Raw genomic sequence first — 141,388 nt, forward strand, 5'->3', positions numbered from 1 at the left:
TTTTAAAGTGGCGAGGGCGGGACTTTTCAAAAATTTGTGAAAATTCTCCACTATACCTTTAACCACTAATTTGGTCTCTATGCCTTTCTACCTTTTTCCCATTTACCACAGAAGAAAGGCATCAGCCTTAACTTGCATAGAATAAGCAGGCATAGAAAACGGATGGATTTTTAGGGGGGGAAAAATTAAGATTTTCAAGCATCTGGGAGAGGGATAAGGTAACAACATCGCAGCTCCTCTGACACACACAGTGGGCATCGGGTTCCCTTTTCATATTTATCCTGTGTGCTTTCAGGAGAAAGGTTCAATCTGAGTCTCATCTGATTAAAGCCTTACTAGAGTTTATTTAGTTTCTAAAATCTACAATAAGAAAGATTTTTTTTCCTACAGAAAAAATGTCTAGTGCTGTTGTTCTGTAGTTTTTGGTGACCCTAATAATATACTATATATATAAAATACTATATATATAATAAACTTGGTTATTCATACAGCCTTGTTTTTCATTGTTCCAATGTTCATTTTCAAACTTTCCATTTCTTTCTCATGCTGTTGATATGAACAAGTCAGTTATCAGCTATTTTATTCTATAAATTTCCTGATTCGAGAACCAAACCCTATTAACCTTAATTAAATAGCATGTTTACTGATGCTTCCTAGTTTGAAGATGATCTCATAGAGTTGATCCTCACTCATTGAAATGGAGCCTAGGCGGAAATTCATCTGAAGAAACTCATTGTTTTTTCATACATCCTCCTGCGACACAGCCAATCAGCTTTGAACCACACCTCCACGAAAGCCAAACGGCATCCATAGCTCATCTTAAAAGGCCTCCGATACGCTCCCAGTGTTCAGGCGGCGGATGCACTGACTTCATTCAGATGACATCATTTCAACCCACCTCCAGCCCCTCATCCACCTTCATAGCTAAAGCTTCATCAGAGTGTCATTCCTCCCGGACTCTTACTGCATTCCCTGTCTCATCTCAATCGGTCCGGCAGAAGACCGCCATGTTGAGCCTGGTTCTGCCAGAGGTTTCTTCCCAAAGGGGAGTTTTTCCTCTCCACTGTCGCTTCATGCTTGCTCAAAATGGACAGGTTCTTTCAACCTGTGTTATCCAACTGGATTTCCATCTTCCATCAAGCTCTAAAATCAGCTCATGCAGTCCACTGGATCTCCCCATAAAGCTCAGCAGACCGTCTCGCCAACCAGCAGTCTACAGACTGACCAACTTCATCTATCTCCAGTCCACCACCAGTTGCAGGCCTGGGCGGGAGAAACAGCCCTATTATTTGCTCGTGTTCATGCATATCTATCAAAATTAAGTGCTTCCTGCTGAGGCTGAGCATCAAAGACAAAGTAATTGTATCACTACATTTCTCCTAATTGTCTTTTCTCTTTGTGTGAGTTTTTCAGATTGAAATAATCCCCAGGGAACAAGGCAGTCATTGGCTGATAATTATAATCTCCTAGAGTTGACTCTATTATCAAGTAAACATTTTTCAAAATAAGTATAATTTAAAAAAAAACTTTAAAAGCAGTTGTTTCAAACTAAATTTTAAACTTTCCATACTAAGCTATGTTTATTAAATCACTACAGTGTTTTCCCTCTTTGTATAAATCAAATCAAAATAAATGTTTGATTATTCTAAATTTTTGTGAGATGATGATAAATAAAAGCATTAAAAAAGACTAAATTTTAAAAGGTTTTTCCCTGGATAATTGTGAAGCACTGTACTGCTTCTTTTAAATGTGTTACATTTTATATTTAATTTTCATAACTCCAAAGGCTCACACTGTACTGAATGTTGGGCTCTGTCTGTTTGCAGAAAATACATCCCTCTATTTAACTTACGTAAGCGTTATTTAGCACCAGTTAAAGAGTAGTTGTGAATGATGCACTTTAGTGTTGTCAGATTGCCCCGTGCCCAGTGATGTAATCGTGGGACTTGTGTGGCCTTCACATGATCATTATGGAGAAAGCTCAACACCGTCCTTTCATTTTCTGTTGGAAAAGCACTAAACCGTGGAAACTCCAGAATGAAGGAGGCTCCAATTTGCAGAAGATAAATCATTTTATAATAAAAGGATGGTCTGTAGGCAAACTCATTTACAAGCGTAATAGAGCTTCAGAAAGTTTTTACATCCATTTATTGCCTATAGACAGTTTTTATTTGAGTTTAAAGCGAGAATGTCAACTACAGTAGTTCAAGGATCCACAACCTCTAGATTCCAAAAAGCCATTTCTGTGCTCAGTCCAACCAAATTAAACTCATTTTAAGATTCAATTATTACCTGAACTTTTGAAAAAAAAAAAAAAGAGGACTTATATTTTTTTGTAAATCTCTACCAGCAAATTTCTTCTCTTTCTAAGACACAACAATATTACTTCTAAATGTGGGTTTTACAATAACGAAAAGGCATACATCTGTAGTTCTTAGATGTTCTGTCTCTGTTCCCTCTTTATGTTGTAAAAGGTGTTGCCATATTTGATCAGTTCTTCTAATTCCCTTTTCTATTCTAATTTTTTCCCTGCTCTTTGTAAATTTGGAATTTACTTATGTTTTAAAATCCCTCTTTGCTACTTTTGCCTTGCTTCTTCTCCATCCATATTAGTCTCCCTGCTCTCATGTATGCATAATGAGTATATAAGGTACTTTTTGTCAACGTTCATATCCATGCCCTCCATTGTTTACTCCACTGCCTTTATTCCAGTGTCCTTTTCAATAAAGGTTAGTACAGAGGCAATGTTTCTCCGATTTGTTTTTCTGTAAACTGAATTCATTTCATCTGGTTTTTCAGCTCCACAACCTGCAGTTTGGCAGCTCAAATATCAACAGACATGCATATGGAAAAAGGTTTTGTATTGATATTTTATGTAAATATAGTGCAACTTTTGAATAAAGAAAACCGTGAACACATCCACATGTTATATCTACATTTATCGAAATCTATTTTGTTCTTTTTAGTATTTAGCCTTACTTCCTAGAAGCTATGGTGGAAGGCACAAGTGTCATCATGAGAGTTTTTGATTTGATCCTGAAACAGTCTTGATGACAGTATAAGAAAAAGGTTTATTGACTTCCCAAATAATATCTGAAAAAGGACATGGATCAGGCAGGTTTAAGGAAGACTGGAGGAGGTAAAGGGGTTCTTAAGCTGATTTTGTAGATGAGCGAGGAGACTTGTGAGTCCAGCTTGAGTTGGAATCCTTGAAGGTGGGCAGACAGATGTGTGCGAGTTCAACAGGAAGAACAGGCTTCCTTTGAGACACAGAGGAGGATACAGGTTTTCTTGGATCTTTAGGAGGAGATGCTCATCAGATAACATGGAGGGAGACCGGTGCACACAGTGAGGGAGAAATATCTGGCATCTTCCTTAGGAATTCCATTGACATATTAAATATCATATAGTACACAGGAAAAAATCGAAATCAATATAAGTCATTTTTTTCTCAAAATAAATGCATTTGTTCTTGAATTGAGGGGGTAAAAGCGACATTTTGCCAATAGAACAAGACAATTTACATTTAAAATAAGAAAACACAATTGCATTGTTTTATTGAAGTGCATATTATCTAATTATATCAATTTTAAGAGTAAAAATACTCATTCCATTGGCAAACTACATCATTTGCCTACTCAAATTAAGGGTTAATACAGTTAATTTAAGACATTTTTACTTATTTCTAGATGGTTTTTCCAGTGTAAATGTGGCAATTGGATCCAAGTAAAATACAGGGATCACAAATCGATAAATTATACTTGTGTTGTCTCCTGTTAAATGGTCTAATTTTTAGTTCATTTTTTTTATGCTTTTTCTGAAAGAATAATTGTATGTTTTATCGGGTTATACTGGATGTTTCAGGCTGTTTTGAACTCAATAAGACTTTTCTTTCTTATTTACAGCAACACTTTAAGATGGTAGGTTTTTTTTTAACCACCATCAGAGTTTTTTTGACAGCACTATTAAGGTTGACTTGTGGTATTTGGAGAAACTTTTCTTTTATGGCAACATAATGAAAATCAGAAGGGATTGTGCAACTTTCTACATTTCAGGTTTTCTTCTTCAACAAGCTCCTTCTGAGTTTGCAGGATTGAAGCCAGCAGAATAAAAAATGGAATTGAAATGAGCTTTTTTTCCCCCTTTCTTGCTCAATGAGATGGTTCTAGGTTTTGCTTTTACCAAGTCACCATTATATGATTCTTTTTTACTTATTTCTTCTGTATCAGTAGGTGTGGATGCTGAAGATGTGGTTAAATCTTTCAGTCACACATGTATCTAAACTGATAATGAACAACATAACTATTTGGTCATCATATTCTTAAGTGACTTTAGGTAAATTATGCTTATGTTTTTTAAGCATTGTAGAATGTACAATTTTTTATTTTTTATTTTTTTACTCTGATCGAAATACTTTTACATTAAAACACTATACACAGACTCTATTGAAAGCATAACTCATACTTACCTTCAGTTAGAACACTCACTGGGTAAACTTTTCCAGGTCATTAGTCAACCTTAATAGTGCTGTCAGAGAAATCTGATGGTGGTTAAAAAAACCTGCCTTCTTAAAGTGTTGCTGTAAATAAGAAAGAAAAGTCTTATTGAGTTCAAAACAGTCTGAAACCTCCAACATCACTTATTAAAATGCTTTTTTTTTTGGTTGCATGTATACAACTGAGTCTGTATGTTTAAATCTGGACCTGTTCAAAACTGAAAAAAAAAATATATATATATATATATATATATATATTTATATATTAAAGCTTGACCACCTTTAGAAAAATCTAGACTGACAAAGCCTGGAGCATTTCCTTAAACTATAATTATAAACAAATTTAAGCCCAACATATCATTCCTCCACTGGTAGCACAATAAATATAACTTTATTACATTTCAGTTTTTTTCCATGACTAATATTTGCTTTTTACCATAGAAAAAAGTTTGCAATTTGCTTAAAATAAAGTCCAATTTTAGACAACTTAGCTTTGCTTGGATTCATGCCCCTTTTGCCTTTAAATAAAAGCTCTGTCAGGTTTTACCTCAGTATTTTTCTCCCTCACACTTTTCCCAATGATGTCACTGTTACCATACAGACACACTATGAAGTGACTGTCTGTCAGGTAAACAAGCTTTCCTTCTGTACAAAATTAAATAAACGCAACAGAAACTAGCCTGCAAAAAAAAGAAAATTATTTCTCATCCTATGTTCCACTTCCATTTGTGTTTTAACTCATAAGGTAGAATACAGAGACAGATTGTAGACTTTTTCTAAACTCACACGTTTAGGTTCAAATTGTGCAACAAGAATGAGTGCGGTTGACACATAGCTTTTACCGCCACAACTGCAAGATGTCACACCCATTATGGAGTAAGCTGCATCATTAACACTATGTGTTTGTGTGAGCTAAGGAAAGAAGGTGATGAGCATTCATAAAACAAAACAGTGCATCAGACAACTGAACTGAGCACTGTCTCAATTTCCTATGATTTATATTTAGTAGTAATATTTAAAAATTAACATGAGCTGTTGAACATTTAACAGGTTTATGCTCTGACATTTTAGATACAGATAAAATCCAGATACTTATTCTTTCCTCACTGTCCGACTGGACTTCTCCACGTTTAAACATCACAGAAAATCTAACTAAATCAGCCATTATACATGGTTTATTCGTTGTTTCAATACCTGATTGTTGAAGGTGCCACATTCAGCCGTATTGGATATTTTTTATTATCATGTAAATGTCCAGCATTGTTATGAACATGTTTTGGTATTTAAATATGCAACAATATTATAATGGCTTATGAAGATGCAGGCTTAAGTTGGTAGGAGAGTGAAACTTTTCCTGTTCCAACATGGTATGAAAGGCCACTCAGTAAGGAAGAAGCCCCATAAGCAACCTCAAAAGTCAGATTATACTTTGGAAATGTACTTAGGAAAACAAACTTAATTTAAATACTCCATGTGGTTTAAGGAACACAATTAAGTCTAGCCAGGAATAGCATCCATACATAGGAAGGAAAAAATATTCGCTTGCAATTAGTGGCAGCATCATGCAGGTCTGTTTTGCTGTCAAAGACATTGCTGACATGATCTACAGTTACTTAGAGTTTACTTTTATTTGTTTGCTGTTGGCTTTTTTTTTATATAAGTTTTCTTTCTTCTTTAGATCATCATTCTGCTTCATTCTCTCTCTATTCTCCCATTCTGCAGAATTTGTTAGTTCAATCTCTAACGTTCTGCTCTCTCTGCTTTTCCTCAGAGTAGCTTTGCCTCGTCTGTTCCTGTTTGGCTGTTACTTTTTGTCAGTGATGGGACTAACGGCGTTGAAACTAACGGCGTTACTAACGCCGTTACCTTGTTTTAGTAACGAGTAATCTAACTAATTACTTTGACTGTAACTATAACGCAGTTACCATTGCAGACACCCCGTTACTGCGCGTTACTCAGGTCGCACAATGAACCTTTTTTCATGATAGGACTCGTGCGTAGATGCGTGAAGCTGACACCCCACCCACGTCAAAAAACTCTGCAAATAGACTGAATGGTTAGTGCAACGTTAATGCAGATTTGTGCAGAAAAAAATATGGTTTGTACTACTTTTGTTTAAGAGATATTAAAGATTATTTTTTAGGTCATCCAGAGGTGCGCGCCTTGTCATGAGAGAGGGGAGGATGAGATTCCGTCTGTCAGTTGGGTAGGTGGGTGTTTCTGCTGGTGGGTGTTGACGTACAGCACACACAGAGAGATGGAGAGTGAGGATGACTCCAGCAGCAAAACAGCGTTTTCCACATGGAAATACCGGTGTTACGTAGAGCTGCGTTTCCCCATCACATAACGGTTTCCTCTGCATCTCCACACAGCGCAGGCGGCAAGAGTCACCGCGCAAGCGACAGGAAACGCGCATGCTCGCTAAAGGCGCGCAACAGTCGCTCTGTGCTCGCGCCACAGGAGAACTATGGAGAGCGTGAACGATCAAATGAACCTGACAACAGCCAGAAATGATAGCCTGTATGGAGAAAGGGAGAAATCTGGATGGATGGATGGATGGATACTCTGCCTTCTCAACCTACTGTATTTTTAATTTTAAACATTATTTGATGGCCTTTGTGGCAGGGATGGAGATCCATATTTTATGTCACACACAGATATACAGATAGATAGATGGATAGATGGATGTTGCAGTAGGCTATCTATAACAACCCAAACACACAGGATTTCAGAATTATACATCCCCAGTTATTAATTTCATATACTCACCGGATCTGAATGTCCTGTTATAAAACTTCACATTGCGTTCCCCCCTGATGTCATTTACGATGAGTTGCAATAAATGCTAAACTGTCTGCAGGTTCTTGTCTTTGTCGTCCGCTCTATTAAGCTGGCTTTGGAAACACACGGCGGGAAGGTGGGGGCTGGGTGGTGAGGTTTACGGGGGCGAGAAACGCAAAAGTAACGCAATAGTTACTTTTACTTTTACTAGTAACTAGTTACTTTTATTGTGGAGTAACTCAGTTAGTAACTCAGTTACCTTTTGGGAGAAGTAACTAGTAACTATAACTAATTACTTTTTCAAAGTAACGTGCCCAACACTGCTTTTTGTATCTCTGCTTCTTTCTCCTTGAACCCCAGTCGGCCTAAGCAGATGGCCGCTCACACTGAGCCTGGTTCTGCTGGAGGTTTCTTCCTGTTAAAAGGGAGTTTTTCCTCTCCACTGTCGCTACAAGCATGCTTAGTGTGAGGGATTGTAATGTCAATGAGTCAATGAGTAAATGCAATCAACTGGTTTTCCTTAGAAAGAAAACTTTGTATCAATTTGACTGGATGATCTTGTTGAACTGTAAAGTGCCTTGAGATGACATGTGTTGTGAATTTGGCGCTATATAAATAAACTGAATTGAATAGAATTTAAATTTAGATCTAACCTTTTCGGTTAATTTTCCAAAAGTTCTTATTATTAGTTCCACTTTATTAGTTTAATTGTTCAGGTTTAGTTTCTGACTTATTTCTTTTATCTTAGATAATATTCTTTTAGATCTCTTTTACACTTTATAATTGATTCAATGGTTTAGTTCAGCTGACATTAGCTAATCTCCCTTCCTAAGTCTCCCTGCACTCCTTCTATCCAAGCTGATCCACATTATTAACTAAACTGCATTCAGTCTATTCTTCACTCTTCCCTCAGTGCGTATACTCCCCGGTTCCTGTTCCTCCCCACTTGATCCTCCAATTAAACTGTCCTTATTTCCCTTAAACTCCCCTTTTTCCACCTGTATCTGTGCTCATTCTTTATTTTCTTGTGTATTTTATGTCCTTCTTCTTTTTTTAAACTCTAAATCCACCAATTTATTCATTTGCAAAAAAAACAAAAAAACAGTTCAGATCAGTTTTTAATGTCCCTGTGAAGATTCTGGCTGAAGCTGATGAAAAGGTGTAATTTAACATGATAAAACAAAACTAATATGAAGTGAAAAACCACAGAGAGTTAGAAAATTATTTATAAAATAATCTCTCTCTCTTTTATTCTCATATTATTTATTCCCATATTATTTGTAATATGGTAAATCCTGAAAAGACATCAAATGTTTACTACAGTTTAACATAATAAAACATATGTATATATCTGGTTTCAATAGTACATGTCATTGGAATGAAAATATTTCTACTCATGCCTCCCTGATGTGCTTTCAATAGTCATTTGTTTTCAAATTCTTTAAAGGCCAGCGTCATGAGCTAAAGACTGTACACAGCTTGACACCCCAGGATCAGTTCCCTACGTTTTCAGAAAAGCTTTCATCCTGAGCTGCTCCTCACTTCTTCCCTGAGGCTCCCACACATTTATTTTTCAGTCTGACAGTAAACATTTCACAACATTCGCTGTCCCACAGTTAGTACACAGGGAGGGAGCTGAAGCAGGGGGCACAGGCCAACTTTCTGACGTTGGGGGGGGTTGCACAGCTAAGCGGGGGAGAGAATGGGATTGTGGGTAGTCTAAACACTGTCTTGCTCTGCGGGTGTATCTCAGAATGCTCTTCTGTGTGAGCGTGGGCGATGGACCATCCTCAATTACAGCAGACCACACACACCATGAGGCAGCGCCTCGGCTTCTGGGCCTTATTTAGCAAGTGTACAAAGTTTGGTCAAGGTGAAGGCTGGAATTTGGGAGGAGGAATGGCAGCAGACCAAAGTTCATACTGTTACCTCCACCATTGTGTGCTTTAATTAGATTCTACTTCTTGTGAACAACTTACTTCTTTTCGATAAACAGAAACTTTTAAATGTATTAAAGCATCGTTAAATATTTAATTTGAGACAAAGATGACTTAACCTAAAGGCAGTTTTGAAATTACAGTTAAACATTAAAAAAAAAATAATAATCCTGATCTTATGTCGAAACCCCATTGATCACTTACATCTTATTCTTGGTTTTCCTCTCTTTGTATCAACAACTGCTCACAAGCCTTTATAATGAATTTCCATTCATTGTATTAATATAATGGCAATTCGCAATACATGTCCTCTCCAAGCACTTTACAGAGACAATTCAACCAGATCATACAGTCAGATTGGTTCAAAGTTTACTGTTCAAAGGAAAACCTGCTGATTGCATCAACTCATTGACTCTGCAGGATTTGCTTCTCCTGTATGAGTTTGTGTTGACAGTAGATAATCGCTCTTATTCTATTGTTAACTTTACAGTGATCCTTCACACCAAGTAGGGGTGTGAATAATAATCGTTTTGTATCGATGCATCGATCCAACAGCCGATGATCCGACGCAACGACACTTCCGCAAGAGAATCGATTCATGTTTTTTTTCCTCCGGTCTATTTTTATCCATTTGCTCCTGGGCCTAATTCTCCCTCCCGTGCTGCGGTGGCGATAAACCTATTTTGCCTTCCTACCTTGCTGGTTATACTCTTACAGCAGTGTGTTGCAGTGAGCTTGACACAGACATTTTTAAATTACAGGTGCTGGTCATAAAATTAGAATATCATGAAAAAGTAGATTGATTTCAGTAATTCCATTTAAAAAGTGAAACTTGTATATTATATTCATACATTACATACAAACTCATATATTTCAGATGTTTATTTTGTTTAATTTTGATGATTACAAATGACAACAAATGAAAATCTCAAATTCATCATATCAGAAAATTAGAATATTACTGAAGACCAATAAAAACAAAGGATTTATAGAAATGTTGGCCAACTGAAAAGTATGAACATGAAAAGTATGAGCATGTACAGCACTCAGTATTTAGTTGGGCCTCCTTTGGCCTGTATTACTGCAGCAATGCGGCGTGGCATGGAGTTGATCAGTCTGTGGCACTGCTCAGGTGTTATGATAGCCCAGGTTGCTCTAATAGTGGCTTTTAGCTCTTCTGAATTGTTGGGTCTGGTGTATTGCATCTTCTTCTTCACAATACCCCATAGATTTTCTATGGGGTTAAGGTCAGGAGAGTTTGCTGGCCAATTAAGAACAGGGATACCATGGTCCTTCAACCAGGTACTGGTAGCTTTGGCACTGTGTGCAGGTGCCAAGTCCTGTTGGAAAATGAAATCTGCATCTCCAAAAAGTTGGTCAGCTGCAGGAAGCATGAAGTGCTCTAAAACTTCCTGGTATGTGGCTGCGTTGACCCTGGACCTCAGAAAACACAATGGACCAACACCAGCAGATGACATGGCACCCCAAACCATCACTGACTGTGGAAACTTTACACTGGACTTCAAGCAACGTGGATGAAGTGCCTCTCTTCTTTTCCTCCAGACTCTGGGACCTTGATTTCCAAAGGAAATGCAAAATTTACTTTCATCAGAGAACATGACTTTGGACCACTCACCAGCAGTCCAGTCCTGTTTCTCTTTAGCCCAGGCAAGACGCTTCTGACGCTGTCTGTGGTTCAAGAGTGGCTTGACACAAGGAATGCGACAGCAGAAACCCATGTCTTTCACACGTCTGTGTGTGGTGGTTCTTGAAGCACTCACTCCAGCTGCAGTCCACTCTTTGTGAATCTCCCCCACATTTTTGAAGGGGTTTTGTTTCACAATCCTCTCCAGGGTGCGGTTATCTCTCTTGCTTGTACACTTTTTTCGACCACATCTTTTCCTTCCCTTCGCCTCTCTATTAATGTGCTTGGACACTGAGCTCTGTGAACAGCCAGCCTCTTTAGCGATGACCTTTTGTGTCTTGCCCTCCTTGTGCAAGGTGCCGATGGTCGTCTTTTGGACAACTGTCAAGTCAGCAGTCTTCCCCATGATTGTGTAGCCTATAGAACTAGACTGAAAGACCATTTAAAGGCTTTTGCAGGTGGTTTGAGTTAATTAGCTGATTAGAGTGTGGCACCAGGGGCCATCAATTTTGAACCTTTTCACAATATTCTAATTTTCTGATATGATGAATTTGAGATTTTCATTTGTTGTCATTTGTAATCATCAAAATTAAACAAAATAAACATCTGAAATATATGAGTTTGTATGTAATGTATGAATATAATATACAAGTTTCACTTTTTAAATGGAATTACTGAAATCAATCTACTTTTTCATGATATTCTAATTTTATGACCAGCACCTGTATGCTCAATATTGAAGCGTGGTCTGTGCTACACGCTGTGGGTCTAGATACGGCCGAGGCGGCGAGGAAGTGGGGGCGAGTTTAGTCCGACGACGGAGGGACATGAGGGCAAAAAGAGCGGAGATCCAGGTGGAAAAAGGCTTCCAGCGTTCTCGCGCACCTCGCTCTTCTAGCGGGTCAAACTTCACAAGCTGTTTTCCAGAATTTCGGTCATAAAAACAAAACAAGCCGGCCTCCTGTCTGTGGCCCTGTTTGCGGTCAGCTACAATCTGGGAGAGGAGCAGCGGAGCGTCTGTGGAGGGGGCGGGACATCTGGAGCCGAGGTATTGCATTGCACTCATTGCACTGATTTTCTGCAGTATTTTTGCAGTATTTTTTGATGCAACTTTTCTACTTCTGTTATTTGCTGTTGTTTCTTAAATGCATAACAATATTACAGCTTTCATTGATTTATTTCAAACTTGAAACTTTGTTTAGCCTGTAAGGTGTAAAAAAAAAAAAAAAAAAAAAAAATTAACCGATTAATCGATTAATCCAATCGAATCAAATCGTGGTGTATTCTTGAGTATTGAAAATAATTGAATTGTTGGGTCTGAATCGAATCGCCATGATGGAAGTGATTTACACGTCTAACACCAAGCATGCATACACCGACAGTTGACAAGAAAATGCCTCTTTAACAGGAAGAACCCTCCGACAGAAGAAGACTTATTGCAATAAGCCTTCTTGTGAGGTTTAAAGGAGACTAAAGAAGTCATGAAGGAACATAGAAGCACTGATCGATAAATACTTTGTATGTTAGAGAAGGTAACGGTAAATTAGCACCACAGGTGGCTCTGTCTGGGAAAGAAAGCCAGTTTTCATGTCAAAAAAGATGAAAGAGAGCACATACAGTTAGTCACAGTAAAAGTTGAGCCTGTAGCTCTATAGGAGAAACAGGACTTAACACTGAAAAATAGGGGTAGAACAAACAAATACACTGCAGAATGGGAGAATAGAGATAGAATGAAGCAGAAAGATGAAATGTTTATCTAATATTTCTTTCAGCCGCTTAGACTTTGAATAGAAGAAAGTTATGGTTATGGTATATAAAATAAAAAGCAGAATAAATTGTCACTAGTGGTAATTTACCCTGTTCTATCCTATCTGCATTATAAACTGTAAACTGTAAGAATGTTTCACTTGCTTTATGTTCAAAATGGATTATTAAAATAGAGTCTTAAAATAGAGTTTACAGATTATTTTCAAAATAAAAGTCTTAGATTTTCAATAATTAAAATTAGTAAAGTATATTCCACATTTTTTATCAGATTTAGGGCCTATAGCTGCAGTAATGTTTAACCTAGAGTCAAGACCATAATCATGTTATTAGACATTACAGTAGGTTTGTATTGTTTTGTATCTCCTTACAGGCATGACGTACAAGTAAAACCGCAACTAATGGCAGCAGACCAGATCTGTGTCTGAGGGCTGGAAACTGGGAATGTTTACAGAAACATCATCCAATACTTTAAACTTCATGGGACAATTTATCAAAAGAAAAACCCTGGAATGTGGTGAATTACTAAGACTAACCACAATTGGAGAATATTCCAAAGAAAGACTCCCTTAAGCTTCCTGAAAGGAAAAAAAAAGGCAATTTTTCTTCCAAAACCAGGATATCTGACCAAGCTGATGCTCATATGTTCTCATCTTGGCTTGTGATTCATGGCAGGGCAAAAAGATTGAGTCTTTCTCCTAGAAGTCCAGCAGTTTGTGGTTATCCACTATCATCAGCCTCAAATCCTGGTCCACCAAAAAGATAAAGCAATATTATTAGTCTGGGAACAGCCAAATACTGTAATTGAAGGTTGATCTAAGTGTAGCAGCCACAGACATGTATACATCATTAAATAAAGTAGAGTAAGAGTATCATTTGTCATGTGGGAGCAGATCTTAAGCCTATTTGGGATACTCTGTGTTCTGTTTGGTGTCATTTGGAGGTCTTTGATTTATCATTTGCCCTCTAGCAAAGTCTGTTCCTTTTTAGAGAGAGATTTCAAGCTCTAGGAGCTTGTTCCAACTTGCTGGAATTCAGAGAATGTACAACGCAGTGATTATGTAATTTTTATTGTAAGGTTTAATGTGAGTAAAATGATGTTTGGATGGATTGTTATTGAGCAACAACTGAATGTTATGATATCTGTGTTTGTTTTGCGGCGTATCTTACCGGTCACAAGGGAAATTAGGAAATTATTCTGCATTTCTGGAAAATACCAAGTAAATAGCTGCTCAGTTCATCCCTGTTACATCAGCATTGCATGACAAGTCCACGAGAAGACTGACCTTAACTAAAACCCATCGTTGTTCTTACCTCCAATCTGATCAAATGATTGCTTCCTGTTGTTCGTCAAGGCCCCCGCTGGGAATCCAAGACGCCCATGTCTGGTTTGCAAAAGTATTATCAGTTTGGTCAGTAAATAACATTCCAGAGTTGGAGAGAAAAAAGCTTTCTTTATTTTAGCTGACACATGGATGCTTTATGTTTGCAAAAAAAATACCCTGACGTCAGCAGAAGATGTGAATCCAGGCCATGAGGTTATGCTTTTGATTTAATATTTCTAATTCTAGCAGTAATAATAATCAACCATGATCCATGAGCGTGTTCTGCAGGGCTGTGTGTGTTTGTTGGCTACTTTCCCTCAACTTCAGATTGATGTTAGCTTTTACTTCCAGAAACAGTGCAGTGCCTCATAATATGTCCAAGAGCTTGCTTCATTAAATAACTTTGGAGGTTTCCAGCTGCCATTTTAGAAAGACTTTGATGAAGCTGCTAAGCCCTTTTAATTGAATTGTTTTTTTAAATTCTTTTATTTGATTCACATTCTTACTTATTTCTCAGGCGTAACATCTAAAGCTCCCTTTAGCTGTAGTTTCTTTGTGCCACAGATGGCTCATTAAAGGCATCTGATTAGTTTTAAAACAGAGCTAAACATGAAGGGATGCAGATTGGATCCAGAATCTTAAATATCCACAAACCCCAATTTGCCTTCCTTATTATCAAAATATATTTCATTTTGATCATTTCATCATTTACGCTGTTAACTTAACTTGGCCTACAATTGATAATTTAACAAAATTAATTCAATTAAACATTGTTTGCTTCGCCCTAAAACTGTAATTCTGCACGAATGTTTTCTGATTCTCTTGATGATGTCCTGGACAAGTTAACCTTTAGCTTTATGTTCTCCATAAATAGAGAATGCACTGAAAGAAATATGGAAACATAAGAAGAGCACCTCCCCAATATAGTTAAAGAAAATGTTTTTTTTTTAATGGCTTTGAAAGGTGTTCACAGACATGTTAAAATACCAGCTTGTTGTGGCATTAAAAATGAGACAATGACAATTCTTTTTAAAATGTTTTACCTTTAATGCTACATATATACTGTATGATAATACCTACATTATTGATCTACTTGTTAACGAGCAATAAACAAGTAGAAACAATAGATATAACTTAGTTGCATGAGTACTGGGACTTCGACCTAATTATTATATATACCCATTTTCCTAAGCTATAGTTTGCATAAAAGGTCATATAAATATACCTTCTAAATATATAATATACACACATATATATATATATATACATACGTATGTATATATATATATATATACATTCATATATATATATATGTGTATATATGTATATATTTATATATGTATGTATATGTATATATATATATATATATATGTATGTACATACATACATACATACATACTTGTTTACTGCTCGTTAACGAGTAGATCAAGGATCTTGTGGTGTCAGCAGATATTCTACTTTGCAGTATCTTTAATTGGCTTTTGTTTTGGTGGGGGGTTTTTTTGCGTTTGTGTGTTAGTCTAGTTTATATGTGTCTGATTTTATTTATTTATTTTTTTTGAATTTGCGCTGACCAACTCCCATGTTTTAAATTGTGGGAACTATGGATGCTTCGATATGCGCAAAACAATTATACGTTTTGGGGGAAGTTGTTTCTTTACGGTTCCAAACAAACTAAAGAAGTTAGTTAATGTTTTTTGAACATATAAATCCAACCTGCCTAGAAAAATATAAAAAGACAGATTCAGACCTGAGCAAATAAACATTAGGTATGTAAAACACTTATTTTTTTAATGTGACTTGCTTTATCAGGGTCAGTTCACAAAAACATCCCAGCACCTTTTATTGTTTAACTTTTTCATTTGTATAGAGAAGATGCCACTTTAATTTAAAGGCAGGATTTGGATGGGAAGCTATCCAAACCTGGATATGGAGGCCACCAGCACCACTGGTATGTTTGCTTGACATCCCCTCAGCTATTCTAGTAGAATGAAGTCTAGCTACTCATAGACATTCCTCTCCTCTAATTCATAGTCAAAAAAAGTCACCTTAGATTTATTTAACAATGCATGCCACACAGGACCATATTTTCTCAACTCAAACATAGGAATTATCCAAAAACAGACTCTGCAGAGGTCTGTAATGACTGCTTGCACCTTAGCATGTGTGGTAGCATGATCTGTTGCGGGGGTGACATAAATACCAGGGAGACCTTTTCTTTGATCGGTCTGAGAGCCAGCCAGTGTGTTTGGAGGTTTTCAAACTAAACGTGTGTCTGCAACCACAACAGAGGCACAAAGAAGCCACAAAAGCATCTTTCTTATATATGAACAATAAGCCGGAAACAAACCGTGTGCTATCAGTATGAAGAACATGAAAAAGGATGTTCCTTTGGAAGCTTGACTGATAATTATCATACAGTCTAACCTTTCAAGTGGGGTTATGATCTTATGTTCCCTATAAACATCCAATATTTTGGATCTAGAGTTCAGTTCAAGAATGTACTAAAATGTTCCCAGACCTTGTTGCAATAAAAGTGCTTCACTCTCTCATTCTTTGAACCGGTTTTGCCCTCTGAAGGTTCACTGGGGTTTTTGAGATTTTACCCAATCAACCAGGGAGAGACAAGGGAAATCAGGACAGGTGTGCTCTCCATTACAAGGCCAGAGAGAATGAAATAAACATTAATACAGGATTAGATTAACTTTTAACAATTAGCTTCTACATGACTAAAATGTGAAATGCTGTTCAGTAGTGTAGTGGGTAGCACTGCTGCCTTTTGCCTCAAGAAGGTTCAATGTTCATTTTGCGGCCCGGGGTCTTTCTAAATGGAGTTTGCATGTTCTCTCTGTGCATGCGTGGGTTCTCTCCAGGTACTCCGGCTTCCTCCCACAGTCCAAAAACATGACTGTTAGGTTCATTGGCTTCTCTAAATTTTCCTTAGGTGTGACTGTGAATGGTTTTTGTCGCTATGTTGCCCTGCAATAGACTGGCGACCCATCCAGGGTGGACCCCGCCTCTCGCCCACAGACAGCAGCAGAAAGGCACCAGCAAGACCTCATGACCCCAGCAGGGATAAAGCCTGAAAGAAAATGGATGGATGGATGACTAAATGACGCAAATATTCTCCCACATGTAATATTGTTGCCTGAACTGTCCATTGTTATCTTGCCAAGAGATTAAAGGTATATTGAAGAATTTTCGCGAATATTTGAAAAGACCCGCACCCTCGACTTAAATTTTTTTAAAATTAAATTGTTAAACATGTGCCTCGGCAGATGGCCGCTCCCATTGAGCCTGGTTCTGCTGGTTCTGTCGCTACATGCGTGCTTAGTGTGAGGGATTGCAAGAACTCATTGCGTCCTCGCAATCAGCTTTCCTTAGATACAGTTGAAATATTTTGAAGAACCGGATTTTGAAATTTAATTATTTTTTAATTGCAGTGAGTCTACCCAGGTTGAAATATCAATTAAGTGCTATTTTATACATTTACTCTTCTGTCCTTTTTATGTTTTCCTTATGATCTGCGTGCTTCCATCTATGTTTCAATAAAGGCTACTTTTATTCTGCTGTAATTTCATGATCATTTGGTTCTTATTTAAAAGTCAACCTTAGTGCCAGAATGACAGAAACTCTTCTATTATGTTTAACATCAATGTTATACCCGCAAGCTTTGCGGATTTCCAGCCTAGGAAATGTAAAAGGGTGTAGAATTTGTTTCAAATGTTTTTAACATCTGAACAGGAAAAGAAAAAATATGTTTCTTTGACTAAAGACATCCTAAAAATGCTACTTATTTTGGCTTTTATTTCAACAATGGCTTTCTTCCTTTTAGTCTTTCATAAAGTCGTAACATGTTTTAGCTACAGGACGCTTCAAAGTACATTGATTGCTTGATTGACCGTATTGATCTCACAGTGAAGAAATGTACTCATTACATCGGCTTAAATAGTCAAAAAGTAGAAAAAGATGCATGGGATGTTTACAGTATAAACAGTGCATCCACATATGGCAGCTTTTTATATAGTAGGATTATTATACAGGGTTATTGCACAGGATATTTTCATGGATATTTACATAGATGGATATTTATATATTTATATAGCTATTGCACTGGGTGTCAAATATAAACAGGATATTAAATAGTAATTGCACATTATATATATATATATATATATATATATATATATATATATATATATATATATATATATATATATATATATATATATATACATTGTAGAGTCTGGCTGCAGCAGAGGGTGTAAAAGTCTTTCACCAAAGGAGCTGCTCAGCTCCTCTACAGTCTGGGGCAGAGGGTGAAAGGTGTTGTCCATGATGGATGTAAGCCTGGACAACACCCTCCTCTCAGCCACTTCCTTCACTGAGTCCAGAGTGCAGCCAAGGACAGAAACTGCCTTTTCACCAGTTTATTTCGTCTCTTTCTGTCCCGCTCTGAGCTGCAAGGGGCCCAGCAGATGACAGTGTAGAGGAGGGCTGATGCCACCACAGAGTCATTGAAGGTTTTAAACAGGGGTCTGCTCATTCCAAAGGACCTCAGCCTCCTTAGGAGGCGGAGGCTTGAAAAAACAGAAGAAAATAAAACAGGATTAAACTGATCAATCTGAGTCTAGATAAACAGAGCATCAAAATGTATATAAGCCATCCTGATTGTATATATGACACCTCAAATCTCTGTGTTACTCCTTTGTATTTTTTATTTTTATATTCTTATTTTTATTTTGTTCTTAATTGTGTGTGATACATGTACAGTTGCACCTTAATTCTTATTTATCTTGATATACTGTATATATCTTGATATACTGTATATACAGTGCTTGCTTGTTTATTCCTAATGCACCTTTTTCCTCCTTGTTTGCACCTTCTTCTTTAACCCTTTCATGCACAGTGATCACTACAGTGATTTTTCTGTCTATGAATATGCCTTCAGTTTTGGGCACTTATGCATACAATCAAATCTACTGGAAGCTATTGTATCATCCCATACAGAAAAATCCAATTTCTTAGACTTTACAATCGGAAAAAAAACTCAGTAAGACCAAGATGGCTGACACACAGGGAAAAAGACCAAACATGTTGGCTGTTTCAGTTTCTACAGAGTGGCGGAGCCACCATTCCAACTGAACACTATATTACAACTGTAAAACTAAATTACAACTATATCTATGCAGCTACTTTGTTGGAATATTGAACTGTTTTACAGTATGAAATGCATGCTTACTACACTTCAGTGGACAGATAAACATAGGGGGAAAAAAATATTTTTTTACATTTTTTTCTGTTTTACATTCCTAAGGATGTATAAAAAAACTTCCTAAAAAATCATCCTGACAGGGTTTCTCATAATGTATGCATGAAAGGGTTAGTTACTATGACAATATCTGACCAGTGATTTTCTCCGCAGTGAGATCAATAAAGCTAATCTAATCTAATCTAAATGTTATCAGTGCATCATAGAAAATGTCACATTTTTCTTTGTCTTCACAATTTTGTCTTCATCTGTCACATTAAAACACATCAAAATATGCTGATGATTGTTGTAATTTCATAAACTTTAAAAAAGGCTACACACTTAATCCCAAATAGGGTCCAGCTGTCAACGGGCGAGAGGTGGGGTAGTCAATCACAGGGTCAAACAGGACAAACAACCATTCAAGCACACCTAAGGGGACTTCAGAGAAGCCAATTAACCTAACAGGTACCCAGAGAGAACCCATGCATGCTCAGTGAGAACATGCAAACTACATGCAGACCAGGAATCAAACCAAGAACCTTCTTGCTGCAAGGCAGCAGTGCTACCCACTGTGCCACTGAGCAGCCCTTGAATATGTTAACATAATCGATACACAGAGGATGTCCGTTAAATTTTTCCATCAAAAGTCGGATACTGATATTCTTTTTTCTGTTGTGTTGCAGCCAAATGTGTTTAACTGCTTTAAGTGTGTATGACCCTGCTTACTTGAAGCCAAGTCAGACTTGTGTTGCAGACACAATCCTAAGCTTTAGTTTTTTTGTCCTAATTAGCAGTCTGCACAGCTAATAAACCTCTCCACCCATAGTAGCTGGGTCAACTAGAGGCAGATGACCGTTAAACACGTCGGCTACATCTGGAAATCCTGATTCCCACACAGGGTAGATCAAAAGAGATCATCAAAGTGATCTACACCTCTCCCAAGTCGAAAGTATTTGATATGGGCTGGGGGTGGGGACAGTACCTATGTTCTTGTCCCTTCAAATGTCCTCCCAGACTTGTGGCTAAATCACGCAGACAGGCATATCTGACCTGCTCCATCTGGGCCTGCTTATCCTTTAACGTGATGGAGCCGAGACGAGCCGCCAGCCGTCGCCGCACACACCAAATGTCTGAGCTAAGATGTGAGCACAAGACTTTGGTATGAAGTAGAGGCTGGAGTTACTTCCCATGTTTTCTAGGAAATGGGTGAGGGTGACAGAAAGGACAATTAAGGTCATGCTGCAGTCTGAAAAGTGGGCTTCCACCGGTCATACTCTACAGATTACAGACATACTGTAAGTCCAGTTGGCAGGCTTTCAGGTCATTAAAGTGAACTACTGTAGGTGTGAGTGTAAGAAAGAGCATAACAGACAAGGGGGCAGGAAAGATTTGAGATATAGCAGGGCTTAAGCTTCATACAGTTTCCAGCAGACACATTCTTGTAAGCTGAGTCTGGAGCATTTGTGCTTCACCAAGTACCTGGAATGCTTCTGGACAAACAGGCAATAATTCACTCATATGGCCTTTTGTCTTTCTCATCGCTGCACGTTTACATCGGCGAGTAACGCTGTCAGATGACAAACGTTAAGTTGGACTCAATGGGAAACAATGGAAATTTTTGTGCTGCTGCAGTCTGCCATTACAATGTTGAGGATTTATGTTTCCCAGAGGAGCAGCTGACCCAAACATTCACATCCCAGAACAAAAAGTATTATTTTGCATTTCATTCACCCTGCTCTGAGACAGTTTTAATAACTGAGTTTGACTCATTTAATTCAACATAATTGGGTGATCAACAGCAATAACGTCCCAGGAATGTCAGTGTTATCGTTCACACTGATGACGGATGCTGTGACTAACGACACCTCAGAGTCTGTTTCTTCCAATGCCAATAAATACATTTACCTCCGTGTGCAAAAATGAAAAAAATAAGTATTGTACCGGCATGTCTGTCTGCACCCTCAGGAATCTTGCAGGAGGGGAATAAGTGAGTATTTCTATGACCCTATAGTGTTGCATCACATCACAGAAGCCAAAGCCAGCACTACATGGACACAGTGTTGAATGAGAACATTTGCTAAGAAGAAATGTTGCTCATAATAAAATACAACAAAGGTAGAAAGAGAAGAGAGCGCTTTGACATATGGGTTTTAATTTTGGCCGTGCAAATGCAATATATGGGGCCGGTTAAGGGAGATGACAAAGGAAATCATTAAAAAACACTCTGGTAAAAGTTGAAGTATCAACTTGACTTCTTTACTCAAGTAAAAGTGAAAAAGTATGTGCTCCAAAAACTACTTAAAGTATAAAAGCATAAAGTAACCTTTAGAAAGATCAGTTTTTCGACTGTTTAAAACATTTTTTGAGATAGGACCAAGGATGAGGGAGGTATTGTTGGTCTCCATCTCCCAATACGCTCTCGCCTGTGTCCGATCTTTCAAACACACACCTAAATGCTGAAGTAGTCCTGCTTTCATGGCTGAGTTGCTATAGATCAGTTAATCAGTGCATTTAATTAGCAGCTCCTGGTTTATTTAAATTTTTAGATGCAAATGAAGCAGAAAAGGTTTATTAAGCTTTTTCATAAAAAAAAACGTTTCCGGTCATGATCTTAGCACGGAAGACTGGCTTAATGATTCATTCCATTCACCTGCCTAGCTCCACCTAATTAATTAATAACTGTTCATCTTATTCACCTGCTCCTGCCCCTATTTAAGCTGCTTGCTCCCAGTCATCTGTGCCAGCATACCTTGTTTGTTGTTCTGATTGCCTGATCCTGACCAGTTTTGCCTTCGGATCATTGACCCTGCCTGTACCCGTGGTCACTAACCTGTGTTTTCCCCTCTACAGAGAATTCGGCCTTTCACATGCTAGCTGCTGTTTCGCAGATCCGACGTTGATAAACACATTTGTGAATCACATCTTTCTGTCTACTGGGTCCACAGTTCTGAGTCGTGACAGTTTCCATCTTAACCTTAGTTTTCTTCTGTATTCGCATCAGATCTGATATCATATTTGAACCTGAAACAAACCAGATAATTGATAACGATTCCTAATGCTTTAGAATATAAAGATGATCTACTTTCTTCTAAAATCATAGCAAAGCAAAATTGAAGATGACATTTTGTCACATTTACATCATCTATTTATATAAAATCAACAATCAAAACCAAAGTTGCTTCTAAAATCTTTCTTCTAAGAAATTAGTCCCAAGGTCAATTAATAATTAAATTATCCTTCAAAATAACATGATGGAGATCAGGGCCATGGTTTTATGAGATCTCTACGGTGGCCCTGAAGTGCAAACTGCAGCTACAAATCTAAAAGCGCAACTACATTAAGGAAATCGCAACTACATAAAGCAAAGCGCAACTACATTAAGGAAAACAAAACTACATAAAGCAAAGCGCAACAACATTAAGGAAAACAAAACTACATAAAGCAAAGCGCAACAACATTAAGAAAAACAAAACTACATAAAGCAAAGCGCAACTACATTAAGGAAAACACAATTACATTAACCTACCGGAAAAGGTAGGTACCAGTGGGAAACATGAGACATCGCTGATTGGACGACGGCGTCGTTTGACCCTTGAACCGGAAGTCATTCTGCCTGCTGCGGCTTTTGAAAACATGGATATTGTCGGCGCCCCAAACATAGCTCCTGTTATCCAGGAATATTTTTAATCGGGACATACGTCCGAGGTGATACTGGATATGCTCAAGACTAATCACGAAATTTCAGTTAGTTTGCGTACACTGAAGACACACTTAAAAGAAGCTGGGCTGTTCAGACGACGCAACTTCCGGTTCAAGGGTCAAACGGCGCCGTCGTCCAATCAGCGATGTCTCATGTTTCCCACTGGTACCTACCTTTTCCGGTAGGTTAATGTAATTGTGTGTTTCTTAATGTAGTTGCGCTTTGCTTTATGTAGTTGAGATTTCCTTAATGTAGTTGCGCTTTTAGATTTGTAGTTGCAGTTTGCACTTCAGGGCCACCGTAGATCTCAGTATTTTTAATCCTCTTATCAAGCATTGCTCAAATAATTTTTTGAACTTAACCTTTTTAATGTTTTGGTGATTTCTCTTTTTAGCCTTAGCATCTCTTGCTCCTAGGGGACCCTGAGGAGAAATAATTCAGACACCACAGTCCCTTCCTAAAGCTTCTATATCAAATACAGTTGCTTGTTTGTTTGTTTGTTTTATTTCTGTATTATATCATGTGATATCTGTCCTCCTTTTAAACACAGCTGTATGAGAAAAAGAAGAGAAGTTAGAATTAGAGAGTGGCCATACAGAGGAGTACAGAAATAGTTGAGGGTGTGTAGGCCCGGCTCCGACCACTGGCATGCATCAGGAAGCAGCCTCCATTCCACAGACTAGCAGATGGTTTAGAGACACTTCAGCCCACATGCAAGCGCGCCTGCCTTCCCCACCCTCGGCTATTCTGGGCCTCTTTGCCACTGTGGTGGCTTTCACTCAGCAACCACACAAATAAAGCCTGAGCAGAAAAGCATGAGAAACAGGAAGATCGGATGTGGAGCAGAGATGATTTTTGTATATGGAATGCCTTGTTTTGTTTGTTTTTATTTAATTTCAACATTTTTTTTACTTTGGATTATGACATATCATGTGTGAAAGCTGATTAAGAGCAGTGATGTATTGCAAAAACATAATCAGTGACATTCTCAGTTGCAAGGGAAGGGCTATTCGTGAAACATTTTATAACATAAATCAGTCATATAAGAGGGAATTAAAACCAACACCTACACCTCGTTCCTTTTGCCAAAAAAGATTCTTTCTCCACCAATTAGTGTGTGACCCTGGTGACCTTTATTTTCTATTAACTCAATGGATACATGTTTTACTTCAGATTTTATACCATAATGGAGTTATCTCTGCAAAAGATCAGTCTGTGACCAGATGCTATAGCCAATTAAAAATCAATAAATAAAAAACAATTGTTGAATTTGAATTTATGCTCCATATTTTCACACAGAAAAATAATCACATTTTCTTCTTGTCTATCAATAAATCAGATGGATTTCAGACTTTTTACCGTCTTAGGTCTGATTTAAAATACTTGAAGTTATTTTTGATAACTACCATAACAATGAGTGAGAGAGGCTTTTAGATTTTATTCAAGTCAGAGATTCAATTAGACATTTAAACCCAGGGTGCAGGTGGCTGCACATTAAGGCAAAAACTCGAACACACAGATTTGTTGAATTATGGAAAAATAAACACTTCTCATCTAAGATATCAGGAATGGAAGTATACACCTCCACAATCCTGTTTCCTCCTTTGATAAAATGTTATGATACCTGGAGGCGTCACATTTCAGTTCAAGAGTTTTATCATTAATTTAATTAATGAATAACTGAAAAATATTATTCCTTTCTTTGTAATTAATGATGTATTTTGAATTGAATTGATATAAATAGATTTTCTTCTGATCAGTTTTTTGCAGGTATAAAGATCAGCATAATGTCCAGGGTCATGGGCGGTTCTAGAGAGGGGCCAACAGGGGCCAGTGCCCCTGTAGATCATGTCCTGGCCCCTGTACTGAAGACATAACACTCAAAGAAATTCTAAAGAAGATCTGCACTGGAACAGACATGATTACTGATAGGTCCATTGGATCTATTTTTTTTTTTTCTTTACAAATTCTGTTTTACTAATTATTTAAAAACAATAAGGTGACCACTTCAGTGGTATTGAGATAGAATCCCAGTTTTCATCTGCTGAGTGTTTTTTTCTTTTAAATAAAAAAAGAAAACTCTAATTTTTACAGTTGATTTTATAATTTTTCTGGAGTTCTAATTCAGATTTTATAGAAAACAGTAATTTTAACTTAAATTAAGTCAAAAATATGTAAAATTCCTAAATTCTGAATATATATTGACCTAATAAGACATAGAATTTTAATTAAACCTAACTGAATAGAAATTTCAGTTCATGCAGCTATATTAATATATTTGAATCCCTTGCCCTATTTTTTATTTCATGCTTTTCTTTGCCCCCATGAAAACACTCTGGCCCCCTCCTGGCCCCCTGGTACATTTGGTCTAGATCCGCCACTGTCCAGCGTCCAGGCTATTTGTCCCACAGTTGATGCTTTGGTATGAATAAAAAAGAAAAAATTATATTTTCTAAAAGTGTTTGGTCAGATTGGCCGAACAAGATTTTCATATTCGTAATATGATGACTCTTTTTTAATATTAGGAATTTAAAGTGTTGCAACTTTATTTATGAAATAAAAACTCATATCCCTTATTATGCCCCTGATTGCATCACACCAAAAGAAAATGCTTTAAAATTTGAAAGTACTGTTTGAGTCATAAGCCAGCTGTTTATGCTTTAATGGGTTTACCTTGTGAAATTGCAGTGTAAATCTGTGTGCCGTCTGCATAGTTAAATTAACTTATGTTGTTGTTTGTTATGAGAGAATGGAGATATTAACCAGTGGTGTCAAAAGTACACTCATTTGTTACTTAAGAAAAAGTATAGATACCGCAGTTTAAAAACACTCTGGTAAAAGTTGAAGTATCAACTTGACTTCTTTACTCAAGTAAAAGTGAAAAAGTATGTGCTCCAAAAACTACTTAAAGTATAAAAGTATAAAGTAACCTTTAGAAAAAACAGCCAGATGCCACTATATGAATAGAAAGATCAGTTTTTCAACTGTTTAAAACATTTTTTGAGATAGGGCCAAGGATGAGGGAGGTCTTGTTGGTCTCCATCTTCCAATATGCTCTCGCCTGTGTCCGACCTTTCAGACATTTTCAGACATTTCGACATCTTTTTCTGAATCCTACATTGCAGCATGGCATAGACAATTCACGTTTGCAGTTTGAAGAACACCTGCTTGCTTCTGATGATTTCCCTTAGCTAACCAATCAGTGTTTGGGTTATATGACTCATCCAATTACACTAGTTTTCACTACATGTGGATGGAGCCAATGATCTGCATTGGATGGAGCACATGATGTGAAATAAATATTTATAAACATTAAACCGAAGCCAAGAGTAACGACTAAATTTGTTTTAAAAATGTAAGGAATAGAAAATACAGATACTTGTGTGAAAATGTAATGAGTAGAAGTCAGAAGTGAGAAGAAAAATAGGTAATGGAGAAAAGTATAGATACCTATAAAGTGTACTTAAGTACAGTAACGAAGTATTTGTAGTTTCGGAGTAGTAGATTTGTTGAACTTAAAGTAGATATAATGGAGAGAAAACAATAACAGACCTAATTTGATTCATAGCTGCTTTAGGCACTAGAGGATCAATCAGCCTATCAGACATTTGCCCTTCATCCTCTGTACCTGCATGATTGCTTTTCTTAGTGTTCATTGCTGAAACTTTGCATTTTTATTTGAATAACAAATTACTGGTAATAAGAGGCAACGGCTTTTTTAAGGATGCAGCCCCACCCAAGCATTGTGGTGTATTAGCTTAAGAGCACAATGGGCAAAATCCGCCTCCCGAATTGGAGGTTTCAGATCCCTGCCTTACATGCAGTCCAAGTCATTTTGGTTTTGTGACTGGAATCTTTTTTTTTTTATTATTGTTAATGCTCTAACTGGGATACATAATTGCTATGTTGAAGTTTCTTTGGTGCAGATACATTTATTTTAAGCTATATTCTAAAGACAATTTATAAAGAGCAGAGGTGAATCTCTATATCTGGACTCCACCATTTTGTCTCTCTTTCTTTGATCAACCCTGAAAAATTGATCAATGGAATATAAAGGAAGGACACGTACACTCTGTTGTTCTTTGAAGGTGGGGGATGTTCAACAGTAATGTCTCCTGAGACTCCTGCAGGCACTGAATTATTTGCCTTTGTTCAGGTCAGACAGCATGACAGTTGAAAGATGAAACCCTTTTTTTTAAAAACACCTAACCCAGATGTGCAGCCATTTTGGCTTGGCTTTGTTGAAGTGCCTCTTACTGTATGTTTGAGCTTCAATATCCTAATGAGCTATTTGATAGAATAGGTTTATTTTTGTGAAAAGAGATAAAGAAAAACAACTTTACATTAATCACTAATTTGACCACCAAAGGAAATACAGATTTTTTTTTATTTTTTTTTTATTTAGAAAGACAGATTTCCATTACATCAGTAATCACAGCTTCATCCATTTAATATTATAACTGAAGATATAAGCAGAAAGTCCAAGTGATTTTGTCCATGTCACCTTTCTGTTATTTTGAACAGAATATCACTAACTTAATTGTAAAGATAACCAAAAATGAACAAAATTAAACAGTAATGGGGATTGCACCATCTCAAATAATGAAAACCACAAAGACATAAGAAGGCAAGACATATTTCGGAAGAACAATCAAATGAAGTCGGATCTAATTGGTTTCACGTACTCAGTCCATTTGGACCAAATCTTATCAAATGTTTATTTTTCTAATTGGAGGGAAAAACAGATCCTTTCCATCACATAAATCTGGTAAACAATTTCAATCCATTCATCAATAGTGGGTGGGTCTGGTTTCATCGAAATGCAGATTTTTATTGCATATTTTGCCTTTCCAAAACATAAACAAACAACAAATAATTAAAACATAAACAACAAATCACGCAACACCATGCCTTATAGGTGTAAATATAACATATTTTGGCTTTTGATAAATTATTCACATTTGCCTTTATCCAGGGTTTAATGACTAGAAGAATATATGCATACAACCATGTGCAGAAATTTTTATTCATGGTGGATTTTAGACATAGCACATAATTATACATGTGGGATGTATTAAACTGTAAGCCTTCCTCACAGAGAATACAGATAACATTATTATGTAATGTTTGGTTGCTTTGTGTAATTGACAACAAACAAGTGACAAATTTTAAAAGTTTCTTGTTTTGTTTTATTTTAGTTTTTCACCAAAAACATTTGAAAAAAAACATGGTGTGCATTTGTATTCTGCACCTTAACTCTGATAAGCAGAACAACAGAAAAATTCCACATTTGATAAACGAAGTCAAGATATCAGTGTGAATCCAGCTGCTCTCAAAGGATCTCAGAGGTTTGTTATAGAACATCACTGGGGAAAAAAAGCCATCTTTATTAAGACAAAAAAATAAAAATAAAGCTGTAGAAAGTTTAATAAATGTCTAAATTAGAGAAGAGCTCTTTTCAAGTTATCAGAATACAGAGAAAGGGTGTATTCAACAGCAGGTCTTTAAAGAGTCCAACGTCCACCTAGACCGCCAGACAGACGAGAAGCTTTTTTATCAAATACGTAAGACACTCATAGTAAATGAGGAAACAATGTGTGCAGCTGCCCTGTGCATCCAGCCCCAGAGACCCCAGAAGGGTTTAGATCAAACAATATTCAAGTGCTGAAAATCCCAATGAAAATCTAAGTGAGACTCTGTGTCAAGAGCTGACAATTAATGATCCAAAGATGTCTTCCTTGTTTTCTGAATTGGTCGATTCGTTTTGATAATACAAGATGAACAACAATGTAAAAAAAAAAAGAAAAAAGAATAAGAACAGTGCAAAAAATTTTAATCTAATTAAGTCATTTTTTTCTTAAAATAAGTGCATTTTCTTTTCAATTGAGGGGGTAAGTGAAACATTTCGCCAATGAAACGAGACAATTTACATTTAAAATAAGAAAAAAAAAACTGCATTTTCTTATTTCAAGTGCATATGATCTAGTTAACTGATTCCAAGAGTAAAAATACTCATTCCATTGGCAAATCATCCAATTTTCCCGCTCAAATTAAGAGTAAATTCACTTAATTTAATACATTTTCACTTATTTCTAGACCGTTTTTGCAGTGAAACTGGCATCTTTTTTTTTCCACTTTACAGTTATCAGCTAATTCAAGTTGGTCAATGACATCAAGTTTAGATTAAATATTTGGATATAATGCAAAATATTTACAATGATTTTCAAAGGGGATATTATAGTATATAGTATATAGGCAGTCTTTTTTCAGTTTCACAAACAATATTTAACAACTTCTGACAAGCAGCTAGAAAGGTCTTCTTTAGCATTTTTTGTCTAATTAGCAGTTTTTCCCTCTAATGAAGTCAAGCAGACATAATGTAAGCATCCATACAGGCCTGAGTCAGGCTCTAGCCCTTATCATCACACACACACATGCAGGCTGGGTCATGTGTCCAGAGCTGTCAACATAACGTGCAGCCGGTATTTAGGAGGCAATTATCTTAATCTCTTTATTTCAGGCTGAACCACAGAGGAGATGTTGCGTCTGAGTCGGAGCAGACCGATGATGAAACACATCAGGTCCACCAAAATAAAGATCAACGCAGGATGAGCAATATGTCTGCTTTTAATAGGTCATAATCTCTTTTCTGGTGCACAGCCCTCCATGATGAACAGCAGTCATTCTGAAGGCGCCCCCTGCTGGACAGAAGCTGCACAACACCAAAAGCAATTACTTCTTTTATTAAACTTACAAAATCAGAAAAGATGCTTTAATTTATGGTTAAATATAGAAAATTAGATTGCAAACTTAATTTGTTTTTATTTAGACATTTTCTTATGATGTAATCATAGAGTTTGTTTGTTTACTGAAGTACAGAAGAGGTAATCAAAGTTCACAGCCAGGAATGTGTTGATGTTGAATCAGAAAGTTGACTTTTTTCCCAACAACTAAAGGATAATATCAGGTGATATATCAGATCTGAGGTTGGTACAGGGTTCAGTAAATACTTTGTGTGTAGCTTGTGTGAGTGTGGCATGTTTTCAGAGCATGACTAACGAAGAGGAAGGAAGAGATCATTAAGCCCAGAGAGGCATAATTTACACAATCTGATACAATCTGACTGTTTTTAGACATTTATTACTCCTGAGGTTAGGGTTATATATATATATATATATATATATATATATATATATATATATATATATAACCAAAAATATAGATGTGACATTATATATTTTTTTGGTTATACAAATCAAAACAGGTCAAAGCCTAGATGGTTTCACAAGCATTTAGAATTTTAAATATAAGAAAGAAAGCAATATATTTCCAATGGAACCACTATCATGTCTATTACTATTCCTGATTTATTTGCAACTATACAAAAAAAATCTAATTTGTTCAGCCCAGCCTAATATCTTTTTTAAAAGTACGATAAAAAACTGAAGGTCTTTTTGAAAATTAAGAAGACATCTTAGACTGTATTTATCAAAGTCTTGACTAAACTAAACTATAACTAAAGCAAATTAGGACTTAATCAGTTAAAGCTGCAGATCCACACTGGTTTTGGTGGACTATATATGGCTATAACTATTGTATGTTTAATTTCATAAATGTGGGGTCTATTCAATTAAAATTGTTGATTTCCGATGTAGGACTGCTTATCGCAGAGCCTTCAGACCCAAAGGTCCCTAAGGTGTACCTCCCATTTTTAATTTCGGAGAGCCAATCAGAAAATAAAACATCCCAGAGGATCTCCACCCTAACCCCCCCTTTAAGTCAGAGTGGCCAAAGACACACGGCAAAATGGCCTTAGAATTGTTGGATAAAAAAAAAACAACAACAACATACTGCTTCAATTTCATCTAAGAATCAAACATTGAGGCCTAAGCTAAAAGAAAATGTATTTTCTCACTGCTTTGCAAGTACAATCTCCACTGTAAAGCATGGTGGTGGCAGCATCATGCTGTGAGGATGTTTCCTGAAGCAGGAACTGTTCCCTGTAGAGGATTACAGCAGTAAAAAAAAAAACATTGTTTTAAAGAGGAATCTGCTCCAGAGTCGTCTTGTACTCTTCTTCTGACACTGATCTGAAACCCACAACCAGGATAAAAGGGAAGAAGTTCAGGGGCTGGGAGTGTCCTTAAGAGGCACAGTCAAAGCCGGGAGAACTCTAATTTAACAGCTCTGGAAAGACCTAGATAGGCTACAGCTGCTGGGGCTTCACATCCAAAGTCAGTGAGGAGAGAAACAATCTGCAGAGAAGAATGGTGGAAAATACCCCCCAAAAAGTTTACCAGGCGTATAAAGACTGGGGTTTCAAAAATATTGATACTAAATAAAAGTGTTTTTAGGAATTAAATTTAGTTGAATGAATGAATGAGTGATATGAGTTTTCTTGATATTTACACAGTGAATGAATGATACCTCAGGAAATCTCAAAATATTGTCAGGTTAAGTTGTTATTCATTTGCACACTAGCATTTGTTGAGAAAGAAAAGGGTATTTTTTTAGTTACCGTATTTGACAATTTCTATCTCCATGCTTTAGAAAAATGTGTCTACTATTGAATATATTCCAAGGTGCTAAGTTCAAGTTTGACATTTTAGTATTGTGACAACCATTGTAGAGAGCTTCCCATGAGCCAGCCAAAGTCTTTCAGCAAAATAATAAGACATAAATGTGAATACTTATGTACCTATCATGTTTAAATATTTGCATTTTTTTTTTAATGTACACGAATGTCTAAAACAGTGAAGCCATTGAGAATATGTATGTAAAATAAAAATGAAAAAAGAGAGGGAATGTGATTACACTGCTGACAAATTAACTTGTTGGCTTGTTTTAAAAATAATTAAGGAAGTAGAAATTAGTAATTCTGCTTTACTTTTAACCAGTGATTGGGCTCAATATCCCTCGATGGTTGGACTGGAATATTTCGGTGAATCTACTGAAGACATATTAGATTGGGCTTCCCCTGAATACTTGTGAATACTTTAACCTGCCACATATCTATGTTTGAATGATGTTTGGATTATGCTTTAATGACTACATGTAGATGAGATGTATATTATTTATCTTCCATCTACATTAAGCTGGTATGTGAAGCACATGCACAGAGGGATTTTCTCCAAGACTGACAGGAAACAATGCAGCTTCACCCACTGAAGCTCTGAATATGATGCCCTATTTCACAAGAATTACTTTCCCATGTGTTGTTTGACAGCTGTAATACACTGCTGCTGTTTCTCCCTCTGCCATAAGGCAGATGCGTGCTGGTTGGATAAGAAAAGACTGTTGACAATATCAACTCATCTGCAGGCTTTGACCCCAGAGAAGTGAAGCCATGGCCGTTTAGAGCTCCCTTATCAGCATATCTTTGCCTGCAGGGCCAACGCTGAGCAAAGCTTAAGGCTTTTTTTATTTTAGATATTTTTTTGTGCTGCCATGCCTCTGGGTTTCAAGTGGGTTTTTGTTCTCTGTGCAAAGCGAATGCAGGCTGTGGGCTGAGGAACAATGCTGCTTTCACAGAGCAAGGCAGAAACTGCACGTAGCCGTCCCCACAGCTTTGTGTAAGGAAACTTCCTGTCACCTCTGCTTCTCAGCCTTCATTCCTCTCTCTGATGCAGAAATATAGCACATTTACATCTGCCAAAATAAATAAACACAATCAAAAATAGCTGTTTGCAATAATGTTACTGGTGAATGATGACTGCTGGTTGTGTTTCTCCTGCACGTATGTTCCCGGAACCGTCAAGCTTGTCAATGTGTGCAGATGATCGAGATAAAAGAAGCGATTTAAAAAGTAAAAGGCCTCTGGAAAGGTGATGTTTAACTTTTAAATATAATAAGTCAAAAATATAAATATCACTGAAAGACTAATAATCAAATGATACCAGTTATCTGACATGTTGAAAATAATATTATACAATATTAAGTAAATTTTTGTCTAATCAAAGGGATCTAGTATCAGAGCGTTATAATTCCAGGTGTTAAGAAATAAAATAACCTTCAAGAACTTGACTGAACATTTTACTGATAAAGTTTGAACATTAATGCTACAGTAATTTATTTCTGTTTGTTTTTTGATAAAAATAAAGCATGCTGTCATTTTAATAGACCTGGTGAGATGTGCAAAAATAATTCAAATAAACACAATTTTTTTTTTTGTGAACTATCATTATTCAATATGACTGATATGAATCAGTTTATAATATTGCTGTAAAGTCCCAAAGTTTGTTAAATTTCAGTGTTTTTTGTAATATCAAACAGATGATTTAATAAAAAAAAAACTTATCTCACTCATTCTGAAAAGGTCATCATGCACTTTGGATGGGAGGCAGGCCCAGAGAATCACAGATCTTCCACCGTACTTAATAGTGGGCATGAGGTAGTTTCCTTTGCATTCATTAGTGTTGCATATTTAATTGCATTTGTGATATAATAACTTAACAAAACTACATTTATTAATTGCAGAAGCACTCAATCTTTGTCGCATTACATTTAACAAGAGTAAGACACTAAATTTCTCACAGCAACCCCTAAGGTGGTGCTAAAGCATTTTAACTGGGTTTGCTTCAACACTGAACGGTGGAGAGAGTTGCACCTAGCGCTCAGATCAATGCATGCAAGTAGAAGTGAACACTTTTTTCGCACAATGCTTACAGCACAGTAGTCCTGCAAAAATGGACTATGGACAAGCAAGCTTTCAAGGAAGCTAAAAAAAAAAAAACTGAAACCCTGAAATGAAACATCTAGAAGTTTGTAGAAAATCAAAATAAAGTCAGAATTGCAGTGTTGATTAAAAATGATCACAATTTACATTTTTGGCAAAATTGTTCAGCCCTAGTATCCATCCCTTGTTTTGAAAAAGATCCAACTGGGCTATTTGTTCCTGGAAAGCTCAGTTTCAGTCTTATCTGATCAAAATACAGTTCCTTAAAATCACAGGATTAAAATATTTACGATTGTAATTGGAGGACAGAAAAGGCTATTGTCTAGCATCCTAAACTACTAGTTGGTACTGTAGGTAGATAGAATCTAATTGTCCATGTAGAGAGTTTGTGAAATAAACCCATTTACTTCTTTGAGAGATTATTTTGTTTTTTACCTCCCCCATCATCCTCCTGACTGTGTGAGGATACATCATAAACTTTGGATCGTGTCCAGCCTACTGTGTCCCAGTTCCAACCGTGTGAAACGTTATAGTTTTGCTCTGAAAGTAGATATGGATTGTTTTGGATCTGTAGCTTTTTATTCTTACTCCCTGACTCAAATAAAAATGCATGTTTTTTAATTGAAAGGTATAAACTATTGTTTTTGCTATTTTAAAATTTGGTAAAGATAAAATGCACTGTAAAATTAAATTATGTTTATAAACAGGAAAGCAGAAAGTATTTTATTACTGATAAGAGCCTGTAAAAATGTTTAATTATTTTATAAATTAATCTTTGAAATAATGATTAACTTATTATATAAACACTTTTTAATATGCCAATATTTGGAGCTGTGTAGATTTTGATAAAAGAATGTGACCTTTAGTTTTAACAGCAATAATCCTGGATTCCAACAATGGTTGAGATGGTGAATTTAATTGCATGTTTGATACACAAGCAGAACTGAAGTCTTCTTAAAAAAACACGATCCTTGCAGTACCTTAACTCTCTGAACTCTAGCCCACATCAGATTTCACCTAAATCAACCTTAGCAAGGACATCTCAGTGTACTGGCTTCAGGTCCAAGGTTGATGTGGTAATGCATCTGTGTAGTAATATTTTAAGCCAGAGTGCACATTGAACTTAAACTGACAACAGGGACACGCTCCAGGGAAAGACTTACTGAAGAGGTGAGCCACTTTCAAAGCTTTATATTGCAGAATTAAGGTCATACATGACATCATAAAAACATGCATATACTTATGCTTAATTATTAAACTGATTAAATGACAGGTTTAAAAATGATCAGAGGAGAAAAAAGTTTTTCTGACTTGGTCAGGTTCATGCAGTTGGTGTTATGATTAACCTTGATAATCTGGCCTTTGATCGGGGAACATGAATGGGTGCATTGCAAGATGGAACGATAATAGAGGCAACAAACAAAGGAAAATAAAAGCTAAGGATCAATGCAGAGTTGTGTTGTTGTCTTTAAAACACAGAAAATAAATCAATCTTGGTGGTCTAAATCAAACTGCTGCTTCAATGTGAGTTATATTCAGGGTGGAGCCATCAATGGCAAAATAACAAGAAATCATGGGGAAAGAATATTTATATAATACTTGGAAATATTTATATGTAAAACCAAAGAAATGAAATGGTGAAAGCACAAGATTCCAACTTTTTTCCAAACCTTATAGTCTGACCTACCATGTCTGCCTCAAGCCCCACCTTAGAGGGTAAGAAACATAGCTTTTTTGGACAGAAAAAAAAAAAAAGCAATGATACTTTTTTTTTTAACCTCAGTAGATTTTAAATGTTGAATTTTCATCACAGTTAAAAAAATGCATTGTTGAATTTTTGTTTATTATACTATACTATACTATACTAGTTTATGCGTGATATGTTAAATTGCTTTCAACTATGACTTGAATCTGTAAATTGATTATCAAAAGTAAGGTATGGAAAAGTTATCCTTATATCTTTAGTTTCTCTTTTTCTTAAAATTCAAGTTTCTAGTTCGACAGCAACGGCTGGAAAGACCTGTTGTTGTGAAATGCCTTTGCACCACCTTACATAAATATTAATGCAGTTTTACTATAAGTAATGCCAAATAAATGCTCACTTTTTTTTTAGCTTATCATGTCATTGTTTTTCATTTTTACTTAAACTAATACATTCCCTGTTATTAAGCAACTCAGTATAACCCATTCCTTGTTGTTTAACTTAGGTTATTCTTATGTGTTTTATGTTATTTTTGACATTCATGGTGTTTTGGATATGTTTACTTGTTGATTTGATTTTCTTCACTTATGTTTAGTTTTGTTGCATTGTGTTTATTTACATTTGTTTAAATAATTACCATTTACGTTCGGGTTATAGTTTATCTAATGCATTCATGCAGATTTTTTGAGTTAATTTTTGACTCGATTAGTTTGTGTACTTCCTTTTTTTTTTTTACTTTACTTAAATTAAATAATTAATTCAATAACCAAAATGTTACAACATTTGTTTAAATACCTTAAATGTATTTCATTTAAATTAAATTTGTTTAAGGGCATGTTCGGAACTCTATATTTTGACGCCTATGTTTTTCACACGGAATGTTTTGAGCGTTGCACCAGCAAGCTGTCAAGTCAACAGAAGTAGCTCCTAGCTCACCTGTGAGGTAAAATTCGCGTTGGAAACTTTTAGTTTGTGTTGTACAACTCTATACGTGAGAGTGAATGTATCGTATGAATTTCAACGTGAGAAAACACTTAGTTTCCAGTTTAAATCGGTTGTTTTAGCTGCATACTGTGTGCTAGTGCTAGGTTTGACTTTGTCAATGCTAATTGACTAAACTACATTTTATGTCGAAGCTATTAAAGACTTTTTGCAATAAGTACACTAAGGACAAAGAAGAATTCAGACCTTTTTGGACGTATTTATTTGAATTTGTACTGTTAGCTTTCGTTTCAGCGGAAGCTAACACTATGATTAAGTGGTGATCCAATTATCTCTGCTAACTGGTCAGGCACAGTGTTTAAACTGGGAACTAAAGAGGTTAATTACTTGAGTTTGCTGCTGTGTTATTTTAAGCATAAGGTTTCGGTGTTGAGACAAAATATGTGACCCTCATGTATTGCAACTCTAGTGCTAGCTGTGACGGATTCTCCTCCCCAGTTATCTATCTACTAACCCTAATTTCACAGGTTTCATACCTAAATCTAATGTCACAAATTCAACACCTAATACTAAATTGACTAGATTAATACCTAAACCTAAAGAAGTCTGGTGGTAAAGGCTTTAAAGGTAGTCTTTAGATCCAAACTGCATTACACAAAAGAGTCATAGAGAATAGAAAACATTATCTTGTGTCCACAATAAAAAAAATAATAATAGGAATTTGTTATTTAAAAGTAATGGCATCTGTGATTATAGTTTAAGAATACATTTAACCATCAATGTAACATTTTGCCTGTAAAGTTCACCAGTGTGTTTAGATTGCAGATGTAAGAAAAATGGGATTTTGATCTTGGCATGGCAATAAATCCATCCAACTGTGAGGGCTCTTGTACACAGCCCTCTTCAGTTGACCCCATACATCCTATTTTTGTTTAATTGTTCTCCCAGCTTCTAGCCTGCCATTTGAAGATGCCGTTTTATTTCTGTTAAACCCATTATTTTCTTTATTTTGTTGTATGTCTGGCTTCAATGTGGTCTTGAGTACCCCTTCAATTTTGGGTAAAAGAACGTCTTTTATTTGGAGCTTTTGACAATAGCACCTTGACAAAAGCCTCATTGTTATCAGAAGGAATGTAATCCCAGGTCATGATGCAGCTGCTGCAATGTGTCACTATGTTTATTGTGTTATTTTGGTCGGTATTTTGAAGCCCTGGTCCTCAGGGCCTGCTGTCCTGAAAGCTTTAAATGCTTCCTGATTGACAAGCTTCAGGGAAACTCTGCAACTGCTACTAAAGTAATGCTATCATTTCAATCAGGGGTGCTGGAGCAGATTTGCATCTTAAAAATGAAAAACCCCATGATTTATTTATTTATTTATTTTTTTATCAGCCACTGACCTTGCCTAAGCACTTTTCTAATAACCAAGGTGATATATTTGTGATCAGCTGTGTGTGGCTCTTGTTGTTTAGACAATAAGTGTGAAACACATGACACTGCAAGCTTGTCACCATCAAGCAGCTGCAGGGCAGTGCTATAAACCCTCAGTTAGCCATTGCTTTGTGTGTTCTGCCTACTCATTTAAGCCTTCTAAATTACGTGGTGTTCCAAGGAAAAAGAAATGGGCAAAGTTCTGATCCCAAGTTAAAAAAACAAAGTTTATGCAAACAAAAACAAAACTCCTCCAAATGAAATCGATATAATTGCCTTCAATTATCGGCTAATGACTGTTTCTGTTTTTTAACCTTTAAAGTCCTAAAACAGTAGCTGCTTTTTCAGAAATACAACAAAAGCTAATGGTCTTTTTTTGTCTTTTTTTTTTTTTTTTATGTAGCATGTTCAGTTTTCTTTTGAAGTGTGAGCAATGATCTGGAATTATGTTGCGCCAAAATTTGTGCTGGGCAATAAATCGATTTTTAGTGACTAGTCAAGTTTTTGTTTATGAGGACTTTATGTTTTGATTATTTGTTTCCACCATCTGCACATTGGGCTTTCATGGCTCAGGGTAACATCAATTCATTCCTTTTTGTTTGTTGCAAAACATAATTATTTTACAAGCTTGTTTAACAGCTTGATTTCATTGCCTTTTAAATTAATAAGCACATTGTTGTCAGAAGATCAGTGGAATTTGCTGCCTATTGTTAGCATTACAAGAAAAAAAACATAGATTTCTCTCTAGAGCAATATAGGCCGAGTCTTTAAACGATTTAAAACCCGTCCAAACAAAGGTTTTAAACAGTTTTTTTTATGTTTTATGTCAATATGCATACCCAACACATTTAAAGATGGACGATATATAAATGTAAATACTTACTATGGCTTGGAAATTATTTTGCATTTACAATATAATCACAATTTAAGAAAAACGCATTTTTCAAATTCTTCTCACTCCAGCCTTTTATGTGGCTTTTATACCTTCAAAGTTGGTTTGCCTCCACAAAGAATGAAAGAGACGGCTGGCACGCAGCTATATGCATTATACCAGAAGTAAGAACAATTACATGGAAAATGTTAAGCTCCTGCTTTCAAGCTTATAAAAAACCGAATCCCAAAAGGGAAACATTTACATGATTGCGCTTAGTTCAAAGGCAAGTAGCAATAAAATCACAATTACAATACTGATTGAAAATTAACGCAATTTAGGTTTTTGGCAGAATCATTCAGCCATGAAGAAAAGCAATTTTACTAATCTGAAATGCAGTTTTTGTGGCCTTTTCCTTGACCACATTTAATGGAAACTAACACACAACATTTTTGTGGACATTGTGTTCACAAAGGAGGCTTTGGTACAGTGCATATATATTTCTTTGCATTTGTTACCATATTTAGATCATTAGAAATAAAAACAGTAGAATGATATTAACAGAGGAAAAAATAAATAAATGCAGCAGAATTGCAGAGAATCTTTATACAATAAAATCAAAATGAATGAAAAATGTCTGAGCTTAAATGTTGGAGCATGTTTCTTTTTTTGCTCCCTAAGGACAGCAACCCCAGAGTTTGTAGAGGGAAAGTTGGAAAGTACCTTAAAGTGCTCATCTCTTTTTTCCAAAAGATTTTCCCTTATGTTCTTTTTCCAGCTCTGCATGAAGCTATCTTTTATTAGATGTTTATGGCCTACTTTGTTTTGCACTATGTTTGGTTAAGCAGCTGTTGTGTGTTTCTGTTGGTTCTCTTTTCTAGGGCTTCTCTGCAGGTCTGCAGGATGGCTCAGACAGACAGCAAGGTGCTGGTCCTGGGAGCACTGGCCGGAGTGGCTGGCATCGGCCTGGCTGTTGTGTGTTACCGTAGTTTAAGGTCTGAGCGAAGACTCTCCTGGCCAGGGTTTTATCATAACCGTACCAATGAACAGGGATCCGGGCTCATGTTGGTAGACTGTCCAGGACTTCCCAGGGGTCAGGCAGAGGTCTTGGAGCGCCTAGAGGCCCTGATCCAGTGTGTATCTGAACTGAAAGAAGAGATGAAGGCGTTGAAGATGGCTCTGCCTGCTCTGCCGGACCAAGTCAGGGAGGAACTGAAGGGGCACAGCGAGGCGCGTCGAGTTGGTGCTCCTCACAGGACCGCAGCTACGAGGAGGAGAAGAGCAGCAGGTGCCGTATCACCTGCAGGGGGACAGAGCTCAGAGGATGCGGAGAGCGAGGGAGGGTGAGTTTTTCTGTGCGCAAATGTGAGCAATACATTCAAAAGTCCTTAAAAGTCTTAAAAATAGATTTACATTTTAGAAAACTAAAAGTTGCATCAAAAAATACTGCAAAAATACTGCACAAAATCAGTGCAATGAGTGCAATGCAATACCTCGACTCACCTCACCTTTTTCCACCTGGATCTCCGTTCTTTTTGGCCCTCATGTCCCTCCGTCATCGGACAAAACTCGCTCCCACTTCCTCGCCGCCTCGGCCGTATCTAGACCCACAGCGTGTAGCACAGACCACGCTTCAATATTGAGCATAAATCTAAAATGTCTGTGTAAAGCTCACATCGACACACTGCTATAAGAGTATAACCAGGAAGCGAGATAGGAGGGCAAAATAGGTTTAGCGCCACCTCAGCACGGGAGGGAGAATTACGCCCAGGAGCAAATTGATAAAAATAGACAGGATGAAAAAAAAAAAACATTAATCAATACTCTTGTGGATGTATCGATGCATCGGATCGTCGGCTGTTAGATCGATGCATTGATACAAAACAATTATAATTTACACCCCTAGTAGCTATCCAAAAATGTTTTCCAAAAATAATTTGTTCTGTAGAAGGATTGACTTTAAATGACCAAATTCTTGTTATGAACAATATCAGGTTATTGCCAACAACTTTTCTATATAGCTTTCATTAACACACAGCTGGAAGCTCCAAACCATCAAACTGTGACAGGTTTGGTTTCACAGACTTGAGATCAGTGATGATGATGATGCTTTATAATTCTAACCACAGCAAAAAAATAAATCTTTTATCATAGTTTCACAAATTTTTTGAAATAACTCTGGGCAATAAATCAATATAAATGGCTTTATTCATTTTTTTTAATGATATGACTTTTAAAATATTTATACATTATGGTCTGTAATTACAGCATTTGTCACGGACTGACCTTTGACTAGTTTTTATGTGTTTTGTTTTTTAAAGCAAGTGTTTGAAAAATTTTATATTAGAGGATTTTTTATAAATAGATCTAAAAGATAATAATTAGATATTAAGTACTTTAAACAAGATTATGGATAATTTTTTTTACTTATTTTGAACATAAACTGTCTTATTACATTGGAAAATTTGTCATACTTACTTGCTGAACTCAATAGAACAGTAAAAAAGTAAGATATAATTTTTTCAGTGTAATTATCTTAAATTTGTACAGGATTCTGCTTTGTATATTCTTGGGAGTCTTTCTGAGACTTTTATTTTGTTTATATTGATATCTAAATTGTATCATCTGCACCCAAATGTGGAAATATATCAAGGTATAAGTCTTGTTCCGGAAGTGAAGCTTTGGAGGAGGATTGTTTTGTAGTTTCAGGTTTGGGGGAATCAGAAAAAAAGTTAAGATTTGATATTAGAAGATAATAGATTGGAATATGCTTTATTGTCCTACGGTCGGGAAGTTTAGGTGTATCAGCTGCAAAGTGAAAGGCATTTGGATGAATATAGATACACACAATGATTTAAAAAAGAAAAATTGGGGGGGGGACGATCTAGAAATAAGTAAATACGTCTTGAATGAAGTGTATTTGCCCTTATTTTGAGAAGGTAAATGAAATAGTTTGCCAATGGAATGAGTATTTTTACTCTTAAAATAAGATAATTAGATAATATGCACTTGAAATAAGACAATGTAATTTTGTTTCCTTATTTCAAATGTAAATGGTCTTGTTCCATTGGCAAAATGTATCTTTTACCTCCTCAATCCAAGAACAAATGCACTTATTTTAAGAAAAAATTACTTCTCTAGATTTCCATTTTTTTCCAGTGCAGATGGAATGATGCTGAAAAATAAAGGTGAATTTATAGCATAAGCAAAAAAAAATGCTGTACAGTTATAAAAAGCAAACTAAGATTAAATAAATGCATCTGAGGGCATGACTAGAAAAAAAAATTTAAGATAACATTTATGCATATTTATGAAAAGACAGCAACAGAATATCTACAACAATTGAACATTTGTGCATAAGCAGCAGGGATGTAAACACCTGGAAGTGGTGGTTATAAAGTCTTAAAACCTGCTGGGCAGGAGGATCTGCAATGACAATACTTTGTGCACCTAGTACGTATTTAAAATCTCACAGAAACGACTTTCTAAAAAGGTCATAAAGAGTAGTTTAAATAAAAACATCTGTTTATGATGGGGAATTAGTGTCATTACACAGTCCGTCCACCAGTCTCCACTGTTGCTGCAGCTGAATGTTTTAACTTTAAAGCAGCTCTAAAGTAACCATGGATGCTTTTTGTCTTCTATAATAGGTCTGTATAAAGCTGCTCATACCTCTTATCTATACAGCAGTTTTATACAAACGTATAATAAAAGTTTTGTTAAATCATTAATACATTTAGTCAAATAGTTTCCACAAACGTAAAACTTTTTTTGGGATATTAATGAAACCCTACATAAAAAACATTGACATTACCAACCCCATATTTATTGATTATGTGAGAAATTATAACTTCTTCTGTTAATTTCCACTTGTTTATTTGGTATAAGAAGGAAATGGATTTGTCGTCCGTACCTGTGGAACCAGTTTGTTGGTTTCATATTTCAGATTAAACTCTGACACATTTCTGCAGGATAGAAACGGCAAACTTATCAAGCTGCTTCTTTAACCTGGAGCCAGAACCTTGAACCTATGCCAGCCTTAGATAAAGTAAACAACAGACAATTTTTCTTTTTGAATTGGCTCCCTTTGAAAGGCCATTCTTAGGAAAACAAACACCGGCAGTAAAATGACACAGATTAATCCAAGGTCTAAGTGCAGGATTGGAGTGTCGCTTGTGCATGACACTCTTCTCTCGTTTCAGTGCAAACTATAAACTATTTACAGCTGCAAAACCAAGAGAAGACATCGGAAACATGATGAACACCTGGTACATCTTTCATGATAATTAGACAGTTTGTGCAATTAGCCCTGAGATAAATCATGTAGACTGCCAAATCAGCGTTATTACCATCATAACCACACTCTTTGTTTGGTATGCACAGAGGCTCAGATCAGATCTGTGTAATTACCGCCCAACCCTGTTTGTGGGGAAGGTTGACCAGATGCATTTGAGGAGCACATTTTTTTTATGACTGTAATTAGCATAAAATAGGTCAAATAAATAGGATCTACAGATTAGGGCTGCAACTAACGATTATTTTAAAAATCGATGAATCGGCCGATTATTTTTTCGATTAATCGATGAATCGGACAAAAAAAAAATTTTTATATTAACCTCTTTATTCCAAAATAAACATTTTAGACAGAACAAACAAGCACACAAGTACAGGTTGCTCATTAACTGTACTGGTGCAATATGAAAAATAAATGTTTGTGTAAAAACTACGCAAACTTACATGAGAAATGTAGCTGTACATCCACAAAATATAGGCTACTTTGGTTCATAAAGCGCAAAAAGAGACAGGCATTTTTGTTTTTTAAAGCCCCTAAGGGGTTCAACAATAGGTCCCCCCATTTCAAGAAATGAGTTTTTTTTAGACTAGAAGAGTTCTGCCTTTTAAGACAGGAAAGTATAGCAGTTAAAGTTGCTGCTTGAGAAAATACTGAACCATAGAGATAAAAATAGCCCTGTGATTCAAATTATAAATTGTATTTGGAATAAAAATGAGAGAACTAGGGGTGGTAAAAAAACACTTCCTCCAAAGACAGATATTTACATGGGAATGTGGCAGATAATTAATTGACATATTACTGATCTTGCTGGATTTTGTTCTGCTTTACTTCCATAAATTGCAGGATCTTCTTTTCTTTATCTTTGCCAGAAGATTTAAACTTTAAAAGCCTTGCCCTCATAATTTGCAAGTTAATTTATTTATAAAGAAAATATAAACGCTGCTTAAACAAATGTAAATGAAATTAAAAGTAAAATAAGTAGCCAACCTTATCCCTGTCTGTAACCTACTAACAAGGTAAGGAAAGCATCAGATGAGCTACCTGAGAAACTAACGTTACGTTTCCCCACTTTAAAACCAAACAAACATGGTTACTCATCCTGCTGATCAGCTCTCTTCACTGCCATCGAAGGCTCCAAAGTGTTTTCTTTTCAGGTGCTGCGTCATAACAGTGGTGCTTCCGTGCCATGTTAATTTCTTTTGAAAAAAGTTGCATGTTATCACTTTTTTCACTTTACAAAGCGCAGGCTATTTTAATTATTGTGATCAATTTGCGCCGTCAATCCCGGCGCATGCGCGCTTCATTTGCAGTCTGGACGCTGAGGGTAAACTCCTCACTAAAATCCTGCGGCTCTGACTGCCGCGCTGAGAGGGATTCCTGTGGGAGAGGGAGAAAGGCGTTGGGATGGGGGAGGCGCCCCACGGCAGGCAAAAGCCGCCAGTGACACCGTAAAAAGTCGCCAGATTTGTCGCTAGTCGCTTTTTTGAAAAATAGTCGCTGGAGGGGTCTGAAAAGTCGCTGAGTTGGCAACACTGCAACTGCGGCGCTGACTCGCTCCGCCATATTTTTTTTTCTTCCCCCGGATGACGGCGGCGGCGGATGACGCATTAATCGCGCGACACAACTAATCGATGATTAAATTCGTTGCCAACGCTTTTAAAAGTCGATTTTTATCGATTTTATCGATTCGTTGTTGCAGCCCTACTACAGATAGTACTGCATAGGGCTGCACCATCTTCACTGCAATATCAGTGTGCGCAGGATTTTCCCATCCCAAAGGACCTTTTGAGCTGTTGGCCAAAACGTCTAAGTGTTATTGACATGAATTTCACACGCTAAAGGAATGATAAAGGACTGCTGAAGACATGTATGATTATCGCAGTAAGGGCCGGATCTATCAAAGGTTTGCATGTATAAAAACGTGAGCTATTTCACTGCGCACGCTAAAAAATGTACAAACTGATCTATCAACAGCGTGCTAAAAGGATTTGGTCTTTAAAACGTGCTAAATAGCGCCTCTTATCCATTTAGTACTTTTTCTGCAATGAATGTGCAATATGGGGCGTTTACACGCAAAAGTGCGTCTTGTGGGAGGAGAACATGTAAATATATTAATTTAGCACTCGCAAAGTGATTTATTAAAACTGAAAGCAATTTTGCTCACGGTATCTGACTCTATATTTAACACGTTTCAAAAGAAGGTGCAAATGGTCTGTATGCGTAATTGCGCACACGTGGCAGCGGTTATTGTTGCAAGAAGGAGACATGGAATGAAGCAAGGAGACGCAGAGAACGCATTTTTTCACTCCGTGTGAATATTTTTGCAATGAAGGAGGAAGCGATCATCAAAACATATTGTTTATCCAGCATTGCCATTTTGGAGCTGTTGGGGGAACTCCGAATGGATTTGGAGCCAGCCACAAGGAGGACCCACGCAATACCCCGGATATCACAAAACTCCTTGCAACATTGCACTTTTTTGCATCTGGGATCTCCCAATCTCGTTTTTCAGAAGTGCTGTCCGACGTTCTAAATGCCATGTCGCCCTGACGCCCTACCGGAGAACCCCGACCTCTGCGCCTGTGGAGCAACATGCCAATGCTGCGGGGATGCGTACGCGCAGTCATCTCATCCACAGTCCCATTGTGAGCCATTTGGTATGTGCATTTTTCTACAGGCCAATACAAAACACCGGGTTTTATTTTGTTTTTTTTACTGCAGTGAAGTAGAATAATATATATATATATATATATATATATATATATATATATATATATATATATATATATATATATATATTTTTTTTTTTTTTTTTTTTTGGAGGGGTTGGGGGTGTCACTGTAAGATAAAAATTTCTTAATGCACTAGTTTGCACAAACTACAAACTACTTTGCCGCAAACCACAAAACGCGCAAAACCATCATTTAAATAGGGCGTCTCCAACAGTTTTGCACCTGCCACCAGTTACGCAATCGCTCTTGTTTAATCACCCGCAAACCATGGTTAAGCCTCTCGCGCAAAATTCCAGTTTGCGAGCGCAAATTACTGCACGCAAAATTGGATCTTGATAAATCCGGCCCTAAATGCTGAAGGGTACAGAGGGATGGACGTATGCGAGAATGAGAGGCGTATATCACATACTAGCATTATCCCATCACACGATTTCCTAATACTGTGCAGCCATTGTTACGCATAGTTATCAGTTATTGGTCATTTATATAAAAAGTATTGAAATAAGGTTTTTATTAGTGAGAGAACTTGTCAAATCTAATGTTTTATTTCATTTTATTTGTATAATTACAAAACAATTGAACCATAGGCAATGATATGTATTGGAATGGATTCAGTTCATTGATATGGATGCATATTTATCATTTACATTCTTATATATCTTATTGTCCAGTCTGTATATTATTATAGATAAAGTATAAAGAAAAAATGAATACATGGGAGGGATATGAAAAAACCTCTTCTTTTGACTTTTTTTTTTGAAGATTAAGCTCTAATGATAAGTTTTGATGATCTTTTATAGATTAAGTGTTTTGGGTTTTCTGTTATTGTTTCTTTTAGCAAAATAGTTTTGAAAATAAATACAATACATTATTAAAAACTAAATAAAATCAATACATATCGTATTGCTCAAATCACTCCATGTATACTGGGTTTAAACCAAGTTCCCAGTAACTTGAAAAGCACCTTGTGCATGTGGTTAGGTATGGTGAGGACATTGAAAATGGGTCGTCTCTGGAGCATTTAGCAGAATGATGTTGCAAAATATTTGGCCAAATCAGGTCAGAAATGATTCTCCGGACATTAGAGCACAAAATCTTTTTCCATGGCTTAAATCTAGTAGAAAATCTGTGGGTTTAGATCATCTGCTAAGATTGACAAATGATCAGAGATGTGTCTCTCTGCGTTCTAACCTCATGTATTATTAGCAGACTAAGTTCTGTCCTGTTGGCAGGAAGTGGTTTTAAAAGGTAATAGTAAAGCTTTCACCAGTTGTGGTTACAAAAATGTTTGATTGATTTCTTTATGATAGATAAACACCTTTCAGCACTGTTTACATCACTTCCCCATTAAAGTTGCATAACCTGATTTAAGCTGGGCGTTTCCTAAACCTGTATGCGGACTCTGGTAGTTTTAACAGGTGTTAGCGGAAGGTGCGAGACGGAAGGTGGGTGTATAAAAGTGTCATCTTTAATATTGCGTAACCATATTTGGTTTAAGTGAGTGAGCAAATGGAACCGACTGGTAGGTTAAGTTAGAGCCGGTGGCAACACCAGATACACTTAATTACAGTGTAGGTTGTTCTGCTTTAAAAGAAATCACAAAACATACACACCTCTCAAGATTAAAGAGCCTTTTCTGCCGCTCTGTCATTTTATATGAACGGTTTAGGTGTGTGAGCAGTGATCAAAGTGCAGCACCCAAGGGACTAGCACTGTTTCCCTCCAAAAACCAGTTTGCATCTCTAATCCTTGCATGTGTTTATGAGATCTTTGTGTGTGCTCTGCTAGCTGATCTGTGAAATATTTATTAACCGGAGCCCAATACTGAGCTTTGGGTTAAAGTTTGGTTAAAGGTTAGTTTAGCGTTAACAGAAGAGGATTAGAGCCACTGAAAAAGAAACAAAAAACTTTTTTCTCAGAATTCTGACTTTAATCTCAGAATTCTGACTTTTTTTCACAAAATTCTGACTTTTTTCCTCAGAATTCTGACTTTTTTCCTCAGAATTCTGACTTTTTTCCTCAGAATTCTGACTTTTTTCCTCAGAATTCTGACTTTTTTCCTCGGAATTCTGACTTTTTTCCTCGGAATTCTGACTTTTTTCCTCGGAATTCTGACTTTTTTCCTCGGAATTCTGATTTTTTTTCTCTCGGAATTTTGACTTTTTTTTCCGGAATTTTGACAATTTCCTCTCGGAATTTTGACCTTTTTCTCTCGGAATTTTGACTTTTTTTCTCAGAATTTTGACTTTTTTCTCAGAATTTTAACTTCAATCTCAGAATTTTGACTTTAATCTCAGAATTCTGACTTTTTTTTCTCAGAATTCTGATTTTAATCTCAGAATCTTGACTTTTTTTCTCATAATTCTGAGTAAAAAGTCAAAATTCTGACTTTCATCTCAGAATTTTGACTTTTTTTCCCATATTAAACTGAAATAAAATTTTTAAATCAGTTAACTTTTTTTTTATTTTTTCTGTGGCCCTAATACTCTTCCATAGAAGCCAAACCTTATGAGAAAGAAAAAGATTTTTTTATAAGTTTGTGAAACCTTTATGTCATGGCAGCAGATTACCAACAGGGGGCGTCAGTGAAGTGAGGAACAGTGCCATGAACAGCAGCAGGCTGTGCTGATGCTGAGCATGATACATGTGCATGAATGGTTCAAAGCATGACTTTATTACACTCTGGGAGCAATAAACTTTACAAGCTTAATGGTTTTTCAAGCAGTTTTTTTTCTACTGTTTTTTTTTTTTTTTTGTCATCTTAAGAAAAAATAGAATTATTTTATCATTTTACTTTGTCCTGCATGTTTACAGAAATCTTTCATCTCTGACCAGTACTGGCTAGACAGCCTTACTGCTGGCTCAAGATGAAGATCAGTTCTGCAGAGCTGTAACGGTAGCTGTTAATCCCCCCCCCCCCCCCCCCCCCCCCCCCCCTCAAAGGGCCACAGTGACTCTCTCAGGGCTCCCTCTCTGCACGTAAGGAGTCCCATCAATCATGCTGCCTGTGAGCCAAGCTGTCGGAGGCCTCATTTGAAGGCGTCTTGTAGGAACTTGTAATTCATTAAACAGTTCCAGGTGAGTTTATTTGGATCACGTCGCCGAAGCTTAAGGACATTACCACCTTTTTTAGCACTTTCCAAAAAAGAAAAATAAGAGGTATTTCTAACACGGGAGGATTGTTGATTTAAGCAGAGTTTTGTTTTTGTGTTGGACAAGCCTATTCAGCACTGGGATATGTTAAGAAGGAGAAAAAGATGCTCATTGTCTGCTTTGTGATTAAAAGCTTTAGTCGAACTTCCACATGACGTCATTCCAGCTCCGCTCCACACCTGTCGGCTGCATTGACATTCACCTCCGTATCCTAGGATTAATATGAGGCTCTCAGCTAAAATAAATGCATTTATTCGCTTTAGCAGGGAACTGTCAGAAGTGTCTGGCCAAGTCAGGAGCTGGATTTGATGCGTTTCATCTCCCACCCCCTTTTTTCCAGCTTTCTTTAGAGGTTATATTGATTACATACCTGTAATTTAAATGTGTATGATAGTAAACTGTTTTAATAAATACATTTTATTAATAAATTATATGAGAAAGATTATTATCAGACACAGAACAATGACAACCGCACGGGGTTGTTTTACTACTTCAGTGTTCGTCAAAGTTAGGACTGCTACAGTAACTACAGATGTTTCGAATCAGAACCTTCAAGTGATTCTAAGTAATATCAGGTGATACTTCTTAAATTATTATATTCATTTAAAAGCTAATTTTGCAGTCATACATGACTTTTAATTGAGATTCGTGGTGCACTGATAGCAGTATCAGGCGGGCCCCCGATCCAGCACTAAAATGGTGGTATCGGTATCGGCGATGACCAATAAATAGGGCTCTGATACCGTTGATGAAGATTCTCAGTCATCCAGGTCATAGTCATTCCGTAAAAGTTCAAAAAAATTCACTGGACTTGGTTTTCAAGATTTGAAGACGTTTCGCCACCTCTCCAGGAAGCTTTCTCAATTCAAATGTCTGCATCCCTAGTGAGTTTGAGTCTTATATAGTCAAGGCCTTGTATTGCTTGGAAACATGCAAACGGTAACCGATGAGTAGGTCGTTAGGTTCCATTGTTAGCCTGTAATATCCGAAACCTGTCTATGATTCTGAAGGTCGTCGTTAAAGGGGGGATTGTCTCCTGTCATACCTAAAACCTGTCTATGATTGTTAAGGGTCGTCGTTAAGGAGGTATTGTTCACCGGCTGGAGCGGGTATGTGCTTTGTTCCTCTGTGATGGGGTGGGGGGTGTGGTGATATCTGGAGGGGATCATCTCTATAACTGAATTGTACTTTTTTGGAAGCTAGAATCTGAGTCCAACACCTCTGTTTAAAGTTGTTTTTTTCTCTCTTAACATAGATACCATTTTGAGAGCCAAAAGTTTATTCAACTATTGTCACCCATTCCAGGTAGGCAATAAAAAGTTCTACTGGATTCATTTTGTATTAGTCTTTTTCCTGCTTCACAAAGGTAGGCAGCAGCTTGACAAAGCTATAATGGCAATTATTTTACATCCAAGTAGTATGCAGTTCTTCATATATACACACACATATATTTCAAACAGATGGTATTGGTAACGGTCGATTCCGCACAGCCAAGTATCGGAATTGAGGCCAAAATATGGCATCGGCAAAACACTAATTAAGATGCAGTAGTAAAACGATTAGTTGATCCCCTGTTGATTTTTGCTTCATAAAAAAGGAGCTCTCTTATGAAAAAGAAGTCTCTAATTTTTTTTAATGTCAAGAGACTCATTCCATAAAAATTTAAAAAATATCCACTGGACTTGGTTTCCAAGATTTGAAGACGTTTCGCCACCTCTCCAGGAAGCTTTCTCAATTCAAATGTCTGGATCCGCAGTGAGTTTGAGTCTTATATAGACAAAGCCTTGTATCGCTTGGAAGCATGCAAATGGTAACCGATGAGTGGGTCGTTTGGTTCCATCAATGGAACCAAACGACCCACTCATCGGTTACCATTTGCATGTTTCCAAGCGATACAAGGCTTTGTCTATATAAGGCCCCGTCCACACGAAGCCAAACCCTGGCCTAAACGCACAAATTTTTCACCAAACCAGCCTCTCATCCATAAGAAGCCGGCGTTTAGGGGGTCTTTTTTTTATTAAGCCTTCAGAGTGGGAAGATTTTGAAACGCCGTTTTCGCGTTTCCATCTTTAAACTCTAACCGCATTTTTTTTCTTACACGCATGCGTCATAACGTCGCCTCTAAACACGCATGCGCGACACAGTATCACAACAACAATGGCGCCGTACTGTGTTGAATGGTTGCTGCTCATGCTACTCACCCTGCTGTCGGGCTTACAACAGAATCTTCTTCTTCTGGAATATCTCTAGGAAGAACAGAGCAATATCGACGACATAGTTCATCACCTCAATTTGACTGAACCACGAAAATGGACCCGCTGGGCAACCATGTATAAATATTAGTCCACATGCCCAACATTTTGTCGCCTGTTTTTGCTTTGGCACCACAGCGCCACTTACAGGCCTGGCATACATTTTGCAGCGTTTTCATGCATTTGTGTGGACGATCACATTTATTTTACGTCTCCGTCTTTACGACAAACGTTCTGGAAAATATTAGCATTTCGTGTTCGTTTTGACTTCGTGTAGACGGGGCCTAAGACTCAAACTCACTGCGGATCCAGACATTTGAATTGAGAAAGCTTCCTGGAGAGGTGGCGAAACGTCTTCAAATCTTGGAAACCAAGTCCAGTGGATATTTTTTTTATTTTTACGGAATGACTATGACCTGGATGACTGAGAACCTTCATCAGCATACGTCAAGAGACTCACAACCAAAGATGAACAAAAGGCACATTAAGCAAATCATGACCAAGTATGTTGGCGAAACCATTGTTGCCTATCACAACAGGGCCCAAGAAACCTGAGTTTTGGCAAAATAATATAATTATCCCCCTTGCTACATCATTTGCTGCGATTAGCTGCAATTTCGGTTTCATTTGAACAGTTATGCCAACATTACCGTCATCACCACCTGGTCCAGCAGAACCTTACCGTCAAAGTGAAGTAGATCTAAAAGTCACTAACGTCTATCTGCCTGAAATGTGGAATGAAGACATTTATAAGGTTTTCAAATACCACTTATGTGTTATTATTAGTAGAAGAACTACATTTTGTTTTTAATTTAGTTATCCTTGTTGAAATTAACATTGCTTTGATGCGTAAACCTTCGAACTAGTAACTTAGTAGGTAAGCATTGCCAGCTGATATTGTGTTTTTATTGCATTTTGCCCCTAAAGCAGATATCATCTGTCATTTCCTCGTGCTATTTTCATTAACACACATTTACGCACATCTTTCATGGAAATTGTTTACAGAAGCTATTTTTGGACTAAAATTTCCCTACATCAAAACAAAAGCTCTATTTATAGCTTTAGCTGTAAATAGTTGTGCAGTAGAGTCGAAACTGGCAGCAAAACTCGCAATAAAATGCAGCCTTCATTGCTGGCTTATAATGTCATTGTGTGTGTGTAAAATAGGTGACAGCTTTGTTTTATTGATTCAGCTGTAGCGGGGAAAACCATCCATGATGCTGTCATTTAGATGATTCAGCAGCACCGAGAGTGGGAGCTCGCCCCGGAGAAGAATTCCTGAAAAGCTTTCAGGAGGGATGGAGGCTAAATAACTGGATCCTCTCCAGTCAGCCAGGCATTGTTTAAAAGCAGCCTTTCATCAATCCTGTAAGCAGGCGATGAATAAGCCGGACCACATTTTCCCAGGCCCAGAAATGTTGGGATGGTAACTGTTGTTTGTTTTAGAAAGAGTAACCGCAGAGACTGGGACTGCTAAGCTCTGTGAAGACTAATTCCCAGCGCCTGTTGAAATTGAAGCACTTCTGATCTTTAACTTTTTACAATTGTTGGTATTCAGATGTGGCATTATAAATGCCTTCTTGTGTCTAAATACAGAGGGGGGAAAAAACGTTTTTTATTCAAGAACTAAAAAATTCAGAGCTTCTACAAAAATAAAAACATCAGGAATAAATCCCACTTGAGGCTGAAAATCACAATACAGAGAATCATTCTGTTAGATTTGTATATTCAAAAAAAAAAAGCTATAGTAAGTAAAACAAAATCTTTTACAAAATTACCCACAGGTAGCCTGATAAACCAGACTAAATGTGAGATTAAATGTGTAATATAGTCTAGCCCCGATGAATGAAAGACATCGGAAGATTGTTGATGAGAACAACCCGTTGTCTTTCAAACCATGTCTGTCCCTATTGGCCAACGCTCTGACCAATGAGCGCAACTGACTGTGACGTAGTAAGCGCGACAGAAAGCTGGTGGGGTAGCGTAAACAAACAGCCTGTCGGTAAAACGGCGAATACGTCCTTCTTAAAAACGAACGAGCTCAGAGCCTCTTCCTGCTCACGTTTCAACGAAAAGTCTAATCCTTCCAAAACCGATTCCAAAGCAAAGTCTAAGGAGAACTGTTCAATAAATGTTGCCATCTTTCTTGGCATTGTTCGAGGCTAGACCACTCGTAGCCAAAAGTGATTTAGGCCGCTGGCAGGAGGGGCTAGTTTACTAAGCTAAACCACAGGGTTTATTTCTTTAATTTTGTAAACCTAAAATTTAGAAATCTCAGAAAACAAGAATAATGAATCCGTAAAATATACCTTAAAGGAATAGTACACCCAAAACATGATTAGCCTTCATTTTCTACTCACCCCCATGCTGAACAACACTCTGGAGTACTTTTTTGATATCTCAAATGCATCTGGAGATCTGGGAGGCTTCTTGCTGTGTGCTGACATTCAAATAATGGAGGTCTATGGCGCCCGAGGCAGAAAGGTCCATAAAAGTCCACAAAAAACATGTCAATATTCCTCCATACTGCTCGTCCAATGTATTCCAAGTGTCCTGAGTGGGTAGCGTCCATAATTTACTCGAAACAAAGTCATTTAGAATGTTTTTAGAGCATAAACAGTAGTGTATAGGATTTCCTAAAAGCGTGCGCCTGCGAGTTCACGAGTCTACGGAAACCGCAGCAGACTAAACCAGACGAAAGTGAAATAGCCTCCATTATTTGAATGTCAGCCGACAGCAAGAAGCCTCCCAGATCTCCAGATGCATTTGAGATATCAAAAAAGTACTCCAGAGTGTTGTTCAGCATGGGGGTGAGTAGAAAATGAAGGCTAATCATGTTTTGGGTGTACTATTCCTTAAAGCATATAAATGTGTGTCTCCTTTTGCATGAATTACTGCACCAATGCAGCACGGTATGGAACGGCTAGTCTTGAAGACGGGTTGCTTTGACAGCAGCCTTAAGCTTGCTTGGTTTGTTGGCTTTGGTTGCTTAGAATTCAATTCGATTCAAAATGGATGAAAGATTTCCTGTAGGGGTCTGTGTTGCACCGGTTCTGGAGAAGCCTCTGACTGAAGAAACTCCATTGTTGATTAACAGTGTAAAAAGGATGATGCTGTCCATAATGCTCTTTATTTTATCCACTGGATACATTTTTTAGGGATGTAAACAGATATAAAAAGAAATTAATAGAAAAAAGGTTGTAATTTTATTAGTAGCTTTCTGGAAGTTTGCTTGTTTTGTAAGGCTAAATCAGATGTTATCTAGATTTTACAGTCTGTAAAATACTTTTGCTGATTCGCTTTTCCAATGTAGTGAAATTTCACCTTTCTTTGCCCTGTTCTTTAGGAGTAAACTTTATGCCTTGTCATGTTTGAGTCAGATAGGGGGCCTAGTGGTTGACAATATGCCTTGTCAGCACTGAAGTGGTATTGTTTGATGTTTTCCTTCAGAGCTGGTCACTTTTAGGTCTCTGCAAAGGAAATAATGGTTCCAAGGCAAGCTAGCTTACATAAACATTGTGATACAACAAGATCCTTAGTGTCTTATTTTCTTTCAACATACGCGATTCATGAGCCGTGGAATGGCGTGGCAGGAATGCGGAGATGGCTCAGTACCGTGCTGCTCGTCTCTCCAGCTCCACTGAGTAAATAACTGCGGGGTGGCAGGGCAAGCTACTGAATGAATTAAAGCTCTAAACGATGAATGAATCGGGGAATGAATGAACAAATGGAGCAGCTAGAGCTCCATGTACAACCAAATGCATCTCTTGCGTCTCAGAGCCATGTGATTTATTTCTACCAGAAAAAAACAAGAAAGTAACCACAAGAATAAGGGTAAACGGAAAAGCAAAAGGATTTCCTCTAATCTGGGATGTGTTTGACAGAAAAGGTTAAGTTCGGTGTTTCAGGGGTTATATGAGATTTATTGTGAAGAGGAAGGATGTAGAAATGACTTGGAGCATTTTCCTGAAAATGCAAAATAAAGACAAAGTACCAATAAGTCTGGATTCTCTTGAACCTGTCTGTACGTGAAGGAAGCATAAAACAATTGTTAGCTGGTAGAGTTTCACTTGTTGGTTAATCCCACTATTAATATGGGATCCAAGTATTGCTCTGTTTTTTTTTTTATAAAAATTTAACTTTGAATGAATGGACGTAACTTAACCCTCATATCTGCAAACATACGGCAACAAAACAGCCAATTTCATTTAAACCTTAACTTAATACTCAAAAACACTAACCCTAACCCATACAATGGAATCATGCTGTAACAATATGGTGGTATACATTTTTTTATGAAATATAGTTATATTCTTCCAACCATGGAAAAAAAAAATTAGCAATAACGTATCACACCACTTTTCAAAATTGAACCAAGTAGGGGACCTCTCATGACCAAAAGACTGATCTTCACTACCGTATTTTCACGACAATAGGGCGCACCGTACTAAAAGGCGCAGTCTCAGTTATGTGTGCCATTTCTGTATTTAACACACACATAAGGCGCACCGGACTATACGGCGCGTTTTTTATATACAGGTACATGTCCTCTACTACCTTTAAATAGCTCTACTGCGTATTTAAAAATACAGCGGGGGCAAAACTGAGTATGACTGTGCTTTATTCATGTATTTATTACAAAGTATTAATCAAACCTGCGAGCTGGCCGTGAGACAGGCACATCGCAGATGACAGAGCTGTGATCACTCCTAAATTAACTTAAAATCCTGAAACCTGACGACGGAATATGTTCGCTTTTATTACCGGTATCCTGGTGCCTGCTGTTTAAATTATTTAGATGGAAAACACCTGCCAGCCGCCGCGGTGAACCCGGAGGCTACCTGGCCTAGAGGCTGCTGATGAAGGGATTTCTACTGTCGGTGTACCGCTGGTATGTGGGGGTCTGAGCGCCTCCGACAGAAATAGATAATCTGGAATTGCAGACTGCAATTATTAAGTTTTCAGGTGGACTTTCTCACTTAAAAACATATTAAAACTACTTTATTCCCACTGATCACAGCAAATATAGCTGCAAGATTGAGATTATTTAGATGAAAAACACCTGCCAGCCGCCGTGGTGAAGAGGAGGAGACCCGCCCAGAGGCTGCTGTTGAATTAAGTTTTCAGGTAGAAAAATAGAGCAGGAGCAAAACTGAGTATGTTTGTGCTTTATTCAAGTATTTATTGCAAAGTATTAATCGAACCCATCAAAGTCATCATCCTCTGTTTCTGAATTAAACAGCTGTGCTTAATCAGACATGCCAATTTCCCCTTCTTCGCTGTCAGAGTCACTTTCTGTGCCGTACGGCTCCTCGGAAATGATGCCGGCTTTTGCAAAAGCTCGAACAACAGAGCCAGCAGACACGTTAGTCCAAGCATCAACAATCCATCCGCAAACGGTGGCGTAACTTGCCCGGCGCTGCCTTCCACTTTTCGTGAAACTGTGGTCTCCGTCTGTCATCCATCGCTCCCACGCCGCTCGCAGCCTTACTTTGAACGGCCGGTTCACACCGATGTCGAGCGGTTGAAGTTCCTTTGTCAGTCCCGGAATAACAGCGAGCACAGAGTTCATTTGTTTCACCATGTTTTTCACATCGGCTGTGAGATGGGCACGCATGGAGTCACAGATTAACAGCGATGGTGATGAGTGGGAAAAAAACCACCTGGTCTCCTTACATACACCTCCCTCAGCCACGCTTTCATCATCTCCTCATCCATCCAGCCCTTTTAATTTGCCTTAATAACGACTCCAGCTGGAAAAGTGTCTTTAGGCAAATTCCTTCTCTTAAAAATCACAATCCACGCCCACACTTCCCCCTTTAACTATCTCATGGTGGTTTCAACAGCGTCCGCAGTAACAACACATATAGGGCGCACCGCACTATATGCACCTTATAGTCACGAAAATGCGGTAATATGGGATCTAAGTATTGCTCTCTTTTTTATAAATATGTAACTGTGAACATTGATGTAACTTAATCCTCATATCTGCAAACAATCGGCAACAAAACAGGATCTGGTCTTAAAGTGGCTCCAATTTTATTTAAACCTTAACTTAATGCTCAAAAACACAAAACATACTCCTCACTGGCAGCTTTTAAAGTCAAAAATACAATGGAATTATGCTGTAACAGTACAGTGGAATAAATTTTTTTTTTAATTTTTTTATGAAATATAGTTATTTTCTTCCAACCATGGAAAAAAAAAATTAGCAATAACGTATCACACCACTTTTAAAGATTGAACCAAGTTGGGGACCTCTCATGGCCAAAAGACGGATCTTCACTACTTAGACATTAGATTAACAAAGGGAGATTGCTGCACTGTGCAGACTAGCGGCTACAAGATCAGGAATCATTGTGTTGATTGTACAAAGTGGGAGTTTGTTTAGAGTGCAGGCGCAGGGGGGTTAAGGGTAGCTGCTTCCTAGAGGGAGCCTTCCTGCGTTTTCTTGCGATATTCTCCAACCACTTGTTTTCACAGACAGGGCTGCTGCTCAGAAACAGAATTCATAAAAATTATTCAGAGATGCAATGGAAATACAGCTTTTATATGGATTTGATGAAGAAACTGCTTAATAGCATGTTTCAGGATAAAGACTAGGTTTTTTTTCTCCGCCTGCGTTTCTCAACCACTTATGTAATTGTAAAGAAACCCTTTAGTGCTTTGATACCACGAGTGTTGTGAATCTAAGCTAGGTAATTAATCTGAACTTGAGGTAATGTTGCGTGGTATTTCAGCAGTGGACTGAAATGTAGTCCAATGCACCAGTCTAAACTTTGATTAGGCCTTTGTAACACTTTGGTTCTATCTATTTTTCAGCCATGCAGGTTTAGATATGTTCCTGTGATTGGTGTCTTTGTCCCTTTGATCCATCAGATTGTTCAAGCTTCAGTTGTTGAAGGATTACCTCACATTTATAATTCAGGGCTCGATGTTAACCATCACCCGATCGCCTGGGGAAAGTAGTTTTTATTGTTGGGAGAGTACAAATTTCATTGCATTTGCCCACCGGGCAAAAAAATGATCGCAAAAAAAATTATTTATCACTCAAAATTACTTTAAAATCACCGAAATTCGCTGAAAACGACCCACAAGCGTTGCCGGCGCCATCTTTGTTGTTTTGTACACATTCTCGCGTGATTTGAAAAAGCCGCGTGATTTTCCACTAGATGTTGTGATTCAGCTCTTGGGGAGAGAATTCTGCAGAGCAGCAGCTGGATGATGAATTTAAGCTATACTATAATAAACGCTAGATTCAAAATGATCAGTCAGGGATTAGGAAAATAACTGTATGCGCTCAGTGTAAATATTTCTATCATATGGCAGTCTTCTGTACAGTGGTCATACATTAAAAAATTTTCATAAAATTTTTTAGACATTGGAGTTGTGCATTTAAATGTTATAGAGCTAAATATGTTAAATTGGTGAGTAGTAGTAGTGTAAGTTTTTAACCTGTCAAGATTTTTTTAGATTTTTAACATTGCAATTTATATTTTTCCAAGCACACAACAGTTTAAAGCAAAGTTTAGATTGAAAAGAATGTGCAGGAAGGATTGAAAAGCATGTTAACAAGGTAATGTAGGCTTGAGTTCATTATCTGACGCATGCATGTACACACCAGGAACCTGGAAACTTACTGAATTACAAAAAAACATTTAAAAAAACAAACAGGTTTCATTGATATGTATACAAAAATGAATATTAGGAACTATATTTATCAAACATTCTACTGGGCAAGTAAAAATTGTTTCTGGGCAAATGAAATGTGAAAGCCACTTGCCCTTCTTCGGGCAACCCCTGTAATTTATAATATACTGGCAACTTGATGACGAGTCGCTGCCCCAGTGCTGGGGCTACACAAATCGTCCAAATCATCATCCCTCCTCCTCTGTAGTTGTCAAGTGGCATAAAGTGTTTTGTACTTTGTAGTACTGGTCAGTTGAGGTGTAGTTTTTCAACCCTTTCAAATTTCACTCTAATATTGATACTATTAATATAATATTGATAATCTTACGTCTAAAGATTTGCTGCTGTCTTATTAATGTTCTCCATTTCTCTGTCAGCATACAGACGTGAAACTGTTTAAAAATCATCATCGACTTTAGATTGTAACGGTCATTGCTCATGTCAGTCCACCCTAGCATTTTATTGGCACACTTTAGAAAATGTTAAAGGTATTTTGGAGGATTTCTGCAATTTTTTTAAAAGACCCACCCTCTCCAACTCTACATGCACAACCTTGTACATGCTCCAGAGAGGGAACGTGTTAACGTGTTTGACAGTGCATCACTGACCCTTTGATTAGAGGATAAGTCATCGCTTGTTGGTCCATCTTGATTTAATGGCCGGGGAGTGGGCAGTTTGACCTCTTGACCCTCTTCTGTGGAGGCGGAGCTTCTCAGTGTCCGGAGCTCCTATCAGAGGGTTAATAACCGACGGCTGTTCACGGCGATGCCGAGTAGCCAGACCGGACGACTACCCTCTGCTGTCATTCTGTCGGATGCCCGTCTCCCCTTTTGGGCTTTCCTGCTTGGTATCATGTTTTTGCACTTCACTTCTCCCGAGCAGCAAACTCCAGCTTTTTTAGACCAACCACCATCAATCTCCCCAATTAATTAAAAGTTTTAATTAGCTACGTTTGGCTTGTGCTCTCCCTCCTAAATTCAACAGTAGCATCAGCATTGAAGCCTGTTTTTTTTTTTTACACACAGCTTCTCCGTTGTTCAATGAATAAAGTGTCAAGGAGCAAAACGCTGTGCTGTTTACACTGAAGAGAATTTCTTCGTCACAGAGCAAAAGCATGTCTCGATTTGTGCAGTTCAAACGCTCTCCCATCCTTGTTGTAATCATCAAACCCAGAGTGTCAGCGGGTGGAGTTCACTTGCAGTGCTTGGCATAAAACACCTGTTGGGCCTACCGTCTGTGTCCTGCTCTGACACCTCCCCTCTAAACCATGCCTCACGGCCCAAAATATTCCTTAACCGCCAATGACGCACATGCAGCTGCTGCCAGCACTTAATAGAGGCTTTTCATGCTGTCTGTGTCTTTGATTTTTACCTTTAACTTTATTACACCTATAGTCCTACCTTTTGGCTTTTAAGTGTTAGCTTTGGGTGTTGCTGCGAGCTTTCCCTCGATTGGGGAAAAAGGGAAAAAAAAAGACATAAAACTTGTGTTGGGTCTGTTTGCGTGCCTTACCCTGCTGAACAAGTTCCCCCATGTTCCTGGAAACTCTTCAGGTGTCAAACGTCAGCCACTGAGAATTATAAACAATTAAGATCCCCACTTATGTAAACATAGCATGGTGCCATTTGTTTGCGAAAAGAGGGTGAAGATTGATTTGTTATAATCACCACCTGATAGAATGCGGCTAATTAAAAATGCTCGTTATGTTGAGATTGCTTTGAGTTTTCATCACTCAGAAGAGGACTCTTTTTTTTTTTTCTCTGTAGGTAGAAAGATTCTGGCAGCTTTTAGGATGTTTCTTATTGTTCGTGCATTCTGCCAGTAGAGGCGGTTTGTATTGAGCACATCTATTCCCGAGACATTAGCGGGCCTTATCCGTAACGTTTTTTTGTTTTACTATGGTTACAGGTACATGACTGCTCTGACAGACTCTGACGAAGAAGATCAAAGTGAGGAAGAGGAAACAGCTGAGGAGCAAACGGCGGAAAAGTTATCCGTCCTCTTCGAACGAATCGACCGCTTGCGTCAGGGTGACGAGTCGGACAAAAGGGAAACCCTGAATATCCTTTTGGAGCAAAAAGAGGAGGTATGTTTGTATTTTTCCATTTCCTTAACTGCATACATGACAAGAGTTTTACCTAAACTTTTTATTTACTTCTGCAGTTTGGACAGAGCTCAGAGTTTCTGTGGCGGCTAACCCGAGCTCACTGTGACGTTCATGACATCAGCGTCACTCAGGAGGAGAAAAAGACCCATGCCGAAAATGGTAATCAACCTGCTTTTGAGTCTCGTTCACAAAGATAAAACAATAAAAGGCTCAGAAACATTGTTGCTCGTCCTACACCTAAAGAATAATACAGTTTAATCTGCAGGATCTATTTCAGTATCTTTAGATACTTTGACATTAGTGCTACTAAAAATAATCCTAAAAATTCAGCTAGTAGGCGATCATTTTTTACATTGGTCGACTATCAAATGATTATTTGATGGTTTTCTTTTTAAATAAATGAAGCGGCTGTACACATTACAGAAAAATATTTTTAAAATTTGAATTTGATCAAAGTATTTAAGTTAAATTCAGCTAAGGAAAACGCAATCATTTTATTATTCAGAAAGTTTAATATAAAAAGGGGCCCTTTAAACACGTTCTTGGTAAATGGGTTAAAGTGCAGATTCCTTATTCATTTACTACATTTAATTAAGAAATTTCCAAATTGAAAGCACTAAAATAAAAAATTGTATATGTTAGAAAAGTAAACCAAAGTTTAATTATTGCTGTTCGTTAGAGCTCTCTGTCCACTGCATCTACTTTTCGCTCGGAAGAAGAGGGGATAGGAAAACACCGCCCCCTATAGTTCCAGTTGCAAATTGCACAGCAAAGTATATCACACTGCCACACCAGAAAAATTAGTGTTGAAAAATGCATAAAGGAAATTTATCCATAATGAAAAAAATATGTTCTATGGAAGCCTGTTTCAGCCACATGAAATAAAAAAATAAAAATTCATAATTATTAGATTCAAAGTCATAATTTTGACTTTCAAAGTCATATTATGAGATATTTGACTTTCAAAATTTTTATCTCATAATTTCAACTTTCAAAGTCATTATTATAAGTTACAAAGTCATAATTTCGACTTTCAATTATGAGATAAAAAGTCATAATTATGAGATATTCGACTTAAAAATTTGTATCTCATAGTTATGACTTTGAACCTCATGATTAGGACCTCGTATTTAGCATTTTTTTCATTTTCATGTGGCGAAAAAACAGGCTTCCATACAATTCTTTATAATATCGACATTATTGATCATTTCCGCTACTGGCACCAACCCTATGGAGTATTTATTTTTATTTTTTTTCATGTATTGTTACTAATCTTCTGCCGGATTGAGTTTCTTAAAACGGATGCAAGCTTGTTTATACGTGTAGAGCAGACCTTCAGAGAAGGTGGAAATTATTTTGCGTTTGCAGACAGCGTGGCCCTCGCTGTTGCTCCAGTTTGCCGCCATGTTGCTGTCGGTGTCTGCTACCCACGCGTACCCGTCTAAAATGTACATCTACAGGTGAAAGGAAAAAAAAAGGGGCGTGGGCACGGTTATATATGAACATAATTAGGATATCATAGAGTTACAGCATGAATGAAACTTATTTATACTTTCATATTTATTAACTCTACGTCTTAAAAAATTTAATTGATTCAAAAATATCCAGTTAGCAGTATTTTTTTAAGCAACGAGGCAAACCTTCTTACTTCGGCCAATTTTCGCTTTTTACAAAAAGATATTGTGCTTGGCTTCATGTGGACAAAGCCTCAATCTCTATTATTTGGATTGAGCTTTTCGTTCAATTTAAATGTAAATTTAAGGTATTCTTATACCTGATTCTTATAAATAAACTGTCAGGGTAGATTATTCGTCGACCTGACGGTGTGAAACTCAACCACTAAGCTTAGCTAAATGATGCCTTTAAAAACGTATTAATAGACTTTTAGCATTCCGTGGGATGTTATCTGATAACTGCCAAAAATGTTTTGTTTTTAAATCATTTGAGCCTTAATTGAAGGTCATAGTAAAATGATGATTCGTTTTTAGATTTCATGCAAATGAAAGTCTTTGGATGTGAAAGATTTGAAAAACATTTCCATCTTCTGCAACTTTTTCCAGAACGCATGACGAAAGCAAACATTTCCCAGCTACCTTTTTATAGTACAATTTGTACTACAGACGGCTGCGTTTGTTTTCTTTTTTTTTTTTTTTCTCAATGAACAGAGCTGTTTTTTTGTGAGCCTTCTGTGATCAAAACTGGATCAGCCTGTTTCTCTGAACTTAATCCTTCCTCATCTCTCATCAAGTTGGCCAGGTTCTTTTTTATAGTCGTCTGTGTCAGAGAATTTGATAGTAACAGGGACATGGGGATTTCAAGAACAGTTGCATTCATTTTGCATCCATTTAGATATTAATTGAGTTATATTTGTAACTAAACATTCTACATTTTTATAGGCTGTGTTAAAAGAAAAGAAAACCAAGGAACACAGAAGTCTCGTTAAAAAAGTGTTTGATACTGGATCTGGATAGGACAAAAAAACCTGTTGTCCCAGATTAAGTACCATCTGAAGCAGATGAGGACTTTAGTTCAGCTGCAAAATCCGAAGCTGAGCAAGCATCTGTTGTAATTCTGTACTCAAATCTGAAAATGCTTTCCAGCCGGGCACACACTGTGCGATATTTTCAATCGTTGTATGCAGCTATAGCTGAAACTGTACGACGAAACCGCAGGGTTTAAAAGTTCACAATTCATGTTCACACTGTGCGGCCCGAAGCTTTGATGCGACCTTACGATGGCTGATGGAGTTTCAAACATTTTTGATTTTTTCCCGACCTTACGATTCCTGATTGGGAGGCGGTCGTGAGAGGCTGATCGCACATCGTTACCAAGGCTGAAAGTCACACCGACCGAAAAATTCTCGCACGACTGGAGAATCAGCCAGAAAAGGGCAAAACATCATACAGTGTATGCCCGGCTTTACTTCTAATATGTCCCGTTTGATTTTCTCTTTTATAGCTGTATCAGATCACTGTCCCATAGGGGTACAGAATTAATGAGTGGCGGTCTAGTGGTTGGTGATTTGAGTTTGAAACCCACTCCCACAGACTGCCACTCTGGGTCTCTGAACAAGACCCTAAACCCCACACTGCGCCCCAGGAAGGCAGCCCACTGCTCCCCAAGGGGATGGGCTAGATGCAGATGTAAATTTCTCCAATGGGAGCTCAATTAAATCAAATTATAATTGTTATTTATTATAATTAAGGGTTGTTGTTGTTTTTTTTTACATTCTCACCTCTGATATTCCGTGGCTGCTTAGGATCGTTATGAACGCACCTTTTGCATGTGCAGCCTCATTTATGGAGTAACCTGACATCGGTGATGGTACCCAAAATGGGAAAACTCCCACTGAGTGTTGGAAGCACTAATATCACCATCCAATTTCCTGAAATCATGCAGCCCTTTTTAAAAACAGTCACTTGTATCATCAGAACCAAGAAGTGCTTTTTCATCCATGTTGTTACTTGCAATTTTTTTTTGGCTCCAGTCCGATTTTTTACTTTTTCAAAGAACTCTCAGAAATGTGCATTTTGTGGGTTTTTAGTCACCCCTCCATGTTGCACATTTTCTTTAATTCAGTTGGGGGTTGCTGTTTTGGTTTCTCTTTTACTGTTCAGTCTATTAAAGATTTTGAGTTCTGTAAATTTTAATAGTATTTTTTTTAGACTTTTTAAAGTAATATCTAATGATATGTGAACCTATTTGCTTCCATTTTCCTTTTTGCTTTGCTGCCCAAACTCCTGAATGTTCCCACTCAGGGTCAATATGTTTTTTTTCTTCTTTTCTTTTTTATAATACAAGAAAAGAAAAAGAGGCATGGGATTTGTTATTTTTGTGAAAAATTAAGTCTTTCTCCTATTTTCCTGTTAGGTAAAAAAGTTGGTGAAGAGGCCATAAGAGTCAATCCCAGGTGTGCTGAAAGTCATCAGTGGTACGTTTTTAACTTTTTTTCTTCTTAGATTTTTACTTTACTGAACATATATATTCAGAGGTTGCCGTAAAGTTTTTCATTTTCTGTGATTTTAAGTAATAAGGTAAAAAAAAAGAAAAAAAGAAATCGGTCATCATCAGCTTTTACCCGTTAATTTGTTTTAATTGAACTTTATTGATCTCACAATGGAGAAATTAACTCTGCATTACACCCGTCCCCTTGGGGGAGCAGTGGGCTGCCATTGTGCAGCACCAGGGGAGCAATCGGGTGTTAAGGGTCTTGCTCAGAGAGCCAGAATGGCAGTCTGCGGGATTGGGTTTCCAACTCACAACCTCAGGATTCCAAACCCTAACCACTAGGCCGCCACTCCCAAACCATATGTAGGTAATAAGCAATTTATGTAATTTATTTGAAATTATATACAGTCCAAACAAGCTGAAAGAGCCATCTACAAACAAACAATTTGTCCACATTTGGCTTTTGAATGGGATCCAGAGATGGCAAAAGTACTCACTTTCCGTACTTGAGTAAAAGTACAGATACTTGTGTTAAAAAATACTCTGGTAAAAGTGGAAGTACTGATTAAACTTCTTTACTCAAGTAAAAGTAACAAATTACAGGCTTGTAAATTTACTTAAAGTATAAAAGTAAAAGTAGAAACCACTTTTTTCATGCCGTTGCCAACATTTTAAATGGATGTCTGCCAATAAGACTAGATCTCTGTTGTGTTCATTTTCAATCATCTCGTCGTCCATACTACTAAGCTGCAATGATTTGCAGCGAATGAATACCTCCGAATCTGTCGATTCATCTTGTAGTGGTGCGTCAAATGCAACATAGATTCCCATCCAATTAGATTGAATTTGGTATTGATGACGTGAAAAATAATAACGGTAACTCCATTGAAATGATTCAAAACTAAAGTAATGAGCCAATTTTTTAAAATGTAAGGAGTAGAAAGTACAGATATTTGTGTAAAAATGTAAGGAGTAGAAGTAAAAAGTTGCCATAAAAATAAGTAGTAAAGTAAAGTAAAAATATCAGAAAAATCTACTTGAGTACAGTAACGAAGTATTTGTACTTCGTTACTTCCCATCTCTGATGGGATCTATGCTCATTTTTACTTCTTCCTTCTGCCAGATATTCAAATCTTTATTTTTTGTAGAAAAGCACTATTAATGTACCAACTAAACTCATGCCTGGCTTGTGCTCATGTAGCTGAAGGCTGTAGAGTTTTCAGGCCTATCTGCCTCACCTTAGCTAGCCTCTTCTACCTCACAGACTTCTATATCTCGCCAAAATGAGTGAATTCCGTGAGATTCTCCGTTTTTGTACTAGATTTTCGTTTATCAGAATAACATTATTTATTTACTGACTGTTTGCTAAATTCCACGATTCTGTCCACTCGCCACAGTAATCATAGAGCCCAATTCACATTGTGATCCATGTTGCGTATGCGCCTTTCTCTATCACACATCTTCCTTCCACTCAACTTTCAGTTGATGTTTGTTTGAAGATTACACCTGTTTTTGAAAATATAAAAAATCCAGAATAATTGGCTGTCGACCTGCTGTCTAAGAATTTATGCTGTTGGTTTTGTCTTGGAGCCAAACTATAGTTGAGCTGATAAAAATAGATGTTAAGTGACAGAATAAAATGAGTAAAAAGAGGTAATTTCCTATAAAGAATGCCTGCTAATTGGAATGATGGGATGTTCCATGAAGCTGATGTTCCCATGAGCTTGTATATTTTTCTGAGAAAATGCAACATGTGACAAAACACAACAGCTTAAGAGAAATGTACAAAACGGTAATTAATTTAGATTTTTAAAAAGGGCAGAAAACGAGTAAAGTTCTGGTGTTTTCCTTGGCGCTCTCATCTATACTTGACTCCCTTCTGGTTTTCTTGTTTTTAACCAAATAATTCAGAAATGAGTAAAAATGTGGCTGCAGTTATCTGGTCCTGCATATTTATGAGATAATGAAGCTTAGCTTCCCTCATGAAGCCGATAGCATCACATCCAGTTTCAGGAATGTAAACAGAGCAGGGTTAACTTGGCTTAAATATACTGACAACTGTATTTAAATAACTCCTGTGATTAATGTAGCCGCGATACGACAGTCGCTGTTCCTGTAGCGGCTAAGCGTGAGTACTGCCTGTGTTTATATATGTATGCATAGATTGAAGGCTTTAGGATATCAGGCGGAATTTAAGTCTTCCTTTTTTCACTTTGTGTGCAATCTTGTGGTTTGTTCTACATTTTCCAGCAGATTTGTACCAGAAATATTAATAAATCTGCAGTTTTTGGAGGTCAGTTAGTCTAACAGTGACTTAAAGTTTTGCTATGTGCTTGCCTTGCTTTAATTAGGACTTGGTAGTTTTGCTGGCTCCTCTGTGTTTCACATCTGAAAATGTACTCATGTCAGAACTTGACTGCTGATTAAATGAAGAATCCACAGCTGGATCTGTGTAATTAAGGCTGCAACATCTGACTACCATGTGTGTCATGTCAAATTACATTGGATAGGTATACAATCACATATAATCAACTTAAAAAAAGTTTATTCAACATTTCCTTAACAGTCAGAAAACCCTGGAAGAAAATAATCGTCCAGGAATTGTTTTTGTCATGGGAGCGAATAATTAGCATTGGTAAGTTAGTACCATGACTTGAGAAGTATTAGTATATCTCTTTTCATTTTGGTGGTAAGAAATATTTATTTTGTTAATCTTTTTTTTTTTTTTTTCATAATTGAACAAGCGAAGTTTGAGTTCTGTAAAAAAAAAAAAAAGGACCTTTAATCAATGTATTTATCATTCATCTACAACATACTTTTGGGTCATGCAGGTTTGCCAGGTTGAGAAATTAGATACATCATCTTAGTTTTTGGGTTAAAATATCTTTGCCTAGATTTTTTTTGAGTACCTACTATTAGAAGAACTGGATATTACTCATCTGCTTTATTTAGCCAAATTTAAAAAAATACAACAAAGTCTAAATAACAATGAAATATTTTATGTTAATTGTCCAATTTATTGTCATACTATGACCGAATTAAAATATGTGGTTTATAAAAATCTAATGCTGCTTGAATCTTCCGTTTTAAGAAGATTTAAATTTATCTGTACTTTTTATCTTTTTTTTAACCACGTTACATTATTAAAGTTAAATTGACTCCTTTAAATCAGAACCTTCCTGCTAGAACAGGATTTCAGAATGAATAGCAGGTAGGTGACTCTGATCAAGTTATCGTCTGTGATTGTGACCACCTCTTCACCTTTGGGGACGGTTAAAGTTCACGGCAGTTTCATTAGGATGAAAATGAGAAAGAATTTCTTTGTTAGAACGGTTGCTATAGATGGTTTGAGGGTCACAGGAGCTTCACAGGAACTACACGTAATGATCTAGAAAGCCTCATGTAGAAAGTGTTCGCAAAATTAAGAGACATTTGGTACAATTCTTCAAGCTGATTGTGTACCTGCCAACCATGTTGGTTTTTCTTTTTAGCCAATTATAGCAGCTGTAGCAGCTTTATTTTTTTCAAACTCTTACCAAATCCGGTCGGGAGAAACGTGGAAACATCTTCCAGTCAACAAAGCCAAAAGAATTGCGTCCTTTTGCTGTTTAAAAAAAATATAAATGGGGTTTGTTTCAGCTTAAACCGGCGCAGCCATGTTTGTTTTGTTTGGCTTCAGTCTCTCGTTTACACGTTGACATCAAAGATCTCTCTGCATTTCGTTCATTTGAAACATTTCTGTATCGAAACTAATGCATCTGTTGGCTCCTGGAAAGATGTATTTTATGGAGTTAGTGAATTTACAAATCTCATGACAATTTATCTTGCTCGCAAGATGATATATAATGATGTTGCCTAATAAAATTGACAATTGCTTCAAAGTAACTACATTTGGATTACAGTTGAAGGATTGCACAAGACATACAACTGCACAAGACTCACAAGTCTGAAGCACTTGTAAAATATAGTCATACCTCAGAGAAGGGTAAAAATGGGGGGATCGCTCGTATGAACGATTTAAGAACAAATTTGTTTCTACGAAAAATTCTTCCGTGAGGCCCAGTGTTCTTTGGAGAGAAACGACAATAGGTCTCATGATACGTAGACTTATTCGCACAAACACCTCGTATATCTGCAGACACAATGGTAGAGGTGATAATTTACTTTGATACAAGGCATTGAATGAGTTTGTTAACTTAGAACTCTTTCTAAGTTAACAAACAAACACTAACAAACCAAAAAAACAAAACTGATCTGTGTCGGTGGTTGAAGATCCCAGGCTAATCAAAAATATGGAGAAATTAATTATGTCATTAGTTTGTTTCCAGGTGTAATGTTATTCCCCATGTGTAAGACTTCTTAGCTCATTTTCTCTACCACATCCAAACAATGCAAAGCAAATCTGGCAACAAGATTGTTTGGCACAAGCATGCAGCAAACACCCGTAGTGCCGCTCCTGTGTTCACAATCACAAATAAACCGCCCAAGCTTGGGAAACAAATCTGAGTTTTATTTAAATACCTCAAGTATCAAAACATCTAAATATTCATTGGTTGGACATTAACATACCTGTGATGGTTAAAGGTCTATAACCCTCTTTAACGCAACCTTGAACAAAGATAATTGACCCGAAACTCCAGCAAAACAATGTGAGAGATTAATTAGGTTTTTAGAAGTGTTAGTACTAGGTAGATACTAGTTCATGTGGTTCCACGAGCTTTAGTACTGATGTATTTTACTTGTATGAATGCATTGTTGGTTAGGAGAACTGCCTTTGCACCATGACTGCTTATAATTTGCTTGTTTACACAACATAAAGACTTCCTCATTCTAAATGCGACAGAAAATTCCTGAAATTAATCCCCTTTTCTTTTGACATTCTGCAGTTTTCTTTCATTTTCATAAACAAAGCTTTACCAGGAGGCTGAAGCCTTGTTTTCTCAGTCCACTTGTTAACAACTGGACTCAGCGCCACCTGAGATGCCAAAACCAAACACAAAGCTGTGCTTGTTTAGTATGATAAAGAGAAAGGAAGGAAGCTTAATGGTAAATCTAATTTTTACTAAAGGAATTAGTTGGATTCTTAAATAAAGCACCCAAAGTGTCCAACTTGAGTGAACAGGTGATATTAGGTAGAAGGGAGGAGCGTGGGAAAGGAGGAGCGGTGCCAGATGTTGAAAGGAAGTTTATGTTGGAGGTAAGTGTTTACTTAGAGCACAGATGCCGTGAGAAAACTTGTCACACGCTTCCTTGTGAATGTTGTTCAGCTTGTCACACTTTAGCAGGTACTGTTTTTAAATGTGCTGCAAGTCACTTCCTCCTCCGCTGCTAGAATGACTAACATGGATAGGGTTTAACCTCTCCATTAATATACACCTAAAACGAGATTAGACTAAATATATAAGCATGAGGAGTATTGTAATGGCTCTTGCCAAGTAGGAAGTATATCAGCAATCACCTTAGAATTTGCACTGTTAGTAAAAATGGCTGTAGATCTATGTTCATAGAGTAAATGGGAGTGACAGCTTAATAGACTGGGTGAGGAGGACTTTCTGAACAAACCTGCTTTGATGATCTTAGTGTAGCAGCAACTGTGAACGGTGCTGCTGTTCTGGCTTTCTATCACTCCTGCGTCTCATCTTGCCGATTAAGCTCAGATGTTCTTTTATAAAACTAAAAGACTTGCAAGCTCTTTGTAAAGCTTCATTTGAACAAACAGGTTTTGCATGATCAGTAGGTCACCTGAGGTCTTTCTCAGAGGGGGGGGGCTTTATACTCCCAGCATCTTGGTGGAAATGCATTACCATAGTTGTCAAACTTTGCAGACAAAATTTCCTGCTTGCACAATATTGCAAAATTGCAGAGTAACAGCTTGTAATGCACACTAAAGAACACCCAAACACATGCTGTTAAATACAGATATTATTTTCCTATAGTGGTTCTAATAGTGCTTATGGAGGAACTTTTGGTGCAATACGCTGCGGAGGCACTATTTGCTCAATCAACAAGTAAATGCATGCAACTATGTAAATCCCTAAATGTATTGATTTGATGATGATACAAAAGGCAGCGGATTAAGAGAATGGATCTAGTTTGTTTGAGGAGTGGAGTTAAGAAAGTCGGTCTATTTTAAACCGCTTTCTGTCACAAGTGCTGCCGCTGCACCTTGTTTTCTGCTGCTGAATAAAGCACCTCGTCCATCTCTGCGACAGTCGGGCCCACAGAACGACAGCAAAGAAATCTATGCTGCTTTATTTTCGCCCTGAGCTAATTGTGCCAGCAAACGTCACATACCCTGACACACCGTCTTGACAGATTTGGCAGTTCCTTGCTCTGTTTCTGTACAAGTTTTAGCCTGGAGTCTCATCTGGCTCACTCTGTTTCTTGATGAGTTGCTCATGTTTGGATTTGAGGGCTGAAATCTATCTGATGTTTCTGCTAACCACCTGTCTCTTTGGGCTCTTTGTTTTTGCCCATTAGACAAGAGGATTTCTGTGAGATGTTGGAGGAACATTTGCTGAAACTTTACGCAATAAAATTGCTGTCCTGGCCTCATCTTTTCCCCTTTCATTGACTTGTTAGACAGACCCTGTTGGATAGTGTTTCAGCACAGTTAAAAGGCGAAGACAAACTGCAGCAGTTTGGGCCCTGAGGCTAGACACACCTCTACAATGTACATCCTATCTCCTCCTCCTACAATCTGTGTCTCTTCTATTTGTTGCATAAGAGCAAAGCTTCACAAAGTCCCCTCCTTGCATGTAACTAAACTACCTGAACAATGAAGTATTCATGTTTAAAATATGGCTTAGTTGCAGCTTCAACATTATGATTGCCTATATGCCTGATACGAGTCACCCTAAGCGTTTCCTAATTTGCCTACTCTTCTCACTTTAGCAATGTTTTTTCCCAGTGATGATTACTCTTCATCTCCGGTATAGGTTGTGTTTTTTCTTGCTACCACTTTATTGCTTTGAGTCACACCAGATATTAATGATCTCACTAAATGGAAACATGAAGAATATCTTCCCAAGGAAACATTTTCTAAAACAGAACTCATTAAATGACTCATTAAACTGAATTTTATTCAGATACTAACAAAAGTCATCTTGTGATGATTTCATTCCACTTGAATTTTTTTTTAATGTTTGGACTCAAACATAAAAGCCTCAAACTTAAATGTTTTTTTATGAATTAAAGCACAATCGTAGCATTGGTCGTATTTTAATTAGTCAAGTATTCACTGCTACTGGTCTGAGGGCCCAATGGCAAAAGTATATAATTTGTATTTATATGTTAATTTTCCACAATTTTTTTCCTGACCTGACCGCTGTCTTCCTTGGTCTTTTTGATTTTTTTTGGCCAATGTTCTGCAGCAAAAATTTAAAGCCTTAAAGGTTTTGCTTTACAGAGACTCTGCTGACGCCAGAGTCTCTTCTGCCGGCATCACAGTCAGAACTGGGAGGAAATGGCGAGCACAACAGGCAGTCAACCAAGCAGAAGCAAGACTGAGACATGGCGACTTAGTTGGCTCTCTGGCAGTTGGACGAGCCGGTCTAGATAGCCATACAAAGCCACGCTACGACCAAGCCCGAGGACAAGAGCGATGACAGATGATACAGGGAGAGATTCGTGCAGAGGTGGAGGAGGAACGCCAAAGTAGGATGGTGGCAATGCGCCAGCAAGGAGCTTGGTCCAATTGGAACCATGCGTCCGCCCGGAACATCACCTGGACAGAACTACAGAAGTATGAACAAGCAAGACTTAAGTTCCTGATCCATTCAGGGTATGATGTCCTTCCAAGTCCATCTAACCTTTATACCTGGGGCCTTACAGAAGCACCAACATGCCCTCTGTGCCCGGCAGATGGTTCCCTGGAGCACATCCTGCGCTGCTGCCCTAAAGCACTGGGAGAGGGAAGGTAAACGTTGCGCCATAACCAGGTGTTAAAGGCAGTAGCAGACACCATCTGCACTGGAATCCTGGAGTCAAAGCACCAGTCCCCTTTGAGGAACAATATCTTCTTTGTCAGGGCAGGGGAGAAACCTGAGAGACCAGGTAAGGGCACATCTCGACTGCTAGCCATGGCTCGGGATTGGCAGTTGCATGTGGACCTCGGAAGGCAGCTAAAGTTCCCAGAGCACATTGCAAGGACGTTACTTAGACCAGATCTAGTCTTAACATCTGACTCGACTAAGCAAGTCGTGTTACTGGAGCTTACAGTCCCCTGGGAAGACAGGATGGAGGAGGCTCATGAAAGGAAGAAGGCAAAGTATCTTGAGCTGATTGAGGCATGCAGATGCCGTGGATGGAGGGCCCACTGTGAGCAAATAGAAGTGGACTGCAGAGGCTTCCTCAGTCAGACCGTGCGTCGGGCATTCAGGCTCCTTGGCATCAGATTGTTGCTTGAGAGAAGAGCCACCAGAAACATCAGTGAGGCCGCTGAAAGAGCCTCAAGTTGGCTGTGGATGAAGAGGGGAGACGCGTGGAGTAGCGCGCTGCTTGAACACAAACTGGGGCCTGATCAACCCCGATTGGGTTGCCCAGACGAGGGTGTCTGAAGATCAAAGACCCGAAACACCCTATGACCCTGGGTCCTTCACTGACGATGTGTTCAATCGGCACCGGCTAGGTGTTTCAAAATCTGCAGCAAAAATTTAAAGCCTTCAAAGTACAGCTGGATTTAAACTGAATTTAAAGTACATACAAGTTAACTCTGTTTACTCGCTGGTGGTGTTGGATTTTATTTAGGGTAATCAGAGAAAGGTTTTCTTTACATCCGCTCTATAGTTATGATCTTTTTTTTTTTTTGTTATTAAAATAAAATGTATATATGCAAATCAAAAAGCTTTTGAAATAACATTTTTATCAGGACATGGAGACAGTTTCTTATAATTTGGTATTACCGGTAATGTTTTTATGAGTGGTGACAATAAATTGCTACAGATTAGACAAACGGATGATTTTATTTTGATAAAACCATTAAAGAAAACTATGACCACCTGATAAAGCTTTCTTCAAATATACAGTTTGTACAGAAAGTATTCAACACCTTTACATTTTTCACTCTTTGTTTCATTAAAGCCATTTGCTAAAATGAATTAATTTATTTCTCATTAATGTACAATCAGCACCCCATCTTGACAGAAACAAAATTTAAATTGAAATATCACATCATCATAAGTATTCAGACCCTTTGCTCAGTATTAAGATGATGCAACAAGTTTTTCCCACCTTGATTTGGGGATCCTGTGCCATTCTTCTTTGCAGATATTCTCCAGTTCGGTCAGGCTGGATGGTGAGGGTTACTGGACAGCCATTTTCAGGTCTCTCCAGAGATGACCAATTGGGTTTAGGTCAGGGCTCTGGCTGGGCCACTTAGGAATGGTGACTGAGTTTTTGCCAAGCCAGGCCTTCGTTATTTTAGCTGTGTGCTGAGGGTCATTGTCTTGTTGGGAGGTGAATCGTGGCACAGTCTGAGGTCCTGAGCTCTTTGGAAAAGGTTTTCTTCCAGGATATCTCTGTACTTGGTCACATTCATCTTTCCTTTAATTGCAACCAGTCGTCCTGTCCCTGCAGCTGAAAAACATCCCCATAGCATGATGCTGCCACCACCATGTTTCACTGTTGGGATTCTATTGGACAGGTGATGAGCAGTGTCTGGTTTTCTCCTCATACCTCTTAGAATTAATGCCAGAAAGTTCAATCTTGGCCTCATCAGACCAGGGAATCTTCATTCTCTTAGTCTGGGAGTCCTTCTTGTGTTTTTTGGCAGACTCTATGCAGGCTTCTATATGTCTTACGTAGGGATGGAACGGTTTATGAAAACCGTCCGAACCGTTCGGTTCGACTGCCTCTGTTCGGTTTGCGTGTGATGCATTCGGTTCATGCGCTGCTCCTTTTTCTCATAGGCGAAGCGTGTACACTCCAGAGCAGAAAGTGGCGGTACTGCGACCAAAGCCAACCACCAGTAGTAAACAAGAAGAAGCAAAGCATTGTAGCAGAAAAAAATCAGTTGTTGTGGAGAATTGTGTAGGTATGGCGAGCGGGAAAGAACAGGAGTTGGAAGATGCGCCAGCAGCACTTTATAGGTCTGCTGAATGGGACCACTTTGCATTTAGAGTGACCTACGATGACGGCGGAAAGAACGTTGTGGATAAAAGTGCAACAGTGTGCAAGCATTGTGCAACATGTTTTGTTTATGCTAACAGCAACACAACCAAGTAACATGCTAACCCCCAAATCCCACATACTCCGTCAGCGCTCCACTCTGCCCCGCTGCGCTCCAGACCGCCTGCACAAAGCAAAGCCTAAAGCCTCTGCTGAGTTCCTTGGAGATCGTAGAGGGCATGCATGAGATGATAAAATTCAAAGCAGCGAAACACGCGGAAATGATCCTGGGTTTCCGCGGATCATTAAAAACACTTACAATTCATTAATTTTTTGGGATTTTTTCATTAATTTCATTAATCTTTATGGGATTTCGGGGTAACAATCAACATATACCGAACCAAACCGAAAACCGTGACCACAAAACCGTGAACCGAACCGTGGATTTTGTGAACCGTTCCACCCCTAGTCTTACACTGAGGAGAGGCTTCTGTCCCACCACTCTGCCCTGACTGATAGAGGGCTGCAGTAATAGTTGACTTTCTCCCGTCTTCCTACTGCATCTGTGGAGCTCAGTCACAGTGATTCTTCTTTACCTCGGTCACCAAGGCTCTTCTCCCAAGATTGCTCAGTTTGGCCTGACGGCCAGGTCTGAAAAGAGTCCTGGTTGTCCCAAACTTTTTCCATTTAGGGATTATGGAGGCCACTGTGCCCTTAGGAACCTTGAGTGCTGCAGAAATTCTTTTGTAGCCTTGACCAGATCTTGCTACAGTTCTGTCTCTGAGCTCCTTGGGCAGTTCCTTCGACCTTCGATTCTCGTTTGCTCTGACATGCACTGTGAGCTGGAAGGTCTAATATAGACAGGTGTGTGCCTTTCTAATCAAGTCCAGTCAGTGTAATTAAGCAAAGCTGGACTCCAATGAAGGATCAGAAGAAATGGACAGCATGTGGGTTAAATGTGTCAGCGCAAAGGGTCTGAATACTTATGACGATGTGATGTATCAGTCTTTCTTTTTTAATAAGTTCGCAAAAATTTCTACATTTATGTTTTTGTTTGTTTTTTTCTGTCAATATTTGGTGCTGAGTGTACATTGAGAAATAAAATTTACTTTTTTGATATTAGCAAATGGCTGCAATGAAACAAAGAATGAGATTTTTTTTTTTTTTACCTGAAGATTCAAAGCCCTATACCCTAACCACTAGGCTGCCGCTCCGGGGTCTCAATACTCTCCGTACCCTCTGTATGTTAACTTGGGATTTATCCAGTTGAAAATACTTTTATCTATCACTTCTTTTTGAAATTATATTAGATCTAAATTTAATACATTTCTTGATGGAAATTTTATCTTTAGCTACAGTTTAGAAGGTAAAATAATGTTGCTAAATAAAAGCTCAGTACTTATAGGGATTTTAAGCTACTTGTATACAAAGAGCAGAAACCAGGATTAACACATTGAGGCCTAGGATAAAACTATGTTATGATTTAATTAGAGGAGACGGATCTGTTTAAAACCTTTATATCCAGCTCTCTGTTTTTATTGGAAGCAAGGCCGCGCTGCTGGTAACATATAGTATCTCTGTTGTGATGTTGTAAACTCACGGAGCACCAGCCAGTGGCTGTGTGGGTTCATCCTGTGCTGCCTTAAGAAAATAAACACGTCATTTTATTCACTGTAGCCCACAGTTAATCTGTTGATGTTTGCCTTTCTGGGTCATTTGAGGTAGAATTTGTCTCATTGTTGTAGATCTTCCATTAAGTTGGAATACTAATGGTAACCTTGATGTTTATTTGATGCATGGTGGTTCCCCTAGTTCACCTCAGTGTGTTAAAGAAGTTGGGAAATTGTCTGCCTTAAGTTGTTGCTGAGTTTTGGGTTAAATTATCTTTTATTTTGTCATATTTTCTTCCTATCAACTCTATCGCTCATCTAAATCCCCATCACTATGCAGGGGACCAAAAAATCTCTCCTGGTCAGCCGGGCCAACAATGTCCCTAACGACACCTACCTTTCAGAGGTATAGACAGGATTGCAGGTTAACTGGTTCAATTTGCATGTTTTCAAAGTCAAAAACATGGCTTTGTTTGGGTTACTCTGTAAAACTTGGAACTAAACGCTAATTTTTACATTTTGAATTGAGAAAGCTTCCTGGATGGGAAGCGAAACGTCTTAAAACTTGGAAAGAAGGTCCAGTGGATTGTTTTTAACTTTTTTGGAATGTTTTTGTATTGCGTAAATAAAGAGCTTCGCAACTGAACCTTGGTTGCAGTGTGAGAAACATACCTGTTGGGAAACGTGCTACAATATCAAGATGAAAGTCATCTTTAGTATAGACCCAGCTCCCAACCCAAGTTTGAGAATAGATTAATGGCGAAATTTCTTAATCTCCAAATTAATGCAGCATATTAATGCCGATAATGGTCTACCACTAATATATATATATATATATATATATATATATATATATATATATATATATATATATATATATATATATATATATATATATACACACACACACACACATTAGGGGTGGAACGGTTAACAAAATCCTCGGTTCGATTCACGGTTTATGTCGGTATATGTTGATTGTTAGCCTGATATGTTGGACGTGTTGCTGTTAGCATAAACAAAACGTGTTGCACAGTGCTTGCACACTGTTTTTATCCACCACTTTCTTTCCGCCGTCATCGTAGGTCACTCTAAATGCAAAGTGGTCCCATACAGCAGACCTATAAAGTGCTGCTGGCGCGTCTTCCAACTCCTGTTCTTTCCCACTCGCCATACCCACACAATTCTCCACAACAACTGATTTTTTTCTGCTACACCCGGCTAAGCTGCTTCTTCTTCTTCTTCTTGTTTACTACTGGTGGTTGGCTTTGGTCGCAGTACTGCCACCTTCTGCTCTGGAGTGTACACGCTTCGCCTATGAGGAAAAAGGAGCAGCGCATGAACCGAACGCAACACACGCAAACCGAACCGAGACAGTCGAACCAAACGGTTCGGACGGTTTTCATAAACCGTTCCTTCCCTAATATATATAAATGTGGACAACTAGTTATACAAAGTATACAGGTCAACTAGTGTTCAAATTAGAGATGAAATCAGGGGCAAACATCCAGTTTTTCTGCACTGCAGTGTTTAATATGATATGGCGAAGCAGTGTGATGGAGTCATAATTTTGTAGTTTTCAAGACTAAAATCTTTATCCTCAACTTCAGAGTCAGGAATCAAGGAGAGTCAGTCAAGTCGTTCAGAAGGGTTTTGTTGATGTGTCTGAAGTCATGACAGGTAACCCTCAAAGCAAGTCCCGAGTATGAAATTGAATTTCAAGTCCTTACATGTCTATTTTGAACAAGGCATGCTTATGAACATTTGGTATTAGGACCAATTTAAATAAAGTCTATTCTCCATTCTTTATGCTGCTTCAAATGTCAAAGATCTTTGTCTTTAATCCTGTTTTTCAATTCAGGTTAGCTTTTTAATTAGTAGTTTGTAAATTTATAAGTCCCCCCAAAAATAACATTTATTATTGTGGGGTGAGTGACACAAAGTATTGATGGACACTTTTCAAATGATATGCATTTTTAAAATTGTATATTTTTGGTGTTCATGTTGAATTCCAGTTCAAATCCCGACTCATTAGTGTAAAAGTGTAATTCACAAGTCTCTGAACATTTTTGATAGACTTATTATAAAATGAATGACTCCATTCTGACTCAGGTCCAAGTCATGTCATTCCTCTGGATACGACCGTACCGTACCTCATCATTCATGTTGTAAGCGATTTGTCTTTTTCAGAAGCTGCGCTTTTCCCCAACGAGCTTTTAGCTTTCATCAAATCTGAAATGATCCTTAGCTTCCCCTCCATCTGTTTATTCAGTAAGGCAGTGTTTAATAGAAAACCAGCAGCTTCAGTTTAGGCAGATTAATGCTTCTAATCTTATCTAGTAACTAGTTCGGTGGGTTCTATTTTCTTTTTTTTGTGATCATTTATGAGTCAGAGGAAAAAGCTTGAAGGCAGAGCTGCTGACGAATATCTCTACATGTCCCGGCTCTTAATGACGGATGTCTGTTATTAGGAGTTGCTGATTATTCCTAACCATCTCATCATAATATTGGCGTGCGTCAGTAGTTCAGTCAGAAAGGAATGCCTCGGATGTCCCATCCTTCCAGGATGTAATATTTTAAGTGTCATATGTTTTTACGCTCCGTATCTCTATATTTGGCCTATTGAATGGACGTCCCTTAATGCTTTCACCAGGTGTGTTTCTTCCAGTGGCTCGGATGCTGCAGCTCATGGAGAGTTGTTCAGACATTATGCAATGGAAAAGGAAGGGAACTGTCTGGAAAATCAGAGTTAGTCCTAAACAGTATATTTATTGTAATTAACAGCAGTTAAATATATATTTGCAAAATCCTTACTGTTGAAGGAAGCTCATTAACCATTGTTGAAGATTAATGCGTTTCCTCTAGCCTGTCTGCATTTCCACTGGTTGATGCAGTGATCAGTTCTGCTAAATCTGTGAAATAGTTTTTTGAATAAGGGCAAAATTATAAATAGACGACGTAGACGAATACTCTGTACGGCTGTTAAGCAAATAAAATTAAACTGAATCCCTATATTGTAAAGCTACATGCCTCTAAGTTGGATATTTGGAAAATGTGGTTGCAGCATTGTTGGTCAAATTTACTTTTAGTCTTAAAAATAAAAACTGAATGGGTGTGTCAGATGTTGGGGGGTAAAAAAAGAATCTGGACGTTCAGTAGAAGCTTCCCCATAAAAGATTATATGAATAATTTAAGGAGCAACACATATCGTTTCAGTTTTAAGTCTTATTTTGTTTGTAATATTTAGTTTTCTTATTTTCTTCTTGTGGTGTTTAACACCTTATTTGGAATAAACGGCAGCTTAAACAGCTGATTTCTTAATTGTATTATTCTGTCTTCACAGGTACGCCATCATGTGTGGAATCATGGCAGAGTATGATACAATCCAAAACAAGATAAAGAACGGTTATATCTTTAAGGTAGTGTACACCTGAAGTATCCTATTCATTAATTTAATAGTTTTTAATTTTTTCACATTATTTATAGCCATTAAGAAGTTCTTTTTTTTTATAGAGCTTTATTTGATAGAACAAAAAAAAATGCCTATAGTGAGAAAAGAAAGAATGGAAGAGGATTAAGACGTTAACTGATTTTTACATTTTATTTCAGTTTAACATGGGAAAAATCTGTTTAATCTCAGAATTCTGACTTTTTTCTCAGAATTCTGACTTTAATCTCAGAATTCTGGATCTTAATGTAGATGGGCACCATGAAGGAAGAGATGTGGAGCACTCAGCTTCACTGACAAAGATGTGAGTTGTTTGAGAGGGCCAGTGACACATTGGTGGAAAATGACGGAATAAGGCAACTTTTTACGTGCCCGAGGGGTCCCCTCATTAATGGAGGAGCAGAAGGTCATTAAAACAAGAGAGCTAGTCTCTGTTCGAAAACCTAGGACGCATCCTTAGAAGACCGGATTCGAAGGCCGATTACGTCATAGCGCGGCGCCGAGGTCTGGTCGGATTCCAAGAGTCCTCGTTATGCGGCCTTAAAATGCGTCCTTCTTTTTGCCCGATTTGAAGGACGGGTCCGATGTATCCTCGGTATTCTTGGATATCCCAGGATTCATTGCGAGACCAAGCAAGCTGTGATCAGAGGAAAGGTTACTTGGCGCCGAACAGTGGTGAAAATTGGAAGTTCAGTTTAATATAATACAACTCTGTGAATAGTTCCGTCTGAAATGAATGAAAATAGTTGTTTTAATGGTTACTGAGTCAGATATGTGGCAGTAATGTTTGGTCTATCTAAAGGTTTTAATCTGTTACTGTGTAAATGGGTTTGGCTGTAATTTAAGGACAGATACTAATATATTTGCAGGGTGGGGACTATAAATCTGATAGGATTTTTATCTTTTTATTGCTATTTTGCACAATATGCTTAACTTTGTATTTTTTGTTGTTGAATATTAGAGATTTTGCAGATATATTTTTTGTAAATATATTGTTTAGATTTACTTATATCTTTCTACCCCTTTTATAGAATAGAATAGAAAATCCCTTTATTTTCCCACAATGAGAAAATTTACAGCAGCAGAAAGATTATTGAAAGTGGTCACACAAATGTGGACCTTAGAAAAATGTATAAGAATAACATAATAGGGAAGAGTTAAAATATAAACAATATAATTCTGTAAAGTGCTTTAACAATATAAAACTGGAGAATAAATAACCAATATGCAGCTATGGACATTTTTACAGTAATGGATATTTGAAAATAGCAGCAACATCAGAGATGTGCAGAATGACAGCAGCAGGTTATTTAACTGACTAAGGTTTCTATCATTACATTTGATTTTATTTGTTCCTGCTCCCGGTGGTTGGAACCTTTATTCCACTCTGGATTCTTGTGAGTGTAGTCTTTGTTCACTTCACAATAAAAAATAAATAAATAAACAGTTTTGAAAACTTCTGTATTCATTCTTTTCCTGCTTTGTGTGTCAACGTTCACGGTTGCTAAGCAACAGAGCATACACGGTAAAACCCGCCAAAGGGTAGACCTGGTCGAATTTACAGCCAAAACTCTTCCGGTCTCCTTATTTTCAAGGACTTCGAAGGATCCAGTCTAGGTAGACCGCGTCCTTGGAGGACCCGTCCTAGGTTTTCGAACAGAGCCCTAGTCTCTAAAACAGACATGGCTATGGCTTGATGCTAACATGTTTGTTAGCTGTCAGAATTCTGAGGAAAAAAGTCAGAATTCTGAGATTAAAGTCAGAATTCTGAGAAAAGAGTCAGAATTCTGACATTTTTCCCATATTAAACTGAAATAAAATTTAAAAATCAGTTAACTTTTTTTTTTTTTTCCCAGTGGCCCTAATCCTCTTCCGCACTGAAAGAATGGATGGTGTTTGAAATATTGTTATGCAGATAAGATTCTTGAATCCATTGTATGCATTTGTTGTTGGGTGTTTTTTTTTTGTTCCCCTTTTCACAGTGGCCGAGAGGTACAAACATACTGCAAAATGCATAAATGCACTACAAATAAAAAATTTAGATGACAGAATTTATATGAATACCCAAAACACATGCAAATGAGAAATGCTGCAATCACAGAACATCGAGAGAGGTAAATGTAAACACCCTGCATACACAGAAATGATTCTTGCATACAAACACATAATACATGGAAGGTAAAAATGCTGCAACTAGTAAAAATAACTCCAAGTTAAGGAAAGCTCTAAACTAGCTCAGAATAACGCAAAAGCTCCAGACCACTAGAGGGAGACTAGAGGAAATATAAAAACCTTTAAATAAAAACCTTTTTTTTTTAAACTGTGAAAGAGCTCTGTCAAGAACCCCTTAAGTGGCATGAATTTAGCTTCAACTGGTTTAAATTCCTTATAAAATCTCCTTTAAGGTACCTTTTACAATCTGATTATTAATCGATTAAGAGAAAAAAATAATCCACAGATTAATCAATTAGCAAGATAATTGTTGTTTGCAGTCCTAGATTGTCTCCCCCTAGTGGTCAGGAGCATTATGCAAAGCCAGTTTGCAGATCCTTGGTGCAGCAATTTTACTTTGCATGTGTATTGTGTGTTATTCTGTTAGCACCATTTATTCTTTCAACAGGTTTTGTATTTGCAGCATTATTGCTGCTCTTTATTTTATCTCCTTTGCAGCATTTTCCTTTTGCATGTGTTTCATGTATTTGTGTAAGTTTTGTGTTTGCCAGTCTCTGTATGTGGGTGCAGTACTTTTAACATTTGCGGCTTTGGCCGCTAAATAAAAGCCAGAATGTATTTGGCTCTTAAAAAGCCTTCTTACTATTAAATTGAGTCATCATGTGAGTAATTATAAGACAGCTGCTCCTCAGAGATTTTTAAGATAATATTAGGGAAAGATTGGCGGACAGGTGAAGGATGCAGTAATGTGAAGGCTTGTTGGAAAACTAACACCACATTTTATCTTTACCCCCTCATAGTGATACATGTTGGTGGCAGCATCATGATGTGGGGATCCTTTTATTCAGATTAATGAAGTTAATGTAGGTCCGTCCTGGAAGAAAAACTTACTTTTGAGGATAGCAGATTTTATTTAGGGGTGCCAGCTGGAAAAAAAACTTTAAATACAGATACCAACGTTGAAAAAAGAAAAAGAACTTCAGTATTCTGCTCTACTCTGTGCCTAAAAACCCTAATACAATATACTCAATTCAATTCAGTTTATTTATATAGCATCAATTCACATAACATGTCATTTCAAGGCACTTTACAGTTCGACACATCATACAGTCAAATTGATTCAAAGTTTTCTATCTAAGACCAAAACCAGGTGATTGCATCGACTTATTGACTCGAATGCAATCCCACACACTAAGCATGCTTGTAGCGACAGTGGAGAGGGAAAAACTCCCTTTTAACAGGAAGAAATCTCCAGCAGAATCAGACTATGTAAGCGGCCATCTGCTGAGGCCGACTATATATTGAAGAAGTATTGTTGACTATATTGAAGTTTATTGTTGTCAAGTGCCAAAATATTACTGAGGAAAAAGATTTGAATACTTCAACGGAGTGTAAACAGAATATGTATAATACACCAACTGTCATCTTTCTTGAAAAGGAGCAGGAAATTATGCTTTTATCCCTTAAGGTGCGAAGCCCCTCCTACAGACAGCAGCTTACATAAGCAGAAGCATGGAACAACAGCACGTAGCATTTTATCTTTTGTCAGCAGCTTTGCCAAACACTGTGTACCTACAGAGCTCTTGACAGGTGAATGAGCGAGAGATAGGGAACTGGAGAGGGCAGATTGGATAAAGAAAGGGGGGGAAAAAAGCTCCTCAAAGAGCCAGGGAGAGGAAAAGGGGAAGGGAGGGTCTGTGACAGCAGGGGTGCACAGCTCCAACAGGTTTGCGTGTGTGAGAGGTGTTTATGAAATACTTGTGGGTTGGTGAAGCAGGACAGATCAGGTCAGGACAGAAGGCAGTAAAAACAGCAGCTGGATCATGAATCAACAGTGAAAACGGTCTGTTTCTGTCTCCTCTCCCAGGATCATCTGGATAAAGCCATCGAGCTGAAGCCGCAGGACCCCCTGTCTTACTACCTGCTTGGCCGCTGGTGCTACGCCGTATGTGATGCCTCCTTTTTTCGCTCCATTCTGAGCCCAGAAAGACAGAATTTAAAAATTTCTGTTGTCCTGCTCCGGTGTCCCCCCCCTCCCCATGCTAACCCACCATGGTCCCCTCCCCTCATTGCCACTGTTTAGGCTCTCTTAGGGATTTGTTTTTCCCTCTGTGATTTGCACAGAATGATAGCTTCATCCTGTTTCTTTTCTTTCTCCTTTTCGTTTCCGTTCTGCTGGTTGTTTTTGATTCTGATAAAGCCTGTTTTTATGGTCATCACGCTATGTCTTTCAGGCACAGTCATTGTTGTTATATTTGGCAATAATGTCTCATCAGATATATATGTTTTTTTTTCATACTGAGCTGTTTTCCAGAATGACTTAGTTAACATGTGGAGAAACTTTTTCATGGTTAATCAAGACCTTCTGTTGGGGTATAAATCCGATGTGACACAAAGGCCTGTTTCTCTTAGAAATTCTTCAGAATGGTAATGAAAAAATATATATTTAATTATAATATGAAAACCAATATTTTTAGAAAAATCTGTTGGTTTAAGTAAAAGAATTTGCATTGAAATAAAAAAACTGGTTTTTACCAAAACACTCATTCCAGCTCTTGTAGATAATATTTTGCACAACCCTCCTTTTGGTTTAGGAATGCATGTAATCTCCTCTTCATCATCCAGAGTTTAGGGGCATGTCCTCCATTTTTTTTTTTTTATTATTTAGTTCTAGTTTTCCAAAATCTTTGGGGGAAAAATATAGGCCCATAGCATCACAGCTCCTCCTCCTTACTTAAGGATGTGAGGTATTTTTTCCCTTGTTTCAAACCACATACAGTATTTGTTCCTGTTCAATCCAACTTTATTATAAAGGGATATTAAAAGCAAACGGTTGCTAATTTAAACTATAAATGGGGACATAAACACACAACTAACTAGATTCATGATTTATTTAACAGCTCATCTAACATTTCTCATCTTTTAGGCAGAATGGCTGTTTTAGTCTCGTTTGATCAAAGCAGACAGTTCAGGGTTTAAATGTCAGATCTTTTTTAGCAAACTTCTATATTTTCATTTTCATGGTAGGACAGGAAAGACGTGTTTCTAACATGAATAAACTCTCTAATAGCTGTTATGAAGATCTGGCCACTCTTCACTTCTGTTACCTAAAATGAAAATTTTTTTTTAAATACTTGACCATCCATCCATCCTCTTCACTTTCCTTGTCCAACAGAGGTCCAGCTGTAGCCGTTTTAAACTCTATTATTCTGAGTGAGGATAAGGTGGAGTACACCGTTACAGGATATCATAAAAATGATTAAATGTAAGGGGGGGGGGAACATTTACATTTATTTTGGAGTCACACAAGGAGTTTTCAAGATGGCGCTGTGCATGCAGCAGCCTGTTACGTCGGTTCTGAGTTTTCCTTTCCTACTTTCTCTATTTTATATTGTTTATTTTTTTGGGATGTTTTTCTATTAATGAATACCTTATCTGCCTACTATAAAAAAAATTTTAAAAAGCTGTCGTATGTGGGCACACTGTAAATATTGTATATATATCCCATGCTAATTTTTCTTCCTTTAGCACCTTCTTCTTCTCCCTTGACTTTTTGAGCTGATGTAAAAAATAAATTTCTCCACTGTGAGATCAATAAAGGTCAATAAATCAATCAGTTATAGGAATATTCCTGCAATGAATAAATGTACTTAGATTAAAAACTTGATTTCTTTCAATTATTTTTACATGGTGCCACAGAAAGAAAGACATTTCTTACACATCTTTACCAGAAATGCTTAAAGAAACAGATGTATCTTGATTTACCTATCCTTTATGATGCTAGTATCAAATCCATGGATAGAGTTGTCTTTTAAACTTAACTGATCTTTCTCCAGGTTGCTCAGTTGTCTTGGATTGAGAGGAAGGTTGCAACAACGCTATTTGGAGAACCTCCAAGTGCCACGATTGAAGATGCAATGAGGAATTTTCTGAAGGTGCGCATTATGTTATAAAAACAAGCAATTCGATGAGCTAACCATGTTTTTATATACATAGTAAAATTGCTTGACAAGTTATCATGCAAGGGAGCCTTTATGAGGCTTTAAAAATGTCATAAAGGTGATAAAGTTGCACCTGTGTTGTTTCAAATGCTTCTTAATTAGGATAAGTTATTATTTTTCAGTACCGTTTGGATGCTTTCTTGAGGGAGCTCTGATTATAAAACGCATTTTACCGCAGATTCCTGAGTAAAAACGTGCCCCCAGGTCGCTTCTGTGCTTAGTTTTTAAAGAACAATCTGTGTTTTTTTTTTCATAGAGGCATTCTCCTTGTTCCAACATTTCAACTGTTTATACAGAAGAGAAAATACTCTAGCTTCTGGCCAATATTCCTGAGCGTGCTTCTTTCTGGTGTCTCGCCCTTCAGTTTAGGTGAAGTGGCTCTTGCTACAACATGCCGGAAGATTTAGAGTACATCTACTTTAGAACAGATGATTCCTATAACTGAAAAAAAAACAAAAAAAAAACAATAAAAGAGGTGCGAGATTAGGAGCTGAATTAAAAGTTCACAGATTGCTTAAAAGTGCACGTTCACCATTCAGATTCTCTCATAAATCAATGATGATTCAAGCACTGGTTTGTTTAGAGAAGGTGGGGTCAGGGTGGGGCGGGTTACTTCTTTGTATGTTCAGCATCTTTAGTCAGATGAAGCTAACCGTAGTAAAACTGCGAAAAAAATGCTGTTTTGCTGCTGAACAACTTCACTGCTTCTAAAATAAAAAAAATTCTTGTATTCCTATTTAATGCAGGTTGAAGAGATTCATCCCGCCTACTCAAAGCTGAACTATGTGTTCCTGGCTAAGGTCAGTATGGGTTAGTTATAGGTCTCGTCTTTAAAGTGGGACCAAAATGGCCTTTACTGTGTCTTCTCTTCTCTGCTGCAGTGTTACAAAGCATTGGGGGACAATTATAAGGCCAGGAAGATGTGTGAAGCAGCATCTTCCATGAACACCGTATCCAAAGAGGTAGATGCTGACAGCTGCAAAATATTCAGTCAGATAAAGAAAACTTGTGATGAAAAACGACTGCACTTTCAAATCAATACACGTTTTTTTCATATTTTCTTCTTTACAAATATAATATGTAATGTTTGGCATGCTTTTTTATCCAGCCCTCGTGCATTTGTACGAGCACCTTTTCCTGCAGACAGTACGGAAGAGGATTAGCGCCACTGAGAAAAAAAAAAAAAAAAAAGTGAACTCATTTTTAAATTTTTTTTTCAGTTCAATATAGGAAAAAAGTCAGAATTCTGACTTTTTTTTCTCAGAATTCTGACTTTAATCTCAGAATTCTGACAGCTAACAAACATGTTAGCATCAAGCCATAGCCATGTCTGTATTAGAGACTAGCTCTCTTGTTTTAATGACCTTCTGCTCCTCCATTAATGAGGGGACCCCTCGGGCACGTAAAAAGTTGCCTAATTCCGTCATTTTCCACCAATGTGTCACTGGCCACCTCAACAACTCACATCTTTGTCAGTGAAGCTGAGTTCTTCAATATCTCTTCCTTCATGGTGCCCATCTACATTAAGATCCAAAATTCTGAGATTAAAGTCAGAATTCGGAAAAAAAGCCACAATTGAGAAAAAAGTCAGAATTCTGAGGAAAAAAAAGTCAGAATTCTGAGATTAAGGTCAGAATTCTGAGAAAAAAAGTCGGAATTCTGAGGAAAAAAAAGTCAGAATTCTGAGTTTAAGGTCAGAATTCTGAGAAAAAAGTCAGAACTCTGAGATTAAAGTCAGAATTCTGAGAAAAAAAAGTCAGAATTCTGACTTTTTTTCCCCATGTTAAACTGAAATAAGATTTAAAAATCTGTTAACTTTTTATTTTTTTTCAGTGGCCCTAATCCTCTTCCATAAGCCAGAGCTGCAGGTCCTTTAGGTTTTGTTTCTGCCTGCTTAATTCATAGACACTTATATTTTCACCCATTCTTCTTTGCTGAGTGGCTCAAACAGCCAGTTTAGGTGACTTTCAACAGGAATTTTGTTAAAGATTTTTTATTCTATTCAGGTCTGGATACCAGGCCACTTTGGGAGTCCAACTCATTTTAATCTTTGGCCACTTTAAAATCATCCATTCTTTAAAAGGGCCAGGTGTAGCTTTGTAAACACAATTTTTAATTTCATTTTTTTTTTTTTTTTACTCACTGTTTTCTGATAAGAACTTTACTTCCATTTATTTATTTATTTATTTTTTAGTTTGTGCTCTTTGAAAGAACATGCCTCTACTTTATTACATGATGTGCCTGTTTTGGCTCTTGAAGGACGGATGAATTGCTGTGACGGGTTGGATTTTGCCCGCAGGCCTTGAGTTTGACGCATGCTTAATCTAAACCATGCCACTGTAGCTGTGAATGTATGTTTTCAGCCATTATCCTGCTGCAGGGCTCAAGGTTTTTGCAGTTTGACAGGTTTTCTTTCAGGACCGTTCTTCCTTTAGCTCTTTTTATTATCCTGTTAACTCTTCCCAGCTTCTCATTCCCTGCTTAGAACCACAGCCTGATGCTGCTGCCTCAGTTTGTAATTCAAGCTTTTGGGCTTTGCTTTGGTTGTTGGTTTGTTTCTCATCACAGAAACATTTTTAATCCAAGTCAAAACGTTTGGGGACAGACGATTCACACTTGAGTTTTTTTGTTTGTTTTTAAGATTATTTTTAGGCTTTAATTACTTTTTTTTCCTATTATATCAAAAGTAGGAAACAAGATTAGAGAGAGGGGGAAGATGAGGCAAAGTTCACCAGGCTGATACTCCAACATGTGACGGCCGTGTTGAGGTCTACGTCATTGGACGTTTACTTTACCCTTTAAACTTTCATCATCTAGTGGTTTTTGCAGTGACGATAAAACAGATGATAAAAAGTCATTTAGAAACAAATTTCATTGTTTTTGACAATATTTGGATCTGATTGGACGTCAGCCCCACAGACACGGATGCTGCTCTAGCAGAGCTATCCAAAATCCTCAAACAAATTGCAGATTTTTTGATTATCTATATCAGGACATTAGTTACAATAACTAGTCTAATTTTTTGGCTTAAGAGAAAACAATAACTGCAATAATTACACACCTGGACTTTATCTGCCCATTGGTTGATCTCTGAAGGCAATAGATTGCATTGGATATCATTTAGGGGTATCAGAGTATGATAATCTGAATAAATAATGTACTATTTTTATTTATAAAAAAGGTGTTTAAAAACCATGTATACTTTTTGTAGCATCCAGTGCAATTAGAAAAGGCCAGAAGTGGTGGTTGAAAGGTTTATTTGAACCATCCGTGCCTCAGACCAACGTAAGAGCTACAAACAATTTACAATTACAATTTAGTACACCATGCTTACCTCATTACATTGGTAACTTTTCTGTATTAAACATTTTCTAATTAACACAAACCTTGTTCCTCAATTGACTGATGCTTTAAACTTTACTATTATATGACTTTCCGTGGTCCTTTAATCAGTTTCTCTTCCAACGTTTTCTTGCTAACTTCCGGTTTTACGGACCCGTTTTGTGTTAAACTAACTTCCGGTTTTACGGACCCGTTTTGTGTTAAGCTAACTTCCGGTTTTACGGACCCGTTTTGTGTTAAGCTAACTTCCGGTTTTACGTACCCCTTTCAAAATAAAAGCATAGTCCTCTAATATAACCATCATGTAAAAAAAAAAAAAAAAAAAATTTTTTTTTTTTTTTTTTTAAACTACACTCTTCTACCGTTACACTTTTCATTGTACAGTTTTGGACCAATGTTGGCATGCTTGAGCTCGTGGCCTCGAAGTGCAGAATCTGAATTCTTTTTACTACCATTGTGCAAAAATTTTTATAAAATGCAATATATAAATGTATACTTTTATATATAGTACATTTTTAAAATTATGTATGAATATGGAATTAATCGAGAATATATTTTAAAATGTATTGTGTATAAAAGCATTACAAAATAAAAGATAATCTGATGTATGAATAACAAATATTGATGAAATAATATTCTGTCTTCTTTCATATTGATATTATGCTATATTCTTTTATTAAGGATGAAGAAGCACAAAAAGAGCTGGATTTACTCTGCCAAAAACTCTGACTGAGAAGACCTGAGGAATCATCCTGAAGCTGCGCTGTAGTTGCTCCTGATGTAGATCAAATACCAGAGGAAAGTGGCTGAAAATATCTGTTTGATTCACTCTGTGAGTGTAACCATGATGTTCAATCAATAGTGGGACCACAAGGCACCGTCCTTCTCCATTTTTTTTGTTTTCTTTTCTTTTTTAAACTGATGTTTTAATATCTCAACGGTTAGGTTTTGGTTTCTTATGAAATTATAAGTTTGTTTCTGTCAGATTTAGCTATTTGTTGATTTACATGTGCTGTGAAGATCTACTGTACGTTTGTTTTTATAGGGTTTTTGTTTTGTACTTGCTCCAGACTTTATACCATCGGTCACTTCGATGATTCATAAACTAGTGGCGTGGCAGATCTGGTTGTGAAGAACAGGCATGAAATTAATTTTAGTTTCCAACTGAAATGAGAGCGATGGGTCATATTCCAAAGTAACTCACAGTGAGAGACAGTTCAGTCTGTGAGCCAAATTCTACCGTTTACAGGCAGAACAAGTTTTTTTTTTTACAAGAAACAGGAATGAATCTGAAAGCTCCCCTTGGACTTGCTTCGACAGACTGCAGATGTGGTTATTCCCATCACTGGAGTCGGTAGTGAGCAGAAACAATTATGAAATAAAAGAAATAACCTTTCTCACATTAAAAAGTCATCCATAACAAGGTCTTACAGTAAACCAGGGAGATGCTGATTCAGTTTTATTAAGTAAAGTTTGCAATGCTGTGCCAAATTTGGGGCACTTTTTAACGCATCATTCAGTCTGGATTATCCTCACCACTGTAGTTCACGTTGGAAAACCTGCTCTGGTATTCCCAAACACTTTTTTTGTTGTTTTTATAATCCGAAAGTAGTGAAGTTCTGTTTGATAGTAGCTCTGACTGAATTTATGGGTTTGGTTTATGTTGACAGATAAGATGTTCACACTAAATCAGACACTTTTTATAGAATAAAAAACAAAGACGACCTTCTTTATGCTATTTAAAGTTGTTCCTGTCTGTGTGACTTTGACGTATTTTTCGGACTGAGCATGAAAGCATAAGGAAAGGTTACGGTAAATATTGGATTATAGCAGACTTCGTGTATCTGTTTTTCTCTAATGTGTTTAGGTTTCCGGCCTTTAACCTCCCTGATTTCTTTAGGGTCAGAAACTTAAACCTCCGACAGCTCTGGGTGCAGTGATGTCATAACTGCGCACCTTTTTAACCTCAGTCGACCATGAATTTTAATTCTGAAACTGCACACATGAGTAACAGTGAACTCTCCCATGTTCTTTAGCCTCTGAGAAAGTGAAATTACTTGATCAGTGTGGAGGAGGTGATGAGGAACGGGAAAAATATCCCGCAGGATTTGTTGGAAAATGCAGCTGTGAATCATCTGGGCTCTGATTTACATATTTCTCCCTGAAGCAAACCTGAATGTCAGACTTTCTACACTTTATTGCTCTGATATGTTTATTTTTTTTATGTTCTACATCAATGTTAAGATGTTTTATTATTTTTATTTCTTAAACATGTAAAGACGAATCTCATTACACTTCATTTATATGTATAAAGTTTGAAACGATGCTGATTTAAAAGTTATTTAAGCTGTAATCTAATGATAATGTAAAGAAACATGTAACCAAACTTTGATCATCAGGGTTTTTTGTTGTGATGAAAAAAAAATCTGTATATTGCTTTGTTGTTTTTGTTCATTTGAATGTATCTTAGCTACTGTTGATTGACTACATTTGAATGCCTCATCTTTATCCTGTTTCTTTACATTCCTCAATGTTGTCTTTATCTATTGGCACCTAATGAAAACATGCAGAATGGATTTTATCAAGAAGAACATTGATTTTCAGTTTGATGAACCATTACTGTGTGGATTTAACCCAGACGTCTTCCACAAGGGCGTCTAAAGATTTTGATTTAAGATGACAGTGGCACAAATGTTTTTACCAAAAGATGAAAAATAAAAAATACAATTTTTTTAGCAGTTTTTCTGCTTTTCTTTAATGGAATAGTTGCCTTACAATTCCACAGCATAATAGGATAAAAAGTAGCCTTGTGAGACCATCCTGATCTCCCGAACTTTCAAGGTTTCACTCTCAGATCAGTCTGGAGACTCTCCGTTAAAGAAAATTTGGAGCCTTTCAGCAAACGAACGTCCAATCAGCGTTGGCTTTGAGGCGGGTTGAGGTGTGACGCAACGAGAAGCGCGACAGTTCAGTCTAAAGAACATGGCGGCTTCAGCCGATGAAACTAGCGTTAGCGTGGCTATCGAGCAAGTTTTATCGGAATTACAGAGTATTTCTTCACTGAAAGAAGAGCAAAACACTGCTCTGGAGGCTTTTCTCAGAGGAAAAGATGTTTTTGCTCTTCTCCCGACTGGTTTGGGCAAGAGTTTGATCTATCAATTGGCTCCTCTTCGTCGTTGCTCTGTTACGTCATATGCTTCGTTGATCTGATTGGTTTATTTGGCCCGTCTATCACCAACATAGGCCAATCAGCTAACCAGTATTTTCGCCCCTTCCCAAAATTACTTCAACGGAAGGTTTCCAGATGGATATGCGGAACAAATCCATCTGCGGAGTCAGGTTAGATAAAAAGTACCTGCAGTGTAAATAATTTTCTTTTTCTTGCTGCCATGTTGGAAACCTTTTTTCTACTTATTTTATTTTTACCAGATTTCAACATCCAGTTGACATTTTTTCAATCTTTCATCTTTTTTATACATTTTGTTTTCTTTTAAATCCTCATAGTGTATTAAAATGGTACTCTTTTAGAAAACGACCATGTTACTGTGTGATCAATTTGTAATTCAAAATCATTAGGCTGCTCAGTGGCGCACTGCTGCCTTGCAGCAGAAAGGTTCCGGGTTCGATTCCCGGCCTGGGGTCTTTCTGCATGGAGTTTGCATGTTCTCCCTGTGCATGCGTGGGTTCTCTCCGGATACTCCAGACTTCTCTAAATTCTCCTTAGGTGAGTGTGTGCGTGAATGGGGGTTTCTCTCTACAGGTGCTGGTCATAAAATTAGAATATCATGAAAAAGTAGATTGATTTCAGTAATTCCATTTAAAAAGTGAAACTTGTATATTATATTCATACATTACATACAAACTCATATATTTCAGATGTTTATTTTGTTTAATTTTGATGATTACAAATGACAACAAATGAAAATCTCAAATTCATCATATCAGAAAATTAGAATATTGTGAAAAGGTTCAAAATTGATGGCCCCTGGTGCCACACTCTAATCAGCTAATTAACTCAAACCACCTGCAAAAGCCTTTAAATGGTCTTTCAGTCTAGTTCTATAGGCTACACAATCATGGGGAAGACTGCTGACTTGACAGTTGTCCAAAAGACGACCATCGACACCTTGCACAAGGAGGGCAAGACACAAAAGGTCATCGCTAAAGAGGCTGGCTGTTCACAGAGCTCAGTGTCCAAGCACATTAATAGAGAGGCGAAGGGAAGGAAAAGATGTGGTCGAAAAAAGTGTACAAGCAAGAGAGATAACCGCACCCTGGAGAGGATTGTGAAACAAAACCCCTTCAAAAATGTGGGGGAGATTCACAAAGAGTGGACTGCAGCTGGAGTGAGTGCTTCAAGAACCACCACACACAGACGTATGAAAGACATGGGTTTCTGCTGTCGCATTCCTTGTGTCAAGCCACTCTTGAACCACAGACAGCGTCAGAAGCGTCTTGCCTGGGCTAAAGAGAAACAGGACTGGACTGCTGGTGAGTGGTCCAAAGTCATGTTCTCTGATGAAAGTAAATTTTGCATTTCCTTTGGAAATCAAGGTCCCAGAGTCTGGAGGAAAAGAAGAGAGGCACTTCATCCACGTTGCTTGAAGTCCAGTGTAAAGTTTCCACAGTCAGTGATGGTTTGGGGTGCCATGTCATCTGCTGGTGTTGGTCCATTGTGTTTTCTGAGGTCCAGGGTCAACGCAGCCACATACCAGGAAGTTTTAGAGCACTTCATGCTTCCTGCAGCTGACCAACTTTTTGGAGATGCAGATTTCATTTTCCAACAGGACTTGGCACCTGCACACAGTGCCAAAGCTACCAGTACCTGGTTGAAGGACCATGGTATCCCTGTTCTTAATTGGCCAGCAAACTCTCCTGACCTTAACCCCATAGAAAATCTATGGGGTATTGTGAAGAAGAAGATGCAATACACCAGACCCAACAATTCAGAAGAGCTAAAAGCCACTATTAGAGCAACCTGGGCTATCATAACACCTGAGCAGTGCCACAGACTGATCGACTCCATGCCACGCCGCATTGCTGCAGTAATACAGGCCAAAGGAGGCCCAACTAAATACTGAGTGCTGTACATGCTCATACTTTTCATGTTCATACTTTTCAGTTGGCCAACATTTCTATAAATCCTTTGTTTTTATTGGTCTTCAGTAATATTCTAATTTTCTGATATGATGAATTTGAGATTTTCATTTGTTGTCATTTGTAATCATCAAAATTAAACAAAATAAACATCTGAAATATATGAGTTTGTATGTAACGTATGAATATAATATACAAGTTTCACTTTTTAAATGGAATTACTGAAATCAATCTACTTTTTCATGATATTCTAATTTTATGACCAGCACCTGTATGTTGTCCTGCGATGGACTGGCGACCTGTCCAGGGTGTAGCCCGCCTCTCGCCCATAGACAGCTGGAGATGGGTACCAGCACCCCTCGTGACCCTGTTTGGGATAAGCGTGACAGAAAATGGATGGTTTGGCTGAGGGTATAAACAGAATAGAATTCAACTTTATTGTCCCTCTGGAATCCAGGAATAGGTGGGCTTCTTCTAAGAAGTAGGCTTCCAATTCTAAAGAATGGTGTCACTTGAAAGGGCATTGAATGTAGAATGCAGGCGTCGATCAGTTTTTGCAGAAAAAGTGTTGAAGATGCTACCTCTCTTGCACTCTAAAGAAGTGATCTACCATTTAAGCTAATTCTGCACGTGCAAATACCTCATTTGATTGTAAAAAAAAATCCCGATCCCATAATGATCCAATGCATAACTATTTGCATTGGATCAGTACTGTTAAAAGACCAAGTGTCACTCAGTTTTCATGTTGTTTTTGGGTCTTGATGTAATATGCCCCACTTTATACAAGCCTGACATTACCAAGAGAAACCCCAGTAACAGTCCGCAGCAGAACCTTGTTTCACTCAAACCCAACTAGAGTCTTGAGTCTTTGAGCTCAGTCTCCAAAAACTGCACGTTTTTGTCTGTGATGGTTTTTTCCCTGGACATTGGGACAAAACTTATTCTCCTAAAGTGCATCTTCAGTTTGAAGCATGGATAGAGGGGCATCTTTACACTTCTTCTGCAAAAACTTACTCTGATTTATGTCGTAGATAAAGGTTGAGGTTGTTTTTGGATCCTTATCCTGGTGAAAAATTAAATCACTACCTCATAAATAGTTTGCAGAGCTTAGGGTGTAAGAACACCATAAATCCTTTCCATTACTTACCAATTATAAAATGTTTCCACGTTCATCCTTTAACTCATATCAGACCCAAATAGGTGCTTTGCTTCTGGAAAACTCATCTTTGGTCCCGTCCCACCAACGCCTCAGGTCCAGTTGAATTGGGAGATTCCACAGGTTTGTGTCAGTGATGGTCGGCCGAGAAAGGAATTTCCTGGAAAGGAAAGACGGCAGCGTTTTTCCAACGTGTGAAACCCACTCTTTGCTGCTGCAGTATTCCAATAGTGAGGTATTTTTACCTCATTTGGAATCCTTGTTTTTGGGCTTCATGTAGTTTTGTATCTCACATGAATTCAAAGATTTTATAACTAGTTCAGTGGCTTTTATATGACTTTACTAATTTGCTTTGATCTCCTTGCTTTTCCTATTTTGAAGAGTGAAATTTGTTTGGGTCGTGTCAGATAAACCCAAAGTTACAGCTTTAAGCCAAATATTATGCATTAAAACAGGGCCGTGCAGAGACCACTAAAGGGGCAGGTGCTCAAAAAAAAAAAAAAAAAGGGCACATCTTATCGCATTTTAGGACAGAATATTAACAAAGTCACATAGCTTTCAGAGTTTAATGAACAATGATAAGTGACAAAATTGTGAGACATACAATCAAAGCTAAGGGAAACACAAGAACAACAGCCTAATGTCTGTATGATAAAAATACTGAATCGATAGATAAGAACAGCTGTTCCTCACCTGCCTGTGTCCTCCCGCTCAGTAGTTCTTCAGAGAAAGGCGCGCCGCGTCCTATACTTTCCTCCGTTTAAACCGCTACTCTTTGCTAAAGTAGAGAAATTATACAACGTTCAAAGTTTTCCGTTGCAAGCCTACTCCTGTATTTTCACCAAAAATTATGTTTTTTAATTCACAAAAAAACTGTTCTGTAATCATTACAGAACAGTTTTTTTGTGAATTAAAAAACATAAATTTCAATGTAAAATACTAAAAGCACAGAGTAAACAGTGTTTTAGATCAAACAATACTGCATCATCCATGGGGCTCATTTGGTTTCACTTACATGTCTATTCAGGTTGACATTGGAGAGGCGGTGCAGACTGAAGACATAGCTAGGGTGACCATATTTTCCATCTTGAAAAACCAGGACACCTTGGAGCGGGGGGGGGCGGCGGCGGGGGATCTCTGTTCCCATGCATAGGCCTAGGTAATCCTACAATAACATGATATTAACAGTTGGTTTATTAAAAATGATTTTCAGTAAAAGTCAACAGCAATAACTCCAATAACAAATGATAATTTTATTCAAAATGTATTTATTAAAAATGCTAAACAATTCCTGTGATGAATGAATAGCACAATGAAAGAAATAATGTCTCATCTAAACATCCCTCACTTAACAATAAAAGTTAACAATAACTCTCAACTCCCAATATGATGATACTCAGCCTCAGCAATGAACGAAATAATGTCTGTTCTGTAGGTTATTGGAAAAAATAAACAAATTAGCTAATTAACAAAAAATACCTCTTTTGTAGCAAAAATAATTCAAAATGTACCAAAAACGAACAAACATATCAATAGAATATCTTGACTTTCGGAGTCCAGGTGGCTTTTCAGATCCCTTGCACCTCCATTGGACACCGAGACATATGTGCCTGCTTTGCACTGTGCACAAGGCCTCCCATTTGTCTCGATCTGGTCTGAAAGCGGGGAAACTCTTTTGTAAATCGTTGGTAAACATACATTTGTGCCTTTGCATGTTGTTGGCGTACTGACAGCCACGCTATCTATATTCTGATTAAGAACGGGGCACCCGCACTGGCGCGGCTCAGGGGTGATGTCACACGCAGCGTCGTGCGCAGTGCCCTAGCGTCTGTAAATTTAATGGTCCAATGAAGGTAATTAAAAAAAAAAACAGGACATTTCCTCACTTTCTAAAAAAAAACCCGGGAGTTCCAGAACAGGACGTGAAATACGAACATGTCCTGGGAAATACGGACGTTTGGTCACCCTAGACATAGCCATCCGTCCGATCATGGTTGATCTTGCTTAGAGCCAAATGAGGAGCGGCCACAGTGTAATGTGGAATGTTCACTACCTTTAGCTCCGCAGTTAGCCGCCTTATCTGACTGTGCGAGAGGCAAGTGCGTCGTCACCGGCAAAAGGTCAAAGGTAACAATGTGACCGGAGGGCTTATTGTATTGTTTTTGTAGCACTGGTATCACACCACTAACTGCGCCACTGGACCAGTTCTAGGCTCTAAGGAGTGGGGAGCAAAATAATAGCACCAGAGACCGCTGCTTAAGTGAAAATGGCCGGCAATTTAATGAATGCAAAACACACATAAAATACAATACATGAAACCAAAAATACTCTGCAGATTCTTAATAATGAGGTAAGTATAAATGGGGAGGAAAAGGGAGAAGGAAAAAAAAGAATATATCACTTTCTTTTTGCTCTTTAGTTCACCTAGGATATTTTAATTAGACTAATTTGGATTAATTAGACCAGTATCTTTTTCATAGGTTGCACCTATTTTAAGATTTAAATTTTTCCTGAGTTAACTGTTTTCCTTTCTTTTACAGGTTGCAAAATACCTTCAACACAGTTAAATCAAGTGGACCACAATTACTCAAATCACATTCAGAAATTAAACATATGAAAATCAAAGTATGGCACTTTAAATTCAAGTTCAAGTCCAAATGTAAATATAGGCACTCAGTTCGACCAAAAGAGTCAGTTTGATTCAGTCCAAAAAAAAATAATAATTCAATCAGTCTGCAGTTCTTTTTTAGTTCAGTTCAAACTAGTTTCTGATATCCCAACCGCTCTGGCAGGGGATTACCACACGCGGGAAAGTCCCTCCCTCAATGGACAAGATGAATTGAAGTTCTAGGTCTGGCTCGCCATCTTGAATCCCGTCTGTGAATGTGCACGCCGCACATGGCAGTGAGAGGGGGTGTGCGGGAGTTGCGGTCTCCGTCGGCTCGGTAACCGCACCGGAGCCAGTGTGAGCAAGGGGTAATCCTCGCTCCGACCAAACTTCCAATCCAAACAAAAAATCTGACCTGTGTAACAGGCCAAAAACACAATAAAACTCTTTTTAAATACTCAAATTATGCAAATAAATTCTTCTTCATAAACTTCATATATTAACTGAATAACAGTTAATAACTCTCCACCAACAGAAAAATTACAACACAATGAAAATACAGAAAAATAAACACAAAACTCACCAAAACCGATATGGCTTAGTTCTCATAAAATCCTCGTCAGTTCCCGCCAGGTAAATTATGTTTTGTTTACTAAAATATTAACTTTTTTCTGTTAATTAATCACCGCTCTTTTTTTTCTCCGATTCCTCCTCCGCTCTCTCCTTCGGGTCTGCGTACTGCAGCGTCACCCAGACACTGCACCTGGTTTCTTAAAGGGAACGTTATTTTCTGTCTACAGACTTTTAACCAACTACTTATCCCTATTTATGTTAGATCCCTATTTATGTTAGATTTTAACATGGGTTACATTTTTCTTGCCAAAAAAAGATAATAATAATAATAATAATAATTTCAGTACATGTGTCAAATAAAAAAATAAAAAAATAAATAAAAAAAAAAAAAAAAAAAAGGACCAAAAGGGCACATTGGGATCATGGAGCAAAAGGGGCAGGTGCTCAAGCCCCCTTAGCCCCCCCCCTCTGCACGTGCCTGCATTAAAAGATTAATTTACATTTAGAAAACATATTTGATTCATTTCATATGATTTTAGCAAAAAATAGATAATGTGGGTTACTATGCAATACATTGAAATGTTATTTCTTAAGTATAAAATACTACATCTGATGGTAATGATGCGCTACATTAGTATTACTCTTTTGCAATAAAATAAAGAAATAAAATTGCATAAGGCACTACGGAGACATTCTCAAATTGAAGTTAAATTTGTATCCACTGTTCCTGTTAAATTAAAGATCTACTTTAAGATATTTCTTTTCTTAACATTTGATAAAATCTTTTAAAAGCTTTATTTTGTCTACATGCGTTCCTATTATGTAAAAAAAAAATATATATATATATATATATATATATATACAAGATCTTATATTTTAGTTTTTACTACTTGGATGAATTATTTCAAAAGCCAAAACAGGCTAAATTACTTAATTTTTAAGATGAAATTGTGCAGCTTAACGCAATAAATCTCTTAGTAAATCTCTGAAATACTAACTTAAAGTGTCATTTGCCCGCCTTGTTTGTGTTCTGGTTTAACTGTTTATAAAAAAATTTTTTTAAAAAATGGCCTAGTTAGTTATATAATCTCCAACATATAATTAAAGATCTAAGCGATTCTTTTTTATATGCAGCTAAATTGTTCTTTTTCCAAAATCATCATGGAGTAACAAGTAGGCTCCTGTCAGAGTGGAGGGGGCGACTTAAATGATCGGGAAACTTCAATTCATTCCCTGGCTTCTCTCTGACTGAACATTGTGTGCCAGGACAGAGGGGAATTTGTTACTGGATTAGATTTAGGCCAACCTCCCACCGGTCTAGTCATGTTTCATTTGTTTTTCTCAGCAGAATCGCTCTAAATGGGTTCTTCCCATATCAGCGCAGATGTTTGTTTATACAGTGAGGGAAGCCTCACCTTTGCTGACTGCTTTTATAAGCCTCCTGCACACTTCGATCAGATGTATCGCACCAGACAGTTGCACAAACCACTTGCACTTGAAGTCTGCACACGTGGGACCAGATGTTGCAAAACAGTTCAAAAGTTGCATGTTTCTGCTTCTGTTTGCTGCCCACCATCAAAGATTTCTATGCCTTTATCTCTGTTGCAACACTGTTTATTATTCAGGTGAATGGCTCGCTGCCATGTTTTTTTATTGTGAACCAGGATTGGGTTTGTCATTCACTACACGGCGTTCAAGAGGGTTTCTAAATATTTCAAAGAAAGTCATGCAGGTACACAAGGTCAGTCTGCTGCTTTTCATCGACATTGCATTCCAAACAGACAATCTGACTTTGGTTTCACGGGTCGACAAACATGAAGTATTATGTATAGACTTTGGTGTAAATAGAAAAAAGCAAAAGCTATGAAAACCCAATACTTTTTTAGAGGCTTGCATATTGAAAGTGGCACTCAATAGCGCAGACCTGAAGGTAAAAGTTGAAATGGTTTGTGTCCAGGATGTGTGGGATCTGCAGAGATGTTAACTTCTAGCCTACAAACAGTATCTAAAGCCCCGTTTACACTACGCTTTTGAAACTGTGCCAACATCGGTCAAAGCACGGTAATCAAGATACCCGTTGAGTGTAAATGGCACGCACAACTGAACCGGACTGCCAGACACAAGCAAACCGCGCTAAACAGGTACTAGTTCATCTTTGGGGCTCGGCACGGTTCAGTTCTTGTTCACTTCTCCGAAAACAAAGAGCGAATGAGCAGACTCCGTAATCTGTAATCATCGAACTTCAGAAATTAATAAAAATGCCAGCTTCCCTATCATGCCGCACAATTTCCAGCGATGGAAAATCCGTTGGATCATCTTCCCTCTCCCTCCATCCAGACTCCTTTTATTTTGGCTTCAATCAGCCTCTGCTGACCCCTGTGTGCAGCAGGTTTCGGTGCACAGTTAGTGAGCACCGCCTCCTTAACCGACTTAAGCCCAGCTTGGATTGCTAAAGGGGAAAAAGCAAAAAACAAAACAATCCAAACATGCAAAGCACAACAAAAAAAAATTAAAAGAAAAGAAAAACAGTCATGTTTTCCCCTGGGAATGTAGTGTTGGTGCGTGCAGCAAAATCACACCAACACTACATTCCCCACAATGCAACGGTAGCACGCAGTCACAGCAGCGTGCATAAGCAGGCATGGCCTATGGGCCAGTTCTAATGGTAATTAAATATCATCTAGGAGGCCATGTAAAAACATGGGCGTTGACTTTGAAATACGTGAGCTAAAGCTAATGTGAAATCAAATAGAAAGATAGCGAATGACTGTTTAAAGAGCAACGAAGCATCTGTCAGTCGTCAAACAAATCGTTCTTATATACCTAAGAAAATGTTTGGATCCAGATGCTAACCGTAAACAACTCCAGCTAGAAATTGGAGCTCTTTGTAGCATAGCTTGTCGCTACCCGATCCGTACCGGTAGCACGATCCGTACCATCAGCTCATTTGCGCCTGCGCGAACAGAATAACTTCCGGGTCGCCAAAAAATAATGTAATTACGGTACTGAAAAAACTTTATTTATATCCTTAAATAATTAAAGAATACTAAACTACATCGTAAAGCCAATATTGAAGACTTTTCTGGAAGAAATGGATGCTTTTAAAAATTCAATCTATTGTATTGCTTGACGTCATTTTTCTGGAATAAAAATCCAAATTTTCGGGAAATGTTCCCTTATCAATGAAAAACTGCAGGTCACGAAAGGTAGCAAATGAATCCATTTTGGGATCAGTACTGCTGGAGTGCACAGTTAAGTACAGAGTAAATCAAATATTTAAACAAATTTAAATATATACGCTGTGTGACGTATATTTGCGCATGCTCAGAGCAGTCAAAGTAACTATCACAAGGCGATTGAACTTTTTTATGTATTTCTGTTTTTTTATTTTTAGAAAATGTAATATTGACGAAAATACAAAGATATACAAAAAGAAACCCATGCCTCTAAAAAATACAAAAGAATAAAAAAGTAAGAAAAAGGAAATATTGCCACCGGAAGTTATTCTGTTTGCGCATGCGCAAATGAGCTGATGGTACGGATCGGGTAATGACATAGCTCTTTATCTGGGTTAGCATCTCCTAGTAGCAGCCGCACAAACATCAGCGTCCTTGGCCATTACTCCTCCAGCTCCTCCTCAGACATTGGAGATTAAACATTAACGTTTTAACGTCACTCATTGCTGTTTTGGCTGGACGAAGCTATCACTACAGGCGCTTGCATTTACCAGCATGCATTGCAGCATAAGTAACATTTAGACCGTGTGACAATATCCATCCATCCATTTTCTAACACGCTTATCCCAAGTGGGGTGGCGAGGGGTGCTGGTGCCCATCTCCAACTGTCTACTGGTGAGAGGCGGGGTCCACCCTGGACAGGTCGCCAGTCCATCGCAGGGCAACACAGACACAAACAGGACAAACAACCATTCATGCACACACTTACACCTAAGGGGACTGCAGAGAAGCCAATTAACCTAACGGTCATGTTTTTGGACTGTGGGAGGAAGCTGGAGTACCTGGAGAGAGCCCACGCATGCTCAGGGAGAACATGCAAACTCCATGCAGAACCTTCTGGCTGCAAGACAAGAAGGTTCTGCGCCACTGAGAAGACCTGTGTGACAATATTTCATTTGAATTGATGAAAACTGCTCACAGTATTTTTGCTGTATTATGTAAACAACCCAAATAAATACTTCTTAAATAAAGTCAATTGTTGCAACTTCTAGTAATCCCTTTAACTGAATTTTGATATCCAATTTTTCTTAATGAAAAAATATTTTTATTTTAGCATCTCTCAGACGGGGTTTGTGAGGAACAAGCTGGACCTCCACCTGACTAGATTATTGAACACCTCCCCGGCCAACCACAGTAGTGCAGACCTTTTACACTGCAACCTTACCGTCAAGTCCCTTTACTGCATTCTTCCGCTGTATTATTATGAATCTGCCATCATCAGCTCTATAACAGAAAAAGACAACATAAACAGCAGAACATTTTGTTTGAAATTGTTTGAAATTCGGCTCCTTTGAAGTTTAGGAGGCCGTTCTGAAGGCCCCTTGCAGTATTACCACATCCTAAATGTTTAAAGACATTAAAGCTGTAAAAAAGTCCCACACCATGATGTTGCCACCACCATTATTTAAAGTGCGATCGCTGTCTCTTCTGGCCATTAAGGTTTTCAACAGAATACATTTTAATTATTCTTGACGGCAAGTCAAGATTTCGCTGTGGGTGTTTGACCTGGTCCATGCTTTTGATTTTCTTTCCTTGGTCAGTAATCTTTGTTAAAGCTCCTCTACTTTGATCATTGATGCTGTTTTCCAGCAGTTTGGGATTTTATGGTAGACCTGAGCCTTGGTGGTTCCTGGATTTTTTTTTCTAAGAATTTTAACAGAAATATATTTTCATCCAAAGGAGACAGTTTGGATCGGATGGTTGAATCTTGGGCATAGTTGAATAATTCTGAACCCACCCAAAAACTGGTTTTGAAATGGGTGAAACAGGCTAACAATTTTCTTTGGGGGACTTTTCAACTCCAAGCTGGGTTGATTTCTAAAATATACACTGCATGAAAAGTGGGATTTTCGTCAATATGCGGCACTGTAGATTGTCGTGGAACTTCAGGTTAGCGGCAGTTTACGACAATTTGCAGGCTTCGCCGAAAACTCCCGTAAATTGTCAGAAATTGACGTGGACTCTCTTAGGCAGTGTTCCCCCCATGCCTCCCCCCCATGGAATTCTAGGGGAGGCTTTAACATGTAAATGAACATGCTGTGAGCTATACAAATGCAAATCAGGGTTGCAGAGGGGGTTTTACACCAAGTGACATTTTTCTGAAAGGTAAGAATACAAAGAGATCAGGCTCAGTATAGCCTCTTACATTTTAGCTTGAATTGATTTATTTAATTAAAGTATAGAGACCAAAACAGATCTTTAGCTGACAGAGCAATACATTTAGAGCAGTAATTATAAAAAAAAAATTGCATTTAAGATAAAAAATAAAATGTTGTCTGTCAATATGCTCAATTCACAATTACTTAAGTGGAAAAGTTTCAAGAAATGAGTCTGAGATGATTCACTTTATAACATGGCGCATTATCCTGTTGGAAGTAGCCATCAGAAGATTGGTACACTGTGGTCATAAGGTCCGGCCAGGTCAAGATCCGCAATTGCAATCGCACCAAACAGGAAAAAGAACATCGACAAATTCCGGTTCGTCAAATTAAAATATAGCAGCAACAGATCGGTGACTAGAAATTATAGCACAATTCTTATATATATAAAAAAAAAAAAAAAAACTAACACCGTTTATTTAAATGATTGGATCCAAACTACTGGTTATTCACCAACGAGGAAGCAGATTTCTCATCTCCATCAAAATATTTATTTTATACCGAGGGACTTAAACTTTAATCAAATCCATTCAAAAGAAACTTCTTATTACAGGAATGAAAAGAGATGCTGAGTTTGGAAGTAGTGAACAAGTTCATTAAAAAAAAAAGCAGTTTTGAATTATCCTTATCCCCGTTACAAAAATCTACAAAAATATATATATATATTTGGGCAGAAACTGAACATATGCTGGATGATGGTGGGATTTTTTTAATATGTCATATTAAATTAAGCGCTCACAGGGTTCACACAGGAATGAGTGACTCTAATTTAATGCTATTTTAATGCTATTTGAAATGATTTTAATGCCATCAACAAGAACCATGTGCACAAGTTATTAGTGTACATGAAATATGAAGGAGCTGTAACCAGAGTTCCATGACTCCTGTATGTATGTAAACACACACACACACATATATACGTATATATATATCCTCTAGCTTTTTCTCCGCCTGAAGCGATATAATATATCTGACGAAATTGTTTTTATAAGCATTTTTTATTAAAGAATTATAAATACTTCGATAAACATATTTAAATAATTTTAGTGCCAATTAAGGCCTTGATTTAAAAAAAAAAAAAAAAAAATGATGTTTTAATTATTTTTATTGATCCGCGGAAACTCTGGTTCATCTCGCGCATGCTCTGTACGATCTCCAAGAAACTCAGAGCGGCGCGGCTGGATCCACAGTGGAGGATGGATGCTTTGCTTTGTGCAGGCGGTCTGGAGCGGAGGATGGGGGATTTCGGGGTAAAACTCCTCTTGGACGCGATGGCGACTCTGCATCGAACAAGACGAACTCAAAGAAGAGATGCTAGCAGTAAATATATGTTCGATTACTGCCTGCTAAGCTAAAAGCAGCCTAGCCTAAGCTACGGCTAATAGCAGCCTAGCTATTAGCCTAACTAGCCTAGCCTTGCAAGAACAAGCTTTATTAAAGTGTATTTTTTGTGATTTACAAGAAGCAGTACGCCGTCTTCACAACTCGGAGACTAATTGCAGGCGCTATGAACCGGAGCAAGGGTAAGATTTAAAGAATATGCTTTCATTCTGCGGTAAAAGGTAATGGATACGGATGGATACCGATCATAGCTTTACATTTTGTTTTCACAGGCCTCCTATTTGCTCGGAGCCATACAGCAAGTCCAGATTTGCACGATGTTGATAAAGACGACATTGTGTGTAAGTGACTTGTTTTAATGTTTTCTCCTTCCTTGTTACTGTGACCTGCGTTTGATTTTTTATTCATACCACTCTCATTTAATTGTTTTCCAGCTGCCTGTAAGACGTATTTTCAGACGGTACGCAGGAGCTTCAGATATACGCAGCCAGCCAACACGCTGCGTGCGGAGGCTATCTGCTCGGAGTCGGGCCAGAAGAAAGAGGGTAAGACTTTATTTGGTGACTATTTTTCAGGTGCATTGATAGATGTGTTGTGTCCATACGCAGTGCGCTGATTCATTGTTTTTTTTTCAGCTGCTGAAAGCGAGGCAGAGTGTGCTAGCAGACGAGGAAGTGGAACTCTGGAAGTCCGCCTTCCTCGGCGGCGTCTCTGGATGGATTGTGCGGTCGCCGCCATTTCGTAGGCCGGATCTCACTGAACTCTGTGTTAAGCTGCAGTCCCGGTTAGAAGCGATGCCGAAGTACAGGGCCACGCACAGTAGGCGTCTGCACATCGGACCTGCCTCGGAGGGAATGCTGCCAGTTACCTCCAACCCCGAGGAAGCAAACGGACCATTCACAGACTTTTAATTTTTAGAAACGCATGTGTTTGGATACGCGTTGTATATAGTTGTGTGTGTTTCAATAAAGCTCTTTCTTTGCATAAACAGCTTCCTGGCAAATGTTCATTTCCTGTATAAATTCATTCATGTCCTTGATGGTAGCATAATAATTGTGTAGTAGTGTAGGATAACATAAATACACACCATATGAATGAATAAATGTATGAATGAATAAATATATGAATGAATATATATATATATATATATGAATAAATATATATATGTAAATTTATATGTAAATATATATATATGCCAACCAATCACGAGCGATTTTACTTGTTTAAAAAGAAGTGGTTCCGTCCAATACTCAGTAAGAAAGTTAAAGCCTGGCGTGGCCACGTGTGGTTTTGCTGCCAATCACGAGCGATTTCATTTGTTTGAGAATAGTGGTTTCAGCCAATACTGAGAAGGTTATTCAAGCCAGACCTGGCCAGCCGCGCGGGTTTGCTGCATTCATATGCTAATTAGGGCCATTAGTACAGCTGATCGCTCTCCACATACGTCATGGTACGTTTCCGACAATTTGTGGCACGACAAACGCGGACAAGCACGGGTTGCAAATTGTCGGAAACTGACGAAAATCAGGCAGATCTGCGGGAGTTTACGGGGGTTTACGGGGACGAAAATCTCACTTTTCATGCAGTGATAATAATTTAAAATCGCCCGAGGTGTTTGGTGGATTTTCTATGCATCTTTGTCCCTCTATATATGATTAAAACCCTATTTGAATTGCGATAAAATACCACTTTTTATGACGGTTATACTCATTACGAATATATTCACATCTTGTTAAGAACACGCCTGCTTTGGACTTGACCCAAACTCAACCCCTCTGCACAGCTTGGACTTTTTCTGGCTAGACCTGCTGTTTGTTCAGGACTCACCTAAAATAATCCCAGTCTCAGCCCTGCTGTAACATTTCTCAGCCTCTGAATACTACAACCCTAACCACAGTCATTCACACTCTACATATCCCCACATTAATAATTTAAGCTGAGCTTTATTGAAGTTACACAACTTGCATGCGTTTTATCTTGAGCCAGTTCAGGATGCAAGCATTTAACAGAGTCTCATGCTAATCGGGGCTAATGCAGCCTTGACAGGTTTAAGCTGTAATGACATAGGATGTGTCTAATAGCCGGTTCGTGCAATATATCATGTTGCTCTGCCACAAAACTGCCCATTCATGATTGGTGTCGACAGGGTTGGAACATGCTCCTGATTTGTAAATCGAGGTTTGGCGTTTTCTCTGTGAGCTTTATTTTAATGTAAACCATCTTCTACAGCCATTCCAGTTATCCTTCTGCTTTATTTCGATTGAGCTGCTTTTTTCTCTCTGCCTACAGTGTCTTGCAACAGCATTCACAAACCTTTTACCTTATGTCGCCAAACAAGTAGAATGGGAGGCAGATATTTTAGTTATCAGGCTCCTCTCCTGTGGTACCAACTACCAGTTTTAGTCTGTGAGGCAGACACCCCGTCTACTTTTAAGGCAAGGCTTAAGACTTTCATTTTTTGATAAAGCTTATAGTTAGAGTGGCTCAGGTTATCCTGAGCTATCTCTATAGTTATGCAGCTATAGGCTTAGACTGCTGGAGGACATAGGGACCCCTATTGTATCATTCTTCTTCATTCTATCTCTATTCTCCCACTCTGCAGAATCTGTTAGTTCAATCTTTATGCTCTCTCTGTTTTTTCTCATATTAACTTTGCCTCATCTGTTCCTATTTGGCTGTGACACCATCCTGGAGAGAAATATTAGCTGTGCTGCTGCCATCAACAGCTTTGCTTATAGATGTTGGATATCGGATTGTTTTTGAATGGAGTCCTGTTTCTCTGACAGAGACTGGCTGGATTTGCTTTCTTCCTCCTCTGACATGGGAGGTAGCTCGGAGCTCGTCTGCCTGCCTGTGTGTTTCCTGGACGAGGCCGCCTTTTGCAGCTACTTTTTGTGTCTCTGCTTCTGTCTCCTTGAACCCCAGTCGGCCTCAGCAGATGGCCGCTCAAACTGAGCCTGGTTCTGCTGGAGGTTTCCTTCCTTTAAAAGGTAGTTTTTTCTCTCCACTGTCGTTACAAGCATGCTTACTGTGAGGGATTGCATTTGAGTCAATAAGTCAATGCACTCAACACTGCATGAAAAGTGAGATTTTCGTCCCCGTAAACCCCCGTAAACTCCCGCAGATCTGCCTGATTTTCGTCAGTTTCCGACAAGTTGCAACCCGTGCTTGTCCGCGTTTGTCGTGCCACAAATTGTCGGAAACGTACCATGACGTATGTGGAGAGCGATCAGCTGTACTAATGGCCCTAATTAGCATATGAATGCAGCAAACCCGCGCGGCTGGCCAAGTCTGGCTTGAATAACCTTCTCAGTATTGGCTGAAACCACTATTCTCAAACAAGTAAAATCGCTCGTGATTGGCAGCAAAACCACACGTGGCCACGCCAGGCTTTAATTTTCTTACTGAGTATTGGACGGAACCACTTCTTTTTAAACAAGTAAAGTCGCTCGTGATTGGTTGGCATATATATATATTTACATATAAATTTACATATATATATATATATATATTCATTCATATATTTATTCATTCATATATTTATTCATTCATATGGTGTGTATTTATGTTATCCTACACTACTACACAATTATTATGCTACCATCAAGGACATGAATGAATTTATACAGGAAATGAAGATTTGCCAGGAAGCTGTTTATGCAAAGAAAGAGCTTTATTGAAACACACACAACTATATACAACGCGTATCCAAACACATGCGTTTCTAAAAATTAAAAGTCTGTGAACGGTCCGTTTGCTTCCTCGGGGTTGGAGGTAACTGGCAGCATTCCCTCCGAGGCAGGTCCGATGTGCAGACGCCTAGTGTGCGTGGCCCTGTACTTCGGCATCGCTTCTAACCGGGACTGCAGCTTAACACAGAGTTCAGTGAGATCCGGCCTACGAAATGGCGGCGACCGTACAATCCATCCAGAGACAACGCCGAGGAAGGAGGACTTCCAGAGTTCCACTTCCTCATCTGCTAGCACACTCTGCCTCGCTTTCAGCAGCTGAAAAAGAAAAAAACAATGAATCAGCGCACTGCGTATGGACACAACACATCTATTAATGCACCTGAAAAATAGTCACCAAATAAAGTCTTACCCTCTTTCTTCTGGCCCGACTCCGAGCAGATAGCCTCCGCACGCAGCGTGTGGCTGGCTGCGTATATCTGAAGCTCCTGCGTACCGTCTGAAAATACGTCTTACAGGCAGCTGGAAAACAATTAAATGAGAGTGGTATAAATAAAAAATCAAACGCAAGTCACAGTAACAAGGAAGGAGAAAACATTAAAACAAGTCACTTACACACAATGTCGTCTTTATCAACATCGTGCAAATCTGGACTTGCCGAGATGGGAGGTCTGTGAAAACAAAATGTAAAAGCTATGATCGGTATCCATCCGTATCCATTGCCTTTTACCGCAGAATGAAAGCATATTCTTTAAATCTTACCCTTGCTCCGGTTCATAGCGCCTGCAATTAGTCTCCGAGTTGTTAAGACGGCGTACTGCTTCCTGTAAATCACAAAAAATACACTTTAATAAAGCTTGTTCTAGCAAGGCTACTATTAGCCGCTATTAGCCGGTAGCTTAGGCTAGGCTGCTTTTAGCTTAGCAGGCAGTAATCGAACATATATTTACCGCTAGCATCTCTTCTTTGAGTTCGTCTTGTTCGATGCAGAGTCGCCATCGCGTCCAAGAGGAGTTTTACCCCGAAATCCAGAAGCTCCAGACCGCTGCACAAAGCAAAGCATACATCCTCCACTGTGGCTGCACACCGCCGTTCTGAGTTTCTTGGAGATCGTAGGGAGCATGCGCGAGATGAACCAGGGTGTCCGCGGATCAATAAAAATAATTAAAAAATCATTCTTTTTTTTTTTTTTTTTATCAAGGCCTTAATTGGAACTAAAATTATTTAAATATGTTTATCGAAGTATTTATAATTCTTTAATAAAAAATGCTTATAAAAACAATTTCGTCAGATATATTATATCGCTCCAGGCGGAGAAAAAGCTAGAGGATATATATATACGTATATATGTGTGTGTGTGTGTTTACATACATACAGGAGTCATGGAACTCTGCTTGCAGCTCCTTCATATTTCATGTACACTAATAACTTGTGTACATGGTTCTTGATGATGGCATTAAAATCATTTCAAATAGCATTAAAATAGCATTAAATTAGAGTCACTCATTCCTGTATGAACCCTGTGAGTGCTTAATTTAATATGACATATTAAAAAAATCCCACCATCATCCAGCATATGTTCAGTTTCTGCCCAAATATATATGTAGATTTTTGTAACGGGGATAAGGATAATTCAAAACTGCTTTTTTTTTAATGAACTTGTTCACTACTTCCAAACTCAGCATCTCTTTTCATTCCTGTAATAAGAAGTTTCTTTTGAATGGATTTGATTAAAGTTTAAGTCCCTCGGTATAAAATAAATATTTTGATGGAGATGAGAAATCTGCTTCCTCGTTGGTGAATAACCAATAGTTTGGATCCAATCGAACCGGAATTTGTCGATGTTCTTTTTCCTGTTTGGTGCGATTGCAATTGCGGATCTTGACCTGGCCGGACCTTATGACCACAGTGTACCAATCTTCTGATGGCTACTTCCAACAGGATAATGCGCCATGTTATAAAGTAAATCATCTCAGACTCATTTCTTGAAACTTTTCCACTTAAGTAATTGTGAATTGAGCATATTGACAGACAACATTTTATTTTTTATCTTAAATGCAATTTTTTTTTTTATAATTACTGCTCTAAATGTATTGCTCTGTCAGCTAAAGATCTGTTTTGGTCTCTATACTTTAATTAAATAAATCAATTCAAGCTAAAATGGAAGAGGCTATACTAAGCCTGATCTCTTTGTATCAGAGAATTTCTTACCCAGAAAGATGTCACTTGGGGTAAACCCCTCCCTGCAACCCTGGTTTGCATTTGAACAGATCACAGCATGTTCATTTACATGTTAAAGCCTCCCCTAGAATTCCATGGGGGGGAGGCATGGGGGGAACACTGCCTAAGAGAGTCCACGTCAATTTCTGACAATTTACGGGAGTTTTCGGCGAAGCCTGCAAATTGTCGTAAACTGCCGCTAACCTGAAGTTCCACGACAATCTACAGTGCCGCATATTGACGAAAATCCCACTTTTCATGCAGTGCAACTGGTTTTGCTTAGATGGAAAGCGAAAAAATTTGACTGTCTTCCACATGTCATCTCAAAGTGCCTTGACATGACATGTGTTGTGAATTTGCGCTATGTAGATAAACTGAATTTAATTGAATTTTAGGAACTTATAGCGTTTTTGTCACATTTCAACCCAAGTCTTCAGTATATTTTGTAGGATTTAATGAAGCGAACGATTACAAAGTGCTGAATATTGTCTCAAATGGAAGATCAAATATGAATAATTATTAGACCAACTTTAATATATATAGAGAGAAAATTATTTTACAGACGACTAAGTATACCGACCGAAGCTGACTTTCATCTCAGCAGTCAGTAGCTTCAGTGATACAGAATTAAAGGTGAACTACATTCCGAAGTTTTGAAGAGAAAATGTTTTTTAAGTCTTTAGAGACTTAAGACTTAAATTGGACTTGCCTCTAAGTTGACTTGGACTAAATAGAAAAAAATTGTAAGCCTCTCTGCACTGATCTCAATTCATCGACGCCCTTGATTCTTTAGCAGACGCTAAAAGTTTCCCTGACAAATCATCACTATCTGATCATTTGTCATTGCAGTTTGACAAAAGAAAAGCCATGCTTTCACTCCCATTCATAAATGTTATGCTTGGAGCACTGCCACATGTTTCTTCAGGGACTGTTTAGTCTTGGGAATTAATTTCATATTTGAAAAGAAGGACGGGGGGGGGAAAAGAGAGAGCAGGCCGCTTGGTATCAGCAGCCATCTACTGTCTGATTCTGTCACGCTCTGGTTAGTCGGCAGCTACATGCCTCACTTTGAACGAGTACAGGATGTTCTGGCAGCCTGAGATAAAAAAGAAAAACAGGGGGGAAATCTTAGAAACACTTCCCATTATGTTCCCACCTGACCTGGATGCAGGCCAAGAGTACTTGGAGAGCATGAAACATGGCCATGCTGGTGTGCAGCCTGTTCATGAAATAGAAAATATTGTCACTGAAACCGATGAGAATGCATTCAGGTTTTCTCATGCCTTGTTGAGTTGAATTCAGGGTTGAGGCATTTGTTTTTCCAAATATCCTGTTGATCTGAATAAAAGTTCTGTAGATATGAAATGTATAAACCTGTTTGCACTAATGGTAGCATAGAACTAACCAAAGGTCATTTGGGTTTTCCATTTTTTATTTACTGACATGCCTTACATGTTATTGTGAGCCAAATTGATAGTTTCATAAATTATATATTTCACTATAACTTAGACTTAGACAAACTTTATTGTCATTTTGTATGCACAGAGTTTATACAAAACAGTTTTGTTGCATACAGCTTACAAAAGTGCAATGAGATTGCAGTTGGAGTAAGATAAACTTAACTAATATGAAGTGCAGCAGTGATCGAAGAGTAACAATGTAGGAGGAAAAAAAAACAAAATAATGGTGCAAAAGGGAAGTGATATAAAAAAAAAAGCTTGGTGCAGTGCAAAATAAATATGGTGCAAAATGTTGTAGAACATTGAGTTGTGTCCTATTTAAAAGGATGATAAATGTCCAGCAACATTGGTAGTGCAAAATAATGATGCAAGTGTGAGGCAGAGACCAATAGCTCAACAGTCTGATGGCAGCGGGGAAAAAGCTGTTGCAGAACCTGCTGGACCTGCAATGGGTCCTGTTAAGCCTCTTCCCAGAGGGCAGCAGGGAGAACGGTCCATGGTGGGGGTGTGAGGGGTCATTGATAATGTTACGGGCTCAGGACACGCAGTGCTGGGATGAAATGTCTTTAATGGAGGGAAGAGAAGCCCCCATGATCCTCTCTGCTGTTCTCACTTTCTTCCAGTCTGAGGCGCTGCAGCCTCCACACCACACAGTTAGACAGCTGGTCAGAACACTCTCTATGGTGCTTCTGTAGAAGGGGTTGAGGATGGGTGGAGGCAGGTGGGCTCCGCAGGAAGTACAAGTGCTTCTGGGCCCTTTTGACCAGTGAGGTGGTGTTAACAGACCAGGTGAGGTTGTCTGTGATGTGCACTCCCAGGAATTTGGTGCAAATGGAATGTCAGGGAAGTCTGGAGATGATGTGTTCTTTTACCAGCCTTTCTAAACACTTCATCATGATCGGAGTCGGTGCGACGGGCCAGTAGTCATTAAATGAGGTGACTAGAGGCTTCATTGGGACCAGAATGTTGAAGGCAGACTTTAAGTATGCTGGCACTATTGATTAACCTGACTCCGCCAGATGGATTTGCTGATTGGCCTATGTTGGTGATAGACGGGCCAAATAAACCAACCAGATCAACGAAGCATATGACGTAACAGAGCGACGACGAAGAGGAGCCAATTGATAGATCAAACTCTTGCCGAAACCAGTCGGGAGAAGAGCAAAAACATCATTTCCTCTGAGAAAAGCCTCCAGAGCAGTGTTTTGCTCTTCCTTCGGTGAAGAAATACTCTGTAATTCCGATAAAACTTGGTCGATAGCCACGCTAACGCTAATTTCATCAGCTGAAGCCGCCATGTTCTTTAGACTGAACTGTCGCGCTTCTCGTTGTGTCACTCCTCAACCCGCCTCAAAGCCAACGCTGATTGGACGTTCGTTTGGTGAACGGCTCCAAATTTTCTTTAACGGAGAGTCTCCAGACTGATTAGCGAGTGAAACCTTGAAAGCTCGCGAGATCAGGATGGTCTCACGAGGCTAACTATTGATTGGTCCAGCGAGGTGTTAAAAATGTCTGTGAGAACACCAGCCAGCTGACCTACACACTCCTTGAACAACCACCCAGGTATGTTATCAGGGCCAGGTGCCTTCCTCTGGCTAACTCTCCTCAGAGTCTTCCACATTTACACTGTGTCAAAGCAGAGTGCCTCCTCTCCCTGATGGCGAAACAGCTTTCACTGCTGGAGTGCTGAGAAGTCAGCATCAGCTGCACCCACCGGGGGGGAGGATGTGTTGTAGTCTTTAATTGTCCATAACCCTTGTTACATCCTCCTGGTGTTGCCGATGTTGGAGAAAAGATCCTGGATTTTCCAACTGTATATCTGCTTCGCTAACCTGACGGCACGGTTAAAGTAGGGTTGCACTGACATCTGTGACTCTTTAGCACCAGAGATGAAGGCTGAGTTCCATGCTTTCCTCAGTTATCCAGGGTTGTTGCTTGGCCCGGGTTATGATATTTGTGGTGCTGACGTCCTCAATGCATCTCTTGATGTAGAGTCATGTACAGTCATGGCATACTCATCAATGTTGATCTTGTTGTCTTATGTTGCTGCAGCTTTGAACATGTCCTTGTCAGAGCTTAGTAAGGAGATTTCATTCAGAAGAACAGATTTAAAGCTAACCTGACATCATGTATGCTGACAAAAAAAATATACTCAGACCATCAATGATTATGACCACCAACTTTGTTTTTGCTGTTAAACTGAATTAGTGGTTCTGTTGAAATGATTCTGTTATAATCGTGGAGCAGTCCACCAGCTGCTCCACCTCCTCTCTGTAGTCCTGGTCGTCGTCGTCTCTGATGAGGCCCACCACCGTGGTGTCATCTGCAAACTTCACGTTGTGATTGGTGGTGAACCTGGGAACGCAGTCGTGTGTCAGGGTGAACATTAATGTTGCTTATTATTCTTATCCTAATCATAAGCAACAAAAGCACTTAGGTTTATGTTTTTGCTTGCACCAACTACAAACAGTTTACAGCTAAGATTTGGACATTGGGTTCATCCATCCATCCATCCATCCATCCATCCATCCATCCATCCATCCATCTTCTCCCGCTTATTACATTGGGGACCAGTAGAGCTGGGGCCTATCTCTGGTAGTCTATAGGTGAGAGGCAAGGTATACCCTGAACAGGTCGCCCGTCTGTCGCAGATGCTGGGTTCATTATTTGATATATCAAATAAACCAAAAAGCCATTTGCAGCTCTGAAATTCTCAGATATAGCCTATCTCAATATGATTGAAGCTAAAAGTGCAACAACCTAGTTTTTCCATCATCGTTAAAATAAAACAGTAAAAAAGTAAAACTGGTATGAGTGACCTATCATTTGCTGTTTTTTTTTGCCAGTAAATGTCATCATTATTTATCATAAAGCTATTTAATATTATGTCTTTAATACAGGGGCCATAACAAAATAATTAAAGCCCTTTTAAACATATTTTAAAATCAAAATTCTGCTTCTTGAATTTTAGGTAATTGTATTTCTTCCTCTATGTTTTGCACCACATGAATTTAACAGTGTTTGGAGGAGTCCAGCCAAAAGAGATATACCAGAAACTGAAAATGGATAAAACATTTTATTTGGTTTTCTCAGTTTTAAAAAAATCAGTTTTGCGTTTCTGACAGAAGATTTACAAAAACACTGAGCTTGCATGCAATAAAGCAGACCTCTAAATATTACCAACCTGTAGTTACGTTATATTATATATGCAAGAAGTCACGTTGCCCATGCATCACAAGATTAGGCTTTCATTATGAGACTTTTTTTTACTAACATGCATTTCTATCCCAGCATAAGCAAGGAAGAGATGATCCAGCAGACATGGGCTGGTTTCCAGTATCTCAGTTTGAGAAAAAAAAAAAAAAAACAGTCATATTTTCCATCACACAGTTCCATCTGTTTAATGCCCTTTGGATGAGAACGTGCAAGCTGTATGGAGCATAGTCACCCAGTACTGCCTTTACTCATCCCCTGTTCCTGCACACTGTCAGTCAGCTGGCTGACAGCAAGCTACTTCACCTTTCACTCTAATCCCTAACCCATAGTTTGACAGTAATGCGTCTAATTACTGTGATCAAACCTTGGTATAGTTTAAGGTTATGATTAGGTGTGAATCTCTTACTGGTCCATTTCTATAATGTAATGCTGAATAAGACCACTCTATTATATATTTATATGCCAAACTGGCCATCTGTGCAGGGCATCCTTTAATATTATATATTTTAAAAAGCACTTTAGATTAAATAATATTTGATTTAAGCATCTATGTGTTTTTTCCTGAGTAATATACTTACACTATAATATATTAATGTACAATTTGCTACTAAACATCTTATTTTAGTAGAGCAGAAGTTTAAGAGCTTAGGCAGTAGAAAGCTTATTCTCCTGGAGCACAGTCCCTAAAACTGCGGCATCACTACTGGATAGTCACATGAGGATACTTGCTGCAGCTTGCAGCATCACAGTTATGAAAATAGATGCAAAAGAAACAGTTTTTAAGAAACTACATACAAAATTACTGGCAAAATTGAAAGGATTCATACAAAAACGTAGATAAAGTGTATTTTCTCCCTGATCTCTGGGAAGCAAAGCTACAGCAAAAGGCTTCAGTGTACAGTTAGTCTTTTTCGGCAGCAGTACAAACTTTGCAAGGAGCAGCTTTTTTTATGTGTTTCTATATTTTGGTGGATCAGAGCTTCATATTTGCCTGCATTTTCTTTTTTAACTGACAGTTTTCTTGTTTTTACTGCACTCCTCAGCTCTGATACATACAAAGATCATAGGTAATTGCTACTTGGCCTATCTGACTAATGCTGAATGTGGGTGGATGTTCTGCATCGTGTCTCCTGTGAAGCAGATGTCCCATTGCTTTCTGGGTTGCACAAACAAGACCCCCAGAGGTTAGATATTTAGATTTAGACACAGTTATACGTACCAGTAGTAAAACATGTGTTAAAAACCTTGAAAAATGTGTATAATTTTTAATTACAGCAGCATAACATGATTTTTTTTTCATCCTTTCTTTAGCTTGACTACAACACTTTCACATTTAGGTAAACAAAACAATGGCCCAATCATTACAATGTGGAGTTCTTCTAGGGTATAAAGACAATTTAAGAACCATTACTGGTTTTTGGGGAGTCTGCAAAACAATGAAAAGCTTATTAGTCTCCCATAATTCTTACCCTGTCAGTTATAAATAAAGATTTAGTGAATTGAACATTGGTTTTCTTTGGTTTTTTGGTAGTAGAATGATCAGATTCATATGTTCTAAACACCACAGACCATCTGTTTCAAAGTGAGATCTCCAAGTTGTCAACAGAGGGTGTCAATATTTACGCAACTGGTGAATTTGTTCAAAATAAATACAAAAATGTGGGATTTTATTTCCCATTTAATTAATTGGGTTGCATATTCTACATTTATTTTTGTGTGTGAGGATGTGCTTTAGCAATAAAATATTTATTTTAAGGCTCTGTGCAAATATTAAGCAGAGGCGTTAAGAGATTTGTCTGCATCTGTTTATCTGCTGTATTTAAAGGCATAGACCAAAGCCTGGGTCCAACCATTATTCTTCATTTGTTTCATTTCAGTCCTTTTCTGTAAATCTAATCAAGACTCCTTTTTCAGCAGTGGAGAGGTGGCTGCATCCAGCAGAGTCAAATCTTCCCGCATAGACACTGCTATGGAGTAATTGAGCGGTTTAAGAGTCAGGCCATAATTGAAGTCCAGGGTTGGGGTCTTCGCCGGGTCAGTGATGATGTTGCATTGGTGCGCCAGCAGGGACGTGAAGAGAAACAGCTGCATCTTGGAGAGCTCCTCCCCAATACACCGCCGCCGTCCCAATGAAAAGATGAGAACGTTGCTGGTCAGGTCTTTATTCAGCGCCCCCTGGGGATCAAGGAAGCGCTCTGGGTTGAAGGATTCTGGGTTGGACCAAATTGCTGGGTCATGGTTGATGGACCACTGGTTAACGAAGATGACCGTGTTCTTTGGCACGGTGTAGCCCATGACTGAGGTGTCTGTGAGCGTAGAGTGGGGAATGGTGAGGGGGACAAAGCTGGTGAAGCGCATCACCTCGTAGATGAAGGCCATGACGTACGGCAGCTGAGGCTGGTCTTCAATGGCGGGGAGGCGGACCCGGTCCACAACTCTGTCCACCTCTTGCTGAAGACGTGCTTGCATCTCAGGGTACCTACAGTCAGAGGTGAGACGTCAGACACCCTTCTGTCTAAACCCACATTTGGACGATGGCTCAACAGAAGACTCTTTGAGGAAAACAGTTGAACCCTTTGCTGTATCCTGCCTGTAAAGTCATTCACTTTCTCCCTTCTTCAGTTTCATTTCTTTGTGTCCCTGTCAGTGTCTGTCATTCCCTCAGCTGCTCTAAGTGTTCTTACATAACACACACACTGTAGGACCTCATATCTTTGCACTGCCTACACAATGCCGGGAGCACTGCTTACTAATCCGATGCAATCAGTCTGAAATCTGTTTAAACAGATTTTTTTTTTAAATAACACAATGCCTTCTGTTCTCAGTCTAAACAAAATGGCTGAAAACTTGAGATAAGGCTGCTGAAATGTCTCTATAATGGGATTAAGGTTTATAAAATGGTCAAACCAAGGCTGACTTGATTGGACCTGAAAACAGATCTAGAATACAAGTGATAAAAATAATTCAAAGGATTTGCCTTTTTTGCTATTGGGGTTAATTGAGTCACCCAAATTTAGATTGACAAAACTTAAATAGAAAATATGCCAGCAATGGTCAAGAGTCTAATAGATCTACAAATATAAAGCGTTACTCATTTGAGATAAAATTCAGATAAATTTTTTGTTTTTTTTAAGATAAATTGTCCCTTTAAAAAGTCTATAAAAGCAGATATGTAATACAACTAATTTAATTAGATTTGGCAGGTAAAAAGTAAGTACAATCAGTTAAACTATCCTGTCTTTTAATCGTTTTATTGTTAGGTGGATCTAAATTACATATTTATGAAAAGTGATTTTAAAAAATCTGTTTATCAAATAAACCTGATTTCAAATATTTGACTTTAGACTGCTTAGAGTTGCTTACTTGACAAGGATGAGAATGATCCACTGCAGTGCAGTAGACAGGGTGTCCTGGCTGGCTCCAAATATGTCCCCTATGGTGGGGGTCACGTAGTCTTTCTCAGATGAGAGTCTAGACTTTTCTCTGATTTGGTCCAGAGCCACAATAAAAGCATCCGTCATGTCCCTGATGGCACCAGACTCGATGGTTTTCCTGTGCTCAATGACTTTATCCCGGATGAACACCACAAAGTCATTATTAAGCAGCTTGAACTCATCGAACATGGTTTTAATAGGGTTGGGGAAGTACTGGAGCCAGGGCATCACATCCACGATGCTCCCCGCTCCCACAGTCTGCGTGAACTTGTCGTTCCTGCCCACCACCTCCCTAAACTCCTCATCGTCGTAGGAGTATCTCTTCCCGAAGCAGAGCGCGCTCATCACGTTGGCCGTGGACACCACCAGGTAGGTGTTCGGCTGGAAGAAGCGCTCCTCCCGTGTTTTCTGCACCATCAGCTGCAGCAGCTCCTTAAACTCGGCCAGGACGTGCTGCTCAAACGTCTTCTTGGTCTGCGGGTTCCCGGTGGAGAACATGCGCACCGTGGATTGGGCCACTTTGCGGTGCGTCTTCCACCCGTCCGAGACGGTCCCGAACGCCATGCTGTGGCCGTCAGAGATGTGCTTGAAGGAGGTGAAGTCCGGTCTCCCGGCGAAGTCCAGACCCTGCTTGATGAGCGCCTGTCTGATGGCGTCTCCGTTCAGCACCACCACCGCGCGGCTGCCCAGCTGGATCTGGAACACGTTGCCGTATTTTTTCACCAAGCGGCTGAAGTAGAGGTGCGGCGCGGTGCCGAGCTGCGCGGCGTTCCCGATAACGGGCCAGGCGAAGGGCCCCGGCAGGCCCGGGATGGACCCCCGCTGCCGGAGCCACAGCCAGACGGAGAGCAGCAGAGTGAGGCATGCCACCAACAGAGCTCTGGTAGTGAAAGTGTTAACTGTGGTGCTATACTCTGGAGCCACCTCCATGGTGCAGATTCTGCAGGAACACAAATAATGAGGTCATTGCTAAAAATAACATTCTGGTCTAATTAAAAAATAAATAAAGAATACAAAAAATATCAATGAATCATAGAAAGCATCCGTCCTGTTTTCATTTTCTGTAAATAAATAAAATGTGAATACTTGAAAATATCAAAATTTGCTTCTTTATTTATATTTTATCTGGAAAAAAAAACAAGAACAACAATTGATTACTTTACATTTCTGTTGTTTAAATGCTTTAAAGTCCTGCGGAGGGTTTTCAGCCTGCTCAGCATCCACAGACATCCAACTGGGTTCTTTATGTCTGCAGCAACGCAGCGGGACTTTTATCCGCAAACTGCTGCAGCATCACAGCCCGTCAGCCGCTCTGCTACAGTAGGCAGGTTTGTTGCAAAGGGGGAGAAGGGGGTGGGCACTTCTCTCTGACTGCCTGCTTATTTCCCTCCTCCCTCCTCCACAGGCTATTCTCAAGCAGCAGACGTCATTGTTCAAGTTGTAAACTGCCACACATTAAGATGACAGTTGTTTTGATCTGTATTATTATTATTAGTATGAACGTAGAATTGAATAGAAATAATAATTAGGAAAATATTTTAAAAAAGAAATGATAGTTATTCCATACAATCCTACAATTATTATTTATATTAGTAAGTTATATATATAAAAAAATAGTTATTTAAAAATAAAATATGTACTGAATTAAAGAAAAAAAGAATTTTAGCATTATATCTATTATTAAGCTGTATCAGTTATCAACATTTCAGGCCTAAATATCAAGTAAGATTATTAAAAACCAAATAATCACTAATGAAAATAATAATTAGTATTAATAATATTGGATATTTTATTGTAATACAAATGGGAGCTCTACTTGAAATAATCCAAGTGTTTTTACCTTAATTTATTTTCTTTTTTTTTTATCATTTTACACACTGGTATTTATTGTTTTTAAGAAATGAGGTTAGAATATTAAGACAAAAATATTTTATTCTTACTCATATCTTATTATTTTATGTTGATGATTGTATGTAATTACAAGTTCACTTATACAGTGTTTTTTTTTCTTTCGATCTAAGCAGCTGTTAACTGATATCTCCATCAGGGATCGCAGTTGTAAGTCTTGCAAATGCGTTTAAAGAAGAGTCAAAACTTAACCTAAATGTTTTATTATTATTGGTATTGTTTCAAATCCGCTTCTTTTTTCAGGTTCCACCAGAAAGGAATTTGTTTTAATTTGGACAGTTTTTTTCACAACACATAAAAAATCTAAGTAGTCGATGTTTGTCTAAATTATAAGAAAGAAAAGCCCTGTATCTTTATTCCAAATAATTTTGAAGCTACATTGAATTCAGGAATGAGGAGGATAAACAGGCTGCACACCCCGCTGAAGCTGCTTTGATATCGAAAGCTAAGCTTGGCAGCGATCGCTAAAATCTCAGCAAAGGGTGCGTTTTCCCGTGGAAACCACAAGGAGGAGGCGAACCCCGCCGCGTTGCTCTTTAATTCCCCAATGATCAACAAGCAGCGCTGGGCGGCCGGACCCTCCTGGACGGGCCGCTGTCCGCAGGAGCGTTAATGCTGATCAAGCTGCAGGATAAATATATTACAGGACGATGCATAAATTCATCAGATATGGTGGGTGATGTGTTTTATAACTAAACACCTGATTTAGGTATGAATAATTCAATTTACAACATTAATAATGTTTTTAAAATAGGCTACTGCTGATCTCTGCGGCCTTATATTTAACGAATTCCTACTTTTTGTTGATTTTTTTTGTAATCTATCAGTTTATTTTATTTTATTTAATCTTCATGTGTTTTATTTAATTCATATTTTTTTTATTTAATTTATTGTTGTTTTTTTTGCAGGTATATTGTATATTAGTTTTTCCGCTCACATTTGTGATCGTTTTGAGGAGCCCCGCTTCAGCACCGCGGACAGCGGCTCAGACTAACCCGCTGAAGATGCTGCCTGACCTTCAGCTCAGCTCCCTTATCTTCTTATCGGAAAATATCTATTATTCAGAATAATTTCCAATAATTTAATCTAGATTTTTTTAACTAAATTAAATAAACATAAATACCCATTAGAATGAAGGTGTAAAAATAAAACAAAGTTAATGGAAGCCGAGTCGTTAAATCGTTGAATTCCGCCGAAATCTAATGAAAATATACTTTTTGGCTGCACATTATTCAGCTTGTATACCATTAATGAGGATAGACAGATCTTTATCCTCTTTAATACAAGTTAACTCAACAAAATGGTTTCAATATTTCTGAATTTAGTTGTCTTTAGTAAGTCTAACCTCTTACTAAAGACTCTTTGAAATGACAAAAACTATGTATGAATAATGTTGGAGTTTGCACAGAAATAGCCACTGCGGAGATGCAGCAAGAATAAAGGAGAAAATTGCCCTCTTTTGTCTTTGTTTTCCTGATTAAAAAAATAATAAACAACAACAGGCTTTTTAAATGAAAAATACAATTGACAAAAAAAAATATTTGACTCGGTTTACAACTATACTGTTATTTTGAGATGAAAGGAACAGAAGTTTTACTCACCGCAGCAGAAACACCCTCTATAGCCTGGAGGTTCTTCTGACATGATGCCATTCTGATCTGTCACAATTTAACAGTTAGTTGATCCTCGAGGGAGGAGACAACTCAGTGGAAATGTTCCCAGCCTCTCCCACTTCCAGGGACCAGTAATACTACACCGAACCAGGCCTGAAACCCATACGAGGAAAAAAACAACAAATAAGTTGTAATAGTGGACTGATGAGGCCTGGTTATTATGTGGGACTGGAACATTTCAAACGGACTGTTCATTTCATTTATTGTTCGAAATTAATTTCACACATCCTCTTTATTCACTACCAAACTAATCCAAAAGGCGCAAAATTTATATGTATTTCAGCTGTTTGATTAAATATGTGAATTCCATAGAGTTAGGTGGTGATAGATTTAAAACTTTTTTTTCTGGTAATTTGGGCTTGCAGTTAAAAAAAATAAACCAATAAAAACGTTGTTTATTTTTTTTGTAAGACCTACAATTTTTTATTTATATATTTCTGATAAGGAAGTATTTTATTTTGGACTATATGAACAAGGGGGTAGGGTAGGTGGGTGGGGCTTCTTCTCTAGCAGTCAATAATTGACACGCTCAATAATGAGTACAAACCTTAAAAGATCACCTAAACACACTGATTGATAAGTGCTGTATCCACGCACATTGATGGGATGTTAAGTGGAGGAAAGCGGTAATTGAATAATTTAGACGGGCTGTAAAAAGGACCTAATGAAAATCCCATTGAACAGAATGGGGGCAAGAGGGTAAATGTTGCATTTTGTTTGGGTTCCAAGGCAGTGGCGGCTGGTGAAAAATATTTTTGGTGGGGCTGATATAGCCTAGTGTATGTCTCCAACTAATCCGGAATAAGAATTCAAATAAACAGTTGGACAATACATACAATTTAACAGTAATGATTTAATTTACTATATAATAACAGTAACAGTGATGATTTGGGTCAATGTGACGGGGTTCTTTGGCCTCCAAGAATCCAGTCTCAGTCGGGTTACCGGTGTTGGTGATTTATTGAGCTCAAAAACTCAAAACAGGGTGCAAAAGAAACTAAACATGTACAAGATACTCTGGGCCTCAGCCTCCCTCCAGTTACCAGCAATGTAACAAAGAAACAGAAAACAAAAATTGCCGCTTTTCTTCCCACAGCCCTCATTAAATAGTTTAAGCCCCTACAGGCTCTCTTATTTCTGATTTCTTCTCATTAATCAGTTTTGTCCATATATTACCTCCACAAACAATTGATGTACAAAAACAAATAATTTTTACAACTTAATTCTTTTACACAGATTCATTGACTTATTCAATTACACCAAACTGGGTTTGAACCCAGCAAAGACGCAGCCAGACTGAAGATGACAAGTCCCCGTAGCATAAACACGTACACACCCACACCCCCCACACACCCACACCCCCCACACACCCACACCCCCCACACACCCACACGCACACACACACACACACGGCTAACCCCACTGAAATATTAAGTGTGCACCCTCAATACGCCAGCAGGTAACCAGGAACAGCTTGTGTGTTTTAAGTTCATGGAGCTACTGGTCTCAGCGCGAGTGTATTGGTCCTCACAAACACAGTATAACAAGAATGTGTGTGTGGTGCGCAAAGTTAGAGAGGTTGTTTTAAGCGACGAGGTGGATTCGTCACAGTCACAATAACCATGACATGAAATGTTCATATCCTACAACAGGGATGTTCTTCTGGCAAACGGGTAGATAAATAAGGATCTCACCGAATTTGCTGGAAGCTGCATCTCGGTCGTTACATTCGCCATCTTCCCTCTAACTGTCTGCACCTGCGCTTGGGTTCAGAAGCCTGTTAAAGCGCAGTATTTTCAGAGCCCCAATACCATAAAGTTCCGAGACGCTGATTGGCCATTAAATTCACCTAGCAATAGTACATGATTGACAGATTCTCTGCAAATGTGGGTCAGTCTGATCAGCGCCCCCAGAACAGAGATGGTAGTCTGTCTGTGGAAATCCACAAATTAATGACAGTAGATAGGGAAATGTAGTTTATATAATTTGTTTTGCTTATAGGTACACAGTCTAGAGAGTAAAACTGACATTTATGAGTTAATTTCTAAAAATATATTTTACGTTTCTCTCTTCTTATCAGGGAGAGCGGTGCCCCAGCGCCCCCTATGGGCCGGCCGCCACTGGTGTATATATGTGTATATATATGTATATATATATATATATATATATATATATATATATATATATATATATATATATATATATATATATATATATATATATATATATATATATACAAACACATATAAATAGATAGATTTATATAAAGTGAATATCTCAATAAATATATGTCTATTATAAAATGATAAATAATTTTATAATAACTAATAATAACTTATATCTAATACGTTTTTAGTTATATGATATTTAGTTATAAGTAATATATAACCTGTAACTAATGATAACTCACAATAAATACATATATATATATATATATATATATATATATATATATATATATATATATATATATATATATATATATATATATATATATATATATATATATATATATATATTTAGTTATAAGTAATATATAACCTGTAACTAATGATAACTCATAATAAATACATATATATATATATATATATATATATATATATATATATATATATATATATATATATATATATATATATATATATATATATATATATATATATATATATATATATATATATATAACTTTGGGAAAGCAAAATTTGCTCATACGTGTGGAATAAGCCTAAACTAGTTTAATTATAACAGTTGGGACAAACTGCATATAGTTTCTAAAAGAGGGGCCCATTATACAAAGGTGTAACAACAAGAAGTTTCCCATTTGGAACTATATGAAAGTAACTGAGAATGGCATATAAATGGACTGATTCACTGATTAAATAAATACATATAATCCGGTTATTGCTTGCATTCTTTTTTTTTTTTTTTTTTTTTTTTTATGGAACAAACTTTAGGGGAGAAAAGCGCATGTTACCATCCATTAATTATTGCTCCAGTTTCCCTAATTCAGTAATCGCTACGTAAACTCTGCGTGACTCTTAAAATGAGCCCTAAATCCCCTCATTTGTTGGTGTTTGGAAGCAGAATAGTTTGTTAATCCTCTCAAGGGTGCAGTCTGGTGACCTCCAGCTGCAGAGTAAACTATAGGATAGACGGGCCGCCGTAGCTGTGGCCCCTCACAACTCCTGGCTGCCGGCAGTTTCCCGTCCCTCCTGCTTGACTGACAGCTCAAATGTTCATCGCATGTGAGCGAGCATGGAGGTCATGCAGGAGCTCCGGAAGGCGTATTGCATTTAATGATTTGCACTCACGCAAAAAAGGGGGAAAAAAGCGCACAGTTGCTTTGCGGAAGTTCCAGACTGACGGGGCTCAGAGTGCATATGTGATTTCAGCATTTCTCACATTCATGACATACTTTCACACAGGAGGGAAGGGAAAATAAGCATGATCAGGAAGTGACATCATCTGCAAACAGGAGTGATAAATTAAACATCATTAATGCTGATATAGTGGAAGATTTTAGAAAGAGCTCAGAGGAGTAAAATCTAAGGTAATGAAGGGAACTTCCGGGTGAAGGAGGAGCGCAGGGGGGCTGCAGGGTATGGAGCTGAGCAGCTCTCATTCTTTACTGCTGCAATGACAGCTAAAGCACAGGTTTTCAACCCAAAGACATGGAAAACATTGCTCAAGCATGACAGGATTTATGTTTTTAATCATGACGATCTGCCCTTACATGAAATACAGACTCTTAAGGTTCTTTATGGCAAATTTTTCGTCCTCCAAATATTTCACATGCCTTCTTGTGTTTTATCATGATAATAATTTAACTTTATTGATCTCACATTGGAGAAATTTATCTCTGCATTTAACCCATCCCCTTGGGGAGCAGTGGGCTGCCATAGTGAGGCACCCGGGGAGCAGTGTGGGATTAAGGGTCTTGCTCAGGGACCCAGAGTGACAGTCTGGGAGTGGGGCTCGAACTCAGAACCTCAGGATTCTAAATCTATACGCCCTGACTGCTAGGACGCCACTCCCCACTAATGTGTGTTTGTTTTTGTTTTTTTTTAGATACTTACAGTTGTTTTTTTTAGTGTTTATAGTGTGAGAGACAATCAGGTCAATGTTTAGTCTGAAATCTTACAATTCATTTATTTTTCTGTTGTTTTATGTAATCTTAAATTTATGAACATAAAGTTTTGGAAGCTTTTTGAGTTAACAAAAATTTAGAGAGACATGATTTTTTTCTATTAGGAACACTGTGTTAAGTCATGCAGACAATGAGAAGGAGGATGCAGTTTTATCCTTGGTGTCATGGTTTGGTCACACAGCTCTAAACAAGAGAGATTTTCCCTTCAGCAGAAGCTGAAGCTGACTGGTCAGACCCACAATCAGTCACATGGTTCTTCACCTTCAAAAGGAGATGCAGCTGTTTTTCCTGAAGAAAAGTCTTTGTCCCTAATAAAGAAACCCAACATTGTAACACCTTTGTCCTGAATTATTTTAATAAATGATATGAGCTAAAATCACATGGCCACTCTTATAACATTTTAACTGATGATATTAAATCTAATTTTTTATATTTTATGAATTGTACCCATTAGTTTTATACAGAATTGATCTTTTGTACATTTGTCTTATATTTAAGTCTTGCTTTCCCCTCTTTTATCTGTGGAGCCTGGAGCAGCATGTTACTTTAAATGGTTATGGTCGTTTCTAGATGTTTGTATAAATGTTTTTTTGTTTTGTTTTTAACGAACCGTTAATTATCAGTAAACTTGATAAGATAGAGGCATATATTGTCATAATTCAGGAAGTGAAAAAAAAAAATTATATTTCTTCATTTGGGCCGAAACTGGAATCACCTCTAATAATAATCTCAGTATCTGAATGTTCTGTGAAAAAGGTATAAAAATGAGGAGGTCATGAAAGTGCCATAAATGCTAACAATACAAATGTTTTGGTTATGAATAGATACTTTTATTGTTTTAGATCTAACTTCTAGTTCTGTACATGTGTTTAATACTGTGGCATTTGTGTTTTTGTGAGTTCAAAATACCTATTCCTCTTTGCTTAGTGTTATAGCAGGCAGAAAGCATATGGGGGAATTCAGATTATTTTATAGTCTCTTGTAATAACACGACATCTGCATGCACTCTTGCATGCTGGTTAAATCATTTTTAGCCTTTTCTCTCAGCGCAGTTCTGAAGTCGTTCCAGTTGCTCTCTGTAGCTTAGAGAATCGGCTTTAAATTCCTTCTGTTAGTCTATAAATCATTAAATGGATCAGCCCCTTTCAGTGTATCACACCCCAGACCCCTCAGGTCTTCTAGTTCCAGCCTACCCTGTCCAACCAGAACTAGAACCAAACATGGAGAAGCAGCATTTAGTTCCTATGCTCCACTGATCTGAAACAAACTTCCTGAAGAATGGAAAAGTCTGAAAGCCTTTGCTTGCTGAAGTTTAACTGTTAACTGGCATATCGTTTGTTCTATCCCGAAAAACTCTCACAGAGAGAAAAGACGATTAGAAGAAATGTATTGATACAATTACTTAGTCTTTGGCGCTCAGACCTCGGCAGGAAACAACAACAGCGTTGAATTTCGATAGATATGCATGAACAGGAGTAAAGAACAGGGCTGTTCCCCCCCTGGCCTGAAACTGGTGGTGGAGTGGAGATAGATGAAGTTGGTCAATCTGACTGCTGGTTAGGGAGACGGTCTGCTGAGCTTTATGGGGAGATCCAGTGGACTACTGCATGAGCTGATACTAGATCTTCACTCAGGGACCTGGAAGATGGAAGTCCCGTTTGGATAACACAGTTTGAGAGAACCTGACCATGATGAGCAAGCATGAAGCGACAGTGGAGAGGAAAAACTCCCTGTTGGGAATTAACCTCTGGCAATACCAGGCTCAAATGGTCTTCTGCCGGACCAGAAAGCGGAATGCAGTAAGAGGCCAGGAGGAATGACACTGTGATGAAGTTTACTACGATGGTGGAGCAGGGGCTGGAGGTGGGTTGAAACGAGGTCATATGAATGAAGTCACATGGTGCAACCACCGCGTGCGCACTAGGTAGCAGACGAGTTGCGGATCGGAGGCCTTTTAAGACGATCTTTGGATGCTGATTGGCTTTCGTGGAGGTGTGGTTCAAAGCTGATTGGCTGTCGTAGGTGGATGAAGGCGAGTAATCAGTTTATTCAGTTAAACTTCCGCCTAGGCTCTATTTCAAGGTTGGGGTCTAACAGTTTTGTTTGTTTTATTTCATGCTTGTGTCATGTTTTATCGTCATTTGCAATTTATTCTGCTTTTATTTTTCTTCAATTGTATTGTTTATTTCATTTAAAGCACTTTGAATCCTCCTTGTACTGAGCTGTGCTACAAATATTCTTGCCTTGCCTTGCCTTGCCATGGTGCAAGCTCCATCCTCACACTCTAAGGTTGACTAACCTTAGTTTACCCATATTAAAGCATGAGTGGACAATGTTAGGCCGCATGTATAACAATAGAAGTACATTTGACCCAATGAAATCATGCTAAATGCCTGTCGTTTCTAATTAGTTATTTAGAAGCAGAGTTATTGGATATAGAAGTCTGCTTCTGTGTAAAGAACTTTTTTTTTCAGCCCATATTTACAGTCAGAGTATCTACTGTATCTAAATAACTAAAAAAGAAATAGAACTGCGACTAAAATGCTTAACAAACAGGTTTAATTGGACACTTTTAATACTGAAATACAGGAAATGGAGGATTTTTTAAATTTGATCCCAGAGTAATATCTTCATAAAATAATTATATGCTCCTAAAATAGCCAAATTAATAAAGGTGAACCACGAACAAGACAACTGTTATCCATCAAAGTAATGAAACAGAACATTCATATTTCACAATTAAGCAATTACTCCATGTTTTAAGGAAGCTACAGACCCATCAATTTCAGGAAACATAAAGGAATCACAGAAAGCAACAGAAGAATCCAACGTAGATGAAACAGAAACCGGAATACTGTGATGTGATGAGCTGCATGGTGAGTAAAATAGACAGAATGGAAACACAGAGGATCAAAACAGCTGTAAATCATGACAAATACAGAAATTCACATCAGATTCCGACCTCTGAAAAATATGACTTAAACTAAACTTTCACATCGGTCCAAATATCCAGAATGCTGCTCTAGTGCTGCCTCTGTGTAGCGGGTTTAGCTCCTTTTGGTCCAGGGGAACCATCTCGTATTAAAAAATGAATAAATAAAAACCCCAAATGTTAAAATCAGTGCACCAGTTGTGATGACCTTCTGCAGTGACCCCTGAATAAGGAAGCAGCTGAAATGACTCACATGTGGCGCAGTCCAAGCAGCTGCTGTTCTGAACCACAGCCAACATCTTTTAGTTTGCAAAGCTCCCAAGGCAACAGAGCAAAGTACAAAACTTCTAAAACAGTTAAAGAAAAACCTTTTAGTATAGGGAGATTGGAGACAGTTGCAACAAGTCTTATTTTCTCCAATCAGAAAAATATGCTGAAGATATTTGTACTGTGCATGCTCAGGTGGATCCTCCCCCTCCTTATCAGTAGGACAGAAGACATCCTAAATCATCTCCTAAATTTATTGGGAAAAGATTTCTAGTGTGAAAGAAAATTTCTTCATGTGTCATTTTTTTCATACTCTCAGTATGAATTAATGACAACTTAGTTAGATTGATTACAATCTACATGGTTAGCATATGCATATGCTAAAATCTGCAGTGTTCTGGTTAGGATCAAACAGCTGGAGGAGATGTTTACACAACTGCAAAACTGATGGAGGAGGGAGTTGTTTACTAAACTATTATCATTTGGATGTCAATCTTAAATATATTCTATATTGTAAAGCAAAGTATATTGAATATTTAATATGTCTTTGCTATAAAAATCAGCTTTTAATCGTTTTTTTTCTGGTTAAAGCTGCAGGAGTTTTAGAATGTCATGTTTATCTTAATAATTTACATTTGCATTGTTGTTTTGGGATTTTTCATAAAAGTTGCATTTAAAAAAGCTTCATAATTTCTTTGTTTAATTTTGGGATGTCTTTGCGTTTGTAGCTTGTAGCTCAAGTTGTAATTTATTCACTGCAAAAAAATGTAATATAAATAGATCATTTTTATCTTAAAATAAGTGTGTTTTCTTATGAATTGAGGAGGGAAGTGAGACACAATTTACATTCAAAATAAGAAAAAACAATGGCATTGTCTTATTTCAAGCGCGTTTGATCTAATTATCTTAATTTAAGAGTACAACTACTCATTCCATTGGCAGATTATCTTATTAACCTGCTCGAATTAAACATAAATAGATTAAATTTAAGAAATTTGTACTTATTTCTAGATCGTTTTTGTAATATGCAATTTAGTTTTATACACAGAAGAAATTTTTAGAATAATAGGCTCATGAGATGAAAACCCCAAGTTGATTTTTGAAATTCAACTGATTTACTATTATGTATTGCAACTATCCCAGGGATTGGGATAGTTACAACAGTTGATCTCTTTTTATTTTATAAATATTGTGAAAATATTTCCCATGTAGTTATATTTTAATATTATGGGTGATTAGCAGAAAGATGTAAGTCTAATATATAAACAAAAGCTTGATGTGGGCTTAATTGTCCAGGTCTAATAGAGAGAAAAGGAAAATAGTCTCTCCCCTAATAATAATAATAATAATAATAATAATAATAATAATAATACAAATCAAATGAGTTGTTAAAAATACAGGCGATAGGTGATTATGTATGAATACAAATACATTCAATTTATGTATTGATCACTTAAATAGTTAATCTAAATTATTCAATCATTATTATCCAGTTTCTTTGAATAAAAAAAAAGACAATATACAATTTTAACACTTAAATAAATAAAGGTGCATAAAGTTAACCAAATATAATGCACTGGAGTCATGAGTTAAAGAGTATCTGGTTCTTCATGGGATGGTGATGTTGTAGGAATGATTAAAATATTAGCATATTTAATAAGAAGCCTCAATATTAGTTATTACCAAGACATTAGATGAACAGACATGTGGAAAAATAAGAGCTCCACTGTATTTAAGAGACTTTGACCTCATTTGTTCTCAGATATAGAACCATCTGAGTTATAGAAGACAGGAATAGCAATATTAAATAAAGTAAAATACTACTGTTTGTATTTCAGTAACTCATTTAATGAAGTCAAACATATTGAAGGAATAAATAACACACAGACGGACATTTTTGCATCTTTATTTTTGGTAATTAGATGTTTTTCTGCTTACAGCCAAAGAAAATATGGTATTCAATATGAGAAAAAACAACAATGAAAATATCATATTTAACCATGTGCATGAGTTTACTGGAAAGCATGTTTAATTGATGCATAAAGGGTTTCATTTAAAGTTACTGAAACAAACAAGTTACTAACTATATAACAGCTGTTAGTGAAACTGTTGTTTAAAAATAAAAATGTACAAAATGCCATTTTATAAACATTTTCATTAGCTGTTGGTGCTGGTCAGCTGCATTTTTCTGGCTGGAGAGGTGGGTCAGTATCTGAGGTCAAGGTTTTGTTGATATTTCCATGCTCCATTTGTACGCTCCGGTGATGAAGAGACCTTTTTTTTTTATTAATGCTTTTGTTTTTTGTTGTTTTTGTTTTGTTTTTGTATTGTTTGCTTTTCCTGGGCCCCTGGCTGTCTTTTTACTGGGTACTTCTTTGTCTGCCTCTCTTGGCTCAGTTCCTGATTCCTCACAGCTGCAGTCTGCTGGTAATCGGCCACCTGTTTCGCATCCCTCCCCGTGTAAACGCTCCCCAGTTTTGACACTTCATTCTGTTTGTCTCCCTGTAATTCATCCCATTCAATAACCACTTCATTTTCCTGTCGTTCTCCCCTCAACTTCTTCTTTGTTCTGCTTTTTAAGGAGTATTTTCTTTTTCTATTTCTGCTTCTACCTCTGTAAGACTGGCTTTAATCACTGAATTCACTTTTTAAAAAATCGCGTTCCCTAACATTTGGATATTTCATTGCTATAAATTATGCTTTACATGGAACATATGCAGATTTGAAGCCTGTTAGCCGAAGAGGGATCCAGAAAAACACACGCATAAGGACTGTCTGTACAACCCTGTCATGTTGATTACCATCCACTAGAGATGAATCAACCTGCCGCCGCGTGATTGGTCCGACTACCACCAAACTAAACCGGCTGGCGATGAGTCAAAGAGAGTTGAGCGGCGGGGCAAACCCTTCACTTTGGTCTGACCGCGAGTGCCTCATTACGATTGGATGACCCCGGTGACTTCAAATGTCAAACTGTCCAACAACAACCCCCTCTACAAAAAAACAAAACAAAAAAAAAACTACCCAATATTTCCCAGAAGTTCCTTAATTCCTCTCTTTTCTCTTACCTTTACCAAAGCAGAGCAGAAGGGGGAGGGTTGCAATTTTCCATCTAAGTTCACGAGAATGATGCTAATGAGTGCTTGAGGAATCCTAATGATCCTCCAGCTTAACTGAGGTACCTCTATCTCTATAGTCGGATTTTTTTCGTCTGGCTAAGTGCTACAGAGACGCTTGCCAAAGCGTAGTCAGCAGCCCGTGAAGGCGTCTCCCCTCCATTCTCACACTAAAAGGGCATTTTTCCCCTTGAATCCTGAATAAGCGAGCTTGTCCGAGTTTTTTTTTTTTTTCTTCTGTTTTTGTCTTGCTAAAGGAAAAGACCCTCTCAGGGTTGGTTGAGTCCATCTGAACTGCTGCTAGTTTTATGAAAAGAATAGGAGGCTTTTGACGTGTTCAGCCGCATGACTGCGCATTTCCAATTCTGGCTAACAGAAAACAGTCGTAGCCGCTTCTCTCTGTGCCACTGCTGTAGCTGGCCATTGTTTTTTCCTGGCCCAGTTGGACACTGAGCAGAATCCTATGGAAAATAAGCATTGATGGGACTGAAAAGCTTTTAATGAAGCCAAACAGGGGTTTTTTTGTGTATCAGAAGGCTATTGAAACGATATTTCAAGTTTAATCAGGACCTCAGACATAAAAGTTTGTGGCAACACATTCAGCTACACTTCTGCTGGCCATTATGTTCTGTAAACTGTTGCTTCCTTTGCTAACCTGGAGAAAACAGAGCAACACAGGCTTCCACTTTTCCCTCACCCTACTGATGAGCCCTAATCTCATCTAGACTCTGCAGGAAGACAATGTTGCTGTTTTAACCCAAACCAGGTCACTCTTTTAAAGTCACTGAAGCCTGGATGTCCCCCCCCTTGTGTTTATCTCTTCCCCTCTGTGAGACGTCAAAGGTGAAGAAGCACTCAAAGGGAGGATAAGCCTGTTCTCTGCACCCCCCTCCTCTCCTGAGGCCTTTCTGTGGTGTTTGCACAAGAGAATAATGACAACGAACGGTCATGCCTGATTGGATGAGGCCAGTTTAGGTGGAAGTCACGCAAAGTGCTGCCTTTTGTCCACCATAAACTTTAGAAAGCGATTAGCAAAATGAGAGAATATCTAACACACATTTAAACTATAAAACCTTTAATTTGTTCTCATAATTTAATGTAGAGAAAGTTTTTTTTACAGGTCTTTGAACAGATTTCACTTTTAACATAGGATCTACTATTCAACTAAAAAAAAAAAAAGTTAACTGATTTTGTAAATTTTATTTCAGTATAGTATGGGAAAATTTTTTCAGAAATGTGACTTTAATCTCAGAATTCTGACTTTTTTTATTGTCAGAATTCAGTCAGAATTCTGAGATTAAAGTCAAATTCTGAAAAAAGTCAGAAATCTGAGATTAAGGTCAGAATTCTGAGAAAAAAGTGAGAATTCTAACTTTAATCTCAGAATTCTGACTTTTTTTCAGAATTCTAACTTTAATCTCAGAACTCTGACTTTTTTATTGTCAGAATTCAGTCAGAATTCTGAAAAAAGTCAGAATTCTGAGATTAAGGTCAGAATTCTGAGAAAAAAGTCAGAATTCTAACTTTAATCTCATAATTCTGAAAAAAGTCAGAATTCTGAGATTAAGGTCAGAATTCTGAGATTAAAGTCAGAATTCTGAGATTAAAATCAGAATTCTGAGACAAAAGTCAGAATTCTGAGATTAAGGTCAGAATTCTGAGAAAAAAAAGTCAGAATTCTAACTTTAATCTCAGAATTCTGAAAAAAGTCAGAATTCTGAGATTAAGGTCAGAATTCTGAGATTAAAGTCAGAATTCTGAGATTAAAATCAGAATTCTGAGACAAAAGTCAGAATTCTGAGATTAAGGTCAGAATTCTGAGAAAAAAAAGTCAGAATTCTAACTTTAATCTCAGAATTCTGAAAAAAGTCAGAATTCTGAGATTAAGGTCAGAATTCTGAGATTAAAGTCAGAATTCTGAGATTAAAATCAGAATTCTGAGAAAAAAGTCAGAATTCTGAAAAAAAAAGTCAGAATTCTGAGATTAAAGTTAGAATTCTGAGAAAAAAGTCAGAATTCTGGCTTTTTTCCCATGTTAAACTGAAATAAAATTTAAAAATCAGTGAACTTTTTTTCTGACTTTTTTTATTGTCAGAATTCAGTCAGAATTCTGAAAAAAAGTCAGAATTCTGAGATTAAAGTTAGAATTCTGAGATTAAAGTTAGAATTCTGATAAAAAAGTCAGAATTCTGGCTTTTTTCCCATGTTAAACTGAAATAAAATTTAAAAATCAGTTAACTTTTTTTTTTTTTTTCAGTGGCCCTAATCCTCTTCCGTAACTATTCAGACCCAGTTTGTGAAAAGTTAAAACTGTTTTCATTCATACTTTCTTTCATCCAAACAGTGGTTAGCATATAAAAACCAAGGGAAATTCAGGGTAAGCCGTGATCCTGAAGCCTTAAAATCATCCAGAAATGCTGTTTGTTAAAACTTTAGTTTGCTTTTTCACGTGTGAATATATCTGCATCTCATATGGCCATATAGAAATCCACTGCTACTGGTTTGTTCTTTTTGATGATCAAGTATGAACCTTTACATTTGATATACTGACTGAAAGCTGCAGAATGAAGGAAGTGTAAAAGTCCAGTCATCATGGTCTTTGTCCTGCAAACTTTAGATGCTATTTCAAAAACAATCAGAGGCATAAAAATAGCTTTTTTTTCTCACTTATTCATCTTTCTATGACTGAGTTTAAAGTTCAAGTGTTCATGTTCCAGCGGGTTTCAAACAAGGAAGTCCCATGAGTCCTGGACTGGAAATTCATGGCTCATTGTTTCATGAGGGGGTGGTATTTCCTTTGGGCGTGTGGCTGCTGCTGATACAGCATTCACAGATTGTCACATGGGAAAAATGAACCCAGATTACGTCATGTTGTAAAGTACCTTAATCCACTTCAGTGGACTGTAAAAGCATCTCCAAATTAATTGCCAACTGACTTCTTATCCGTGCCCCAACATAAATATCAATGTTTTACCAAAATAAATTTACCTTACCCATACAATAGGATTTACTGGGGTCCACATCTGTTACATTTAAGGATTTGAAGGAAAGTAGATCTAATCTTAAAGGCGCCTTTTCTGGACAGGTCGCCAACACACAAACACATAATCGCTCTTAAAGGAATAGTACACCCAAAACATGATTAGCCTTCATTTTCTACTCACCCCCATGCTGAACAACACTCTGGAGTACTTTTTTGATATCTCAAATGCATCTGGAGATCTGGGAGGCTTCTTGCTGTCTGCTGACATTCAAATAATGGAGGTCTATGGCGCCCGAGGCAGAAAGGTCCATAAAAGTCCACAAAAAACGTGTCAATATTCCTCCATACTGCTCGTCCAATGTATTCCAAGTGTCCTGAGTGGGTAGCGTCCAGAATTTACTCGAAACAAAGTCATTTAGAATGTTTTTAGAGCCTAAACAGTAGTTTATAGGATTTCCTAAAAGCGCGCGCCTGCGAGTTCACGACTCTACGGAAACAACGGCAGACCAAACCAGATGAAAGTGCGCATTCAGCGTCTGCTCTGCCAATAATGCAAGCGTAGAAGAAGAAATGTGTTGTTTACCTGTGCAAAGAAAGAAACAACGAAAGAAAAATGTCTGAGGACTTCAGTGTTGAGGAAGAGCATGAGTTCTTTACCGAGCTGAATGCGCACTTTCATCTGGTTTGGTCTGCCGCGGTTTCCGTAGACTCGTGAACGCGCTTTTAGGAAATCCTATACACTACTGTTTAGGCTCTAAAAACATTCTAAATGACTTCGTTTCGAGTAAATTATGGACGCTACCCACTCAGGACACTTGGAATACATTGGACGAGCAGTATGGAGGAATATTGACACGTTTGTTGTGGACCTTTATGGACCTTTCTGCCTCGGGCGCTATGGACCTCCATTATTTGAATGTCAGCAGACAGCAAGAAGCCTCCCAGATCTCCAGATGCATTTGAGATATCAAAAAAGTACTCCAGAGTGTTGTTCAGCATGGGGGTGAGTAGAAAATGAAGGCTAATCATGTTTTGGGTGTATTATTCCTTTAAAGGGGAATTTGGAGAAACCAAAGTGCACGTGTAGTGAATCCCTATGAATACATGCAAACTCCAAGTTTTTGCGATACCAACTGTGCAGCTCCAGAACTCTCCTACATTTAATTCAACATATTTTATGCAGTATTAAACCCTCTTCCTCTCTTGAGTAGCCTGTTGGGAGAGACAGACAGCCAGGGTAGGTCTGCTTGTCTCCCCCCAGCTAAGAAGTGTTGTGTTGGAGTATACCTCGGTTGATTGGAGGGTCGCATCCATTTGCCTTTGGGTAGGGGGGGAGGTCTCTGACTGTTGTCTTGGCCTAAGATAGATCCCTTGCCAGGAATTCCATCATTCTGTTCGGGGACATCAATGCCCTTGTGGTAAATGACAGATACACCTGGTTGGGTGTGATCAGGAGGAAGGCATCCCCAGCTCTTAACCCTACAGTTGTTTCCATACTGAACTTCTGTTGAAATCATGGACTGTCCATAATGAACACCATGTTCAAGCTTCAGGATGTCCATCGGTTCACCTGTCACAAGGACACCCCGGGCTGGAGGCTATTGATCGACTCTGTAGTCATATTTTCTGAGCTTCGGCCGCATGTCTTGGACACTCGGATCAAGAGAGGGGCGGAGCTCTCCACCGACCACTACCTGGTGGTGAGCTGGAAGACCAGGAAGCCGGACTGACTCGGCAGGCCTAAATCTTTCAGAACAATTGTGGAGTCACGGAAACATCTTCACAATGTGATACATTAGGAGACATAAAAGTTTTTTATTGTCAGATTTTTAATCAATTGTTTTAACAAGATTGTGCACACTTTTAACAGTTGTGATAGCTAGGTTAATAATTGTGAACCTCTCATCAAGCTTTTCATATAAACTTTAAATGGTGTTTTTAACTGATTGCAAGCATTTCAATCTTTATTAATCTTTTTTTTTTATCAGAAAATAATGTCTATTGTTTTTTCCAAACAAATATTTGTTTAGTTGTTTGCATATATTTCCCCTATTGTGCATTTAGACAGTATTTCTAGGCATAAAGCACTCTGGTATGGTTTTCTTCTTTTTATTCCTTTAGTAGATCGTGTACATGCACTTTTTTATAAAGGCATGTGAATAATTCATTAGATGTTAGAAATACAGAAAATGAAAATGAATTAGGTTGTTGCCACATTCTGTCCTGGAGAGAAAACAAAACTTCTTCCTCTCCGCCCACATCTCTGTCCAAAATAAATCCTCCTGACAAATAAAATACGTCCCAGAGGGTTCGATTCTAAAGAGACAAGGAAGGGTGGAGGAAAAACCCCATCGACCTTATTATCTGCACTAAAATTAAAACCCTTTTTTAGATTCTCTTCCTCTGACAGAGTCCTCATTAGATTTTACATTCTTTTCTAAAATATAATTTATTCCACAGGAAGTACATTGGAAAATATGAGTATAATGGGAGAACCAAAATAAACAACACAAGGATTAAAAAAGATCAACCTAACTGGCAAGTTAAACTTTGAAATTAGACCAAATAAATGTTGTTGCAGTAAATTCCATTTCGAGTATTAACGCTTCGAAAAGTCTAAGAAAAAAGCTCTGTAGATGCATTATTATAGTATTGGCTTTCTAAGTGGGCAAGGAAAAAGGCAAATCTTTTATTATAGATTTATAATAAATGTGGTTTATGCCTTAGCTATTTGAGGTGATTAATCTTAAATTAGCAGGATGTACAGAACCAAAAGTTATTGTCCTGATTGGGCCGCTCTGCTGTACATTACAGCTCTGCTGTTTTGAATTGCTACCTTCAAAATAAAATTAAAAAATATAAACAAATCTGGACTTTCTTTTGAAAATCAAACCTAATTCTGTTTAATTTTAGTGCTGTGGTTTCAATCCGATTTTTAAGATTTGTTTATAGCTGTTGATGAATTACAACTGCTGTTAATACTTTGTCTATGGAAGTAAATCTGTGTCGCTGGGATTTGAATTAAAAATGCCACTGAAATTTAAATGTTGTATGTTTGTACTTACTGTTTCAGTGTTAAAATACAGTATATTCGGAACACATTTTTGACCTAAAAAAAAGTCATTGTGATTATTTCTACACAGTTGAAATTTCATTTGTTATTTTCTCTTCAAGCTAAAAATCCACATTACTATTTCAAAGTGATTACATTTTCAATACTTATTTTTCAGTTTAATTTTTCGGGGTAAAAAAAATCTGCATATACAAAAAATTCAAACTCAATATTTTCAGCCTCCTGAGATTCAACTGGCTCTATTTCACTTTCTTAAATTCGGCGTCTAAATTCAGTGTAAAAAGGGAAGGGTTACTTCAGGTCACAGACGTTAGCAATGGATTGTGGCGTCCAACACCCAGCCAATCCCGTTACGTTTTCTTAGTCACGTGACGTGACGCTTGTGGCGCTCATACTGAAGGAAAACCAGCATGACGGAGCCGGTCATGCAAGCTAACGCTAACTCAACGGTGAGTTTATTACTTTGATTTTTCTGTAAACTGAAAAATAAGTATTGAAAATGTAATCACTTTGAAATAGTAATGTGAATTTTTAGCTTGAAGAGAAAATAACAAATGAAATTTCAACTGTGTAGAAATAATGACAATTACTTTTTTTTAAGTCAAAAATGCGTTCTGAATATATTTTAACACTGAAACAGCTAGTACAAACATACAACATTTAAATTTCAGTGGCATTTTTAATTCAAATTCAAAGTCATTCTCTGTCTTCACTTTGGCTTTTTCTGTGCAGATAGCTCATTCGACTTGGTGTCAACGTAGCATCAGCAGACAGCATACTCGAAAAAGGGATCACGGAAGCAAATGAGTTATCTATTAGCTCACTGAGTTCAAGATGAGGTCATTTAAACCATAGTTAGAGAAGATGCAAGAAATAAAAAAAAGGAGAAGGAAATAGTGATGTATGTGGAGAGGTCAGAGGAGAAAGAACCAAGGACTGATCAGACTACATCCTCACAGGCAGGCTCTACTATAAGCCCTCCCAATTCCCTTAAGGATAAGAGAAAGAAGGTGGGAAAGCTAAAACAGAACCAGTGTGATTACGAAAAGTAAACTTAAATTTACTTAAACGAAAAAAAAATAAACAAAATTAACAGTATTTAGGTGGTTTCGAGGTTTTAAGAGGGCCAAAGCGTGTTAAAAACTGATGTTAAAAACAGAGATATCGGTACCATTAGCAGGGATTCACAGGCTAGTTATGGTGGTACGAGAATGTAGCAGAATGAGGAAAAGTGGTCTTCCAGCAGCCTATGCCTATAGCAGCATACCTGTAGAGATGGCTCAGGATAACCTGAGCCACTCTAACAATAAGCTTTATCAAATGGGGATGTTTTAAGTCTAGTCTTAAAAGTAGACAGACTGTCTGCCTCACAGACTAAAACTGAAAGGAAAGTTGGTTTCAAAGAACAGGAAACCTGATAACTGAAAGATCTGCCTCTCCTTCTACTTTTACCTGCAGATTGAGAGCTCTGTTGGAACATAAGAAAAAATCAGATCTCTGATGTTTAATGGAGTTTAATTGTATGATTAACAGGAAACAAATGAAAGGAAACTAGAATACCACAAAACATGATCTCTCTTCTTTAATTTTCTTTGATCATAATTACAACATAAAAGATGCTAAAACCATGAAACCAAAAATGTTTTTGATCCTATCTGTGAGAATTCTCACTACAGCATTTTGGCTGCAGGCACAATAAGGTAGTTTGAAATGTGTTCCATAATAA

General features: G+C 37.8%; 2 protein-coding genes across 5 annotated transcripts; one reads left to right on the top strand and one right to left on the bottom strand.

Moving 5' to 3' along the window:
• The first annotated feature begins 34,674 nt into the window (after positions 1-34,674).
• Positions 34,675-92,109, top strand: LOC119782926 (regulator of microtubule dynamics protein 2). 3 transcript variants are annotated; one of them, XR_005280726.1, is made up of 12 exons: positions 36,143-36,221; positions 39,401-39,862; positions 60,548-60,725; positions 60,803-60,905; positions 64,617-64,677; positions 79,755-79,830; positions 83,899-83,976; positions 85,868-85,966; positions 86,779-86,832; positions 86,914-86,994; positions 88,720-88,800; positions 90,056-92,109. XR_005280726.1 is itself a non-coding variant. In XM_038284138.1 (11 exons), exons 2-11 carry the CDS (start codon positions 39,423-39,425, stop codon positions 90,101-90,103), a joined length of 1,218 nt encoding a protein of 405 aa, XP_038140066.1. In that variant the 5' UTR covers positions 34,675-34,746; positions 39,401-39,422; the 3' UTR covers positions 90,104-92,109. The 3 variants fall into 3 exon arrangements, 2 of the variants coding, with proteins under 2 accessions (XP_038140066.1, XP_038140065.1); XM_038284138.1 differs by lacking the exons at positions 36,143-36,221; positions 88,720-88,800 and adding an exon at positions 34,675-34,746; XM_038284137.1 differs by lacking the exon at positions 88,720-88,800.
• A 23,861-nt stretch (positions 92,110-115,970) lies between these two features.
• On the bottom strand, positions 115,971-121,021 carry LOC119782895 (cytochrome P450 1B1). 2 transcript variants are annotated; one of them, XM_038284083.1, is made up of 3 exons: positions 120,727-121,021; positions 119,493-120,503; positions 115,971-118,608 (listed from the first exon to the last, which is right to left on the bottom strand). In XM_038284083.1, exons 2-3 carry the CDS (start codon positions 120,491-120,493, stop codon positions 118,026-118,028), a joined length of 1,584 nt encoding a protein of 527 aa, XP_038140011.1. In that variant the 5' UTR covers positions 120,494-120,503; positions 120,727-121,021; the 3' UTR covers positions 115,971-118,025. The 2 variants fall into 2 exon arrangements, with proteins under 2 accessions (XP_038140011.1, XP_038140012.1); XM_038284084.1 differs by lacking the exon at positions 120,727-121,021 and having other exon boundaries at positions 119,493-120,537.
• Between the last annotated feature and the right edge of the window lie 20,367 nt (positions 121,022-141,388).

Source organism: Cyprinodon tularosa, unplaced genomic scaffold (assembly GCF_016077235.1).
Source record: "Cyprinodon tularosa strain WSP-4 unplaced genomic scaffold, ASM1607723v1 ctg199, whole genome shotgun sequence".
NCBI classification, from domain to species: domain Eukaryota; kingdom Metazoa; phylum Chordata; class Actinopteri; order Cyprinodontiformes; family Cyprinodontidae; genus Cyprinodon; species Cyprinodon tularosa.

Bases quoted from the DNA above. Each gene is read 5' to 3' on its own strand.
- LOC119782926 (XM_038284138.1), top strand. From the start codon at position 39,423: ATGGCTCAGACAGACAGCAAGGTGCTGGTCCTGGGAGCACTGGCCGGA. The intron at 64,678-79,754 runs GTACGTTTTTAA...CTGTCTTCACAG, and splicing joins TGTGCTGAAAGTCATCAGTG to GTACGCCATCATGTGTGGAA. The intron at 83,977-85,867 runs GTATGTGATGCC...ATCTTTCTCCAG, and splicing joins TTGGCCGCTGGTGCTACGCC to GTTGCTCAGTTGTCTTGGAT.
- LOC119782895 (XM_038284083.1), bottom strand. From the start codon at position 120,493: ATGGAGGTGGCTCCAGAGTATAGCACCACAGTTAACACTTTCACTACC. The intron at 118,609-119,492 runs GTAAGCAACTCT...CTCTGACTGTAG, and splicing joins ATCATTCTCATCCTTGTCAA to GTACCCTGAGATGCAAGCAC.